The following is a 143,356-nucleotide window of genomic DNA, read 5'->3' on the forward strand; positions in this document are numbered from 1 at the left end:
ACAACATGTTCTAGGATAACAATTCCTAAAGCCTTTGATTCTTTTTGGAAAAGGTTCCCAAAGAAATGTGCGTTTTAGCAGGCACCCCTAGAAGCTCCACTGCCCGTGAACCGCATTCAAGTGGGAGCGCTCCCCCTGCCCCGCTCCAAAGGATGCCCGAGGCCAGCGATTATCTGAATCAGATACAGCGGGTTTGGACTCCAGGCTCGTTCAATAGCTGCATAATTGCAGGTAAATCACCTTAAAACAAAACAAAACAAAACCTTATTTGCCTTTCCCACTAAGGTTAATATAGTGTGCGGCTATTTCTGAAGAATAGATTCCACAAGGGGAATTTCTGTATCAAGAAGAATTTGTTTGCAAATTTCAACAGATACGAAAATTCATTCAAATGCATTCCTCTTTGCATTCCTAACACTGTGGAGAATTCTTTTTATCACATACGCACCCCCACAGGTAAATCTTTCAAATTCTTGCCATCGACCAGTGGAAAAATGGGATCCCCGTTGTTGCTTTCGTTCGGATTTCCCTGTTGAGCAGGGAGGTTGAATTCTCTTCATTCATTATTTATTTTAAAATATTTACAATTTGCCTGGTGTGCCTGATTATCCCTATTGTCGGTAAATCCTTCGACTTAGTTTTCCTTTCCTCCGCTATAGAATGGAGGCAGTACTATCTCCCAAGGCGGTTGTGAAGATTAGAAGAGATCTCACGAATATACAGTGCTTAGTATAGGAGTGGATGTACAGTAGGCGTTCCAGAAATGTTTGCCTTTGAAACTCGCGCAGGAGCCCCTCCTACCGCGGCCAGCAGGTCTGAGCCCCAGGCAGATTCATTCCACCCGAGGGAGGGGAGAGGGAAACAGGGCTGGAGGTGGGAGGTAATTAACAACGCGGAGGTACCAGCTCCTCTGCGCAGCGCGCACCATTCGCGCAGCGTCCGCGCTCCATCACATCCTCACTAAAGTGCCCTCTGTCCAGTTCGCCTTCCTGCATCTGCCTCACAAAGGGACAAGCCACTGGACCGACTAGGTACCACCCAGTCAAACCCCACGGTCCGCGGAGCTCCAGCCTTCCCTCGGTGTCTTATCGCCCCCATGTGGTCAATCGGAGCTCTCTTCCTCCCCGACCGGTCTTTGCACCAATTCCTGGCGCCGCTCCCGGCTGCGCAGGAGCCAGACTTCAGACTGCGGGCCAGAGAACAGATGTCTCATTCACATACCTTTGGTCTCCAAACCCTCTGGCCACCCTGCGCCCCGGCTCCCCGCGGAGTCAAACCAAGGAAGACTCTCAGGCTGCCCTGTTGACCTTAAGCTTAGAGTCAAAGTTCTGAAAGAAAGGGGGAATTTTCAGCACCACCCCCGCACCTGCCTGGCCCCACAGGGTAGCCCCACAAGGCAGCCCCACACCCCTTGGGTAACAAAGGGCGTCTCTTGGTTACTTTAAGAATAACCACACTTTCATCTTAACCTAACACATTATCCTCGTAACATCAACTGTCAGCCTCTGATCTTTGTCATATGTATATTCAATGTCTGTAGTTTTGCAGAAACAATATGAAATTTATAAGCTACATATTTCACTTTGGGATCTTTCCTGCTTTCATCTCTTGTTTCCTTCCTTTCTACTCCTTGAGGGTAGTTAACAGCCAGGGGTTCTTTCTCTACTTTCCTCTCTCCCCCATCAGGTAATGGTAGATTTGCATATATACACTTTTGTGTGACTGTTTAACTCAAATTATGTCACTTAATCCTCATAGTAACGCTGCAACAAATTATGCCCATTTTATTTATTTACTTATTTTTGACTGTGCTTGGTCTTTGTTGCTGCTCCGGCTTTTCTCTAGTTGCAGGCAATAAGTGGGGATTAGTGTTCATTGCAGTGTGCGGGTTTCTCATTGCAGTGGCTTCTCTTGTGGAACATGGGCTCTAGGGCACTCTGGCTTCAGTAGTTGCAGTTTGCAAGCTTGGTTGCTCTTTGGGCTGGGATCTTCCCAGATTAGGGATTGAATCCCTGTCTCCTGCATTGGCAGGTAGATTCTTTCCCACTGAGCCACCAGAGAAGCCCTATTTGTTTACTTCTATTGTTGTTTTATTTTTTGGCAATGCTGCAGGGCATGGGGGATCCTAGTTCCCAGATCAGGGATGGAACCCCAGCTCCCTGCATTGGCAGTGGGGAGTCTTAATCACTGGACCACCAGGGAAGTCCCAAATTATACCCATTTTAGAGCTGAGGAAACTGTTATGATTTTGTTTTCATTTCTATTTATTGAGTGCTTACTACCTGTAGGATTCTGTGCTAGACGTTATATATCTTATCCCCTTGATCTTCACAACCTGTTACTTGTAGTTGTGGAAACAGATTAGAGAGCTCAAGGAAAATTATAATAAACAAGTAAATAGTAGTACAGCTGATTGTGACTACAAAGCAGTCTCTCTTATTACCTGTCACTCTTTGAAATTGCCCTCTGGATTGAAGGAAATTCAGAGAAGTGAATCAGTAGTGGGATGATAAGTGGATTATTACAAGCTTCCTGTTATGTGACTGTAGTTATTTTAACAATGGTGTTGGTTCCTTATGGATAAAACTGCCATGAAAATATCTGAGTTGCCGAGGGCCCAGCAGAATTAAATGAGACCATATCACGTCTGTCTAAATTGTAAAGAGCAGGACACAAAGATGAGATCAATTAAAATAGTGGAAATATAGTTTATTGGTTTCCTTTTTCTTGTTTTATTAGTTGATTATTATTTGATATTTGATAATTTTATTTTTATTTACTTGTTTAGTTTTGGCTGTGCTGTGTCTTCATTGCTGTACAGACTTTCCTCTAGCTGTGGTGAGCGGGGGCTACTCTCTAGTTTCGGTGCCCTGGCTTCTCACTGTGGTGGCTTCTCTTGCTGCAGAGCACAGACCCTAGGTCTCCCAGGCTTCAGTAGCTTCGGCTCCCAGGCTCTAGAGCACAGGCTCAGTAGTTGTGGTGCACGGGCTTAGCTGCTCCGTGGCATGTGGAATCCTCCCGGACCGGGGATTGAACCCATGTCCCCTGCATTGGCAGTCGAATTGTTTATCACTGAGCCACCAGGAAAGCCCTTGAATGTTGTTAATCCTGAAAATAGTGCATCTGTTGAAAGAGGTCAAATGATGGTTGAGATGAAGATTGGAGTTAATTATCTCTTCCCTTGACCCTCCTCCCCTCCTCCTCTCTCCTGAGATAACCAGTGTGGTGTTTGGTGTAGGTACTTCTAAGCTTTATCCCGATGAAAAAATTCCATTTAAACAGATATAGAAGCCATTCCATTTGGCTGCAATCGTACTACTCACACTCCTCTGCAACCTGGAGATTTGTCACTTATCTGCTTCACAGACATTTAATCATCCCATCTAGGCTGCTGACTCATTTGCAACATGTCAGAGTACAAATGTATCTTCATCTATTCAGCCATTAGTCTGAGTATTTCTTCAAAAGATCCTTTTGAAGACAGAACATCCTTTCCCCTTCATTACTTCTCCGTTATCAAAGCCTCTCCCTGCCACTGGTCAAATTTGTGACCTTTCTGGGGAGTGCAAATTTCCTCTGTCTCCTGAAAGCACCTGAGTTCTGACTAGTGAACTCTGCGTTGTCTGGGATCCTCTTCCTACTCGTGTTTTTGCTGCTAGCAACAAAGCAGATGCCAAGGTTGAGCTGATCCCAATCTTGCTGTTATCCTCCCTGACATATTCTCTGAGTGAGCTCTTGTTGTATGCGACTCTTTGCAACCCCATGGACTGCCTCACGCCAGGCTTCCCTGTCCATCACCATCTCCCAGAGTTTGCTCATTTCATGTTCATTGAGTTGATGATGTCACACAACTGTCACACGAGTGTATGTTCCTTGGTTCTTGTCTCGTCACAACAAAGAATTGGAGTGACGGACATTAAAGCCCCCTCGGCATGTCACAGCTCTCGGGTCTTGGATAGACCGTATTATAGCTCTCAGGTCTCGAAAGGACCGTGTTATAGCTCTTAGACAAATCAGTGTTACAGCTCAGTGTTACAGCTCTATTTTATTTAGAAGATAGCAGGAAAATCCATCTTTGAGGTGTGAGGGCACGTCGATCTAAAGACGCGAAGAGAAGAGCGCCCCAGCGCATGCGCAAGAGAGAGCTAGCTTTGGTTCCTCTTTTATTATGTTTTTCTCTCCCTGGGCCTGCCCTATGTCAATTGGGCCAGCCAGGAGTGTTGTTTGTTTTACCTGAGGTCCTCACTCTGGTCCTCGGACCTTCGTTTGTTCTATTTTCCCGGGCTTTTCCCTTCCTTGTCTTTTAGCCACCGCCATTTTGGACTCTTTGTCCCTATGCTACCTACCTAACACACCCATCTCAACCTCTGTCACCCCCTTCTCCTCCTGCCCTCAATCTTTCCCAGCATCAGGGTCTTTTCCAGTAAGTTGGCTCTTTGCATCAGGTGGGCAAGGGATTGGAGCTTCAGCCTCAGCATCAGTTCTTCCAATGAATATTCAGGGTTGATTTCCTTGATTTCCTTTAGGATTGACTAGTTTGATCTGCTTGCTGTCCATGAACAGTATGAAAAGTGTGAGTTCTAAAAGTCCTTATCTCCCAATTCATCCCAGCCCCCTTCCCTTCCCCATTTGGTATCCATACACTTGTTTGTCTGTTCTCTGTGTCTCTATTTCTGCTTTGCAAATAGGTTCATCTGTACCATTTTTCTAAATGAATTGTGAGATTGGGAATGGCATATATATACTATTGATACTGTATATAGCATATAGATAACGAATAAGAACTTACTGTATAGCTCAGAGAACTCAGTACTCTGTGGTGACCTAAATGGGAAGGAAACTTTTTAAAAAGGAGGGGATATTTGTACACATATAGCTGACTCACTTTGCTGTACAGTAGAAACTAACACAACTTTGTAAAGCAACTATACTCCAATAAAAATTGATTTTAAAAAGTTAAAGTAGAACTACAAAAAAATCGTAAAATAAAAGCTCCCTTCTTTTCAGGAGGCAGAAGACAGGGAGCCTCCCACTGCAACAGCCCCTGGAGAAATCCTGCCATAACCAGCACCAAAGAGCGATGACAGAGGAGCGGCCCCGGGCTCCCGGGAGCCAGCCCAGGTTTAATCCCTGAACGAGGGGCGTCTTCTGGCCCCACAGACCAGGCTCAGGCCCTTTGCCTTGGAGCCAGCCCAGGTTTAATCCCTGGACGAGGGGCGTCTTCTGGCCCCACAGACCAGGCTCAGGCCCTTTGCCTGGGAGCCAGCCCAGGTTTAATCCCTGGACGAGGGGCATCTTCTGGCTCCCACAGACAAGGCTCAGGCCCTTTGCCCCCTCTGCTGGGTGAAGGCCCCCCGCCCCTCTCTCCAGTCCATTCTCTTCCTCACTTGCCACAGGGATCTTAAGGATCACATCACATCTGAGCCTCCCTGGCTCAGAAACTTGGAATGGTTTTCCATTTTCTCCTGACTAAAGCCCCAGGTTTTTTTGTTTGTTTGTTTGTTTTTAACCACAGAGACCTGGGAAATCCATTATTTTCAAAAGGCAGCAATCTGTCCCCAAACCACCTCCTCCTTCTTTTAGATTCTATGGAAGTTTCTGCACCAGAAATCCAAGAGCCTGGGAAGGGAGGTAGGAGGGAGGTTCAAGAGGGAAGGGACATATGTATACCTATGGCTGATTCATGTTGATGTTTAGCAGAAACCAACACAGTACTGTAAAACAATTATCCTTCCATTAAAAATAAATAAATAATAAAACAAACCTTAAGAAAAAAAGAAATCCAAGAGTCATCTTTTTCTCCTCTACCACTTATTCACTGACTTTATTTTTTGGGGCTTCAAAATCACTGCAGATGGTAACTTCAGCCATGAAATTAAAAGATGCTTGCTCCTTGGAAGAAAGTTATGACTAACCTAGATGGCATATGAAAAAGCAGAAACATTACTTTGTGGACAAAGGTCCATCTAGTCAAAGCCATGGTTTTTCCAGTAGTCATGTATGGATGTGAGAGTTGGAGTATAAAGAAAGCTGAGTGCTGAAGAATTGATGTTTTTGAACTGTGGTGTTGGAGAAGACTCTTGAGAGTCCCTCGGACAGCAAGGAGATCCACCAGTCCATCCTAAAGGAAATCAGTCCTGAATATTCATTGGAAGGACTGATGCTGAAGCTGAAACTCCAATACTTTGGCCATCTGATGGGAAGAACTGACTCATTTGAAAAGACCCTTATGCTAGAAAGATTGAAGGCGGAAGGAGAAGGGGACGACAGAGGATGAAGTGGTTGGATGGCATCACCGACTCGATGGACATGAATTTGAGTAAGCTCAGGGAGTTGGTGATGGACAGGGAAGCCTGGCGTGCTGCAGTCCATGGGGTTGCAAAGAATCGGACACGACTGAGGGACTGAATTGACTTACTGACTGAATTATTCACTTAATTCCAGTGTCCCTGGCCTTCCTGCCTCAAAAATAATTGTCAAGTTCTTTTTATTTGTCTCCACTTCCATTACAGAGATCTCACTTTCTCATTCCTCCCCTCCCCACCAAGCCTTTGACTGGGTTTTTCCTCCTGCCTTCCCCATTTTTCTTGTTGCACTAGTCCGAGCAGGGAAAGCAGCAAAAGAAGCTACTCTCTTGCTCTAAAGAGGGATGCTGAGCCAAGGATGAGGGATGCTAAAGCTGTTGGAAGTAGCCAGTACATATTGCCCTAGGTTTATTATTTTAAGTCATTGTCCACTTGAGGAATTTAAAAGTAGCTCATGGCAGAGGCATTATGGGATTTGTGATGGTTGAATTTTTTTATGTCTGGCATGTGTAAGTCAGTCACTGTGGACCTGCTTGTTATGTTGTTCTCATGATGTCTGGAGGAGAGGGAATACCTTTACAGGTGGAAGAGTGTTTTCTATTCCAGCTCTCAACTATAGATTTGCCTCAACTTACCATGGAGTTACATACCCATAAACCACTAAGTCGAAAATGCATTTAAATCAGCCAACCTTCTGAATATCATAGCCTCATCTATTTTAAATGTGCTCAGAATATTAGCCTCAGTTCAGTTCGGTGCTCAGTAGTGTCCGACTCTGTGATTCCCATGGACTACAGTACACCAGACTTCCCTGTCCATCACCAACACCTGGAGCTTATTCAAACTCATGTCCATGGAGTCAGTGATGCTGTCCAACCATCTCATCCTCTGTCACCCCCTTCTCCTCCTGCCTTCAGTCTTTCCCAGCATCAGGGTCTTTTCCAAGGAGTCAGTTCTTCACACCAGGTGGCCAAAGTATTGAAGCTGCAACTTCAGTATCAGTCCTTCCAATGAATATTCAAGACTGATTTCCTTGGGACTGACTGGTTTGATCTTCTTGTAGCCCAAGGGACTCTCAAGAGTCTTCTCCAACATCACAGATCAAAAGAATCAATTCTTTGGTGCTCAGCTTTCTTAATGGTCCAACTCTCACATCCATATGTGACCACTGGAAAAACCATAGCTTTGACTATATGCACCTTTGTTGGCAAAGTAATGTCTCTGCTTTTTAATATGCTGTCTAGGTTAGTCATAGCTTTTCTTCCAAGGAGCAAGTGTCTTTTAATTTCGTGGCTTCAGTCACCATCTGCAGTGATTTTGGAGCCCAAGAAAATAAAGTCTGTCACTGCTTCCATTGTTTCCCCATCTATTTGCCATGAAGTGATGAGACCAGATGCTATGATCTTAGTTTTTTGAATGTTGATTTAAGCCAGTTGTTTCACTCTCCTCTTTCACTTTCATCAAGAGGCTCTTTAGTTCCCCTTCACGTTCTGCCATAAGCATGATGTCATCTGCATATCAGTCAGGCAAAATCTTCTAACAGAAAGCCCCTTTATTATTTTTAGTTACCCTGGGTCTCTCATTGCTGTGGCAGGCTTTCCTGGTTGTGGCGAGCGGGGACTGCTCTGCACGCAGGCCCCTCACTGCAGTGGCTTCTCTTGTTGCTGAGCACAGGCTAGGTGCACGAACATCAGCAGTTGCAGCACACGGGCTCGGTTGTTGTGCCCCTGGAGCTCTAGAGCGCGGGCTCAGTAGTTGTGGCTCACAGGCTTAGCAGCTCTGTGGCATGTGGGATCTTCCTGGATTGGGAATTGAACCTGTTCCGCTGCTTTGGCAGGTGGGTTCCTATCCACTGAACCATCAGGGAAGTCCTCGTCTTTTTAGTATAGTATTGAAAGTAAAAAACAGGATAGCTATCTGGGTGCAGAATGATTTTAGGTGTACTGGTTGTTTCTCTTCCTAACTGTTTGGTTGAATTCCCAGAATCACTAGAGAATATGTCATGCAATGTATCACTAGCTCAGGAAGAGATCAAAATTTTAAATTCAAAGTACAGTTTCTACTGAATGTATATCACTTTCGCATCACTATAATGTCCAAAGATCCTGTTTGAAAGGTCTGTGAAAGTGAAGTGAAAATTGCTCAGTCGTGTCTGACTCTTTGTGACCCCATGGACTGTCCATGGAATTCTTCAGGCTAGAGTACTGGAGTGGGTAGCCTTTCCCTTCAGGGATCTTCCCAACCCAGGGATCAAACCCAAGTCTCCCACACTGCAGGCAGTTTCTTTACCAGCTGAGCTATAAGGGAAGCAAGCCCCTGAAAGGTCTGTATTTACTTCCAAACTTCTTGGGAGAAGAAGTGAAAATGAGCCCCCTGGTGGCAGTTATGGTAGTTGCAGGACTAGAATCTGGAGGGGCAAGTCTCCTTAAGACAAGTGCCTTACAAATCTAGTTCTGGAAAGAGCAAACGTCCCTGGAAGTGATCCAGAAGACATCCAGAGTTCCTGCTTTGCCCTTGACTTACTCCAGGAGTAAGACTGAGTCACTCCATGACCCGTGGCTGCACTGGAAGCTTGTTTTGTCTCCACTTCCTTGGAGAAATACAATCACTTTTGGTGTAAATGCTTCCATAGGAAAGTATCAGTGAGAAACAATCTGGAAAAGGAAACTGTCTGGAACACCCTAAATCTCCACTTTTCTGTTCTTCTAGGAGGCAAAGGGCAGGCTAGGTAGCTCGTTTTCAGAATTTCTCACAGTCTTCATGACCTCTGGACCAGTACTCACTGTGAGGGTATTGCTTTCCTGACTGGGGGAACCTGGAAGCTGGAAGCCGTGTGCATGTGCTTTCTCCCAGCACAGTCTATAAGCTGTGTGGCTTCCCCATGGGACCCCAACCCTGCAGGGGTGGGGGATGTAACCCACTTCAGTGAAAAATGGAGAAGGTAGTAGGCTAAAGCAACAGCATCAGGCAGAGCCAAATGGATGCTCAGTGTCCAGCCCACTTTTCCTCTCATTTAAATTAAACCCCAAGATCTCGTTCCTTTAGAAAACTTCCAGGATTTGAGATTTTTAAATCTGTTTTTAACATTAGGATTGTTGAACCATCTTTTCTCCTTCACTTTGCAAATAGTTATTTATTGCCATGACTGGTACATTTCTTTTCCTCCTCATTTGGCTATTCCTGAGGGCTGCAGCTATGTCAGTTACACGCTGTTTTCCAAATCCAATTTGACAAATAAGTGATCAAGTACCACACCTTATGCTGGATGCTGATGGGATTACAAGAAGGGGTACCCTTCTAGGATCTCAGCTATTAAGGAGATTTATTTGTACCAGTTACTGGCTCAGTTGCATCCTGTGGGGCAAGTCTGGAGGGAGGGGGCTTGGAAAGGTGTCAGAAAAGCAACAACTTGAAGGAGGAAGAGGTAGGGTTTGGAGTCTAGAAAAAGAACTCTGGGAGACAATGCAGGAGACTCCATTCTGGTGAGCCCTGAGGAGTTGTCAGGTTCTTGTGGCCCAGCCCCTGAGCTTCCAACACTGCTTTCCTACTGATAGTCAGCAGAAGCACAGGCAGAATTAAAATGAAAGAAGGGGGGCTGGCTTCCCTGCTGGTCCAGTGGCTAAGACTCTGAGATCCCAATGCAGGGGGCCAGAGTTCCATCCCTGGTCAGGGCACTAGATTGGCGTGTGTTGCAACAAAGATCACAGACCCTGCGTGAAAGTGAGTGTTAGTCTCTCAGTCATGTCCAACTCTTTATGACCCCATGGATTGTAGCCCACCAGGCTCCTCTGTCCACGGGATTTCCCAGGCAGGAATACTGGAGTGGGTAGCCATTCTCTTCTCTAGGGATCTTCTAGACCTAGGGATCAAACCCGGGTCTCCTGCATTGCAGGTGGATTCTTTACTATCTGAGCCACCAGGGAAGCCCAGGTTAGATACTTGCAAATCCTTAAGACAGTTTGGTATGAGGGAATAGACAAAAACCTTAACTAGGGATTGGAATTCCTGAGATTTGGTCCCAGTTCTGCTCTAACTGGCTGTTATCAAGGGGCAAATCACAGCATCTTTCTGGAAATGAGTTTTACAATAAGAATGGTAATAACATCTGCCATGGTATTTTTATAACTTTTAATTTTATTATTATTTTAAAATATAATTTTATTTATTTGACTGCACCAGGTCCCAGCCTCAGCAAGCAAGATCTTTTTTTTTTTTTTTTTTTTTTTCAGTTGCTGCATGTGGAATCTGCAGCTCTCTGACCAGGGATTGAACCTGGGCCTCCTGCACTGGGAGCTTGGAGTCCTAGTTACTGGACCACCAGGGAAATCCCTAAATAGCTAGCTCTCAGGATGGCTTTGAAGGTCAAACGGTCTGCAGCTGGAACTGAGTTGGCAGACTGGGAAGAAATCAACAGGATCCCTCGCTGGGGTGATGAGGAAAATAGTAACTGAAGCAGGCTAAGAGAGGAAGGGAAAAAAAAAAAAGAGTTGAACTGGCTAGGAGCCAAGCAGAACAGGGAAGAAAGACAGAGATGGAGCCTCATTGAGCAGTGAGAATCTGGGAAGAGCACACAAAGATCTGTGACGTGTGCCCAGCTTACACACTGCTCAAACTCTAGGTAAGATGGAAACAATCATGCATTTGACCCCTGAAGGTTGTGTCTGGCGAGTTTGTGCCTGCCAGCTCTGCATGCCACATGCCTCCATCAGACACATCGTGATCCCAACACAACTGGCTTTGCCGTAGCCTTTGGTCTGCACAGCCTCCCTTTAGGGTAGAATGGTCTTTATGTCTCTGGCACAGAGTAGAAACTGAGCTACTGTGTTTGGATTATGAGTCCAGTGAATTTTGAAAAGGACTTGGTCCTGTCAAGTCTTTGGGAGAGGATGAGAAGATGCCTGTTTAGAACAGGTTCAGTTCAGTTGCTCAGTTGTGTCCGACTCTTTGCAACCCCATGAACCCACAACACGGCAGGCCTCCCTGTCCATCACCAACTCCCGGAGTTTACCCAAACTCATGTCCGTTAGAACAGGTTAGGAATGTTTTCTTTCTATTGTTTTAAATTAATTTTTCTTGGAGTATAGTTGCTTGAAATGTGTTAGTTTCTGCTGTATAACAAAGTGAATCAGTTATGCATACATGTATATCCCCCTTTTGGGGTTTCTTTTCCATTTAGGTCACCACTGAGCACTGAAATAGAGTTCCTTGTCCTATATACAGTGTGTGCGTGTGTGTCTAACTCAGTTCAGTTCAGTTCAGTTGCTCAGTCGTGTCCGATGCTTTGCGACCCCATGAATCACAGCACGCCAGGCCTCCCTGTCCATCACCATCTCCCAGAGTTCACTCAGACTCAAGTCCATCGAGTCGGTGATGCCATCCAGCCATCTCATCCTCTGTCGTCCCCTTCTCCTGCCCCCAACCCCTCCCAGCATCAGTCTTTTCCAATGAGTCAACTCTTCTCATGAGGTGGCCAAAGTACTGGAGTTTCAGCTTTAGCATCATTCCTTCCAAAGAACACCCAGGGCTGATCTCCTTCAGAATGGACTGGTTGGATCTCCTTGCAGTCCAAGGGACTCTCAAGAGTCTTCTCCAACACCACAGTTCAAAAGCATCAATTCTTCGGCGCTCAGCTTTCTTCACAGTCCAACTCTCACATCCATACATGACTACTGGAAAAACCATAGCCTTGACTAAATGGACCTTTGTTGGCAAAGTGATGTCTCTGCTTTTCAATATGCTATCTAGGTTGGTCATAACCTTTCTTCCAAGGAGTAAAGCGTCTTTTAATTTCATGGCTGCAGTCACCATCTGCAGTGATTTTGGAGCCCCAAAAAAGAAAGTCTGACACTGTTTCCACTGTTTCCCCATCTATTTCCCATGAAGTGATGGGACCAGATGCCATGATCTTCGTTTTTTGAATGTTGAGCTTTAGGCCAACTTTTTCACTCTCCTCTTTCACTTTCATCAAGAGGCTTTTTTAGCTCCTCTTCACTTTCTGCCATAAGGGTGGTGTCATCTGCATATCTGAGGTGATTGATATTTCTCCCAGCAATCTGGATTCCAGCTTGTGTTTCTTCCAGTCCAGCGTTTCTCATGATGTACTCTGCATAGAAGTTAAATAAGCAGGGTGACAATATACAGCCTTGATGTCCTCCTTTTCCTATTTGGAACCAGTCTATTGTTCCATGTCTAGTTCTAACTGTTGCTTCCTGACCTGCATATAGGTTTCTCAAGAGGCAGGTCAGGTGGTCTGGTATTCCCATCTCTTTCAGAATTTTCCACAGTTGATTGTGATCCACACAGCCAAAGGCTTTGGCATAGTCAATAAAGCAGAAATAGATGTTTTTCTGGAACTCTCTTGCTTTTTTGATGATCCAGCAGATGTTGGCAATTTGATCTCTGGTTCCTCTGCCTCTTCTAAAACCAGCTTGAACATCAGGAAGTTCACGGTTCACGTATTGCTGAAGCCTGGCTTGGAGAATTTTGAGCATTACTTTACTAGCGTGTGGGATGAGTGCAATTGTGCAGTAGTTTGAGCATTCTTTGGCATTGCCTTTCTTTGGGACTGGAATGAAAACTAACCTTTTCCAGTCCTGTGGCCACTGCTGAGTTTTCCAAATTTGCTGCCATATTGAGTGCAGCAGTTTCACGGCATCATCTTTCAGGATTTGAAACAGCTCAACTGGAATTCCATCACCTCGACTAGCTTTGTTCATAGTGATGCTTTCTAAGGCCCACTTGACTTCACATTCCAGGATGTCTAGCTCTAGGTGAGTGATCATACCATCGTGATTATCTGGGTCTTGAAAATCTTTTTTGTACAGTTCTTCTGTATATTCTTGCCACCTCTTCTTAGTATCTTTTGCTTCTGTTAGGTCCATACCATTTCTGTCCTTTATCGAGTCCATCTTTGCATGAAATGTTCCCTTGGTATCTCTAATTTTCTTGAAGAGATCTCTAGTCTTTCCCATTCTGTTCTTTTCCTCTACTTCTTTGCATTGATCACTGAGGAAGGCTTTCTTATCTCTCCTTGCTATTCTTTGGAACTTTGCATTGATGCTTGTATCTTTCCTTTTCTCCTTTGCTTTTCACTTCTCTTCTTTTCACAGCTATTTGTAAGGCTCCCCAGACAGCCATTTTGCTTTTTTGCATTTCTTTTCCATGGGGATGGTCTTGATCCCTGTCTCCTGTACAATGTCACGAACCTCATTCCATAGTTCATCAGGCACTCTATCTATCAGATCTAGGCCCTTAAATCTATTTCTCACTTCCACTGTATAATCATAAGGGATTTAATTTAGGTCATACCTGAATGGTCTAGTGGTTTTCCCTACTTTCTTCAATTTCAGTCTGAATTTGGCAATAAGGAGTTCATGATCTGAGCCACAGTCAGCTCCTGGTCTTGTTTTTGCTGACTGTATAGAGCTTCTCCATCTTTGGCTGCAAAGAATAAATCAATCTGATTTCAGTGTTGACCATCTGGTGATGTCCATGTGTAGAGCCTTCTCTTGTGTTGTTGGAAGAGGGTGTTTGCTATGACCAGTGCATTTTCTTGGCAAAACTCTATTAGTCTTTGCCCTGCTTCATTCCATATTCCAAGGCCAAATTTGCCTGTTACTCCAGGTATTTCTTGACTTCCTACTTTTGAATTCCAGTCCCCTATAATGAAAAGGACATCTTTTTTTGGGTGTTAGTTCTAAAAGGTCTTGTAGGTCTTCATAAAACCGTTCAGCTTCAGCTTCTTCAGCGTTACTGGTTGGGGCATAGACTTGGATTACTGTGATATTGAATGGTTTGCCTTGGAAATGAACAGAGTTCATTCTGTCGTTTTTGAGATTGCATCCAAGTACTGCATTTTGGACTCTTTTGTTGACCATGATGGCTACTCCATTTCTTCTGAGGGAGTCCTGCCCACAGTAGTAGATATAATGGTCATCTGAGTTAAATTCACCCATTCCAGTCCATTTTAGTTCTCTGATTCCTAGAATGTCGACGTTCACTCTTGTCATCTCTTGTTTGACAACTTCCAATTTGCCTCCATTCATGGAACTGACATTCCAGGTTCCTATGCAATATTGCTCTTGACAGCATCGGATCTTGCTTCTATCACCAGTCACACCCACAACTGGGTTATTGTTTTTGCTTTGGCTCCATCCTTTCATTCTTTCTGGAGTTATTTCTCCACTGATCTCCAGTAGCACATTGGGCAGCTACTGACCTGGGGAGTTCCTCTTTCAATGTCCTATCATTTTGCCTTTTCATACTGTTCATGGGGTTCTCAAGGCAAGCATACTGAGGTGGTTTGCCACTGAGTGTCTAACTCAGTCATGTCTAATTCTGTGACCCCATGGACTGTAGCCCACCAGGCTCCTCTGTCCATGGAATTTTCCAGGCAAGAATATTGGAGCAAGTTGCCATTTCCTACTCCAGCGGATCTTCCCAACCCAGGATCTGAACCCTTGTCTCTTGTGACTGCAGCATTGTCGGGCAGATTCTTTACCACAGAGCTACCTGGGAAGCCCTGTGCTATGCAGTAGGTTCTCATTAATTATCTATTTTATACATAGTATCAACAGTGTATATGTGTCAAGTCCAATCTCCCATTTCACCCCTTGGCCCTTGACGTCCATATGTTTGTTCTCTACATTTGTGTCTCTATTTCTGCTTCGTAAATAAGATCATCTATGAGGAATAGGTTTTCTTGAGAGTAGGGTGATGACTCTTTTGAGACCTTTGATCCCATTTTAAAATCTGAAAAATTCCATTTTGGAGCTAGTTCCCTCAAATAAGAATCAACCATAAATCATTTCTAAAAGTTTTATTAAACCATTTAGACTTGAAAGAAGTCAGAATAGTTAACACACTTTTAAGTGCGTTCTATACACCACCAACCCAAATGGATTGAGTTCAGAATTTTTATAAATAAAAAATAAACTTATTTACAGTGAAAAATAAAAAATGTTAGCAAGTTAGATGATTAAACTGTTATCTACAATCAGTTCTGAGACAGTATCAACCTACAGTATTACATTTAAGACATTTAAGATTTCATTAGATTTAAAAAGTCCGTAATTGAAGCAGTTAGTTGTAATATATGATTTGTTTCTTACTACGGCTTTTTTTCCTTCCCCGAGCCAGAATTTTTGACCAATTTACACAAAAAGCTTCATTTTTCTTTTATTGGAGGTAAAAGTACAAAAAACTCTTAAAAATCTTTCTCCCTAGAACTATCTGAGGAATAAAGCTATTTAATGCTACAAATACTCTAGAAAACTAGCTATATAATTTGTGCTACTTGTCCTCCAAAATAATGCAGCTTCCTAATTCACCCACCAGGGACAAAAATGGAGTCAGCTTTGTTTTGAAATCAGTTTTAAAACTTCCACTATCTCTCTAGAAAGTGTCTTTCTAGAACAATATGGTTACCACCATGTAGGGACTTTCATTTTTCTGTACTATAAAAATATTTCCATTTTATAATTCTCTCTGTACATTTTAGGGACTGGTTCTACCTCCCTAGGCAAAACGTGAGGACAGGATGCTTGGCCAGCCAGTTTCAACAGACCAACGAGGGAAAGGACCGCACGTGACAGGACCTCCCCTAGACTGGAGCGAAAATCAAAAGTTGGCTCAAATGAGGTGTGCGCTCCAAAATCCAGTTTAAAATCTGATTTAGAAAAGGCAGCCTATAATGCAATCAAGTGGAGAACCATATTTTCAAGTTTGCGATTTTGGAAAAGCAACATTCCTTTGAAGCAGGCTATTCTGTTGTCACCTATTAGGGGTGCGAGCGGAACTTAAGGCTAATTGCTGGGCAAAGGGCTGTGGGGGCTGCTGGAGTGTCTTGAATGTTTCACTCCAGGCGAGCTCATGGAGCGAGACCTCTGTCTGAGGACCGTCTTTCCCGGAAACTCCAAGTCCTCGAAGATCGCGTTTTCAATGATGCTCGCAGCTTCTGGCCGTTCAGTAGCGGATGGGGACAGCATGTCTTGCACCATGGCATACTGAAAGATAAAAACTGTTTTGTGATCAAGGGGCCACTAAACCACTGCCTAAATCAGGAGTCTGCCAAATATTATGTTTCTATAACTATGTTAAGTTGGTGAGCCAGTTTCTCTTTTTTTCTAAATTAACTTTTATTGGAGTATAGTTGCTCTACACTGTTGTATTAGTTGTGTTGAATGTTGTACAACCTGGGTTTCTGGCATTGCAGGTAGATTCTTTACCATCTGAGCCACTTGATTCTATAGGGAATCAGTTATAGGTACACATATATCCCCCTTTTTTTTGGATTTCCTTCCCATTTAGCTCACCACAGAGCACTGAGTAGAGTTCCCTTTGCTATACAGAAGGTTCTCACTGGTTATCTATTTTATACATAGCATCAGCAGGCTATGTATGTCAAGCCCACTCTCCCAATTCATCCCACCCCATCCCACCCACCTCACCTCACCCTCCCTTGTCCATGTTTGTTCTCTACGTCTGTGTGTGAGCAACTTCTCAACTCTGCCGCTGAAATACAAAAGCAGCCACAGACCGTACGGAAACAGGTGGGCCTGCCTGTGTTCCCATGAAATTTCATTACCAATACAGGTAGCAGGCTGGATTTGGCCTGTGGGTCATAGTGTGGCCAAGTCTTGCTCCAAATACACATGGACTATTTCAGGTTAATTGGTTGTTGCCTAATATAAAGGGCCCTAAATCACATCTCTGAAACACAGTCGGACCTTTAAAAAAGATTCATCTTACAACTGCTTGTGAATGTACAATTACTTCAAGATTTCAATTAAAAAATAATCATACCAAATAGAGACACGGAGAAGGGGCACGTGGACACAGAGGGACAGGGAGGATGGGACAAGCTGGGAGAGGAGCACTGATGTGCACTCACTACCGTGTAAAGGAGACAGCTAGTGGGAAGCTGCTTATAGCACAGGGGAGCTCAGCTCAGGGCTCTGTGATGACTTGATGGGTGGGATAAGGGGGCAAACAGAGGGAGATACAGGAGGGAGAGGATATATGTAAATGTATAGCTGATTCACTTCATTGTACAGCGGAGACTAACACAATACTGTAAAGCAATTATACCCCAATAAATAAAGAGAAAAATAAACCATGCCAGTGGTCAGGACCTAGCCCCTTTTCCTGATTTTTTTCGAACCACTTTAATATAACACATAGTCTTGTGAGTCCCCCAGGAATTGATTCACCACTTTGCAAAATACACAACAAACTAATTTTTAGTAAAATAAGCTTCACTTTAAGTTAGCATATCTCTATATTGTTATAAAGTTCATTTTTAATGCAACCCTTCAATATACTTAAAATACTGAAAGATCAATTAGACTTTTTCCAATTTGATAATTAGCCACAAATTTTAATTTACTTCAACTGAATTTACTAAGAAAATTTAAGATCCATCAATGTGTAAATTTTAAAGTGATGTGTTTGTGGACATAATATAAATAAACAAAAACTTCAAAGGGAAACTTCAAAAGTTCATTACACACAGTTTTCACCATCAAGACCATTTAACTTTCCCTTCCCACTATTCTGAATCATTTACTGTTTCTCTGAGGGGTATAATTCCAACACACAAAATCAGGGAAAATGAGGGATTTTTTTTTAAGAAGCTGTTTTTTAAGATCCGTCTCAAATTCACTAAGATAAAGAAATCAATGGCCTGATTATAACGGCAACGTGATTCCTATGAAGGTGGGCTCTTTAGGTTCAGCCTTACTGAAAGGCACGAATATGCTCAATTGCTCAGTCATGTCGCTCTTTGTGACCCCATGGACTACGTACAGCCTGCCAGGCTCCTCTGTCCATGGAGTTTTCCAGATAAGAATATTGGAGTGGTTGCCACGATCGAACCTGTGTCTCTTGCATCTTCTGCACTGGCAGGCAGGTTCTTCACCACTGAGCTACCTGGGAAGCCCTACTGAAAGGCAAGGTTGTTACAATCCCCGAATGGGCTGTCATGCAGCATGGAGCAGACTCCTAGCTGCCACAACAGGGACTGAACTCGAACCCCTGCAGTGGAAGGTCACACTCTTAACCAGGGAATTCCCCAGCCTTTGGTTTTACAAGTTGTATGTTGTTGGGATCAGGTCACTTTCCTCTGTAGACCTTAGGCCTCCTCATCTATAAAACTCAGAAACTGATAAGCTGACTGCTGACTTCATGTCCTAAGTAAGATTTTAAAGAAAATAAAAGATGAGAATTATACCAACCTCACGAGGGTATTTTTGAGTAAATAGTGGTGGAAATTTGAGATCTCTTACATCAGTTAGGATCTGAAAAGAAAGAAAAGTGTTACTTATCTTTAAATCCATTTTGATATGTGGATCTATTTAAACAGAGATATTTTTTGATACTGTAAGAAAGGCTGAACATTAAGCAGATGGAAAATTTATCAATAGCTTTTCCTGACTTGATAATCTACACATCAGTGCTCCCTGGGCACAGATTTACCTGCCACCAAATCACCAAATAATTTACATATATTAGAACTGTACATGATCCTGACATCTGGATTTTAATTGAAAATGGACTGATCTGCATAAAAAATAATTCAATCATTCATGAACACACATTTGTGTTCTTAAGTGGGTAACTTTTTCTACTAGTCACTAATCACTTGTATTTGACATAAAAGGACATAGTGTTCTTTTTGAGTGAAGAAAACGAAGTCAATTGTGCTAAATTCTGAATATAAAAACTAAACTAGCTTTTTGGGAACTCTTCATACAAACAGGATAACAGTGTCTACTTTGTATGATTGCTTTGAGACTTAAATGAGGCAATTCAGGCAAACTATGTGGCACAGTGCCTTAAATTCCTTTAAAACATTTATTGCTTATTTATTTTTGGTTGCTCTGGGTCTTCGTTGCTACGCTTGGGCTCTCTCTAGCTGCAGCGACTGGGGGCTATTCTCTAGCTGTGGTGTGTGGGTTTCTCACCGTGGTGGCTTCTCTTGTTGCAGAACGCAGGCTCTAGGCACATGGGTTTCAGCAGCTGTGGCTCCCAGGCTCTAGAGCACAGGCTCAGCAGTTGTGGCTTGGGGGCTTAGCTGCCCCACAGCATATGGAATCTTCCTGGACCAGGGATTGAACCCGTGTCCCCCGCATTGGCAGGTGGATTCTTTACCACTGTGCCACCAGAGAAGTTCCTGATACTCCTTTTGTAATGAACCAGTTTTGAGAAATGAAATAAAGCAAGTATGTCTTTATATTTCTTGACAAATAAGCTAAAATGAACTTAAAAACATGAACTGGGTTGGCATTGTCACTTCCCACTGAAGGAAAACAGGAACTTCACTAGAAGAGTCTATGACACAGGCCACAGAAGGGAGCGCCTCACCTGCTAATAGGTAGGTCATACCAGTGTGCAGATGGATGCTTGAGTCTTGAATCACAGAATTTTTAATCCCATAACATGTTTTTTTTTTTTTTTAACCTGCTGCCCTTTGAAAGACATCATTAAGAAAATGAAATGGGAAGCCACTGGCTGGAATAAATTAGTCATAATACATATACTTGGCAAAGGACTGGAAAAGATGATCAAGGTCATGAGTCATCAGAGAAATGCAAACTGAAACCACAATCGGATTGTACTGCACTCCTATCAGAATACCCAAAAAACGTAAAGACTAAAACCTAAGTGTTGATAAGGATGCCAAGGACCTAGAACTCGCCTACACTGTGGGTGAGAATATAAAATGGCACTTTCTTATACAGTTAAACCACTTACACACAATTTGCCAATGCTACCTCCTAATTCCCCAAGACTAATGAAAAACAGATGTATGTCTACAAAGAGACCAGTTTACAAATGTTCACAGCAACATCCACTTTATTCACAGGTGTTTCCAACAGGTAAATGGACACAGGAACTACGCATAGATACCATGGAATGTAACTTAATAAAAAGGAGAAACTGCTGACACACTGAGTAATGAATGAAACTTAAAACCTTTAAGGTGAGTCAAAGAAGGCAGACAAAAAAATGTATATACATGTATGATTCCATTCATATGAAACTTTCTAAGACAAAATAGATTAGTGGTTGCTTGGAATCAGGATGGGATGAAAGAACAAAAGGCAGCTTTTGGGGATGACAGAAATATTCTGTATTTTGAATGTAGTGGTCGTTACATGAAGCTTTAAAAGTATCACAATCGCATAAAAATGGACAAAGTGGGTACACTGTACTGTATGTAAATTACACCTCAATAAAATTAGTTTTTTGAAAAACATCTTGGTCAAATCACTGAATAGTCTCTTTTACATTCACTAATAGAATCTCAGAGGGGTTCTGGCTAAACAAGGCAGGTTTTCTGGAATTCCCTGATGGTCCAGTGGCTAGGACTCTGCACTCCCACTGCCGGGGGCCTGGGTTCAATCCCTCGTCTGGGAACTAGATCCCACATGCCACAACCAAAGATCAGAGCTCCTCTGTGCTACAACTAAGATCCAATGCAACCAAGTAAATTTAAAAAAAAAAAAAAAGAGTAAACACTGCAGATTTTTTTTCTAACTACATTTCAAAGTAAACATTTTCACTAAAACAACTGCAAAGAAAGGGAAAACATTTTAAATGTTTAAAATGAGTGCAGTAGAAGTAAAGATCACATCTTTAGAAAGAGCGAGAAAGTAGATGGAAACAGAGTGTAAGTACTTTAGCTCAACAGAGAAAGATAAACCAGGGTGCCCGTGAGGGATAAGGCCAACAGATGGGGAATTGCTCAGCTGTGTGGAGCCTGCAGGAGGTGGGGGTGAGGGAAGAAGATGGCTGTAGGAGAGCTGTCGGAAGTTCTGTATATGGAGTGATATTATATACCCCCATAGGACACAGAGGGCTTCCCCGATAGCTCAAACAGTAAAGAATCTGCCTGCAATGCGGGAGACCCAGATTCAATCCCTGAGTCAGGAAGATCCTCTGGAGAAGAGAATGGCAACCCACTCCAGTATTCTTCCCTGGAGAATCTCATGGACAGAGAAGCCTGGCAGGCTACAGTCCATGGGATCGCAAAGAGTCAGACAGGACTGAGCAACTAACGCTTTCACTTTTCACAGGACACAGAGGTTTGTTCTTCAAAGAAACTGAAGCAAGGCATTCCAAACATAGGGCCAATACAGAGGCATGAGGATGAGTCGGGGGTGGGCATGAAAAACAGAACAAGTGAAGATCTGCAACAGTAAGACACTCTCCATCCCCCATCCATCCCAATTCTTTCTCAGGAGGGAGAATGAAGCTTCTTCTCTGGAGAGAATGAGGAAAGTCCAAGAGATGCTAACATGTGAGTGCTCTCCCCCACCGCCACCCCAAAGAAAGAACTGGATCATAACACTTAACAGTCGTGTCCATTTCAGGTTGGTTTTTTTTCGGTTGCATGGCTTGCAGGATCTTAGTTCCCTGTCCAGGGATAGAATAGGGGTCCACAGCAGTTGAAAGCTCTGAGTCCTAACCACTGGACTGCCAGGGAATTCCTTTTTTATTTTTTAATGTCCACTTCTAGTTACCATTTTAGAGCACCACTCTTAAATATGAACAGACAGGATTGTCAACACATGAAACACACACACAAATCATTACAAAACTCAGAGATATTAGTAGGGAGAAAGTAAGTGTGACTATAAAGGGGTAGCAAGAGGGATGGAACAATCTAGCCTGCAGTGTTGGTTACAGAAACCTATATATGAGATAAAATACCATGTAGCTATATGTAATACAAAGTACCAATGTCAAATTTATGTTGTACTATAATTATGTAAGATGTAACACTTGGGAGAAATTGGATGGAGGGTATCTCTTTGTGTTATCTTTGCAACTCTCTGTGCATCTACAATATTTCAAATAGAAAGCTAAAAAAAAAAAAACACGAAAGGAAAGAGACAGTATGGGGGAAGAAATACATACATACATATAACTGAGATTCTCAGCAATATGAAGAGACTGAATTCATGTAAAAAGAGTGCAAATACTACAAAAAAGGAACAATCTTAGACGATAAAAACTGAATTGTCAAAGGAATTAGGAAAGTTAGAAGAACAAGTTAAGGAACTTCTGCAAAAAATAGTACAAAAAGACAATGATAGAAAATAGGAGGGAAAAATATTAGACATTTTTAGGAATAAGTCAGGAGTCCCAGGAAAAAACAAAAAAATCGAAGAATGTATCCAAAAAAATCGAAGAATGTATCCAAAAAAAAAAAAAAAAGAGAAACTTACTAGACTAAAGGATGAGTCCCTTCTAACTGAAAGAATCTACCAAGTGCTAAGTATAGCAAGTGAGCAGGGGAGTGGGGGTGGGGGAGTGAGCGGGGTTGGTGCGGTTGGTGGAGAGATCCGGAAGGATCTGAGAGGACTAAATTTCATAACGGCACTGATAAAAACTAAATCCCTAAAGCCCTCAGAAAGGAAGATATAACAGGTCCAAAATACCCCATATTAGAAAAAATGATGCATCAGAATGGTATCTGCTTTTCAACAGCACTACTGGAAGCTATAAGAGAATGGGGCAATGCCCTCAAGGTTCTGAAGGAAAGTTATTTTCAATCTAGAACTAGAACCTAGTCAATTCATCAATTATGTATAAAGATGGGGGAAAAAAACACATTTTCAGATACCCGAGGACTATAATTTTCCCTCTCATACATTCTTTCTGAGAAATTTACGGCAGAATGTACTCCAGCAAAATAAGAGAGTAATAGTAATGAGAGTAAACAAAACAAAACATGAAATCTAGGAAACAAGGGATCCAAGCCAGGATCCAAGCTGATTAACATCTGGGTTGCTCCGACCTTCTAGTCATTATGAAAATGCTACTATGAACATTTGCATACAGGTTTTTGTGTGGACCTATGTTTTTATTTCTCTTGGAGAAACAGGAGTAGAACCTAGGAGAAGAACATGGTCATTCCATGTTCACCTTTTTGAGGAAGTGTCACACTGTCTTACACAGTGGAATGTACCACTTTACACCCCTACCAGCAATGCATCAGAGCACTGATATCTCCATATCCTCGCCGACACTTATTTTCTGCTTTTATTTTATTCTATTATAGCTATTCTGGATGGTGGGAAGTGGTATTTCACCATGATTTTAATTCACATTTCCCTGATGAATAGTGATGCTGTACTTATTGGCCATCCGTAATCTTCAGAGAAATATCTATTCAAGTCCTTTGCCCATTTTTTAACAGCGTTGTTTGTTTTTTGTTGTTGAACTGTGTTCATCCTTTATATATTCTAGACACTACTTTTAAGACTTTCAGTACTATACTCCTTAAAGGCAATAGTCATCATGGTTTACTTTGAGAGGGGAAAGAAAACAACTATGCTTAGTTTTTCAGCTTTTAAGCATATGACTCTGTGGTCATTTGTTCTCTGGAAAATTCTCTGACCACCACCATCGCTCCACCCTGTGGTTCCCCTACCTTTGCCCTTATGACAAATTTGAGTGCAAAATATGGTTAAGTTATGATCAATTTAAGCAACAGCAAGAAAACAGACAATTCATCTCAACAATTTTTGAAGACTGAATGGAAGCAAAGAGTCTACAAATTCTTTCTCTTCTACTTGCAGTCAACCAAGTTGCTGGTATTAAGAATAACTTATTTTTTCGCTTACAACTCATTTTTTTGTCAGTTGAAGAGTATTTTCTTCTGCCGTTTTGGAGAGGAGGGGAAGAACTTACCCTGACCCTTTCCATCTGAGTGCCGAACGGGTATAGTAATTCAAACAGAATGAGGCCCAAAGAAAAGATGTCCACTTTATGAGAATAGCTGTTGCCATGAATCTGAAATCCCAAATAAAGAAGATTAGAAGAACAGTCACAGAGACAGTATCGTAGATGACCATACAGCATGAGGGAACCCCAACACTGACTTAGTCCCTACTTGGTTTAAATGTAATCCTGCAGGTAAAAATGTTAGCAAAGAGTTAATCATCTCTGAAGCCTCTTTTCTTCAAGTCACCCACAGTTTAAATGTAATCCTGCAGGTAAAAATGTTAGCAAAGAGTTAATCATCTCTGAAGCCTCTTTTCTTCAAGTCACCCACACCAAGTGTAATTAAACTACTCAGCATCACAGAAGGAAGCCCAGGTATAGCACTGAGATATGCATCAGTGAAATAGGCCCAGCGGAAGCCAGGAGCCAGGAAAAGCTGCCCCCATACCCCTGAGGTGAAGTTTTTCAAAGCCGGCACTATCTAAAGCAAATCTCTCATTTCTGACTATCTTAGTCCTCACCTATTTTTATGAGAAAATCTTCCAAACCACTCATCAACTGTGGTTAGCCCTCATTACAGCACTTAATTATGGACTTCTCTGCATTCTCGGTTGTATTTTTCATGTGTGTTATTTCTTACTTTTCACAACTAGATTATAAAGACCTGGAGGGAAGGGAGCTGTTTCTTTTATATTCCTACCATCCAGAACAAGGCTAAGTAGAGAGAAGGCCTTCAACAAAAACTTATTTGCTAACAGGAACAAACGAATTACAACCCAACAGACTCTTAAAAAGGTCTCATTCAAATTAAAAGTGACCTCCTAGGACTCATAAGAAGCCTTTCATTTGGGAAAATGAAGCTAGGCACATAACTTGACACTTGGCAAAGGCCAAGAAGGCTGCAACTTTGAGAATACTCACATCAATATTTCTTTTTATTTATTTATTTAGTTTTTAAATTTTTTGTCTACAGCATGAGGCATGCAGAATCGTAGTTCCCCAACCAGGGATCAAACACCTGAAAGGGAAAGGATGGAGTCTTAACCGCTGGACCACTAGCCAATGCCCTAAGATTTATTTTCACTCTTATTTACCTAAAAATGCCCATTTTCTTTTACACAAATGACTTTTGTCCAGAAACATGATTTGCAGGTCATAGCTATTTTTCATCAAAACTGTACTTATTGGTTTATTGTCTTCTAGGGTTGAGTGTTACAGAAAACAAGCTCTTTAAGCTGTAACCTGTTTTTACCCCTACCTAAATACTTTAATACTATTTTTCCTTTATCTTGAAATTCAAGATGTCTAAGTATAGGACTATATTAAAAAAGACCAATTAAATTAAAAAATGAAAATGTTAAGCATGAAAAAGAATACACTTGAATAATGCAAACAACTCAGGCAGTCTAGAAGGATACTGTACAACAGGAAAATAAAGGCCGATTCCTATGACTCATCTCCGATAAAACCTTCCAAAGATAATCTAATCCACTGGTTCTTAAAGTGTGATCTATGGATCCCTGGGGATCCCAACATCCTTTCAGGAAGTCTACAAAGTCAAGACTATTTTCCTAACAATTCTAAGATGATTTGTCTTTTCACTATGTTGACATTTGCTCTGCTGAATCTTAGCATGAATTAAGGCAGTGGCACCAACCATAATAGTAGTAATTATGTTCTTCAGTTGACATACTGGGGGAGTATGGTGGGAGAAAAAAGAGAGCAAGAAAGAGAAAAGGAGAAAGCAAGAGAGAGAGAGTGAGAGAGAGAAAGAAAGAAAGAAAGAAAGAAAAAGAAAGAGAAACAGAAAAAAGAGAAAGTGAAAGTAAGAGATACAAAGAGAGAAAGAGAAAGAAAGAGAGAAAAGGAGAAAGAGAAAGCAAGAGAGAGAAAGAGAAAGGAAGAGAGAAAAGGAGAAAGAGAAAGGAAGAGAGAAAGAGAAAGAAAAGGAGAAAGAGAAAGCAAGAGAGAGAGAAAGAGAAAGGAAGAGAGAAAAGGAGAAAGAGAAAGCAAGAGAGAGAGAGAAAGGAAGAGAGAAAGAGAAAGAGGGAAAAGGAGAAAGAGAAAGCAAGAGAGAAAGAGAAAGGAAGAGAGAAAGAGAAAGAGAAAAGGAGAAAGAGAAAGCGAGAAAGAAAGCAACAGCAAGAGAAAGAAAAAGAGGGAAAGAAAGAGAAAGCAAGAAAGAAAAGAGAAAAATAGAAAGTGGAAGTAAGAGAGAGGACAGTTTCACTTAAAATATCCTTGCTGAAGCAGTAAAACTGATTAATTTTATTACGTCTTCCCCTTAGGCACGCATCTTTTTACTATTCTGTGTGACACAATGAGCAGTGTTCACAAAGCAGTTCTGCTCCACGCTGAAGTAAAATGCTGTCTCAAGAGAAAGCATTGATGTAATTGTTCGAGTTCCTATATGAACTTCTCATTGAGCTCTTCTCATCGAGCACCACTTTGACTTGAAAGAAAAACTGGTAGACCAACTGCGGTTATTCAGACTTGGATACCTGCCAGTATTTTCTTAAAGATGAATGAAGTGAGAATGGCACTTCAGGGAAAACTGACAGTTGTTGCCAAAGATAAAAGTTGAACTTTGAAGTGAACTTCAGAATTTTGGAAAATGTGTGTCCATCACTGGGAACCTGACAGCTTTCCTAATACTTAAAAGCCCTTTCTGGTGAGCTTGGTTGGTAATATTAAGATATTGATGATTTTTTAAAATATTATATGAGATTGAGAGGACTAGGAGAAGGGGGTGACAGAGGATGAGATGGTTGGATGGCATCACCGACTCAATGGACATGAGTTTGAGCAAACTCTGAGGAATGATAAAGGACAGGGAAGCCTGGTGGCTGCAGTCCATGGCATTGCAGAGTTGGACACGACCTAGCGACTAAACAACAACAATAATGAATTGTGACAATTTTTGGAAGACACATGACGTAGAGACCCAATAGTTTCCAAATGACCAATGCACAACTTTAAAAACTCATGTGTGGGAAAAGAGGTCGATTCAAAGGGTGAAATGGGTGTTACAGTAACAGAATACAGAATGTCCACTGCTATGGTCTTAGATTCCACAGGGCAAATGATTCTTCAGAAACTTCTGCTTATTGAGTTTTGGTGATGCCCACATCTACCTGAAAATGATATTACAATGATCCTCCCTTTCCCCCCTGCATATCTGTTTGAGGTCAGATTTGCTTAATATACTTGAACCAAAATAACATAGTTCAAAGGATTAAATGCAAAAGCAGATATGAAATCTAACCCTTTTAAGTCAGATAGTAAAGAGCTTTAAAAAAATGGAAATAAATACCACTATTCTCACTAGTTTTCTTTGAGAAAATATTTATTTTTCAGAAAGTAGATTTGATAAATTTAAGACAGTTATTTTTAATTGAATTACTAAAATTTTATAAATTTCTGCTTTCATCCATAATGTGGCAAATATTGATAGACATAATCTCACAAGAAAAATTATTAAGCTCTCAATCATATTTAAGTATAAACAGGCACTGGCCAAAAAGCCTGAGAACCACTCATCTAAGCTTCTATAAGCTTGTGAATATCATCAGCATTGGGGATGCTACCCTGAATCTCCCAGGATGCCCTGCTCCCCCCACTTCTGGGTTCCCTTCCGTTTACAGAGCTTTTCCCACAAGGCAACACAGCTCAGCCTGTCTGCCGCTGTTTCCTGCCGTGCCTGTGGATGAACACAGAGGGCAGTTCGCTAAACTACCTTCAACTGTCTCTGAAAACAGTTCCAACCTAGTTCACATAAGGGGAAATGAGAGTTAGGTTTGGGAGGAGGACATTCAAAGTCTCCTCTAAATTTCTGGGACGTCCCTGGTGGTCCAGTGGTAAAGAGTCTGCCTGCCAATGTAACAGACACAGGTTCGATCCCTGGTCTGGGAGGATTCCACCTGCCACAGAGCAACTAAGCCCGTGGGCCACAACTATTAAGCCAGTGATCTAGAGCCTGGGAACTGCACCTACAGAGCCCATGGGCTGCAACCACTGAAGCCTGCTGCCTAGAGCCTGTGCTCCGCAATAAGAGAAGCCACCACAATGAGAAGCCTGAGCACCACAACAAAGAGCAGCCCCTGCCTGCCACAGCTAGAGAAAAGCCTGCGCAGCAATGAAGACCCAGCAGGGCCAAAAATAAACAGTAAATTTCTGGCTGTTGTCAGGTTCTGGTTCAGAGGGCAAGCACATTTCATGCATTGTGAGTATATTTCTTTATCCACCTCCAATCCAGCTTGCAGGAATTGCACCCTAGCTGTGTTGCCCGTGAAACACTACTGTCAGTTTTCATCATTTTCAGATTTTTATTTTATTGGGTATTTTAAATGCAGCACAGATGGAGATTCACGGGGGCACATCTAGCTTGCTGCCATCCTAATTAATAAGTTATTTAGGGACTTCCCTGGTGGTCCAGTGGTTAAGACTCTATGCTTCCAAAGCAGGCAGCATAGGTTCGATCTATCGTCAGGGAACTAAGATCTTGCATGCCAGACTTCACAGCCAAAAAAAAAAAAAAAAAAAAAAGGACAGAGCATACCTAAAAAAACTATTTTAACAAAAATCTATTTATTCCTCAGAAGGAAAAGAAACAGTTCACCTGTTCTGGGCTCATATACAGCTTGGTCCCCACTTGTCCCGTGTGTCTGGCGTAACCTGGCATTGGGGTCAGAACCATCTGATCTTCCTCATCTTGGTCCATTGCCGTCACCAATCCAAAATCTCCAACCTTGACCACATCATCCATTGTAAAGAATATGTTGGAAGGCTGAAAAAAAAAAAGCATATAAAAGCACAGTGGGTGTGTATGGAGGACAGACAGGGAAGAGAACTATTTAAATGACTACAGAAAATAAATACAGGACACTTGATATTCTCAAGCATCTTTCCCTTTACAATGGACTAATATGAAAATGAAAACAATCCTTCAATTCTAGACAAGTACTGTGAATAAAGAAAAGGTAAGGGGAGCAAGTATTCATTGAACATCTGTTTAAATAAATCCTTAGAGATTCACATTCCCTAGTGTCTAGGGTGCTTAATCCTCAATCTCCTTATTCTTTTTTTAACTTCTTACTTTGTATTGGGGGTACAGCCAATTAACAATGTTATGCCAGTTTCAGGTGAACAACAAAGGGACTCAGCCACACACACACACGTATCCATCCACCCTCAAACTCCTTTTCCCATCCAGGCAGCCACATAACACTAAATCTCATTATTCTATACACTCTCTCGGCAAGCTTCTCTACATTTCTGACCTAAAGGATGATTATAATACTAACAAACACATACAGAGCACTTGCAATAGGCCAGAAGATGATCTAAGTGGTTTATTACCGTTTATTATTATTAACGCATGCAACTCATAACCCTTTTAGTCCTATTGGTCCCTCCTTTCACAGGTATGAAAACTGAGGCCCAGAAAAGCTAAGTAAATCACCCAAGGTCACCCAGTTAGTAAGGAGTGGAGCAGGTTCAAACCCAGGCAGTCTGGCTCCGTGAGAAAAGGGTATCTGCTCCACTGCCACATGTCCAACTCTTGTCCTGTGGTAGGAAATCACTACTACATGGTGAATGAATGAGACAGACTGATCTTTGGGCTTGTTATAAAAGGGAAATGTAGGCTGTCAAGGAGAATGACAGCTCTTAACAACAATCTTTATATATATATATAAAAATTTTTTTTTTCCTGGCTGTGCAGCTTGAGGAATCTTGGTTCCCTGACCAGGGATTGAACCTGGGCCCCACATTAGTGAAAGTGCAGAGTCCTAACCATTGGACTGCCAGGGAATTCTTTTAACTACAATCTTACGTTGTCTCTTCTAATATAGGCTTCCATATACCTTGTCCCGAATTCTAAACTTTGTCCCGAATTCTAAACTCTTATATGCAACTGTTTATTGGATACACCTAACCATGGGCTCCTCAAATTCAAAATCTTGCACAAGAAATATATCATCTTGGGACTTCCCCAGCAGCCCAGAAGTTAAGACTTTGCCTTCCAATGCAGAGAATCAGGTTGGATTCCTGGTCTTGGGGAGCTAAGATCCCACATGCCTCTTGGCCAAAAAACCAAAACATAAATAATAGTGTAACAAATTCAATAAAGACTTTAAAAATGGTCCACAGCAAAAAATATATATATATATACATATATATATATATGCATATATAATATTATCATCTTTCCCTACAGCTTACTCTAACCTCAGATAACATGACCACCATTCATAGGCCTTTGAAAGAAGGAGGGAAAAAAGCCATTTAGCTCATAAAATTTACTTTCATTGGGCTTCAAATGGGGCTTCCCAGGTAGTACTAGTGGTAAAGAATCTGCCTGCCAATGCAGGAGATGCTGGAGACGCAGGTTCAATCCCTGGGTCAGAAAGATCCCCTGGAGAAGGAAATAGCAACCCACTCCAGTATTTTTGCCTGGAGAATCCCATGGACAGAGGAGCCAGGTGGGCTACAGTCCATGGGGTCAAGAAGAGTTGGACAGGACTGAGTGACTTAGCACACAATACCCTACTCTTCCTCAAATAACCTTGTACAAGAGATAGGATTAGACTGTGCTGCCTTCAATTTCCTCATTCTTCCCCTCTCTGGGCTCTGGTGTCAGCTTCTATGCACCCAACACTAACAGACTTTGGTTCCTTTTCGGTTCTCCAGCATCCATCCATCCCTCTATGCTTCCACCGGAAGCATCTGGAAGTGACTTTAGGAATTTCCTTCTGGGCAGCAAGTTCATGGTTCATGTGGGATGTTATCTGGAGGTGGTATCTAGAGCTTGCATCCACCAATAAGCATAATCCCAGCTCCTGGCCAGAAGACTGGTTTGGGGATGGGTATGTGTCCAGTATTTTGGTCACCTGATGGGAATAGCCGACTCATTGGAAAAGTCCCTGATGCTGGGAAAGATTAAGGGCAGAAGGAGAAGAGGGCATCAGAGGATGAGATGATTGGTCGGCATGCAATGGACATGAAATTGTGCAAACTCTGGGAGATGGTAAGGGACATGAGGCCTGGTGTGCTGCAGTTCATGGGGTCACAAAGAGTTGAACACAACCAGCAACTGAACAACAACAGTGTGTCCTTGGCTTATCAATTACAAGAAAATCCAGGACTTCTTGATCAACAGCGGCAGAAAAAAATACTCTTCTCCCCAGCACCTCTAAAACATGAAGCCCTGAGAACTGCTGGCAGTTATGCTGTGACTGACATGTGACAAACACGTGACCAAAATATCAAAAGGTTAGAGGGCCTAGAAGGCTTAACATTAGGCTCAATGACAGGTCAGAATGAACACAGTAAAGAACTTTTCAACTGGGAATATATATATAACTGAGTACTTTGCTGTTCACCTGAAACTAACACAACATTGTGTTACTTCAATAAAAATAAATAAGTACTGGAGAAAGAAATGGCAACCCATTCCAGTATTCTTGCTTGGGAAATTCCACAGACAGAGGAGCCTGGCTGGCTACAGTCCACGCGGTGGTCAAGAGTCAGACGCGACTAAGCGACTGAACAACAACAACAAACTGAGGCTGAGATGTGCAGTCACTCAGCTCCTAGGGGCCTGCCCCAGATGGGTCTGACTCTGAAAAGTGGTTCAGAAAAGTCAAGTCAATCTTCTAAACAGAAAAATAAATAAGTAAAGGACTTCCTTGGTGGGCCAGTGGTTAAGAATCCACCCGCCAATGCAGGGGACACTGGTTTGATCCCACGTGTTGGGGAGCAACTAAGCCCATCAGTTCAGTTCAATTCAGTTGCTCAGTCATGTCCAACTCTTTGTGACCCCATGGACTGCACCACGCCCATGCACCGCGACTAATGAAGTCAAAGCACGCTAGAGGCTGTGCTCTGCAACAAGAGAAGCCACCGCACTGAAAGATCCCATGTGCTGCAACAAAGACCCAATACACTCAAATAAATAAATAGATAAGATCAATTTTAAATTGATCAAAAATAAGTAAATGAAATAAATAATTAGAAAAATGAAACAGGTTGAAACCCTCGAGTGACAAACCACAGATAACAGACCTTGAGGTCCCTGTGCATGAGCCCTTTGCTGTGCAGAAACTCCACCGCCTCTGCAATCTGCAGAAAGATGTGCAAACATACGCTCCTTTCTCTCGCCTCAATGGTGCAGCGGCTGTTCAGCCAGTCTTTGAGGTTTTCCTTTCTGCACAGCTGCATCTGGATGTACAGATACACCTTGGGCGAGCTGGGCTGGAGTTTCCCCACCGAGCTTTTAGTGAGGTCTAAACTTAAAGTGGTCGGCCTTGACGGAGAAACAGACACAGTAGGTTCGGAAGAAGATTTGCCACCGGCATGCCGGAGCGCAGTTAGTTTATTCCCACAATGGTTGCCCACAGGCGGTTGGTTCATTCTGGGCTCCTCCTTGCTGGACGCGTTATCACAGCCAGAATCTTCAAATACTATAGACGAGGAGGTTCGCTCCCTGGACCCTACATAAGGAGAAGCTTCCGAAGGACAAAGTTCAAAGGAGTGCCCTTCATCATTACCATCCATGGTACCATCCTCCCCATCGCAGTCTGTAAGGCAGCTGTCCTGGAGTTGGCATACTGCATCTGCTGACTTGCTCACATTTCCGTGGTCCATCCCGGAAAACTCCAGCGGAGAGAACTGGCTATCGGACGAACTGGTCTGGCCGCAGGAAATCCCAACTGAAAAAGACCTGCTGCTGTGTGGCGAAGGAGCTATGATTTCAATACGTTCCTTTGAAGAGAAAGGATCCATTCTGCGTATTTTAACAGAAGGTACATCCACGGGACTAGGAGAGCTGAGCGGCCAGTCCGTGCTGAGTGGGAGAAGTAAAAGGCACAAGAGTGAACATGTGCAGATTAAACTGCATGAACTACATCCTCTGTCTGCTTGTTTATTAATTTTTTTTGAGTATCTTTTTTTAAAATCATTTTTTTTACTGAAGTACAATTGTTTTACAATGTTATGTTCTTCCCAAGTGGTGCTACTGGTAATGCAGGAGATGTAAGAGATGTGGGGTTGATCCCTGGGTCGGGAAGATCCCCTGGAGGAGGGCATGGCAGCCCACTCCAGTATTCTTGCCTGGAGAATCCCATGGAGGGAGGAGCCTGGTGGGCCACGGTTCATAGGGTTGCAGAGTCTGACACAACTGAAGCAACTCAGCATGCATGCTGTACGACACGAATCAGCTATAAGTATACATACATGTCCTCCTTCTTGAGCCTCCCTCCTACCCTCTATTGATTTATTTTTACTGAGGTATAGCTGACTTACAATGTTGTAACTACACCCTTTGCTTCCAAAGCTTCAACTATAATAAAGCCAGTCACCAAAGGAGGACACAGAAATTCAATGAAAACAAGCCACAGGAGACAAAGACCACGGTCGGGCCATTCCTTAACTGGAAAGCTTGATTTCATACCAGAAACTGTTATCTGGGACTGTCATGCCCAGAGCAGCCAGGTTCCACGTAAAACACAAAGCACAAAGGAAGATCAAGGCCAGGAGCCCTCAGTACCTATGATTTGGAAGCCCCCATCCAAATCAGGCCTTGACATACAGAGCCACTTCTCCTGGTCCTTCTGTGGTTGGGCTATAGACAGTGGTCACTGTAGCTAACTAGGCACCTCATGTGGATCCAGAGCTGTGTTAGGTACTTTTAGGCAGAAATTTTATTCCAGCTCTTTAGTAAGTAGTCTACTTAGTAAGTAGGCTTCCTAGGTGGCTCGGTGGTAAAGAATCCGCATGCCAATGCAGGAGACACAGGAGAGGTAGGTTTGATCCCTGGGTGGGGAAGATCCCTTGGAGGAGGAAATTCCACTCCAGTATTCTTCCCTGGAAAATTCCATGGATGTAGGAACCTGGTGGGCTACAGTCCATTGGGTCACAGAGTCAGACACAACTGAGTATGTACAGGCTCGCATACAAGCATGTACCCATGCTATTGAGTAAGTAGTCTATTTTTACTCCAGCCCTTTAGTAAGTAACCTGTTTCCTTTTTCTTTTTATTTAGTAGTTTTTAAAATGACCTTCTCTCCTCGGGAATAGCATATTTAACATAAGAATTATCTACAGGTTGCCTAAGTTCATGTATTTTTAAACGCAAGTAGTTTAAAACTACTTCAGAAAGGAGTTGTAAAATTGCTAACCATCAACCCTAAGAAACTAAATGAAAATTGAAAATAAAAAATGGAGACAGAAGTCAGACAAAGTCTCTCATTGAGAAAGGCTACTGTAAATCCCTCAGTGAATTATAAACCATAGAGCCCTATCTACCAATGAGTTTAGAAATTCACGTTCTGGACAAAAAAAGGAAAAAGAAGTTCATGTTCTAAAAACTAAACCAACTTACGTAACTAGAGAATATTCTAAAACATGATAACAGAATCAGTAATGTGCTATTCTTTTGTTTAAAAACAAACAAAAAAAAAACAAAAAAACCTCTAAAGTTATAGTAATAGAAAAGATATTGTATTCATGTAAGTCAAAGACTAACCTGAAAGAAACACTCATTTTTAAGTCTATGTCAAACCAAGTTACCTGTCATCTTTTAGCCAAATTTCATCCATTTTTTCTTGCCACTTCTCTGGTGGCGCTTCCAACCAAGCATTGAAATATCTCACAATTCCTGGGTGTTCAAGCTTGGCTAAGGCTTTCACTTCTCGCATTACCTTCTCCCGAGCCAATTCCCTGAAACAGAGAAACAAAGAAGACACTGAAGGTTGCTCTGAAGAAGCAATTATATCCAACATTGCAAAATGATAAGAAAAGAATTCTTGCTTGATTCTAAAAATCAGAAACAGAAAAATCAGCCTAGTAGCATAATTCTAAAAACCAACCAAGTGTTGTATTAAAAAGTATAGTATTTCTTTTCACTTCTAGAAATAAGTGCTACAAGTGTATTCATCCATTCAAATAAAGAGTTCTTAACTGACAAAAAATGAATGACTACAGACCCTTAAAGGCAATTGCTTAATGCTCATTCCTTAATAGGGAGATGAAGAGGTGGAAGTGAAGTATTCAGAAAAGAAGGCTCAGCCTGGCAGCTCTGGAGGACAGAGAAGAAGCACCCCAACAAGGTATATACAAGAATCCAAAAGGCCTGTATGTGTATCCTTCTCTGTTTAAAGCCTCAGGCTTCTCTGTCGGCTCATACGGTAAGGAATCTGCCTGCAATGAAGGAGACCCAGCTTTGATTCCTGGGTCAGGAAGATACCCTGGAGAAGGGAATGGCAACCCACTCTTCTTGCCTGGAGAATTCCATGGACAGTGGAGCCTGGCGGGTTATAGTCCATGGGGTCGCAAAGAGTCGGACATGACTGTGTGACTAACACTTTCACTTTCACTGAATATCACAGGCAGTAATGTTTAGGCAGAAAACCATCTGAATTTGATCTGCTCTGTCAGACTTTATTTTTGGGGGCTCCAAAATCACTGCAAATGGTGACTGCAGCCATGAAATTAAAAGACGCTTACTCCTTGGAAGAAAAGTTATGACCAACCTAGATAGCATATTGAAAAGCAGAGACATCACTTTGCCAACAAAGGTCCATCTAGTCAAGGCTATGGTTTTTCCTGTGGTCACGTATGGCTGTGAGAGTTGGACTGTGAGGAAAGCTGAATGCCGAAGAATTGATGCTTTTGAACTGTGGTGTTGGAGAAGACTCTTGAGAGTCCCTTGGACTGCAAGGAGATCCAACCAGTCCATTCTAAAGGAGATCAGCCCTGGGTGTTCTTTGGAAGGAATGATGCTAAAGCTGAAACTCCAGTACTTTGGCCACCTCATGTGAAGAGGTGACTCAGTGGAAAAGACTCGGATGCTGGGAGGGATTGGGGGCAGGAGGAGAAGGGGACAACAGAGGATGAGATGGCTGGATGGCATCACTGACTCGATGGATGTGGGTCTGAGTGAACTCCAGGAGATGGTGATGGACAGGGAGGCCTGGCGTGCTGTGATTCATGGGGTCGCAAAGAGTTGGACACAACTGAGCAACTGAACTGAACTGAACTGACACCTTTTCTGATGGATCTAAGCTCACATTCAAGGGATTCCACCATTGCTTGAAACAACATAATATTAACGAAGATGTTATATTCTCTTCCCTCCCCAAGAGAGAGGCAGCTACTCCCACTTTTCTCGCTGGGCTTTATTACTGTTAATGGTCCTGCCCTGAAAATTCCAATAGATTTCTGAATTCTTCACATTCAGTGACCAAATCCTATCACCTCCTCCTTTTAATTCCTGACACTCATTTCTTCCTCATTTCATAGAGAATAGATGGGGAAACAATGGAAACAGTGACAGACTTTATTTTCTTGGGCTCCAAAATCACTGTAGTGGTGACTGAACTCATGAAATTAAAAGATGCCTGCTCCTTAGAAGAAAAGCTATGGCAAACCTAGAAAGCATTTAAAAAGCAGAGACATCATTTTGCCTACAAAGGTCCATAAAGTCAAAGCTATAGCTTTACCAGTAGTCATATACGGATGTGAGATTTGGACCATAAAAAAGACTAAGTGTGGAAGAATTGATGCTTTTGAACTGTGGTGCTGGAGAAGACTCTTGAGAGTCTGTTGGACTGCAAGGAGATCAAACTAGTCAATCTGAAAAGAAATCAACCCTGAATATTCACCGGAAGGACTGATGCTGAAGCCCCAATCCTTTGGCCACCTGATTTGAAGAGTCTACTCATTGGAAAAGACCCTGATGCTGGAAAAGACTGAAGGCAGGAGGAGAAGGGGGTGACAGAGGATAAAATGGTTGGATGGCATCATTGACTCAATGGACATGAGTTTGAGCAAACTCTGGGAGATACTGAAGGACACGGAAGCCTGTTATGCTGCAGTTTATGGGGTGCCACAGAGTCAGACGCGAGTGAGCGACTGAACAATTCCTTCCTCATCTGTCTCCACTTCTGCTGCACTAATGCTCTGCATCTTAGGACTGACCTTCTTAAAAAAAAAAAATCTACTAAACATGCTTACATGCTTGTCTCTTACTACATACCACCTCCACTTTGATCATGTCACTCTTCTGCTTACAGGCACAAAGTTGACTGTCTATGGAGTAAAATCTAAACTCCTCTGCCTAGCATTTCAGGTGCTGGAAGCCACTTTTCCCATCTTTCTTCCATACTCTCCTCTAGTTATTTTGGCCATGCTGCAAAGCTTACAGGACCTTAGTTCTCTGACCAGGGATCAAACCCATGCCCTGAGCAGTGGAAGCATGGAGTCTTAACCACTGCTTCACCAGGGAAGTCCTACCCCTTCATTTTTACCCTTGCTTCACTCCTGCCAGAATCCTTACTAATCTTTACACTTCTGTGAGTGTTTGCCTAGAGACTACACTCAGCCCATTAACGCATTTGGCTGTCCTTCCCCTACATGTGTGTCCACCAAGGGACAGGCTCCCCTTGAACATGGTGCAGACATCAGCACCATCATAAGGCTTGCTTTCTTTGACTGCTTTTTGGCTACATCTGTGCTTTCTTCATGAGAACCTATTTACTAAGCTAAGCCATGGGTGATAATCTTCCTCGCTTTGCAGTTATTTGAGTACATATACAAGGGCCTCAAATAGTTACAGGGTCTGGAGGGCAGAAGCCTTTCTTAATTTTACATCCTATGCAGAGCCTAATATATAGGAATATTTAAACTTAAAAATTATATACCAAAGAAAAGAAAATTATTATCAAAGCACTCATATTACCAACCAGGGTTCTTGGCTTCCTTAATCAATAAAAATTGATCAGAAGCCAGATAAGAAATTCAGGCAAGGCTTTATGGGGGCCCCTGCTATAACAGGGGCAGCGAGAATAAACAACAGGTTCCCTTGCTCACTTGCTGCCCGAGGAGGAGCAAGTTGGTTCCTTACATGGGGTGAGTGTAAGCATGTGTCCACGGGTTGCACCAGTGGGGTGACTTAGGTGGTCTGCCCACCCCTTAGGTGGTGTTGTGTGCAGAGGGTAAGCGCAGTACCCTGCTCTTGCTCCAGGATCTTCAAAAGAGGCAGTTGGGTTTTTTGGTCTCTGTATCTTTTGTCCACAATTCGCCAGAACTGTACATGCATGTGCTTATTTATTAGTCCTATGTATTAATAGTTTCTTTGTATTTTGCTGCTTGAGGAGAAGTGTGTCCAGGTGCAAGCATCGCAGCAAAGGGTCCCAGGTTCCAGCCTGTCTCACTCAGACCGTCTCACTCCTGTGTCTCTATCTGTTGGACAGCACGTTTAACTATTCATTAGAATGATAGTCCAGCAATTAGTGAATGTTTAATCAAGAATCCAGAGGAGAGGATGTCCCTGGCGGTCTAGTGGTTAAGAATCCACCTGCCAACACAGGGGACACAGGTTTGGTCCCTGGTCCAGGAAGATCCCACATGCCCGGTTGGAGCAACTGAGCCTATGTGCCACAACTATTGAACCCATGTGCCCTAGAGCCCAAGCTCTGCAGTAACAGAAGTCCTCTGCTCGCCACATCTAGAGAAAGCCCTCGTGCAGCAACAAAGACCCAGCACAGCCAAAAATAAATAAATTCATTATTTAAAGAAAAGAAGCCACAGGAGGCTTCAACAATTGACGGCAAGACAGGTATTACTGAAAGCCAATCATTTTAAGTAGCACACGTTCTGAGCCCAAAATTCTATTTTCAGGAATCTATCCTAAGGAAATAGATGTGATCAAAATTTTCTGCAAAGTTATTTTTAATTTCAACAAATTGGAAACTTAAGTATTTAATAACAGCAAACAGTTAAATAAGATATGGCACAAGTATTCATTGGACTATTATCCAGTCATAAAACATCTTCAAAATATTTTAGCATTTCAATAACAAATCCTTAATTGCAAGGAAAATACTGAGCGTACAATGAAGAAAGCAATAGATAAATTGCATTATACTGATAACTATGCTACCAATGAGGTAAATTTATGACCAGTAAAAAAAAAATCAAAAGAAAATACCCTAAAATGTTAAAACTGTTTATTACTGGGTAGAGCAGACATGGATTGGTCTTTATTTTAATACTATTTCTTATTTTCCACAATAAGTATAGATTATTTTTCAACGGTGATATGTATTAGAAGTTTGTAGTTTAATTCACTGTGGGAATGCCCTGAGTTGTTAAGAATCAAAAACAGGGCATATTTTTTAAGAGGATACAAAACGGTCAGAGTAGATGACATTTTTAAAAGAGCTGATTACCTGGTGGCACTTAGGACATAAGATTCAGAAACTATGTTTTCTATAGTCTCCATGGAGTAGAGTAAGAAGGACATACTGCCTATGAGATTAGATAATACAGTTCCAACTCCAAGTTCACTAAAAGTACCATCCATTACCTGTTGGGGAGACGGATTCTCTTGATAGCATAATTGCAGTCATCAACCTTGTTTCTAGCTTCAAAGACAACTCCAAACCCGCCACGGCCCATGCACTGAATTGGTTCAAAGTCTGTTAGATACCTAAAAAAAGAAAAGTAAATTTATAAAAGTTTGTAATGGTTTTAAATTTTGCTTTGTATAAACTAAATCTCCTAGAAATTATCTTAATAGACTGTAAATAAACTCTTATTTAGCTTTCTTTGCTTTCGTATTTGTATAAATGAAGCAAACACATTTTAATTTTTTCCCTGGGAAATTTATAAAAAGTTAAAAAGCTTCTGCTTCATGGGGAATCACTTGTTAATCACTTATTCTTACAGCAATTTTTTTTCTCAGTTTATTTAATTGGAGGCTAATTACTTTAGAATATTGTAGTGGTTTTTGCCATACATTACCATGAATCAGCAATGGGTGTACATGTGTTCCCCATCCTGAACCCCCCTCCCACCTTTCTCCCCATCCCATCCCTCAGGGTCATCCTAGTGCACCAACCCTGAGCACCCTGTCTCATGCATCGAACCTGGAATGGCAATCTGTTTCACATATGGTAATATACATGTTTCAATGCTATTCTCTAAAATCATCCCACCCTTGCCTTCTCCCACAGAGTCCAAAAGACAGTTCTATACATCTGTGTCTCTTTTGTTGTCTCATATATAGGGTCATCGTTACCATCTTTCTAAATTCCATATATACGCATTAGTATACTGTATTGGTGTTTTTCTTTCTGACTTACTTCACTCTGTATAATAGGCTCCACTTTCATCCACCTCATTAGAACTGATTCAAATGCATTCTTTTTAACAGCTGAGTAATATTCCATTGTGTATATGTACCACAGCTTTCTTATCCATTCATCTGCTGATGAACATCTAGGTTGCTTCCATGTCCTGGCTATTGTAAACAGTGCTGCGATGAACATTGGGGTACACGTGTCTCTTTCAATTCTGGTTTTCCTCAGTGTGTATGGAAAGCAGTGGGATTGCTGGGTTGTATGGCAGTTGTATTTCCAGTTTTTTAAGCAATCTCCACACTGTTCTCCACAGTGGCTGTGCTAGTTTGCATTCCCACCAACAGTGTAAGAGGGTTCCCTTTTCTCCACACCCTCTCCAGCATTTATTGTTTGTAGATTTTTTGATAGCAGCCATTCTCACCGGTGTGAGATGGTACCTCATTGTGGTTTTGATTTGCATTTCTCTGATAATGAGTGATGTTAAGCATCTTTTCATGTGTTTGTTAGCCATCTGTATGTCTTCTTTGGATAAATGTCTGTTTAGTTCTTTGGCCCATTTTTTGACTGGGTCGTTTATTTTTCTGGAATTGAGATTCAGGAGCTGCTTGTATATTTTTGAGATTAATTCTTTGTCAGTTGCATTGTTTGCTATTATTTTCTCCCAGTCTGAAGGCTGTCTTTTCACAGCAATTTAAAAACTCTTCTGTCCTATCCAATACTTTCCATCATCCATCAAAATAGTTAATCCTTAATTCTCTAACCTTTTATCTCCTGGGGCATTCTGTACTCAAGTAGAAAATGTATTTTACTCTTATGTCAGTGCCTGTGTATTTTATGGAAAAGATTTATTCAGTCCTATTATATTTAAATAACTTTTTTTTTTTGGCTGCACCATGCAACATGTGGGATCTTACTTCTAAGACCAGGGATCAAATCCGTGCCCCCTGCAGAAGAAGCATGCAGTCTTAACTATGGACCGCCAAGGAAGTCCCTAAGTACCTTTTTACCCAGAAATTTCTCTAGGAACCAAAGCTATCTGAAATTTGCTGAGATGCCTCAGGAGACAGTGTGCTCATCACCAAAGGTATTTGGACAGAAGCTAACTCACCATCTGGCACTTACAGGCAGACCTCCACTTGGTAGCCTATTTCCCCATTAATGTCTCGCCTTGCTGCTCTGCTCTGTATGTTCCAGTCAGCTTGCACCAGGTCTTCTCAAACTCGAGGGCTTTTGCTTCCACTATTTGCTCCAATGGGAACTTATCTGGACTTAATAAAACTCTATTCTTCATTCATTCTGCTCATCTCACCACCTCTGGAAGGCCTTCCTAGACCCCTATCTTAATGATCTTATAGCACTCTGCACACAGTACATGGAATATTTAAATTAAGTCTTACTATTTTGCAGTTATTTACATGCAGCTTTCTCTCTCCGCTGCCACTGAACTGTAGGGGACTTGACTACCTGGTGGCTCAGACAGTAAAGAAACTGTCTGCAATGCAGGAGACCTAATTTGATCCCTGGGTCAGGAAGACCCCCTGGAGAAGGCAATGGCAACCCATTTCAATATCCTTGCCTGGAGAATCCCATGGACAGAGGAGCCTGGCGGGCTACAGTCCATGGGGTTGCAAAGAGTTGGACATGATGAGGGACTAACAGACTTGATGGCAGGTAAGCATTCTTTTTTCTCTTTGTATTTTCATAGTCTGGTTTTACTTGGCAAATAGAAGGTCTAACAAATATCTATCGAATAATGCATGAATCAGTCAATAAATGAATGCATGCCTGTGTGCTGTGGAAGATATTCTTCCAGCCACAGAAAGGAGAGTTGAACTAGATTACCTTTGGTGTCCCTTATAAGGCTAAATTTATTACTTTATGACTTGCACACTCATATTAATTTAGCAGTTGGCTCAGCTGGTTAGAGCGTGGTGTTAGGAGGAGAGACAATATATCCCAACCCTCCATGGGCCAATTACTGTCCAGAGAATGAAGAGCAATAATCTGTATGCCTAAAAATACCTACTCAAGGTACTTCAGTACAAATCCATCTCCCCAACTGCAAAAGCCCATGAAGTTCACATCCTCCTCCTGGAGGGCCAACTGAATTATCTTCCTACATTAAAGAAAACACTAATGTAAAAATGGATATGTCTTTTGAAAAAGAGATATATCCATTATATATAAAATCATATCCTATACATGATTACAGACTCTATAAACCTAAGTATCACCTTGACTCAGGTCCCAACTTAGGACGTAAATTCATGACTAAATCCAGAGTTCATGCTCTTAATGATGCTTAGAACATAGTAGGCACTCAATAAACACCAGGTATTACACAAATCTCCAGTATTTTAAAAACAACAGCATTCTCTTCATATTGAATAAAATGAAAGGAAAATTAAGTCTGATTCAATTTTAGAGTACATTATTCCAATCCTCTTCAAAACAGCCTTACAAATATATGCTTATTCATCATACTCCACTCACCCTCCATCTTCACCTGTCACTCATGATTTATGGTTTAATTAAAATGTGACCTCATTTATGACACCTTCTTGAATCATCATGGTCAGGATTAGTCACTTAGCTCATGGTTTTTTTCTTGTATGTTTATGTTTTATCTAGTATCACCTTCCTCCACAGACTTTAAGCTCCTCCAGGTGATAAGCCCAGTCTGGTTTGTTGATATTTCCCCCAAAGCCTGAGCTACTGTCCTGTACACAGTTCTTCAGCACCGATGTTGAATGAACAATGAATGGCTTGGGCAGCGAATTACCCGTGGAGCTGATGGGCCCCTCTCCTCTCCCTCCCTGCCTGCCTGCTGCTGGTGTTGGCTGCTGACATATAAGTCAGCATCTCTATTAGCAAGGATATTAAAGCCTTTACCACTTGCTGGTCACCTAGTACGTTTTGCTAGAACATACTGATTACAGTCAATTCTCAATTTTTCAGAATACAGTATGAATGCAGCTTAGATAAATCAACAGATAATCAAAATAACACACCTTTTAGTTGTAATTATCAGTCTTTTCTGTCATAAAGCTGTTGTTATCCTGGATGTTAAGCAATAAGTTTCATATAGAACTTCCCCTTGTCCCCACATTACTGAAGTGCTAGGCACGCTATCAAAACCAAGGGGAAATGTAACAATAATCCATGGAATAAGAAAACCAAACCACAGCATTATTTCTAGTCCCACAAAGCATTAAAATCTGTACACCTGACAGATCTGCTAACAGATTCTCTACTTATATTTTACTTTCAAATTATCTGAATTGGCTGCTTTTTAAGTAACCAATCTCTTTTTTCTGCTTTTAACAATGATCTATTATATTGGTGTATTTCTCCCATTTTTCTGCTTTTTATTTTAGACAGAATAAGGATGAGATAAATAACTGAGGATTAGTAACACAGGAGATTTACATCATACTCTAATAATATAATAATTATCATTTATATCATATTTTAGTATGTAATAATTATCAATTATTAATGTCAAGCCCAGTACATGGTAAACCCTCAATAACTAAGTTACTGAATTAACAGCTCAATTTAGTGGCCATAATTCTCTTTTAAATTTCAGTTTTACTGAGATGTAACTGACATACATGGTGGCGGTAATTCTAAAGTTTTGTAACACTATACTTCTATCCATCTTATATGCCACTTTGAATGAGTTTAAGTAACTTGAAGGATAAGTCTGTTTCAGGGCTTCCCAGGTGGCGCTAGTGGTAAAGAACTCGCCTGCCAATGAAGGAGATATGAGAATAGGGTTTGATCCCTGGGTCTGGAAAATCCCCCGAAAGAGGGCATGGCAACCCACTCCAGTATTCTTGCCTGGAGAATCCCATGGACAGAGGAGCCTGATGGGCCACAGTCCACAGGGTCAAAAAGAGTTGGACATGACTGAAGTGACTTAGTACACATAAATTAAAAAGAAAAAAGTTAAACAAGATCTTAGTTTAGAGGTTGTTTCTTCTTTTTTAATTGAAACATAGTTGGCATATAATATGTAAGTTTCAGGTGCCACTATATAACGATTTGACATTCGTATACAATATAAAATGATCACACGGTAAGTCTAGTAACCATCTGTTTCCATAGACAGTTACTGCAGTTATCACTGACCATATTCCTTACACTGTCTATTATATCCCTGTGACTTACCATATAACTGGAGGTTTAGAGCACATGTCAAATGAACAGCTACTCTAGTCTTCAGCTATTTCACCCACCAGTCCCACTCCTCTCCGTTCTGGCAATCCATTTGTTCTCTAAGGCTATTCCTTTCTGGATTTGAACAGTTACCACCAGAAGCTACAACACACACATACACTCTAGCATGACTCTTACCGTGACACGTATCCAGAATTTTTTATGTCATTCCAGCTACTGTCATTAGCTTCTCCACTGACAGCATCATATTTATTTTCAGTTTGACACTGAGTTTCAGATTCCTTCCTTTGCTGAAGAGGTGGGGGGAAAAAATCACTCTCAGTACAAAAGCTGAATTGAAGTTAGCTAACAATATTAGGCTGTAAAATAACATGGAAGAACAAACAATACTGAGAAAAGGTATTAGAAGAGCACAAACAACAGCATTTTCTTTGTCAAAGGGAAGGGAAATGATCAGGGTGGAGCCAGGGCTGAAGAGTGAACGCAGGGTGACAAGCACGTGGAAACAGAAGTATAGGCAACAGTGATTCTAGGGTGAAATTTAAGGAAATGTACCCCTGGCCGCGCGCGCACGCACACACACAGACACACAGACACAGACACAGACACACACACACACACCACGTGGAAACAGAAGTATAGGCAACAGTGATTCTAGGGTGAAATTTAAGGAAATGTACCCCTGGCCCAGCACATGGGCGCATGCGCGCGTGCGCATATACACACACACACACACACACACACACACACACAAGTTATCTATAGTCCCAACACTTTGAAATAAATGAGATTCTAAAAAATGTCTTACTCTGTGAGGATGAGGATGGAAAAGTCTGCGTACAATGAAAGTTGTTGCTACAATACAAAACACAATGGTTCCAACTATTTCTTTCCACCAGTGTAGGAGAAGAACAGGGTCCTTTTTGCGGATGTTCTTGTAATTTGGGTTGTCAAGAAATCTGACCGTGATCTGCGTGCTCCGTTTGTTTCTTTCCCTCTTATAGTATGGCAGATAATAACCATTATCTTCAAAAAAATAAACATTAGAAGAGGGCTTTTTAAAAAAGATAAACCAATATAGTTCCACCATTAATTGCTAATAATTATCTCATTCCCTGTGACTTATAACACTTTCAATTCCTTTTTCTAAAGTTTCATCTCTTCTTTTGCACATTTCCACAGCCTCATTTACTGTGCTTTTTCTTCCTACAGATATATTTTTCTTTATTCCATAACATCATACACTTTCTTTCTATTGAATAATAATATGACTTAAAAAAAACCTCTTATTCATTATCTCATTAATAATGCAATCCTTTAAGTGGAAAATAAAATTAGTATTCAAACTTCCTTCAAGGATTTTAAACTTTCCTTTCATTTAGCCACAACAAAATACCAAATTTTAGCATGACTCATTCTTCACAAGGAAAGGAAAACATTTCCACTGTGCTCTCTGGTTCATTTCAGGCTATCAAAATGAGTCTGTCCTAGAAAGCAACTTTTCTTTTTAACTTCTGTTTTACACCGTGTGGGCAGATTACACAGTTTTCTTTTACCTTCTATGTTGATCAACAACAGACTTTAGTACCTTGTTTTTTTTAACTAAATCAATTTAAATTCTACAATAACTTCCCAGTTCTACCATCTAGGGTAACTAACTGATGAGGAATCTACGTTTTTGCCTAATGCAGATTAGAGGATATTTTTTTTAATGTTCAACTGTTCAAAAGATGTTCAACTTTCATATCTGAATATACCCAGCTTTCCAGGTGGCTCAGATGGTAAAGCATCTGCCTATAACGCAGGAGACCTGGGTTTAGTCCCTGGGTAGGGAAGATATCCTGGAGAAGGAAATGGCAACGCACTCCAGAATTCTTGCCTGAAAAATCCCATGGACAGAGGAACCTGGTAGGCTATAGTCCATGGGGTCGCAAAGAGTCGAACACGACTGAGCGACTTTACTTTCACTTTCCTAAATAAATAGGAACGTGCTGCATGCCAAAGTTCACCTATTTTTGACTTCCATGCTAATTTTCCTTGTCTTAAAACAAAATTAAAATAATCCCATTGTATAGCATTTTCACATAGCTCTTATGGGAAACATCTATTTTTACTATACAGACGGATATTACATAGGCTAAATTATATAAGCTGATCATTAAATAAGAGGTAATAACAAGAACTAATGCTTACTGAACATTTACTGTTTGCCAGACTTGGTGCCAATTAAGACTAAGCATTATTGGATTTCCCCGGTGGCGCAGTGGATAAGAATCCACCTGCCAGTGCAGGGGACATGGGCTCAATCCCTGGTCTGGGAAGATCCCACATGCTGAGGGGTATCTAAGTCCATGTGCCATAGCTGTGTTCCAGAGCCTGTTGAGTCACAAGCACTGAGCCACAGTTACTGAAGCCTGTATGCTTTAGGCCCCACAAGCCACAAGCAATGAGCCCGTACACCAGAACCGTTGAAGCCCTCGCTCATTAGAGCCTGGGCCCTGCAACAAGAGAAGCCAACACAATGAGACGGCCTTGCGCACTCACGGTGGATAGCCCCTGCTCTGCACAACTAGAGAAAGCCCACACGCAGCAACGAAGACCCAGTGCAGCCAAAAATAAATAAAATGTTTAAAATAAATAAATATAGCAGTGCGTACACGTCAAAACAAAAAAAAGACTGCACTATCTCATTTAGACCTTAGAACAATTCGATAAATAGATATACAGGATTATTACCTCTTTGTTTTACAGATGAAGGAATAGAGGCAGAGGTAAGTTAGGTGTGTCTAATCTAGCACGTGAAAAGACCCCTGCAAGTCTTTGGAACCTTGGCCACCATATACAACATTCGCTTCCCAAGATATTTTATTTTTTACCCTCCAATTGATTACCCTGCATTTGAATTCTATTAATTAATTTCAAATTAATAAACTAGATAAATAGAAAAATCAGACACCATTTTCAGTTCCAATGTAGTCACACTTACCATAAGGGTACTGCAAGACTGAAAGTGCACCGTTGCTGTACTCTTCGTGAGAAAACTTATCATTACTGAGACATTTGTCAAATTCATCAGACCCCACCAAGACAGGAGTTCTAGAAGGAGAATCTATAAGAAAACGGTGGAATCTTAACTGTTGCGATTTTAATGAAAATGGGTATGCCTCATTCATTCAAAACAGAGATATTCAACCACAGCGGAGTTTAAATATGTTCGTCAAACAATGGCCCAAGGTTTTTCCCCTTGAAAAGCAGTCTTATAGAGGAGATGAATCATTTATACAAGTCATTAAGATATGATGTGGTAGATGTGATAAGAAAAATATATACAAGGCACAGAAAGACAGCTGAAGAAAATAGATGGCTTAATATTTGAATTCAATTCATTTGAGTGTCTCAAAGAATATGATGTGATCGCCAGACAATGTTTCACAAATATTCTTAATATAAATATAAACTAAATGACACCAAGGCATGGTCAGAGAATGGTTTAAAGTTTCTCTAACCTGTCTAGAGAAACATTTTATTAACACTGATTTCTACAGAAGCAGCTGTTGCTTTGATGAAATCATGTTGTAAATGATAATCAAAATTCATTAACTTCTGAAATACCTTCCCCATTTATTAGAAAGTATGAGCATGCGTGCTCAGTCGTGGCCTACTCTTTGCGATTCCATGGACGGTAGCCCACCAGGCTCCTCTATCCATGGGGTTCTCCAGGCAAGAATACTGGAGTGAGTAGCCATTTCCTCCTCCAGGGGACTTTCCTGACTCAGGGAGTGAACCTGTGCCTGCATTGGCAGGCGGGTTCTTTACCTGCTGAGCCATTAGGAGGCCATTAGAAAGTAGACTATATAATAGTTGTGATCCTTGTGATACTCAAAACTAGGGCAAAGACAGTCATGATCAGGCCTCTGAACATCTTAATAACATTTATAAAAGTTCACAGTTCACTTACGGATTAGAGGTTTCCATTTGATGGTTGGCAAAGGAATGATAGCATTTTCACTATTGACAGATTCCAAGGCCTTGGGACTCGTAGGAAACTTTTCTGAAATTCTGACTGATGACTGCAGATACAGTTGGCCTCTGTACATTCCTAAATCAACCAGAACCCTGTCAATTACATTTAGAATCAAGTGCCAATGATTTTTTTTTTCAAAAAGGTTCATTTTGATTTAATAAAATTAGACAAATTTCAGTTATTGATTCATGTGCTACACAGCTCTTTTCAAAGACTCATGCATGAAGCACTCAAATTTGACCCAAAGGTTATTCAACAAAAACAGGGCAGGAAAGTTATGTACAAGTTACAATGTTTCTCACTGAATAATCTTTGGTAAAAACTGGAAAACCCCTCTGGCAGGAAAATTGAAAGAAATAATTGTACTCTTAAGAAACTAATAGCTTAGATGAAGTAACCTTTTCTTTAAGAAAACCTAAACACTATCATTCACAAGATACTAACAATTCAATTAAATAGTATCATATCATGTGTGTGACAGGTTACTTTTTCAAATTCTTGCATCTCACTGAGATTGAGGCGTGGGTAGCACATTGATAGCACTAAAAGAATTTTATGAGTATTTGGCCACAAAATTAGTTCAAATAATTAGATTTTAGGGTTTTCAAAATATATTAAAGGCTTTCAATTGCCCAGTAGCACACATGAATTTTGTTTTAATTTTTCAGATAAGCTGTATAGAAAAAACTAAACATAACCTTTAAGAAGGAGCAAGTTGATAGAGGTACAAATACAAATGTAAAAAGTTTTAGACTTTGAGGATACACCATGAAACCATGCTACATAATGGCAACATTTTTAAGCATTTTAAATAAAGGTCTCCGAGAAAAAAAAATAGTATGGTAATTAGAAGTTTCAGAACTGAAAGAATGAGAAAGCACTGCAGAACAGAAATCAAAGTATAAATCTTAAGGCCAGAGAATGTACTAAAGGAATTAAAACTACTATACACACAGCTGGAGCAGGGAGCAACCATGTAGAAATAAAACCTGGACTCAACATGTACTATCTGGAGATAAGAGACATCCACTCACCCAAGTAAACACTGTTTTCTGTGGCTCCCCGGGCAGCTTCTACAATATCTTCTTCATCTTCTAAAACTCCATCACTGGGGGCGTAACTTGTATCATCAAAAAGACTGATGGGAATGACTTTGCCATCCTTAACCAACCAGGCAGATGCAATGGGAGTACAAAACTAAACAAACAAACAAGCAAAAAATGGAAAAGAAAATTTAAATATCTTCACGCAGTATTTATACGTATCCCGACTCCTGAAATACCATTTAAAACCACAGGTTTACTTAAACATTTTTTCACTTTTCCAGCTTTTTTGTTGTTGTTCAGCTTTACTGAGGTATAATTGACAAATAAAAATGTATGTACTTATGATGTTGTTTAGTTGCTAAGTCGTGTCCAACTCTCTTGTGACCCCATGGAGTATAGCCTGCCAGGATTCTTTCTCCACGGAATTTCCCAGGCCAGAATACTGGTGGGGGGTGCCATCTCCTTCTCCAGGAGATCTTCCCGAACCAGGGACTGAATGCGTGTCTTCTGCATGGCAAGCGGGTCTGCACCACTGAGCCACCTGAGAAGCCACTTATGGTATACAGCGTGACATTTTGGTACATGTGCACACTGGGAAATAATTAGCACAATCAAGCTGATACAGCCATCATTTCATAGCTACTTTGTATGTGTGTTTTAAGAACATTTAGGATCAACTCTCTTCACTTCTGTTTAACATTATAAGGATCCTCCGTGCTGTTTCCCATAACATCTAGGTCAAAGAAACGCTGCTGTGAGCTGTTCACCTCACCCACACTTGCTACCTTCTGTCTTTTTCATAATAGCCGCATTCTAACAGAGGGCCTCCCTTGTGGCTCAGCTGGTAAAGAGTCCACCTGCAATGCAGCAGACCTGGATTCGATCCCTGGGTTGGGAAGATCCCCTGGAGAAGGGAAAGGCTACCCACTCCAGTATTTTGGCCTGGAGAATTCCAAGGACTGTATAGTCCACGGGATCACAAAGAGTCAAACACAACTGAGCAACTTTCACATTCGAACCGATGTAAAATCACAAATTTCTTAGAGCACACAGAACAAGTTGAAAAATTGCAAAATGGCAGTCACCTCCCCTTGCCCAACATGTCTGGTCAGACTGAGAAGGCAAGAAACACATTCATAAATTCTCAGTGGTTCTAGGTACCTGGTATTCCCACTCCAGGTGTCCTCCCTTCTTATTAAACGCCACAACTTTCCAATCTGCAACGGAGACCTTTATCACTGTATCCATCATGACAGCTTCCTGCTCTTCCACGTCTGAAATAATTTTAGACTGTTCTTTGTTTCCACTGGGCTTTAAGGTGCTTTCAATAAATCCGGCTCTAGTTTCCATGTCTGGAATATACCGAAGTTCAAAGTGGCCAACACTGAAATTCCACCTTAAATTTACAAAGGCATGTTTTAGAAATTTACATTTTAAAAAAGGGACCAAATAATAAAGAACTCTTGTAGAGTGAAGAAACAAACACTAAAATTTGGGTCATGAGAAAAGCAACAATTAAACACAAATCTTCTGGAAAAGAGCACACTATTGATTTCAGCCACAAGAGGGTGCAACTTGGATCATGACCCTTCAGAAACCGGTTCTGAGAGCTGTGATCTGACGACAGCTATGGGATAGATTTTTCTCTCAAAGATTAACAAGCGTTCACACTTCTAAATCAAGGCAATTTTCTCAAAACACATCAAAGTCACATCAAAATGCCGCCGCTTGCAGTCGGTCCTACTTCTTAATTAAAGTGTGGAAACATTTCACTCAAGTGTAGAGAAATTAACCTTTATTGGGATATCCCGATCAGCCAATGTAAAAGGCAAGATGAATACATCAAGTTTAGATTTTTATGAAAATAGAGCCTTGAAAGGCAATGTGACCCAGTATACCAAGTCTGAAGGTCATAACACCTCAGCTCCAATCTTCGTTCTCTACTGACAGATCTGGTTAGCCTTAATCTTGTCTGAGTTTTAGTGTCCTTATCTGTAAAGTGGTAGCAGTAATGTTTCCTCTATAACTAACATATAGAAAAATCACATATCTATTGACACTATAATGGTCTTAACACAGATATAAGATGGCCCTAGAATTCTGACATCTCTTAAAAAGTAGATACTCAAGGAATATGGATCTCAGACGTCAGACTCTTCCCATTCTGATAACTCAAACTCTGTTAAGTTGCACATCTGCTCCTATGGCGGCTGAACATCCAACAAGCACTCAACATTTAGGGAAACAAAATCTCATCAGGATGAAGGAGCTCGGGCTGCCAGCAAAGCCCTCGACTTACAGTCCAGGGAATGAAGAGAGAATACGTTCTTCACTGAACTTGAGAAAAGTTTTCAGGAAACAATTATTGTGCATCAAATTAGACAAAATCTCAAAGTCTGGTTCACTTTCGAAAAGATAAAGATGGGCTCTCAAACTCTTTTTACTGCACAGCAATTTAGAATTTAAATATCAGGTTTAAAAAAAGTCAAGCATGTAATTTGTGACCACTAGCATATCTAATCCAATCATGTAATTTTATCTTAGTTTTTATTTATTTGGCTGCATTGGGTCTTACTTGCAGCAAGCAGGACCCTGTGCTGTGGTGTGCGGGCTTCTCTCTGGTTGGCTTGTGGGCTCAACAGTTGTGGCACATGGGCTTATTTGCCCTGTAGCGTGTGGGATCTTAATTCCCTGATGAGGGATTGATCCCAGATCCCCCTGCATTGGAAGGCAGATTCTCAACCACTGGACCACAAGGGAAGTCCCTAATCACATTATTTTAAATGTAAAAATTTATATTATTTGAAAAAGGAAACAAAAAAAGTATTTGACCAAATAAATTATGCTTTAACACTTTAAGAAAATAGATTAAAATATTAATTTAAAATTGAGGTGGTAGTCAGACAAACCACAAAACTATCTACCAGAGAGAACTTCAGAGTCCAACAGGCCCAAGTGAAACAAAGCACATCAGCTTTGTCTGTCTGTATTCAAAGAACTTTGACCAGTGAGGTTGCTGTCTAAAGTATCATTAACCTAAAACTAAGCTAATATATGGGCTTCCCTGGTGACTCTGGTAAAGAATCTTCCTGCAATGCAGGAGACGCAGAGATTTGGCTTCAATCCCTGAGCGGGGAAGATCCCCTGGAGGAAATGGCAACTCACTCTAGTACTCTTGCCTAGGAAACCCCATGGAAAGACACCTGGGGGGCTATAATCCATGGGGTTGCCAAGAGTCAAACACAACTGAGCGACTAAGCAATAACAACAAAGCTAATATACAGTCATTGTACGGGACTTCTCCTGGTTACCATATCCGAAAGCACATGGTGAGAAGTTCAGCTCAAGATTTGTTAATATTAATAGTCATGAAGCCATTTTAAATTTAGGGGCTACAGGGACTTCCCTGATGGTCCAATGGTAAAGAATCTGCCTTCCGATGCAGGGGACGTGGGTTCAACCCTTGGTGGGGGAACTAAGATCCCACACGCCATGCATCACAACTGGAGAAGCCTGCATGCTGCAACCAAGACCCAGCACAGCCTAAATAAACAGATAAATTGAGGGGCTATGTTTCTCTTTTAAAAGTAGTATGCTTTTGGGGAAACAAAACAGTTCAGAAAATCTCAACAAAGAAAAAGCCGATGAACTCTGGTCTTACTGTACTTCTAAACATCAATGGCAACATCATCTCAATACACACTTCTCATTGCCACTGCGAGGTCCAACGGCTCTCACGGTTTTCTGGGTGCGCTGCAGAAGCAAGATGTCTTCTTCTTGTTCCATTTCATCATTATCCCACTGGCGACAACCCAGAGCCGAACAGATGTACCTCACCTGAAAAGACAGGTGTAAAATTAGTAAAGAGAACACGTTCCAGGAGATCAGAGACAGTAAAAGACTCTCAATAATTTATAAAAAGTAAAAGGAAATTGAGAAAAAGAGTAAAAAGCACCCAGGGATTAAGAAGCAACAGCTATACTGTTTAGCACAGGGACCTCTACTCGATACTCCATGATGGCCTTCCCTGGTGGCTCAGCAGTAAAGAATCCGCCTGCCAAAGCAGGAGACATGGGTTCATTGGAGAAGGAAATGGCAACCCACTCTAGCATTCTTGCCTGGAAAATCCCATGAACAGAGGTGCCTGGAAAGCTACAGTCCAAGGGGTGGCAAAGAGCTGGACACCACTTAGTGGCTGAACAATGATGACAGCGGCCTATATGGAAAAGAATCTTAAAAAGAGTGGATGTATGTATAACTGATTCACCTTGCTATATACCTGAAACTAACATAACACTGTAAATCAACTATACTCCAATAAAATTTTTTAAAATAAATTTTAAAAAACTGGAAGAAAAAAAAGCAGCAATAACTAGATTACCACCAGTTCCTAAAATGAAACATTCAGAACCACAGAAGTGTCAGTGAATATTCACTTCAGGGAACGAGTTTCAGGATTTAGACAACTTCAGTCTTACTGTGAGCATTTCCATGAAGAAATGGAGAGCTAGTTGTGATCTCTTAGTAATAATATCATGAATAAAATCCAAGGTGAGCTAAAGGGAAAAAAAAAGAAAAACCACCTTGGAGTTTCCATACAACAGAAGCATTTAGCTCTAAAAAATTAAAACCTTCTCTAACAGTTGTTAGCATTTCCAAGTACCTCCCTTCAAATCCTCATTCAAAGGAAAGGGGAAATTCTTTGGATGGTGTGACCAAAATCCTCACAGAAAGAAGCATACCTGCTAGGATACCAGAATTTTGGAGCAGCACATCAAATCACAAAACTAGCTGCCCAGGTTCAGTCCCACTGTTTTACAGATGAGAGCACTGAAGGAGAGAGAGGACCGTAAGGCCTCCTCAGTACAATACAGAGGCAGGGGGCTGGAGAAGGCAAAAAAGCTTGGGAGAATAAGAAGGGCCTGTGGGCCGAACACTCAGACAAGGGATCATCAAGTTTGAAAGACTCAAGGATCAAAGACCTTTTTTCTATTCTTCCTTGTTTTCAAGTCTATATACAAATATTCAAGTATTAATGTGTTAAGGGGTTAGAAAGAGATTTTTACTTTTCTAAAAAAGCATATTTTTAGTTATTCCCAGCAATGGATTTATAAGACCCAATCTTAAGAGTCAGATTATTTCCTAACAGCTAATAATGGAGAAAGCATAGGTCATTAACAGCATGACTTTTTCATCAGACAGATTTAAATCAAATCTGACCTTGGAAGTTTCTGAACCTTTCAAACCCTCAATTTTCTCATTTTAAAATGAACACGAACTTGCCTCTTAGATTCTCTCACGACAGGCTCAAACTAGAGAAATAAATAAGTAGTAGCAATTATTGTTATCATCAGGATTATTATTAATCCTTGGAGCGTTCCTCATCTGTCCAAATAAAAATTTTTAAATGTAACCATTAGAAATATTGTGATGATTTCAAAATGATGCATGAAAAATGCACCCGACACACAGCAGACCACAGTTACTCATTCTCTTCCTTCTGCTATTCCTGACTCTGCTGTGTGACTCTGTCGTTTATTGTTATTTTGGAAAAATTCAGTTTCTCTTAATAGTATTTCCCCCTTTTTACTCCACAGTTCTTTTATCAAAAGAAATGATATCCTTGGGGGAAAATTATAACAGACCTCAACCAGTAATAGTACAGTTTAAGAAATTATTTCTTCTAGTCTTATTTAGTCTGACTTCTCCCAAAACAAACTGAACATTTTTACTCACCTTTCCACTATATGCACTGAGTCCATATGTAGTGAGAGACTTTCCTCCAACCAAGACAACATCATCTCCAAATTTATAAGACGATTCAAGAAGTGATTCGACTGTAAACGGAACTGTTTCCATGCTCTCACGATCCCGGTCCCACTGGAAGAGGTCTCCATCCAGGGAAGGAATGATCATCTTGTTCCCAAATACCTAAAATAAAAGCTAACTTTTAAAAGGATTCTATGAAAGAATAAGGAAGATGTGCTACATATATCCTATGGAATATTACTCAATCATAAAAAAGAGCAGAATAATGCCATCTGCAGCAACGTGGATGGACCTAGGGATTATCACGCTAAATGAAGTAAACCAGACAAACACAAATATCATACGATATCACTCACATGTGGAATCTAAAACACAACACAAATGAACCTAACTACACAAAAGAAACAGACTCACAACCGACACTGAGAATATACCTGCGGTTGCCAAGGGAAAGAGGGGTGGGGGAGAGGTGGACTGGAAGGTTAGAACTAGCAGATGTGAACTATAGTGTACATAGAAGGAATAGACCAGCCACAAGGTCCCACTGTATAGCGTAGGGAGTTATATTCAATATCCTGTGATAAATCTTAATAGGAAAAGAATATGAGAAAGAATATATATATGTACATATAACTGAATCACTCTGCTGTACACAGAAATTAACACAACATTGTAAATCAACTATATGTCAATAGAACAAATAAATAATAAAAATAAAATAAATAAAATAAAGGATAAAATAGAATTAATAGTTAAATAAATAATTGACAAATTAATTAATAAATAAATACCAAGTTAATTAATAATTAAATAATAAATAATTTTGAAAATAAATAAAAGGATCACCAGGAACTAAGAGCCGTGGTCTCAGGCCTGATGCACTTTGGCCTCCGGAGCAGCATACGAAGTTGCACAGCTTATCAACCAAAAGCAATTTAAAAGAACCACCCGTCTCTCCTGGGGCCCACAGGTACACTCCAGTATGGTGTTCCTCAAAGTCTGTTCACCAGGAGTCAAGAGTGTTCCGTAACAAGACCAAATGAGAGTTCTGTGACTACGTGAGTTCAAGCAGAGGTTACTGTAGGAGTTCTTATGGTGATTACTATGCTAATGGATAATGTGATTTTCTAGTAAAGGGACAGTTTATGCAGCACTTTCCAGGCCTATTTTATCCAAGCCAGTTACCATCAATGATTCAGGTCTAAGGAACACAGTTTGATTAAGCAGCATCCCACTCTTTCTTTCATTAAATTTCTCAGATCTGCTATGAGCAAGAAGCCTGGTAACCAAGCTGAATGATTTCATGTTCTTAGTTGTCCTTCCTTCTTGTAATAACGTTGATGGAGGGCCTATTGTGTGTCATAGGAAATACTGCCAAGGTCTCAGGCCTGCTGTACTTTGGCCTCCGGAGCAGCATACGAAGTCGCACAGCTTATCAACCAAAAGCAATTTAAAAGAACCACCTGTCTCTCCTGGGGCCCACAGGTACACTCCAGTATGGTTTTCATAGGAAACAGAATAGAAAAGACTAGAGATCTCGTCAAGAAAATTAGAGATACCAAGGGAACATTTCATGCAAAGATGGGCTCAATAAAGTTCAGAAATGGTAGGGACCTAACAGAAGCAGAAGATACTAAGAAGAGGTGGCAAGAATACACAGAAAACTATATAAAAATGATCTTCACAACTCAGATAATCAAGATGGTGTGATCACTCACCTAGAGCCAGACATCCTGGAATGTGAAGTCAAGTGGGCCTTAGGAAGAACCACTATGAACAAAGCTAGTGGAGGTGATGGAATTCCAGTTGAGCTCTTTCAAATCCTAAAAGATGATGCTGTGAAAGTGCTGCACTCAATATGTCAGTAAATTTGGAAAACTCAGCAGTGGCCACAGGACTGGAAAAGGTCAGTTTTCATTCCAATCCTAAAGAAAGGCAATGCCAAAGAATGCTCAAACTACAGCACAATTGCACTCATCTCACATGCTAGCAAAGTAATGCTCAAAATTCTCCAAGCCAGGCTTCAGCAATACGTGAACCGTGAACTTCCAGATGTTAAAGTTGGTTTTAGAAAAGGCAGAGGAATCAGAGATCAAATTGCCAACATCTGCTGGATCATGGAAAATCTATTTCTACTTTACTGACTACGCCAAAGCCTTTGAGTGTTTGGATCACAATAAACTGTGGAAAATTCTGAAAGAGATGGGAATACCAGACCACCTGACCTGCCTCTTGAGAAATCTGTATGCAGGTCAGGAAGCAACAGTTCGAACTGGACATGGAACAACAGACTGGTTCCAAATAGGAAAAGGAGTTCGTCAAGGCTGTATATTGTCACCCTGCTTATTTAACTTCTATGCAGAGTACATCATGAGAAATGCTGGGCTGGAAGAAGCACAAGCTGGAATCAAGATTGGCGGGAAAAATCTCAATAACCTCAGATATGCAGATGACACCACCCTTATGGCAGAAAGTGAAGAAGAACTAAAGAGCCTCTTGATGAAAGTGAAAGAGGAGAGTGAAAAAGTTGGCTTAAAGCTCAACATTCAGAAAACGAAGATCATGGCATCTGGTCCCATCACTTCATGGGAAATAGATGGGGAAACAGTGGAAACAGTGGCTGACTATTTTTTGGGGCTCTAAAAATCACTGCAGATGGTGATTGCAGCCATGAAATTAAAAGACGCTTACTCCTTGGAAGGAAAGTTATGACCAACCTAGACAGCATATTAAAAAGCAGAGACATTACTTTGTCAACAAAGGTCTGTCTAGTCAAGGCTATGGTTTTTCCAGTAGTCATGTATGGATGTGAGAGTTGGACTATAAAGAAAGCTGAGCGCCGAAGAATTGATGCTTTTGAACTGTGGTGTTGGAGAAGACTCTTGAGAGACCCTTGGACTGCAAGAAGGTCCAACCAGTCCATCCTAAAGGAGATCGGTCCTGGGTGTTCATTGGAAGGACTGATGTTGAAGCTGAAATTCCAATATTTTGGCCACCTGATGCGAAGAGCTGACTCATTTAAAAGACCTTGATGTTGGGAAAGATTGAGGGCAGGAGAAGGGGACGACAGAGGATGAGGTGGTTAGATGGCATCACGATTCAATGGACATGAGTTTGGGTAAACTCAGGGAGTTGGTGATTGGCAGGGACGCCTGGTATGCTGCAGTTCATGCGGTTGCAAAGAGTCGGACACGACTGAGCAACTGAACTGAACTGAACTGATTACACGTCAGGGACTATTCAGTTGCTGAGGATACACAAGTAAGCAAAACAAATAAAAAGAAAACAAAAACACCTGCCAATGTGGATCTCAAACTCTGGACTGGGGAGTTAAATAACATAATATACAATTACAGACTATGTTAGGGGATAAATGCCATAAGGAAAAAAAAACAGAACAAGATAAAGGAGGAAGGGAAAGTATATGCATAGGTGGGGAAGGGACTGTCATTAATGGTTAAGTTCAGGGCAGGCTCCCATAGAGAAAGTAACATTTGAGCAAACTCTAAACACAAGCGCTAACTCTGCTGATATGGGGGAACAGCCCTTGCAAAGGTCCTAAGCAGGAAGTACATGGTGACAGCGGAGGGAAACAGGCTGCAGAGGCAAGGATGGAGAGCAAGCGGAAAGCCCGAGACGGTGGTGGTGATGGACAGTGGAGGTGACGCTGGTGGTTAGATAAGGGATGCGATTGGAAGGTAAAGCCAGTAGGATTTCATGGTGGATTCCCTGTACACACGAGCAAAAGAAAAGAGCCCAGGATGACTCTAAAGGTTTTGGCCAAGAACACGGTGTTTCTGGAGAAAAGAGTTAAATTAGTACATGCATTTGTGACACTGGCCTTTCAGCATTAACAAACAGACACAACTCAGGAATTCCCTCCAGTTCAGTGGTTAGGACTTGGCACTGTCACTGCTGGGGTCCGAGTTCAATTCTTGGTCAAGGAACTAAGATCCTGCAAGCCATGTGGTGGAAAAAAAAGAAAGGACACAGCTTGAGTTATTTCAGCTAATGCCACTATTTTCCTGACTGTGAAGGCTCAAACTTTGGAAAAGGGGCTATGAAAGAAGTATGAGTTTAAAAACGAAAAGCCTCCAAACAAATGTCGATATAAACTTAAAAAAAAAAAAATTTTTTTTTTTCTCTATAGACTTCTTTGTTCCTTAAGCAGCACAACCTTTTCTTTAAAGAGATACTTCAGGGATATTTTAAAGAGATGCTTTTCTGTCACACAGAGTTTTAAGTTGTTGTTCAGTCAATATATTCTTTCCCCCACCCCCTACCCCCAGGTTTGTCCCACACTCCTGGAGTTCTAGAAAACAGGTTGAAAAACACGACTCTAATCCCCTTCTTTCCTTCTCTAAGCCAGAGTTAAGCTTGTTATGACACTATTCAAAAACCCTCAATAGCTCTCCATTATCTTCTTACTAAAGACCCCAAATCCTAAGTCCAACATTCAAAGTCCTCTAAACACAACCTCATACAACCTTCTCCCCCTTGTCTTTCACCTTTCCCCATGTGCGTGGAAATCAGGCATCATCACTTAAGCAGGATATTTAATGTTATTACTGTTAGTGTTCACTTATGTCATTGTCAATGTCATTCATTCTCCCTGGACACCCTCCAGTACCAACTCTGCCCACTGAAATCCCATTTGGCCTTCAGGCTAGCATCACTTAAGCTTTTCCTTTGAAATCCAAGAAAATTTTAGCAGTGGAAGTTCACTGACAGAAGTCTTACTGCTATGCTTTTTGCTGTAACTATACTGAGACAATATTACAGTCTTAAAAAGTGTTCATTGTACTGTTAAATATTAAATATGTTAATGTGTACACATTTATGCTTATACAGTGGCTGTAAAATTAATGCACTCAAGCCTAGTGGCCAGATTTTATCAAATTCCATTCCCTCCGCAAAAGAACAAAGGCCTCTGAGAGACGTGGCTGATTCTTGGGCTGGGGCAAGGCAAGTAGAAGGTGAACCTTTAATATCTTATTGGTCTGAAAAGTAAGAATATATACAAAAAAAAAGATGGAAACATGTCACTGCCCATATCTGGAACTGAAGCACCAGAATGATTACTGAATTATAAAGCATTGAAAAAAAAACAAGGAATTTATGAGTCCATATTGTTAATAAAAAGATAAAATAAACAACATATGGGAGAGAAGGGAATGCTTTTGCTGCAATAAAATGCCAAGAGTTTACTGATATATTTGAAGAGAGGACTGCAGTTGGAAAAATTAGCATCTTGCAGTCAACACAGTTAAGACAATATCAGGCAAAAATCAGCCATGGTATTAAATCTGGGGGGAAATTTTGATGAGGAGCAGGATATCTGCATGGTCCTAGAGTATCTTCCTGTGCTTCCCTAGTGGCTCAGTGGTAAGGAATCCAACTGCCAATACAGGAGACACAAGTTCAATCCCTGGGTCGGGAAGATCCCCTGGAGGAAAAAATGGCAACCCAGTCGAATATTCTTGCCTAGAGAATTTCATGGACAGATGAGCCTGGCAGGCTTTAGTGTCCATAGGGTCGCAAAAGAATTGGATATGACTTAGCAACTAAACAACAAAGTATCTTCCCAACTGCTTATTAGTTACAATAGATTAAAAACAACAACAACAAAAACAGAAAAGTCATTATATAGTGGAGAATTTAGACAATACCTTGACTGGATGATCAAATGAGTTTGATGGACAGGAAACCCTAAGAGATGGTTACCCATACAGCATTCTGAACCAAGAATGCACAGCCTGGATCTAATCAGGAAACATCAGACAAGCACAAAAGGAGAAAAATTCTATTTTATTTTTAAGTAGAAAGCCAGAGAGACAACATTTTTCAAAAATGTCAATGTCATAAAAGATAGAGTCTGTGGGGAAAAAAATCCAGATTAAAAGAAGCTACTGGGACAAGTAACTGTACTGCCTGACCCTAGACTAGACGCTACACTGGGAATGAAAGACACCATAAAAGACATTAAGTCAACTGATAAAACTGGAATAGACAATAGATAAAGAGTTGATGACTGTACTGTGATTATGTAAGACAGTATCTCTATTAAGAAATGCATACTGAAGCATTTAGGAGTAAAGAGCTATAACGGATATTTCATTTATCTTTAGATATTTCAAGAAAAAAAGAGTACATATGGGGGTTTGGGAGAGGAGAGATTACACATACAACTCAAATGATAGAGCAAATAAGTTTTGAGCAGATTAATCTGGGAATACAAGGGTTGGTTCTCTTTTTTTTTTTGGTACTACTTTTCATACCAAAAAGTGTGCAGCTTCTTGTACCGTGAAATTACTTCCAAATAAGAGATTAAAGAGAAAAGATACTCAGCTTTGCAGCTGTAATTAAACTCAGAAGGCTATACCATGAAATTGAAGGTTCATCATAATTCTCACTATCTAAAGATCTCCAACTATTTCTCTTTATTTTTTTAAAAAAATCTAAATTTGGGGTGACTTCCCTGGCAGCCCAGTGGTTAGGACTCTTCACCTCCACTGCCAGGGGCCTGGGTTCAATCCCTGGTCGGGAACTAAGATCCCACAAGCGATATAGCATGGTCAAAAGTAAACAAATATGTAAATAAAAATAAACATTTGATTTTTAATGAGCTCTCAAATGACATTGGCATGTATACATATGTACACCACCACATACTATCTTAGAATTTTAACATTACTATTTTATTCTTTGCTTTCTTCTATTTATTGATAACAACAGATAAAAAGTTCTAATTTCAAAAATCAATGTTTCTCATCTTTTGAAGAATGTTCAACTCAAAGTTGTCATTAAGAACAGATTTAGGTCATGGTGAAGCTACCGCCAAAGAATTGATGCTTTTGAACTGTGGTGTTGGAGAAGTCCCTTGGACTGCAAGGAGATCCAACCAGCCCGTTCTAAAGGAGATCAGCCCTGGGTGTTCTTTGGAAGGACTGATGCTAAAGCTGAAACTCCAATACTTTGGCCATCTCATGCGAAGAGTTGACTCACTGGAAAAGACCCTGATGCTGGGAGGGATTGGGGGCAGGAGGAGAAGGGGACGACAGAGGATGAGATGGCTGGATGGCATCACCGACTCGATGGACATGAGTCTGAGTGAACTGCAGGAGTTGGTGATGGACAGGGAGGCCTGGCGTACTGCGATTCATGGGGTCGCAAAGAGTCGGACACAACTGAGCAACTGAACTGAACTGAACTGAAGCTACCATAGTATTTAGCCAAAGTAATCTCCCCTTTTAAGTTACACATTAGTCAGGAAATCAAGAGTTTATTGTTCTCTACCTTCCACATTATATTCTCTCTTCTATTTACTAGAACAATAAATTCAAACTATGATATAAAAATGATAATAAGGGACATCCCTGGTGGGCCAATGGCTATGCTAAGACTCCTCACTCCCAGTGCATGGGGTTTGAGTTCAATTTCTGGTCTGGGAACTACATCCCACATGTTGCAACTAAAGATCAAAGATCCTACATGCCACAACTAAGACTTGATGCAGTGAAATAAATATATATTTTTTAATGATAATAAAGATAATAAAAACTTCAATAAAATGATAAAATTTAAAAACAGGTACTGTCTGGTAATGTCAACAGCAAGCACTGGCTGAGGACAAATAGGCAGAGCAGGTGTGTATCACTACAAGAAAGAGGAAGAGAGGTTGGTGGGTCTGCAGGAAACAAATAACATTTATTTTTACTTGTTTCCTCTTCCATTAAACAACTTCTCTTTATCTAAACAAGCAGGTCCTTAGGGAATACAAACATTTCAAAGTGCAACCACCCCCAATCACTCCCCCTGCCCCGCCTCCACACATACAAAAGAACAAACAAAAACCTCCATCAGATGAACAGGAGCTGCTTCCAAACGTAAAAGAAAGTAAACTTATCTGCAATTAAAAACACCGTTTAAACAACCAAGAAGATGTCATGTGATTGACCATATGGAGACAAACTGCCTTATTTTATCTGCCCTTTTTTTTTTTTGGCCTTATTTTAAAAGAGGACAAAACCCATAACAAAAAAACATTATGATTCAAGCCTTGGTCATGTCATATTTCTGGATGATGATTTTCAAGTTTACTTTCAAATAGCTGCTCTTCACTAATTGGCTGCTTATGAGTCACACTCACGGCTGCTAACCTCTGCACCAATCTTTGTGAAGTCTTTGAGGCTGCAGCTGTGAAAGCAGATGGCGCTTTTTCCTTGAGAGCCACAAGAAGCAGTTGGGGCCTGCAGTTCAGGTAGAGAGATGACCTCACCTCTCAGAAAAGCATTACCTCACTCTCCCAGCATAGGAATGAGTCACCCGGAGAGTCAGCTGCAAATCTCTTGGTATAAAAAAAATGTAGGTTATGGTGATGCATTTTCACATTCCACCAGTTTGTCTCTGGAAGGAGCCATTTGTTCTGATTCGCTGCTCTGCATCTCAAACTAATTATGTGCCTTGCTTCCCACTTCAGTCATTTTCAAAAACACACATGCTTATTATTTGGGGGTGTTGGCAGGGTTTCCCTCTATTTGTTTCTTCCTGTGAATAATTTTAAAATAAAAGGTTTGTCAAATCGGCAGGCAAACTCGGTATCAAAGATCCAACCCTGGTCTTTAACCACCAAGTCACAAAGCAGCTTAGTAAAAGTAATTCAATTACCATTTCTGATCAAAACTTGAATGGCATAATGCATACCAGTGGCACCCAGAATCAAGGACTGCTATTTGAAATCAGAATGTGAGGATAAGAACTCTGTTTTCAAGCGGCAGGGGGAACTTCAACTGAGAAAATAAAGGAACTGACTGAAAACAAAAAATTCTTCTTATTTGAAAAAGACATATTTTCATTTGGTTCTTCCTTCTTTTTCTATGAGATCACCTCCCCACCCACCCAGCCCCAACCTCCGCCATCAACACATACACTTTGGGTGGGTATATTCAACTTTAACTTAAAATGAAAGTTTTGAAACATCAAATGTAAAGAGATGACTATAATAAAACCCCATGTGTCTATGACCCAGTTTCAACAATCATCAACATTTCGCTACTCTCCACTCATCTGTTACATCTATTTGTTAGGGCAGTATTTTAAAGTCAGTCACAGGCATCATGTCATTCACCTACACATACTTCAGTATTTGCTGCTGAGAAATAACTACCATGCCAAATGTTACATCTAACAGAATTAAGAGGAATTCCTTAAAAACCATCTAACATTCAAATTTCCCTGACTGTTGCAAAAACATACTATATAATTGGGGCTTCCTTGGTGGTGCTAGTGGTAAAGAACCCACCTGCCAAGGCAGGAGATGTAAGAGACATGGGTTTGATCCCTAGGTCAGAAAAATCCCCTGGAGGAGGGCATGGCAACACACTCCAGTATTTCTGCCTGGGAAATCCCATGGACAGAGGAGCCTGGTAGGCTATAATCCATGGAGTCTCAGAGTCAGACATGACTGAAGTAACTTAGCACTCAGAACTATATAATTCATTTGCTCCAAAAGGAATATAAAGTCCACATATCACATTTGATTCTTTTTGTCCCCATCAGGGCCCCTTTTACTCCCTTTTTCTTGCTTTGATTTACTTGAGAAACCAGATTATTCATCCTACAGAATGTCCCTCAGTGTGGATTTTGCAAGTGACTTGTTACTTTATTCCCAGTGTTTCTTTCCTTTCTTTCTTTTTTTCCCCCTTTATCTTTTCTTTTTAAAATTTATTTGGCTATGACAGGTCTTAGTTGCAGCGTGTGGGATCTAGTTCCCTGACCAGGGATCAAACCTGGGCCCCCTACATTGGGAGCATGGAGTCTTAGCCACTGGTACACCAGGGAAGTCCTTACTCCCTGTACTTCTTTAAAAGGTGTAATAAAAACTGGAGCTTTGATCGGATGCAGCCTTGATGTTTTGGGACAAGACTACCTCACAGGCTGTGCTGTAAACTTCCTATTATGGTAACAGTAGAGGTCAGACATTCTCATTCACTTCTGTATCGCCCATGGCTGCTTTTGCATTACAAGTATAAAGACCGCATAGCTCACAAAGCCCAAGACATTTACTATCTAGCACTTGATAGAAGAAGTTTGCCAACCCCTGAGTTATGTCATATTGTTACTATTAATCAGTGGATTCAGTGGAGTCAGTCTGGTCCCTCCATTTTAAAGAGTCCCATCAACTTTTCACCATTTTAGTATCAACTGAGGATCTACGACTTCAATAAAATGACAATTCTTTCATTCTTTCTTCAATTCTTGGCTAGAATTTTCCTGAAAAAAAAAAAAAAAAAGAACTTCCCTTGTTTGGCTTTAGATGCTGGATTTGCCTCTAGTTCCCTGATCAGTGATGAAATCTGGGCCTCCTGAATCAGGAGCTTGGGGTCTTAACCACTGGACCACAGGAAAGTCCCCTCCACGGCTATTTAAAAAGGTATGCCTACAATAAATGCTGGAGAGGGTGTGGAGAAAAGGGAACCCTCTTACAATGTCGGTGGGAATGCAAACTGGTATAGCCACTGTGAAGAACAGTATGGAGATTCCTTTAAAAACTGGGAACAGAACTGCCATAATACCCAGCAATCCCACTTCTGGGCATACACCCGAAGGAAACCAGAAATGAAAGAGATATATATACCCCAATGCTCACTGAAGCACTGTTTACAATACCTAGGACATGGAAGTGGAGAAGGCACTGGCACCCGACTCCAGTACTCTTGCCTGGAAAATCTCATGGACGGAGGAGCCTGCTAGGCTGCAGTCCATGGGGTCGCTAAGAGTCAGACACAACTGAGCGACTTCACTTTCACTTTTCACTTTTCTGCATTGGAGAAGGAAATGGCAACCCACTCCAGTGTTCTTGCCTGGAGAATCCGAGGGACAGAGGAGCCTGGTAGGAGGCCGTCAATGGGGTTGCACAGAGTCGGACACAACTGAAGCGACTTAGCAGCAGCAGCAGCAGGACATGGAAGCAACCTAGATGTCCATCAGCAGACAAATGGATAAGAAGTTGTGGTACATAATACACAATGGAATATTACTCAGCTATAAGAAGGAACACATTTGAGTTAGTTCTAATGAGGTGGATGAACCTGGAGCCTATTATATACAGTGAAGTAAGTCAGAAAGAGAAACACAAATATTGCATATTAACACATATATATGAAATTTAGAAAGATGGTAACAATAATCCTATATGCAGGGCAGCAAAAGAGACACAGATGTAAAGAAGAGACTTTTGGACTCTATGGGAGAAGGCGAGGGTGGAATGATTTGAGAGACTAGAACTGAAACTTGTATATTACCATAGGTAAAACAGATGACCGGTGCAAGTTTGATGCATTAAGCTGCTGCTGCTGCTGCTAAGTCGCTTCAGTCGTGTCCGACTCTGTGAGACCCCATAGACGGCAGCCCATCAGGCTCCCCCGTCCCTGGGATTCTCCAGGCAAGAACACTGGAGTGGGTTGCCATTTCCTTCTCCAACGCATCAAAGTGAAGAGTAAAAGTGAAGTCACTCAGTCGTGTCCAACTCTTCGCGACCCCATGCACTGCAGCCTACCAGGCTCCCCCACCTATGGGATTTTCCAGGCAAGAGTACTGGAGTGGGGGATGCATGAAGCAGGGCACCCAAAATCATTGCCCTGAGACAACCCAGAGGGATGGGGGGAGGGGGTTCGGGATGGGGGGGAGGGGGGTTCGGGATGGGGGGACACGTGCACCCATGGCTGATTCATGTCGACATATGACAAAAACCATCATAATATTGTAAAGCAATTATTCTCCAATTAAAATTAATTAATTTTTAAAAAGGTATGTCTCTTGGTCCCCAAACTACTGATGAATGTTTCTACCATTTTGAGGATCCTGCTTTTCCCATTCCTTCTTCTGTTCCCCCAATTCTTCCACAGTCAAAACAGAAAGGGTTTTGGTGGTTGTTTTTTTTTTTTTAAACATTTTCTTCTACTTGAAGACTTTCAATCAGACTTTGACGAATCAAAGGGTTCTCTTAGTGAGGCATCTGCATTCTAAGTATATTTGTAAATACTTTTGAAGAATTCACACCAACCAAGAGGTGGGGAAATCTACAAGAGAGCAAGAAAATCCTAAAATCCTACTAAAGCTAATCTATCCTTGAAACCCTTTTCTCTCTGATTCATCACTCGCTACTTGAATTTTCCTACGTTAGGGATTCTACTCAGCCATAAAATGGAACAAAACTGGGTCATTTGTAGAGACATGGATAGACCCAGAAACTGTCAGAGAGTGAAGTAAGTCAGAAAGAGAGAAACAAATATTGTATATTAATACATATATGAGGAATCAAGAAAAAATTGATATAGATGATCTTATTTACAAAGCAGAAATAGAGACACCGATGTAGAGAACAAATATGGATCCCAAGGAGGAAAAGCGGGGGTGGGATGAATTGGGAGACTAGGATTGACATATATACACTACTGATACTATGCATAAGACAGATAACTAATGAGAACCTACCATATAGCGTAGGGAACTCTACTCTGTTCTGTGATGACCTAAATGGGAATGAAATCCAAAAATGAGGAGATATATGTGTAACGGATTAACTTTGCTGTACAGCAGAAACCAACCCAACATTGTAAAGCACAAACTCCAATAAAATTTGTAAAAATTAAATAAAAAGTGTTAGGGATTCGGAAAGGTTGGCTGGAGGTCATTTTCTCACCATACTCCTCTGCCGGGTGATGGTTTCTCTCAGTTCCCAGGATACTAACACTTCTAACTTTTCTCTTCAACGCAGACTTTTCCTCTGTGAGCACCAGACCCATATATACAAATGCCTTCTTGACATCTCTGCTTGGAGAGCTCTCAAAGTCACTTTGAACTCACCACATCTAAACAAATTCATGTTCTCCCTCTCTACACCTGTTCTTAAGTTACTACTAATTCCTCCTTTGGCTTTTTAATTTCACAAAGACTTCCCTCCCTAAACATCTCTTCGATTCATCACTTTACTTCCCTCCACTTCCCTGTCTCACTCCAATCCAAGCTATCGCCATCTGTTCCAGACTAGCCTCTTAACTGGTCTCCACACTTCTGCTCTTCTTCCTCTTCCAGTCCATTTTCTATGGTGGTGGTTGTTCAGTTGCTCAGTCGTGTCTGACTCTTTGCGACCCCATGGACTGAAGCAAGTGAATCTTTCCTGTCCTTTACCACCTCCTGAAGCTTGCTCAAACTCATGTCCATTGAGTAGGCGATGTGTTCCAACCATCTCGTCCTCCGTAGTCCCCTTCTCCTCCTGCCTTTAACCTTTCCCAGCATCAGGACCTTTTCCAATGAGTCGGCTTTTCCCATCAGGTGGCCAAAGTATTGGAGCTTCACCTTCAGCATCAGTCCTTCCAATGAACATTCAGGAATGAGTTCCTTTAGGATTGGCTGGTTTGATTTCCTTGTTGTCCAAAGGACTCTCAAGAGTTTTCTCCAACACCACAGTTCAAAAGCATCAATTCTTCGGCGTTCAGCCTTCTTTATGGTCCAACTCTCACATCCATGCAAGACGACTGGAAAAACCATAGCTTTGACTAGATGGACCTTTGTCGGCAAAGTGATGGTTAGTACAACTATGTAACATAGTATACTATGATTAGTACAGACAATATACATAGTCAGCAGAGTACAGGAGGGATTGGTTTAGTAGGATTTTAAGAATTTGTCTACTTTCTTCCAGATTTCCACACAACTTCTAGCCGGTGTGAATACATCATAAATATTTTCTTTTTATTTATTTATTTGGCTGCACCAGGTCTTACTTGTAGCACTCAGGATCTTTAATTTTCATGGCAGCACGCAGGATCTTTTAGTTGCTGCATGTGACCTTTTAGTTGTGACATGCAGAAAATCCCATGGACAGAGGAGCCTGGCGGGCTACAGGGGTTCGGCTGAGCACACTCATGGGATCTACTTCCATGACCAGGGATTGAACCTGGGTCCCCTGTACTGGGAGCATGGAGTCCCAGCCACTAGACCACCAGGGAAGGCCCTTTACAAATATTTTCTAAATATAAATGCTTCCACAGTTAGAGATAACTGGCTGATAATACAAATGTCTCACTGTGCCAAACTTCTGATTCATCGGCCTCACTGAAAGTCTCAGCAAAACAGAATGTCAAAAAACCCTTTCCATTTTGACCACGCAGGAGTCTCTCCCAGTTAAAACCTTTCACTGGCTTCCCATGGCTGTGGATGAAATCCAAAACGCTTCCCATACATTATGAGACCCCGTATAGCCTGACCCCAGCCTCCCTCTATGGATTCATCTCTACCTCACCCTCATCCTACTTGCCATCCTCGCCTTCTTTAGGTGCTCTGAGCACACCATGATCATTCCTACTGCAAGGCCTTGATGCTGGCCATTTCTTCTCCCAGAGCAGTCCTTCTCTGCATCTCTGTCCATCTCTTACAGCTCTTTGTCCTCAAAGGATCTCAGTTGTAAACACCATTTCTTCTGAGCAGCCCTCTCTGACCTCCCACCTTGGGAGGTCAGGTACCCTTGCTAAGCGTCTCTTAGTTCTATCCTTCCTTGTAGCAGTTACCGTAATTCGACTATGATATTTACACTATAATAATTTTATATCTGGCTCCCCTGCTAGCTCCACATAGTGCCACATAAGTTCCATAACGGCTAGGATCTTACTGGACCTGTAACACCAGCCGCACAGTCCTGCAGGACCCTCTGCCACCTTAAAGACCAGTTGAGTTTTGGGTGTGTTAAAGTTCAAGTACCACTGACTCTCTCACTAGGGTTAAGAAGCAGGGGCTTCTCTCGTGGTCCAGTGGTTAAGAATCCACCTTCCAATGCAGGGGACATGCGTTCCATTCCTGGTTGGGGAACTAAGATCCCACGTGCTGCAGGGCAACTAAGCCCACGAGCTGCAACTAGAGAGAAGCCTGCACATGGCAGTGAAAGATCCCGTGTGCCACAACTGAGACCCAATGCCGCAAAATAAATAAATATTAAAAAAAAAAAAAGCAGCCGCAGCAGCAGTCAGGTGCTCACAGTACACTGAGCACCATGGTAAGTGTGCTCTCGATTATGATGAGCTTCCCTGGTGGCTCAGATGGTAAAGAATCTGCCTGTAATGCAGGAGACCCAGGTTCTATCCCTGGGCTGGGAAGACCCCTTGGAGAAGAGAATGGCAACCCTCTCCAGTATTCTTGCCTGGAGAATTCCATGGACAGGGGAGCCTGGCAGGCTACAGTCCATGGTGGGTCGCAAAGAGTCGGACACGACTGAGCGACTAACACATGACGTCTCTGTCCCTAGATTTCAGTGAGAATGTTGAAACTGATGTGACAGGGAGAGTAGAGGAAGCTTATCTGCTGGAAGTTCGGTGTTCCAGGGAATCACACCTCCTCGAGGATGAAGGAGAGGGCCTCAGGGTTAACAACTAGTTAGTTGATCGAACATGAAGAATTATGAAATCTTTCAGGAGATTTGGATATTAGTCAAAGGCATCCTGTGTGACATGTTTAAAAGGAAATGTAGATTTAAAAGAAGAAGAAGAAAGAAAGAAAATGCAGAAGAAAAAACAAATCCTGAAGTAATTTGGTATTTATAATCATCAAAGATTCTGAATTATTGCCCAAGAGCAGTGAGATACCAAGCAGATACTCATTTTTTCATTCTTTCTTTCCTTAACCTATACTCAACCTATAAAACAAAATACCTCAAGGAAAATGACTAGCTTAACTGCTTAGGTATACTTTCTGCATTCATGGTGAAAAATAGAGTTTAGGAACTGCCTCTGCCTTCATTTAGATTAATAAACATCCATAAAGTAGATAAACAATATGCATAATGAGTCAGTTTCCTACAAAACAGAGCCAATCAATTTCTCACTTGACAACATGCATGGTGGAATAAATCGATTTAGTTCACAGCACTGCTTTCAGCCACGCTAAGCGGTAAATAAGACAAAATTATACCAAAGCACTGCTTCACTTCTATAATTAAAAGAAAAGCAATTAAGCTAACCAATTATTTAAATATTGGCTTGCTCCATGACTGACAGCGACTTTTCCAAATAAACCCCCATCTGAGATGGTGCTCATCTAAGACTCACATTGTGCTAGTTTATGTACAAATGAAAAACTGCCAAATGATCAGATATCTTTCAGTATAAATTAGAGAATCTTTAGAAGAGATTACAGAGTCTCTTTTAATAAAGCAATGCTCAAAACGGTCTACTGATGGACCCTTTATGAACAAATCAAGTAACCATTAAAAATGTACTCTTTTTCAAAGGCTCCCTCCACCAACCCTCACCCTCTTGAAGGCCCATCTTAACAAATGCAGTCTGATGCAGGGCAGGGAGGAGGCTGGAAGGCTCTCGGATTATAGTTGTTTCTGCACCTGTCTGAAACCAAAAGGCAGTGTGTCCCTTGGGGAGAAACATGCCTAAAATAAAATAAAACAAAACCCCAAACTCTAAGTATAGACCTATAATAGAATTGTTTGTTCCTTTTAAGAGGGAAAAAGGGGAGGACATTTTACAGAAAAATGAAACAAAAAACAAATATGGTATCTCTAAATAAAGAAAAGGTAAAGATATTGTCTAAGGACAGACTAGCTATATATACACAGGTATAATATGCATTCTAAATACAGAGAAGGAAGGTCTTTGCATTTATAACTGTGTTTCAAAACACAGAGATTCAGATAGTTCAATAATCTGATGTCTACTTAGATTTGGTGAACTGTGATCCTAATGCCATCTAGAGACACCAAAGAAAAACCACGCTACTATTTACAATAGCCAGGACATGGAAGCAACCTAGATGCCCACTGGCAGACGAATGGATAAGAAAGCTGCGGTACATATACACAATGGAATATTACTCAGCCATTAAAAGGAATGCATTAGACTGAATCAGTTCTAATGAGGTGGATGAAACTGGAGCCTATTATATAGAATGAAGTAAGTCAGAAAGAAAAACACCAATACAGTATACTAATGCATATACATGGAATTTAGAAAGACGGTAACGATGCCCCTATATGCAAGACAGCAAAAGAGACACAGATGTACAGAACAGTCTTTTGGACTCTGTGGGAAAAGGTGAGGGTGGGATGATTTGAGAGAATAGCATTGAAACATGTATATTATCATATGTGAAACAGATCGCCAGTCCAGGTTTGATGCATAAGACAGGGTGCTCAGGGCTGGTGCACTGAGATGACCCTGAGGGATGGGATGGGATGGGGAAGGAGGTGGGAGGGGGGTTCAGGATGGGGAACACATGTATACCCATGGCTGATTCATGTCAATGTATGGCAAAAACCACTACAATATTGTAAAGTAATTAGCCTCCAATTTAAATAAATAGATTAAAAAAAAAAAACATGCTAAGGAGATCCAACCAGTCCATCCTAAAGGAGATCAGTCCTGAGTGTTCATTGGAAGGACGGATGTTGACGCTGAAACTCCAATACTTTGGCCACCTGATGTGAAGAGCCAACTCATTTGAAAAGACCCTGATGCTGAGAAGGACTGAAGGCAGGAGGAGAAGGGGACGACAGAGGATAAGATGGTTGGATGGCATCACTGACTCAACGGACATAAGTTTGGGTAAACTCCAGGAGTTAGTTAGTGATGGACAGGGAGGCCTGGCGTGCTGCGGTACATGGGGTCACAAAGAGTCAGACACAACTGAGTGTCTGAACTGAACTGAACTGATATCACAAAACAAAATTTTAAAACCATCAGTGAAGAACCATGGCCAAATCTCCTGAGTGCTTTGACTCTGCATGTAAATCACTAGAAAAAGGCAAACTGGATTTCAGGTGGTCCTTCTGAAAACTGAAAACAAAATTCATAACTACTGTCAAAAGTATTAGATTTAAACAGATAGCCAGTGGGAGTTTGCTGTATGACTCAGGGAACTCAAACTGCGGCTCTGTGACAGCCTAGAGGCGTGGGACGGGATAGGAGGTGGAAGGGAGGTTCAGGAGGGAGGGGACATATGTATATTTATGGCTGATGCATGTCGATATATGGCAGAAATCAGTACAATATTATAAAGCAATTATCCATCAATTAAAAATAAATAATTTTTAAAGAAAGTATTAGATATAGAACCTAGGAGCACATGTACTAAAGCTAACCGAGTAAACTTTAGGTTCATCATTCATTCTGACACACAGACACAGACACACACACATCTTAGCTTGGTTTATATCACTATTCTTTTGAGGAAGTTTATAAATACCTAGCTAAGAGGAAGAGTGGCAAATCAGATCTCTGTCCCAAGGCAACTCAACCTTCCTGCAGCTTACAATTCATTCTAAAAATAATGTGAAACCTTTGTTTTTAATGGAACTGTCAATATCTCTTATCCTCTGGGAACTTATTTTTTTCCCTTAACATAATTGAAACATGACTAAAGCAACATAATAAGCTATTTTTATGCCTTTTGAATCAGAAAAGGTTAAGGGCATCATCAGAGCAGGTTGAGAGGCAACGAGATATGTACCTAATGGTCATGAATTTGTGCTATTTTTAAAAGAATCCTTCAGTTCAGTTCAGTTCCGTCGCTCAGTCGTGTCCGACTCTTTGCGACCCCATGAATCGCAGCACGCCAGGCCTCCCTGTCCATCACCAACTCCCAGAGTTCACTCAGACTCATGTCCATCGAGTCAGTGATGCCATCCAGCCATCTCATCCTCTGTCATCCCCTTCTCCTGCCCCCAATCCCTTCCAGCATCAGAGTTTTTCCAATGAGTCAACTCTTGGTAATAAAAAAGGAAGTCAAAAAATTCCTCTAGATAATTTATAAGGGTGTTTCGTATATTTGATGGTACCTGAGCCCTGAGATTAGGACAATCTTTAGAAATTTAGTCCTATCCATCATTTTACAGAGAAGGAAATTAAAGCTCTCCTGAAATAAAGAACATGAGTTTGCGCAAGCTCTGGGAGATAGTGAAGGACAAGGAAGCCTGGAGCGCTGCAGTCCACGGGGTCACAAAGGGTCAGACACGACTGAGCGACTGAACACCAGCAACAACAACTGAAATAATTTAGCCAAGTCACACAGCCAGTTAACAGCAGCATATCAACTAGAACGAGCCCCTGAATCCCGGTGCACACTCCACACCACACAGACTGCAAAGTTCCTGTGATGATCTTACTTTATTATCAAGCAAAAGTACATGTGACTCACAACCAATTCCCCTAGCACTAATAACTTTAAAAGTTTCTTTACCCCTGAGTCACCTGGGAAGCATCAGATCAGTCAGTCACTTTAATCACCACTGCACAGAGGACTTTCCTCATGGTCCAGTTGTTAAGAATCCGCCTGCCAATGCAGGGGACACAGGTTTGGTCCTCCGTCCAGGAGGTTTCTATATGTCATCGGGCAGCTGAGCCCATGCACCACAACTAGTAAGCCTGCACTATAGGGCCCACATGCTGCAACTACTGAATCCCATGTGCCTAGAGCCTGGGATCTGCAGTAAGAGAAGTCACTGCAGTGAGAAGCTCATGCACCACAACTACAGAAAGTCCACAAAGCAATGAAGACCCAGTGCAGTTAAAGATAAACAAATAAATAGCAAAAGAATAAAAATAAAAAATAATCACCGCACAGAGAATTGGAGAAGGCGATGGCACCCCTCTCCAGTACTCTTGCCTGGAAAATCCCATGGACAGAGGAGCCTGGTAGGCTGCAGTCCATGGGGTCGCTAAGAGTCGGACATGACTGAGCGACTTCACTTTCATTTTTCACTTTCTGGCGCTGGAGAAGGAAATGCACTTCAACCCACTCCAGTGTTCTTGCCTGGAGAATCCCAGGGACGAGCCTGGTGGGAGGCCATCTATGGGGTTGCACAGAGTCGGACACGACTGAAGCGACTCAGCAGCAGCAGCATAAAGAATACACCTTCTCTGGTCTTCTGGGTTTAATCTGTTTCATCTTCATACCACTCCTGATGAAAGTATGGAGAAACTGACGTCCTAATAGAGGAGTCAACAAATGGAGACTTACGTCACCTGGGTGGCTCCTGTTACATCTCCCCACCAGTTCCTTCTGCCTGCTGGGTTCTACCCAGTCCTTCTCTCTACACTACCTGCCCTAGCAAATGCTGAGCTTCAGACAAAGAAAATTAATTTTTCTCCCTAAAAGCTAAGGACTGTCATAAAATAGTCTATCAGATGCATTCAGAAGGGTATTGTCACGCTATGCATCCAATCTGGGGCATTTCAAATAGCAGTTTTTGTTCCTGTTTTGGTGGTGTGTCGTCCAGTTTCTGAACATAACTTCTAGATGATGAGTGACACACACCTTGCTGAATAACAGGTGACCCAAGCTCACCTGTTCTCTCTCCTTGTTAATGTTTATAACCTTACCAATACTCTCCTAATATTTTTTTATATACTAGATCAGTTGGTCTCTGAAAGCATGGTCTGTGGATTCTGTCTCAAGTGCAGATGGTCAAGTGGTTTTCATAAGAAGGTGTTGCTATTTGCCTTTCCCTGGGGTGATATTTGCATTTATGGTGGAGAAGCAACCATAACTAAAACTGGTGCTTTAGCTTGAATCTAGCACCAATTAGTAGTCCTGGAATCTTCACTTGTGACAAAATAGAAGAAAAAAAGTTTCACTCAAGAATGTTCTGATGATACCCCAACGTTCACTGCAGCACTATTTACAATAGCTAGGACATGGAAGCAACCCAGATGTTCACTGAGAGATGAATGGATAAAGAAGTGCTACATATATACAATAGAATATCACTCAGCCACAAAAAGGAAAGCATTTGAGTCAGTTCTAATGAGGTGGATGAAACTGGAATCTATATACAGAGTGAAGTAAGTCAGAAAGAGAAAAACAAATAACATCTATGCATATATATATATGCATATATATAGAATCTAGGAAGATGATACTGATGAACCTATTTGCAGGGCATCAGTGGAGATGCAGGCATAGAGGACAAACTTATGAACAAAGTGGAGGAAGAAGAGGGTGGGACAAGTTGAGAGAGCAGTATTGAAACATATACATTACCATATGTAAAAGAGATAGTGGGAATTTGCTCTATGATGCAGGGAGCTCAAATCCGATGCTCTGGGACAACTTAGAGGGGTGGAGTGGGGAGGGAGGTGGGAAGGATATTCAAGAGGGAGGGGACATATGTATGCCTATGGCTGATTCATGCTGATGTACAGCAGAAACCATTGCAACATTGTAAAGCAATTATTTTCCAATTAAAAATAAATTTCTTTAAAAAAGAGTGTTCTGATGAAACAATAACAATTAATTTCATCCAGTTGTGACCCAAATACATACCTTTCTACTACTCTGCCCAACCAACCAGGAGGTACACATTAAGGACTTCTGCCACAAACGGAAGCATGTTTTGAGAAAAAGCACTTGTGAGACTGAGTTTTGAGCTGAACTAGCAGCACTGCTCACAAAGCTCCATTTTTACTTGAAAAACTGAGAGAAAAGCTATGATTATGAGACTTGGGTATCTGGCAGACATTTTCTCAAAAAGAAACAAAGTGAACCTCTTACTTTGAGGAAAACAATTGACTATGTTAATGATCAAATCTAAATTGCCAAGTGAAAATTAGAATCTTGTAAAAGCTGTATCTTCCCATGTGAGCTTCCCAGTACTTAAAGGATCTTCTCACGAGATTGGTGGGGATAATAAAAAGTTTGACTTTACAAAACATTCTACAAGGAAATATGTCAACATTTGGAAGATCTGTGTAACTCAATGAATCAATATTTTCCCAATGATGTTAGAAGATCCTGCATGAGTAAAAAGCAAGACAGGCCAATGGATGTTACTGCAACAGAGTACAACTGCTCATTGATATGATTTCAGATTCCACAGGGCAACTAACCTTCCAGAAAACTTCACCTGTTCTTGTGTAGCACCAAAAAAGAATGACCACAATTATCTGAAAAGGCTACTAAAATACTCTCTTTTCCCAACTACCTGTGGATTTTCTTCTTCATATAGCTCAACCAAAACAACAATGCAACATGTTGAAGGCAGAAGCATACAGGAACATCAAGTTGTCTTCTATTAAACTAGAAACAGGACATTTAAAACAAGAGAGCCCCATAACCAGTGCAAGTCTGATATTTGAAGCAGGGCACCCAGAACCAGTGCTCTGTAACAACCTGGAGGGATGGGGTGGGGAGGGAGGTGGGAGGGGGGTTCAGGATGGAGGAGACACATGTATGCCTACAGTTAATTCTTACTGATGTATGGCAAAACCCATGACAACACTGTAAACGAATTATCCTCCAGTTAAAATAAATAAATTTCAAAACAAAAAACAAGAGAGCCCTAATAAACCACAGAAAATGGTAGGGACAGTGAGAAAATTGAATTGTAGTTTAAAAAACAGCTAATATAGCTGCTATCGTAAGAAAAGCTTCAAGGTTGACCAGCTGCTTATAATTTAAACACACTCAATGGCACTCAGGTTATCACAACCATTTGTCATAACGTGCAATTTCTCTTTTTGTCAGTATGCATATTTTAGTTTGTAAAAGCACACATGCTTTACACCACTACAACACACCAGAATGTTACCTCAGGTGTAAACAGCTTACAGTCTTCTCATTTTGCTCATCATCTTTTACGTCTAGTTTGAAAATAAAGCAAAATGTGCATGCCCAGGCATTATCCCAGGAGGACACAAATAAATGACTCTCATAAATGATTCATTTGACTATGGCACCTGATTCAAAATTTGTAACTTAATTTATAATCAAAGTGCTTTTATATTAATAATTCACAACACAGAAGTTCACGATTCTCAACAGATGTTTTCCGCATACTGCTGGATAAGCAGCAGGCGCTCTGAAAGTCTACTCAAGGCTTAGCACACAGCAAGCGTGGAGGTTGGGCAAGTGCCATCTCCTTAAGTATCTGCCTGGGTGCTCCAGAACACAATTCAACCTGGGTTTTCTAGAGGGCAGTGGGGTCACTGATAGCAGTTTTTCCATCCTAATATTCCATCACCACTAATCAAGTCATTCTCAAGGCCCTCATGCTAGGTTTTTCCCAAACTTGTTACCAGCTTAAAAGCTTTTGGAAAGGGAAAGATTGATAATGAAAGGGGGAAAAATGGAGGACTTCCCTGGTGCTCCAGAGGGGCCTCCCTGGTGGCTCAGACAGTAAAGAATCTGCCTGCAATGCATGAGACCTGGGTTCGATCCCGGGGTGGGGAAGATCCCTTGGAGAAGGGAATGGCTAACCACTCCAGTATTCTTGTCTGGAGAATTCCACGGACAGAGGAGCCTGGCAGGGCTACAGTCCACGAAGTCACGAAGAGTTAGACATGACTGAGAGACTAACACTTTCCCTGGTGGTCCAGTGCTTAAGACTGCATGCTGCCACTGCAAGGGGCTTGGGTTTGATTCCTGGTCAGGGAACTAAGATCCCACATCCCACAACATGAGGCCAAAAAAAAAGAGTGGGGGTGCGGGCAGGAGGAGGAAGAGTACCCTAGTGATTATCCTCTAAGAACAAGGTAAAAGGCTGAGAATGTTCTGGAAAACAGAAGACTGCTTCTATGTCAGCAGTCATAACTCAAAAGAGGGACCTGTTTTAAATTATTTAAACAAAAGGGTAGAGTGCCAGAAAAGGAGAGAGACTTCATCTGAGTCTAGACTAAAGGTGAGAAAAATAAACTTCTGTCATTTAATTCCCCTTAACCTGATCCTCTCATTGAGGTAGGTAGGCAATGTCATGACTTTACTGATGCAGATGCTAAAGCTCTGAGGGGCTAAGTCACCTGTGCAAGTTCAGGAGTCACGTGCCAGAAAAGTTTTGAAAGCAACTAATTGCAAATAATCCAATTTGTCTAAAATTACAAGAAAATTTCAGATGAATTATATTTAAAATTAAGATGGACAACTGAGGGAACACATAGGGAATAATTCATGGGGTTTTGCAATATGTATTTCCAACTGTTAAAACACAGTTGTTTACACTTGTTTTATTATTCCTAGGGACCTCGTGGTGGTGATGATGATGATGTTAGGAAGAAGAAATTATGATCATGTTACAGCTCAGATAATGAGCTTTATTGGTACAGCAGATAGTATCCTCAATTACTCATTTATACAATTAACTCATTCCAGGCCCCAAACAATCCTAAGAAGTAGGTTACACCATCCACCTCACCTTACAGAATGGGGAACTGAGGGAAAGAAGAGCTAAGCAAATGCCTCCAGGGAACACAGCTTGCTAGAGACAGACACCCCCCACACCTAGGTGATCAGCTCCTGAGCCCCAGTCCTATAAGCAAATATCTACTAGTAATAGCAACAAGTGCTCATTTTAACTAAGTTTCCTTGTCGACACATAACAGAAAATTCTCACCTCTGGTTTGCTAAGGCTGGATGACACCAAGGAACCAGACCCCACGTCCAAATCCCACTGCTTTTTCCCATGATTCTCAGGATCCAAGGCAGCGATTCGGCCATCTAAAGTGCTGATGATCACTAATGATCTGTAAAATTCAAAATGAAAAGGACAGAGTTAAAAAGATATCAAAGGCATACACTCAAAAGAAACCAGCCTCTCCCAGACTTCCCTGGTGGTCCAGTGGATAAGAATCTACCTGCCAGTGCGGGGGACATGGGTTTGATCTCTGGTCCAGGAAGACCCCACACGCCATGGTGCAAGTCTGTGTGCCACAACTACTGAGCCCAAGCTCTAGAGTCTGTGCTCCACAACAAGAGAAGCCACCACAAGGAGAAGTCCACACACCACAATCAGAGAAGGCCAAAGAGCAGCAACAAAGACCCAGTGCAGCCAATAAGGAATGCAAGAAAGGAGCCAGCTGCTCCCCGGCCCCTATCTGTAAGGGCAGGGAGCAGGGGTACATCCCCATGACACCTGCAGTCTTTCCACCTCGTCTTGAGCCCTCCAAGACAACTGCACTATGCCCTTTATCTGCTTGTGCCACTTATGAAAAGCCCCAAGTCCAAGGTCACTCCTCGTCCCCACACTCTAATCCCCACCTGGAACTCAACATACCCTCTTCTGTCCTTTACTCTTGTATTTCCCCAACTCCCGAAGCCTTCACCCTGAAACAGCCTCCCCTGAATGTCCACTCACCTTCTTGCTCTAACAGAAACCTGAGGACACTCCTTCAGAAGCTATGAGAATGTTTTTTTCTCCATCACCCTTACCAGATCCAGTGTAGTCCTCATACCGTGCTACCATTTCTAGACTATTTTCTTTCCTTCCTCTCTAAAAACCCTCAGGATCAAATCATTGCATCCATTACCCCTCCTAATAATCGACTTTTCATCTTTGGGTCGCTGGCTCCATTCCTTGGGAATTCTGGGCTCCTGGTTCATTGTCACTATTAACACATTCTGTGGGTTTTCATGATCTGTCTACCTTGCCTCAGGCATTCCCATGATCAGACCCTACCTAGGACCTTGTCATTACCTATCACAGCTTCTCTGTCTCACTGAAATTTTAAGAATCCAACCCCAAGCCACCAACTCCTCTTTTCAGCTCACCTCCTCTACTTCTCTGACCCCACCAAAATCTATTAGCTATTGATCCTACCACTGTTACCCTGAACCTCACTACCATTATGCCTTTACTTTTTCCTTATCCAGTTTTTCGTTTTGGTTTTGGTTTTTTCCTTAAAACCAAGATAGTGTTTATTTACTTGACTGCACCGGTCTTAGTTCTCGCATGAGCGATCTTTGCTGCCGAGTGTGGGATCTAGCTCTCTGACCAGGGATTGAACCCAGGACCCCTGCATTGGGAATGCTGAGTCTTAACCACCAGACTGCCAACGAAGTTCCTCTTATCCAGCTTAAATTCCACATCTTTCATCTTAAGCACTTCCCTGCTCATGCCTTCAACTCCCTTTTTCCTCTCCTACACATCACACTGGACTAGCAGAACTCCAACCTGAGTTAAACTCAACTTTCTGCCTTTGCTCCATCTTGCATCTGGGCAGTTGAAGACAGACATAACCATGCTGACAGGTCTCACTTTTATTCATATACCATCAACATCAAAAGGGCTACAAATGTTGTTCCACAATCATAATATGGTTCCTAGTCTATCCTCTCCCACTGTCTTGGGTTAACTATTTCATTCTGCTTTTGTCCTCAAACTTCCTACACTACCTCTTCCAAGCTCGTATATCTCAGGGACTAGGCCTCCTAGATACGTGTTTACTAACGAAAACAGAAATAATCAAGAGATCCCACCATCTCATCTCTCTATGTATCAGCACTTGGACCCATGAAATCCCCCTCGCCTCCTAGTACTGCAAATGAACTGTCCACATTCCCATCTGCTCCCAACACTTCCATTCAGGCAACAGGTCTTTCTCCATGCATATATGAGGACTTGTTCCTCAAAACCTCTCCTCTTGCTTTCCCATCAATTATTTCTTCTCTAACACGGCACTCCCCACCCCCAGCCATCAAACCTGCTACTATTTCTCCCAACTTAAAAACCAAACCAGATTAAACATAATGATCAACTCTCCCTGCTCCAGCTTCCAATCCATTGCTTGCCCCACTTTGGAACAAAGCTCCTTGAAAGAGGTGTTCTGTAGTTTTAGTCTCCAAATCCTCTCTCCCCTTCCTATACTGAACTATTTCTAATCAAGTTTTTGCCTCTACCCCTCCATTGAAAAGGCTTTCATGGGACTCACCCATGCCTTTCACACTGACAAATCCCATTCACTTGACCATCCAGTAGCACATGACCAGCCACTTCTCCTGTTCTCTATCAGCTACATTTTTCCCCCTAGTTTACTGGCACTTAAAAAAAAAATTGTAGCTGATTTACAGTGTTGCGTTAGGTTCCGGTATACAGCAAAATGATTCAGTTACATACATCTATGTTCTTTTTTATATTCTTCGTTTTGCTTTATTACAGGATATTGAATGTAATTCCCTGTGTTACATCAAGAAGAACTAAAGAGCCTCTTAATGAAGGTGAAAGAGGAGAGTGAAAAAGCTGGCTTAAAACTCAACATTCAGAAAAGTAAGATCATGGCATCTGGTCCCATCCCTTCATGGCAAATAGATGGGGAAACAATGGAAACAGTGAGAGACTATTTTTTGGGGCTCCAAAATCACTGCAGATGGTGACTGCAGTCATGAAATTGAAAGACACTTGCTCCTTGAAAGAAAAGCTATGACTAACCTAGACAGCATATTAAAAAGCAGACATTACTTTTCCAACAAAGATCTGTATAGTCAGAGCTATGGTTTTTCCAGTAGTCATGTATGGATGTGAAAGCTGGAATATAAAGAAAGCTGAGTGCTGAAGAATTGATGCTTTTCAACTGTGGTGTTGGAGAAGACTCTCAAGAGTCCCTGGGACTGCAAGGAGACCAAACTAGTCAATCCTAAAGGAAATCAGTTCTGAATACTCATTCGAAGGACTGATGCTGAAGCTCCAATACTTTGGCCACCTGAATGTGAAGAGCCAACTCATTTGAAAAGACCCTGATGCTGGGAAAGACTGAAGGCAGGAGGAGAAGGGGAAAACAGAGGATGAGACGGTTGGATGGCATCACCGACTCAATGGACATGAGCTTGAGCAAGCTCCAGGAGATGGTGAAGTACAAGGAAGCCTGGCATGCTGCAGTTCATGGGGTTGCAAGGAGTCGGACACGACTGAGCCACTGAACAACCCTGTGTTATACAGTGGGAGGAGCCTGAAGGGGCCCCAGTCCATGGAGTCGCAAAGAGTGGGACACCACTTAGTGAATAACACACACACATTAGGATCTGGTTGTTTATCCTCCGTCAACCACCCTTCACACAGCTACCAGGACACCATTCTCTCCTGATTATTTTTTCTCTATTCTAAGCTTCCTTTCTGAGTCTCGTTTCCTGGTTGCTCCTCATCTCTCCTATCTCCAAAAATATTCTCTACCTACATGTACTTTTCTTTCATGCTCTCCTAGATTAAAATATCATCTATTCCTGGTGGCTTAGACAGTAACGAATCTACCTGCAATGCAGGAGACGTGGGTTTGACCCCTGGGTTGAGAAGATGCCCTGAAGAAGGAAATAGCAACCCATTCTAGTATTCTTGCCTGGAGAATCCCAGGGACAGAGGAGCCTAGTGGGCGGCCATCTATGGGGTCGCACAGAGTAGGACACGACTGAAGCCACCTAGGAGCAACAGCAACAATAACAACATACATTTGCAACTTCCAAATTTATATTTCTGGTTCCAGGCCCCTTCCCTGAACTCTGGGCATACATATCTAACTGCCTGCCAGACTCACACTGTGTAACAGGCTTCTCAGTGTTCACATACCTAAAATCAATATCCCCAGACTGATTCCCCCAATTCCTCAAACACATTGTGTGTAATTTTCCCTCAGATCTTTGTACCTGCTGTTCCTTCGCATCCTGGAACATACACCCCAGATACATGACAAGCTCTCAATAAATGTTTGTGGAAAGAAAAGATGTGTTGAACAGTCCTTCTAGGAATTTGTTAGGTATATTTGTCTACTTCTCAAAGATGATACAACTTCCAAGCATAGACAGTTATGTTCCTGGTTTGGATTATAAAATGCTATTTTTAATCTATTCTACTTCATATATAATATACAGAAATTCAAAGTAAAGCTACAAGTTGACCAACACAAACCAGTTCAAGCAGTCTCCTTTGAAACCTTTCAAAGAAAATAAGACAAGCCAGTTCAAGTAAACTCCTTTGAAACGCTTCAGAGAACTTACTCAGCAAATGAATAAATTTATCAAGTGAATAAAAGTGTTAATTTAATTTAGTTCTCTATCTATACCAAGAGAACATTTCATGCAAAGATGGGCTCAATAAAGGACAGAAATGGTATGGACCTAAAAGAAGCAGAAGATACTAAGAAAAGGTGGCAAGAATACACAGAAGAACTGTACAAAAAAGATCTTCATGACCAAGATAACCACGATGGTGTGATCACTCACCTAGAGCCAGACATCCCACAATGTGAAGTCAAGTGGGCCTTAGAAAGCATCACTATGAACAAAGCTAGTGGAGGGATGGAATTCCAGTTGAGCTATTTCAAATCCTGAAAGATGATGCTGTGAAAGTGCTGCACTCAATATGCCAGCAAATTTGGAAAACTCAGGAATGGCCACAGGACGGGAAAAGGTCAGTTTTCATTCCAATCCCAAAGAAATGCAATGCCAAAGAATGCTCAAACTACCGCACAATTGCACTCATCTCACATGCTAGTAAAGTAATGCTCAAAATTCTCCAAGCCAGGCTTCAGCAATACGTGAACTGTGAACTTCTAGATGTTCAAGCTGGTTTTAGAAAAGGCAGAGGAACCAGAGATCAAATTGCCAACATCTGCTAGATCATGGAAAAAGCAAGAGAGTTCCAGAAAAATATCTATTTCTGCTTTATTGAGTATGCCAAAGCCTTTGACTGTGTGGATCACAAGAAACTGTGGAAAATTCTGAAAGAGATGGGAATACCAGACCACCTGACCTGCCTCTTGAGACCCCTATACGCAGGTCAGAAGTAACAGTTAGAACTGGACATGGAACAACAGACTGGTTCCAAAAAGGAAAAGGAGTACGTCAAGGCTGTATATTGTCACTCTGCTTATTTAACTTCTATGCAGAGTACATCATGAGAAATGCTGGGCTGGATGAAGCACAAGCTAGAATCAAGACTGCAAGGAGAAATATCAACAACCTCAGATATGCAGATGACACCACCTTTATAGCAGAAAGTGAAGAGGAACTAAAAAGCCTCTTGATGAAAGTGAAAGAGGAGAGTGAAAAAGTTGGCTTAAAGCTCAACATTCAGAAAACGAAGATCATGGCATCTGGTCCCATCACTTCATGGGAAATAGATGGGGAAACAGTGGAAACAGTGTCAGACGTTATTTTTCGGGGTTCCAAAATCACTGCAGATGGTGACTGCAGCCATGAAATTAAAAGACGCTTACTCCTTGGAAGGAAAGTTATGATCAACCTAGACAGCATATTGAAAAGCAGAGACATTACTTTGCCAACAAAGGTCCATCTAGTCAAGGCTATGGTTTTTCCAGTAGTCATGTATGGATGTGAGAGTTGGACTGTGAAGAAAGCTGAGTGCCAAAGAATTGATGCTTTTGAACTGTGGTGTTGGAGAAGACTCTTGAGAGTCCCTTGGACTTCAAAGAGATCCAACCAGTCCGTTCTAAAGGAGATCAGTCCTGAGTGTTCTTTGGAAGGAATGATGCTAAAGCTGAAACTCCAGTACTTTGTGCTACCTCATGTGAAGAGCTGACTCATTGGAAAAGACTGATGCTGGGAGGGATTGGAGGCAGGAGGAGAAGGGGACGACGGAGGATGAGATGGCTGGATGGCATCACTGACTCGAGGAACGTGGGTTTGGGTGAACTCTGGGAGTTGGTGAGGCCTGGCGTGCTGCAATTCATGGGGTTGCAAAGAGTCAGACACAACTGAGCAACTGAACTGAATTTATGAAAATAAAGATTTCACCATACTACAAACTAGTAATTTTAAGTAACAAACCCAAAGCAAAGGAACAACTGGACTTCCTTCCCCACACATTATCTCACATCCTAAAGAGACCTACTGGGAGTTGGAGGAGAAGGATAAAGTAAGCCAAAAAATTATATCATGATGAAAGGTATAAAAATTCATACCTGACAGCCCACCAGGGAAAAGAAAATGAAAAATAATATATGTGTGTGTATATATATATAAAATTGAGTATATTATATACTTACAACTGAGTCACTTTGCTGTATGGGTTCAATCTCTGGTCTGGGAAGAACCCAGATGCTGCTGAGCAACTAAGCCCATCTATCATAACTGCTGAGTCCACGCTCTAGAGCCTGCAAGCCATAGCTACCGAGCCTGTGTGCCACAAGTACTGAAGCCCGCGTGCCTAGAGCCCGTTCTTCACAAGGTGAGAAGCCACCACAGTGAGGGTTCAAAGCACTGCAAATGGAGAGCAACCCCCTGCTCACCACTACTAGAGAAAAGCCCAAGCAGCAATGAAGACAAAACAGCCAAGAATAAACCCTTTTTTAAAAAAGACGCATATGTCTTATGTAAAGATTCTGCTTTTTAAAATAAACAAGATATTTTCAGATGATGAATTGTATCTAGAGGGTATGTGTGAATTCAAGCAATAAGTGAAAGAAAGAAAAACATGCAGGCAGGAACAGTTAAGTACATCACGCTCTTAACTGGCCATTGATATTTAGTATAATCTGGTTTTTAGATTTGAATGGTGTATCCTTAATTCTTTTTAACTCCTCTTAATGGGAATAACAGAAATTTCCATAACAAACCCTGTCCATTCTTGCATGCTCAGGCATGTCCAACTCTTTGAGACCCCATGAACGTAGCCCATCAGGCTCCTCTGTCCATGGGATTTCCCAGGCAAGAATACTGGAATGGGTTGCCATTTCCTTCTCTAGGGGATCTTCCTGACCCAGGGATGGAACCTGTGCCTCCTGCATCTCCTGCACTGGCAGGTGGATTCTTTATCACTTGAGCTACCTGGGAAGCCCATGTCAGGTGTCAAAAAAAAATTCATTATCCCCACTGCTACAATTTATGGGCTCTGTCTTAAGCACATCACTGGAAGAGGGCTTTCCCTTCTGCTGCTGCTGGAAATAAGTAACAGCTGGAAGGCAAAGAGATACTTAACAGTTGAGACGGTTACATCTTATCACATTCTTGGAGAGATGCTCTGAAATACTATTGGTTGAGAGCCACATGAAGGAGACAAACACTGCTGAAAAGCAGTCCTCCAGCTGGATGCAGAACAACCAGAGGTCAAAATAAGATGCAGCACTTAGAACAAACATCAAGGCCTCCCCTTTCCTTAAAAACAAACAAACAAACAAACAGAGAATCTAAGGCCATTTATCTCACCATGATCCACTCTATTTGGCAGTTTCTATGAACGAGATGAAAAACTCTTTAACTTATTTAAAAATCAAAAGAACTACACAGGCAGCATTTCCAGGGGAAAGAATCAGAGCTTTGAAGTCAACCCTGTGTGCCCATCCCCACGGCCCTGCTGTTGTTCTGCTCATGGTTCTATTCAAATTGCTTTCTCATGGATAAAACAGGACGATTTCACCCAGCTCAGCATAACTCAAATTGACCTGATTACCAAAATAATCTGGAGTGCTTGTTAAAAACCAGTGAAAATTCAGAGGTTCCCTCTGCAGAGGGGTTTCAGAGATGGTGACTTAACAAGTATCTGAGGTGAGTCTCAAGATAAAACCAGTCTGGCAAAGAGTGGTTTACCTCAAAGGGCGATTTCCTGGGAATAAAATAATAATAATAATAATAATAATAATAATAATAATCCATTACTGGGATGAAGATGGCCTACTGATCAATGCTATCAGCAAACTCTAGAAATTCCTCTCGCTTACAGGTTGCTTCAGTTTACAAAGTCATTTGTTTGGATGATTCAGCAGCAAGCACTTTCTCTCACTCATAGTGTGATTCTTCAAAGCCCCTTTCAAGAAAGGTTTGCGATGACCTCTCTTGAGGCCAGGTCTCCTCCCCTCATCAGGTTTGTCCCTCCAGTGGCAGCTGGAGTACAGTGAGTGTGCTCAGTCACTCAGTCGTGTCTAGCTCTTTACAACCCTATGGACTATAGCCCACCAGGCTCCATTGTCCATGCGACTTCCCAGGCAAGAATACTGGAGTGGGTTGCCATGCCCTCCTCCAGGGGATCTTTCCAACCCAGGAATTGAACCTGTGTCTCCTATGTCTCCTGCATCAGCAGGCGGATTCTTTACCATTGAGCACCAGGGAAGCCCTTAGTTGGAACACTGGCTGTCTCCCATTCTAGACCAGTCCTTGCCCCCATCCTCACCTGCCATCCTGACAGCTTTCAATCTCCAAAATGTGGTCCGAGGAGTTCTAGTTTTATCCAGCGTCCATCACTTACTGTATGTGTAATCTGACAGCTCCCTAAACGAATGTAGTATTTACAGTTCATCCCTCTCCCAACCCCAGTTCAGCATTTTCAGCAGGGCATCACCACAACGTGTTCAGAAAGCGTCCCTTCTCTCCCCAGGCTTTCTGCATCCACCCTATCACTGAACATCTATATCAGAAATGAAACCTGCCTCCTCCCTCACCCCCTGCATTTCAGCAACAGTCGTGTACTCCTGATCTGTTTTTCAAGCTTCCTTTAAATCTTTTCATTCTTCTTCATCCCAGTGGCCTTGTTCTATGACATTAGAACATCTTAAAAAGATGTCCAACCTACACAAAAACAAACCAAAAAAAAAAAAAAGACTAAAAAAATGAACAGAAAACAAAACCCAAAACAAATGAACAAAAAAAGACTTCCTGCCTCTGGTTTCTTCCTTCCTCCACTCTTCTGACAGTTTTGTTTCTATAATTGAGATCTGATCAACTTTCACAGCTCCCTGTGCCCACTGAATAAAGGCCACACTACTTGCTATCACGCATAATCTGGCATAACCTAGGCTTCTAACTCGTTGAACAAAGTTCCTTTGTTAACTTGGCTCTTGTCTCATGTCTTTTTCTTCTTTATTTTTTGGTTGTCTCATGTCTTAAATGATTTCATATGTCCCCCAAATATCACTTCTAATGAATTTTCCTCTCTTTAGAGAAACTATTTAAGTACTAATCACAATATTCAAGACTTCTGGAAAGAAAGAGCTAATATTACTAATTAAGTCTGGTATTTAGTTCCAGTGCAAAATTGAGAAAACTTGACTTTTTAATTAGCTTTCTCCTCAGTGAATGGCCAATCTCCCTTAGGTTGTTTGGAAAACACAGAACCAATCTCCTGGCTCCCCAAGCAAGCACATAAGGGTCCCGGAGCCCTGGTTTAGCAACCACAGCTTTGAGCCTGTGCTCACATCATCCCAGCAGCTGAGACTTTCCTTGACACTTCATGTTCAAGGGCTTGCTCACTTGATGTCTTCATTCTCTTCGCTCTCAAACTCCTCTTATGTCATTATCATCCATTTCAGTACAGTTAATTCTTTAACACTTGCAGCTCCCCCTCAGGCCTGGACTCAAGGACAGCCCATGTATCCATCCCCAGCACCCAGTAGTGTGGAGCTCCTAGTAAGATGCAGTAAATGTTCGCTGGATGAATAAATTTTGCTAGGGCGGATACAACTACTCACATAAAACAAAAAAGGAACTGAGAAAGATGTGAAAAGATGCGACTTGGCTAAGGTCACGCACCTAAAAGAGATTTTGGACAGAACTGTAAAGTATAAGTTTGGGGTTTTTTTAAAACTCTAATTCAACTATTCTGTTAACTAAATGTCTACATAAGTGGCGACTCCTATATTACTATAGTGTGTAGCTTTTATCCCCCCCAGAAATCTCATCAAAATGGCATACATCCTGTTATTGCTCTGATTATGCCCTTAACTGAGCAGAAATGCTCTTAGGCCACAATAAATACCAATTTTAAAAAATTTTGTTTGCTCTGACTTCCATCACCCAGAATCCTTGCCTATTTATAATTAAGTTTATCAGAGTCTGATAAGTAAATGCTGAATTCTTTCATGCAGTAACTTTGCCTGAATAAATTTCCCATTTGAAACAGAAGTAGGTGACAGTAGAAAGTTCTATCGATTGAATAGTTTCTACATTAACAACTGCTTATTTTAAAATTGCACATTTCCTTTCATAGGACAAGAAAACCGTCACAAAATTAAAAATGTGATTGGGTTAAATCTGCTTTTTTATAAATGTAACCAAGAATCCTCTGACTAAAATATATGCTCGCACTCAAGGAAGCATATATTCTTGTTGAAAAACGAATGTATTAATTGGACTTTACTTTGTAGTCCTCACCTACTAAGCAAATCTTCAGATCAAACTTCCTTTATTTAAACCTGTCACAAGACTAGTCATGCCCTCAATACAAACAAATATAGTGCCAAAAATTACTAACTATATAACTCTGACATATCAGCTAAGCCTTACAGAAATACAGTCTAAGTTTTCAATGTTGTAAACCAAGTGAGAGCAGCAGATATCCGTTTCCAATTAGAATTAAACATTTTCAAAGCACTTTGTCTGCTCTATTCTAAGAAATCTTTTAAATAAAATGGTTATTGACAAATAGAACAGCGTGGAAAATATTAAAACAATGTTTTTTAAACTTTTTATTTTGTATTGGGGTATAGCCAATTAACTGGAGGAGGAAATGGCAACCCACTCCAGTATTCTTGCCTGGAGAATCCCATGGACAAAGGAGCCTGGCAGGCTAGAGTCCACAGGGTCGCAGAGTCCAACGTGGCTGAAGTAATTTAGCACACAGCCAATTAACAACAGTGTGTTAGTTTTAGGTGAACAGTGAAGGCACTCAGCCATACATATACATGTATCCGTTCTCCTACAAACTCCCCATCCAGGGTGCCACATAACACTGAACAGAATTCCATGTGCTATACAGTAGGTCCTTGTTGCTTATCCATTTTAAATATAGCAGTGTGTACATGTCCATCCCAAATTCCCTACCTACCCCTTCCCCCCACATCAACCATAATAAGTTTGTTCTCTTAAGTCTGTAAGTCTCTTTCTGAAAAACTTAAAAAAAAATTTCCCCCTCTCACACTTAGTTCTAAAACCTACCAGCTTTACTTTCTGCATTTTAAAATGTTTTGTACTAGAAATATACAATCAGCTCCTATCTTACCAAAAAAAAAAAAAACAAAAACAAAAAAACCCAATGGAGTTTCCAGACAGTATTTATGGAATGAAGGACCATGTGGGAGCCACAGCTTACAGCAGGTGATAAAGACAGGTCACCTTCTGCACCCAGGAGTGTGAATACAGAACAGTTTCCTCAACTCTGTCAATCTCAAAGCCAGAGTCCAGGTGTCAATCACACTAAAAAGACAATTATAGACAGGAAGGATAATCCATTACTCACCAAGTGTATTTACTTTGGCTTATAGCCTGACTTGAAAGTTATGCACAAATTCTTCTTTCAGTGTGATTCTTAGTCAGCTTTAAAAGTCTGGGGTTGCCGAGGGGACAGGATAGTTAGGGAGTTTGGGATGGACATGTACATAGTCCTATATTTAAAATGGTAAGCAACAAGGATCTACTGTATAGTACATGGAACTCTGCTGAGTATTATGTGGCAGCTGGATGGGAGGGGAATTTGGGGGAGAATGGATACATGGTATCTGTGATTAGGTCCCTTTGCTGTACACCTGAAACTGTCACAACATTATTAACCAACTAGACCCCATTACAAAATAAAAAACTTTAAATAAGTGAAAAAAAAAAGTCTGGGGTCAGAAACGTGAACAGATAACTTAGTTTCCTTTCAACACTGTATCCTGTAATTCTATTATTCAATGGTCATTTTAGTTGAAAAAAAAAAGGATTATGAATTTGAAAATCTGAGGAAGACTAGATTTCTAAGCCATTGATTCACATCAGACCAGCCTATAAAGGATAGAGAGGAGAAAGAAATAAAGAGGAATTAAATCATCTTATATTTGGGAAGTGTTTTCCTGTTACAACTCATTAAATCCAAAAATTCCAGTTTACAGATGCACAAATTAAAGAAGCATGAGAGATGAAATGAATGTCAAATGTAGTGATACTTTTGTTAGAGGGGAATCAGAGGCAAAAGGAACATAATACTTTAAAAATTGGTGTGATAGCTAAAACTAGGGCTTTACAACTTCCAAGGTTGTCAGATGTCAATCTGAGGATGCTCAACCCATCACAAGAATGCCAAATGACACCTTGCAGTTTGCTTTTTGTGCTTAAGTCAGAAAACTCATAACTCATCATTTAACGCCAACGTGCATGCATAAAACCGAACAGTGAGATGAGATTTTTACTTTCTTCCCAATACTCTGCAATGACCGTCTCATTTAAATTTCAACTAAATGTAATATTTACCAGAAGAACCGCTGACAACAAGACTGCTACAAGAAAAGCAAGTTCATTTTAGCTACTTTTTAAAGGGGGAAAAAAAAAAAAGGTTTATTCACTCATTTATATGCCTGAGATGGAGAATAAGCATTTAGACTGAAAATTCCATCACAAGAAAATGAAAATTCCATCAAGAGAAAAAAAAAAGAATGAGCAAGTTGCATTCTGCTTCTTGAGAGACAAAAGACAACCTGTAAAGACAAAGATCTCAATTTCCCACCTTCTACTTTTAAAAGTTTTGCAAAGGATGGCTCTTCACAGTTATCTGCAATAAACACTTGGTTAATCCAGACTTGTTCCCCTAATCTTCCTTCTTTAAATAAACAGGATATTGGTTTATTATTATAGAACTGATATTCTCTTTTTCTTTCACTTTTTTCTGTAGCGCACTTAAAAAAAGTCTTTTACAAACTACATATTTATCTCTTGCTGATTCTACCAATTTACTTACTCAAGGTTTCTCAAACTTTCCATACTATCTTAAGCTACTGGGCAGACACCTAAACCCCAGCCCATATTATCCTAACCAATTCTGTTTGCCAAAGATCTCTTATTCTCTGGCAGGCAAAACTCCTCTCTTTTCACTCTTTTTCTTTCTGAGAAAAGTAGTTCTGCTTGCCAGCTAGCTACCTTCGCCTCCTCTCCTATTCCTTTCTTTTCCAACCTGTCTATACAAGCTTGCACTTTCTGCATATATAAAGATGATCAGCAATCTCAACAGGTTTAACAGTGAGGGACTGAGAAAGTGAGGCCAAAAAGGATGAATCTTTTCTTTGGGGACTGGGGGGAGCAGGGAGCCGTGTAGTGTGGCTTAAAGGATCTCACTCAGTTCCCCAGCCAGGGACTGAACCTAAGCCCCCAGCAATGGAAGCTCAAAGTCCTAACTACTGAACCACTAGAGAATTCCCAAAAAGGATGAATCTTTAACCCCTTCTTTAAGTATGCTTGCTTGATTGCTAAGTCACTTCAGTCATCCAATTCTTTGCAACCTTATGGACTGTAGCCTGCAAGGCTCCTCTGTCCATGGGATTTTCCAGGCAAAAATACTAGAGTGGGTTGTCACTCCTGACCCAGGGATTGAACCCTCTCTTACATCCACCTGCATTGGTAGGCAGGATCTTTACCACTACCTTCATTTTCTCAGTCCTCACCCTATGCCTGCTGTACAACCTGGCCAGCTGTACCTGTCGCCTTTGCTGACTTATCTCTCCAAAACATAAAGGGCATTTCCTGAAGTTTTTATCCCTAGCTCCTTTTTGCACAGTTTCATTTACCCTGACATCTCTCCACCTGCAGGCACTGTTTCCTACTTAATCTCTCCCTCTAGACTTCCTGCCAGCACTGCCAAGTCACCATGTCCAACACCAACCCAGTTACCTTCCCCCCACTCCCCTTAATCTTTCCACTTTCCACCTGTGCTCTACTCCCTAGCCATCCCATCTGCATCTTTAGCTGGTGGTGCCAAGAGAGGATGAATCAATTTATTTGCCAAGAACCAAGGTTCCACCTGCAATCTCTCAACTCTACCCACTCTGTTCTCTATCCACTGGACAGTGCACCTCTCACGGACACTGTTATAACATGCTCCTTTTGGTTTCCACACCTCAAGTTTTTTTACTGTATACCATAATGCCAGAGAAACAGTCCCTAAGCACAAACTTAGATCAGGCCTGGCATTTGAGATACTCTACACAACACTTCTCAAACTGTAGTACATGAGGGACTTTCCTGATGGTTTAGTGGTTAAGACTCCTCACTTTCATTGCAGGGGGCATGGGTTTGATCCCTGGTTGGGGAACTAAGGGAGCTTCCCAGGTAGTGCTAGTGGTAAAGAACCCACCTACCAATGCAGGTGGACGTAACAACATAGGTTCAATTCCTGGGTTGGGAAGATCCCCTGGAGGAGGAAATGGCAACTCCCTCCAGTATTCTGGCCTGGAGAATCCCATGGACAGAGGAGCCTGGCAGGCTCTGGTACATAGGATCACAGAGTCAGACACGACTGAAGTGACTTAGCATGCACCCATTCAGGGAACTAAGATCCTACACGCCAAGAATGAACAAACTGTAGTGTCCATGTGAACTGCAGGCTGATCTTCTTAAAATGCAGATACTCATTCAGTGGGTCTCAGCGGGGCCTGATTCTGGATTTCTAACATTTCCAGGTGATGATGATGTTACCAGCATATGGCTGTATATATACAACATGGCTGCAACCTATTTTTCTGGCCTTATCGTCTACCCCTCCCTGCCCAGCACATATGTACGTATGTTTGTAACTCTTTCGTACCTACAGGTCACTCACATGCACACATACACACAGATGCATACAAACAAAATAATGGGGGTGTGTGTATGCTCTCAGTCGTGTCCGGCTCTTTGGGGCCCTGTGGACTGCAGCCTATCAGGCTTCTCTGTCTGTGGAATTTTCCAGGCAAAAATACTGGAGTGGGTTGCCATGCCCTCCTCCAGGGGATCTTCCGGACCCAGGGATCAAACACGAGTCTCTTGCATCTCTTGCACTGGCAGGCATTTTCTTTACCACTAGCACCACCTGGGAAGCCCTCCCTAAACACACAGCTGCTGTCCCCCTCGCTGTTTCAAGTCCAGCCTCTGCTCACCACATTTCTACCCACTTTTGAGGAAGCAACTCATTCTGCCAGAGTATTTTCTTTTTTTCTTTCCTACCTCACCCCAGTACCACTCACTGAACACCACAAGAAACGTGGGACACTGATAGCACTTAATTTGCATTGCTTCTGCCCTTAATGTCATTGTCATCTTATTTAATCCTTACTGCCGGACTGCACCTCTTGCTGGAGGACAGGAGCTATCTGCCTAACCTCTGTAACCCCAGGGCATCATTACGGGGGGTGGGTGGGTGGGGGTTTTTAAGCATCAATAAATACCTGCTCCAGTGGATCTGTATTTTAAGAAAAATGAAACCGACTACTCTACTTCATGTAACTCACTTTGGGCAAGTGCTTCAGAAGTTTAAGACAGATAAAAACATTCTTTCTGGATAGCTAGCTAATTCATTAGCAAAACCTCTGAACATTCTGTCAAATGTTTGGCATTTTAAAATCATCTACATATACACATTCAAAGGGTGTTTCTAAAATTTTAGTACTTCCCAGGTGATGCTAGTGGTAAAGAACCCACCTGCTAAGGTGGGTTCAGTCACTGGGTGGGGAAGATCCCCTGGAGGAGGGCATGGCAACCCATTCCAGTATCCTTGCCTGGAGAATGCCATGGATAGAGGAGCCTGCCGAGCTACCGTCCACAGGGTCGCAGAGTCGGACACGACTGAAGTGACTTAGCGCCCTCACCCAGGCATATAGATCAAAGCTCTGATATTTAACTGATAAAGTAAAACTAATTTGTCATAATCTAGTCATTACTACATTTAAACTTAAAATACTTTCTAATCCAGTAACCCTCTCTGGTTTAATTTACTTAAAGCTCCTGCTATTCCATCCATTAAATGGGATCTCACTTTCTCCTCGGGTGTGCTAAAGTTAGTCATCTGCGAAATAATTTACCATTAAAATGCCTCACATGTGTGCCCAGCCATGAAAAGTGCTTTAAAACATGTATCTTGAAGAAACGTTTTTAGGAGATGAAACAACTCAACCAAAACAGCCCTATATTAAATGTTTATATACTAAACCCTCTAAATATCAAAGAACTGCCGAAATTCAAACAAAACCATAGCTTCTAAACTTTAGTGTGTTCAAGAATTGTCTGCAGTGCGTATTAAATGTGCAGATTCCAGTTTCTTACCCTAAGGAAGTCTAATCCAGTCAATCTGGAATGGGACTTAGAAAACTGTACAGTCAACCAGCATCCCCGGGCGGTTCTAATGCAGGTGTTCCACAGATCTCAGAGAAATACTGACCTCAACCCTGGTGCGTGGGCACTACAGGGATGTATTTAAAGAAAAATGTTGAAATCTCTTTATGAAGTTCTTTCCCCATAGAGCTGTCACACTAGCACAGGCATAAGGTAATTCATTAAAAAAAAAAAAACGATGAGGGGTGCTGTAAGTTGCTTGCGGTACGAGTAAAGGTCGAAAGCAAAGAAAGAAAGTAACGTTTCTTTCCCACTTCTCACTCCGTTCTCCGAGCATCCTCCAGGTACCTTTGAGGATGCTGCTCGCACCAGAAAACTACAACCGGGTGCCAGGGAGCAGAGTGAGGCCCTTCTCTGGTCCAGGGGATGGGCAGGCGGCCCCGCTCTCTCCCCTAGGTCACCAGCAGTCCTCTGCCAGCTAGAAGTCGCGGCGGAGGGGGGACCGCGGCCCCCGGATCCTCCGCGGCGCAAGCGCATAAACAAGTCGCCTCCAGGGGTCAGCGATCGCGATGCTCTACCCGCGCCCCTTACCTGCCGCACGGCCGAATATCGGGCTCCTCTTCCGGCTCCGGCTCCCGCGGCTCCTGCTCGCCTGCAGCTGCCGGCAGCGCCTCGGAGTCCTCCACCGTCACTTCGGCCGCAATCACGGCGCCCGCCGCCGGCACCCGCGTAGCCGAGGTGGGAGCCGCAGCGGCCCCGAGGCCGAATGCCGCCTCCGCTGTCGGTGCGAGGAGGTCAGAGGTGCGCCGCGCGGCCACTGTCCCGGCCACGAGCCCCAGAAGCAGCGGCAGTAGCAGCGTCCGTGCCAGCGACCCCGGGCCGGTGGCGCGCTCCATCAGCGGCCCGCCCCGCGAGCCGGCATGGAGGTGTAGCCACCGGCGCCCGCCTCTCCCGCAGTTCAGAATCCCCGACCAAGGCGAGGACGCGCTAGGGACTCCGCCGCCGCCTAGACGGTCAGGAAGTCCAGCAGCTTTCCCTCGGCCACGTCTTAGCCCGGCCTCCGTCAGCGCCACCTGAGTGACAGCCGCCCCCGGACATCGCCCATTGAACGATCTTTCCGCGCATCTGCTCGCTGACTGGCTGCAGACTCTGCCACTCTGGGCACCGACGCTAGTCTTGTTGGAGCAGGTGGGCTCTCCTGGGTTGTCAACAGCAAAGCTGCCAATCAAATCGTATTGCCTTTAGCCGGAGGCCTGCCCTCTTCCGGACGCGCTTACCAATGAGAAACGCCCCTCCAGGCAGTTTTTTTGCCTGATTGGTTGATTTGGCAGTACCCAGAACGCCATTCCCCAGAGAAGATTGGCCATTGTGCTGATTGGCCTCGCCCCTCAAAGCGAGGCGCTAGAGAATATTTGAAGAGCATTGGTGGAAGCGGATGTCCCTCAAAAATCTGAGATAATTTCTTCTTGATTGGTTGGAAGCAGCACTTACTACGTGGCGGATTCTGACTGCGGAGAGGACAGTCCCAAGTGAAAGAAGAGTGAAAGGCGAGTCCCTGGTGGTGGGGTGGCGGCCGATCTTCAAGGAGTTACCGCTGTAAAGCCTGGTCCGTTTGGAAACTCAAAAGAAGAGCAGGAAAAATAAGTGACCGCACAAAACATGTAGTTCCTGAAAATGGAAGGGGTAACGTGAGTTGGGTAGAAGATCCAGCCACTGGGCTGGGAATTACCGCTTGTTTAGAGATGCTGATTTCCTCGGTGACCTACAGCAATCTAGTCTATCCGACACGCCCCTTTCTTGTTAGAAAGGAGAAGGAGCACAGGCCTGGTGCACTTACGTCATTTGTCTACAGTCGCATAAGTAGTTATTTACAGAACCATGTCTTTTCATCCAAGCCTTCTGATCCTGGTCTGCCATGCTTTGTAGTTCGCTAACAGGGAAAGAAAGAGAAAACCGCAAAAGGCCAAACTGGAGATTTGAATGTTTGGCCAAGGCAATAGAACTTTTCATGCAGTTCCGGACACCCTGAAGATTCCTGAGCAGATGAGTGAAGTGATAAGAGTTGTGGTTTAGAAACAACCCAACTGCTGTGAATTCCTCAGCAGTGTTTTCAAAAGAGCATTAAAGATGAGACCAGTTGTGTGGCTATATGTGAGGCTATATCCCCATCAAAATTTTGAAGATCTTATTTTATTTAAGCTACTGGCATACAGACATGCTCTTAATTTCTTCAGTCCAAAAGCAAAACCCTCCACGTCCCCTTCCACAGTCAACCATATTTCATAGTTGCTCAGTACAGGAAAAACTGTCTTCGATTCCTCTTGTCCCCTTGTCAAACACACTACTTTTGTTCCCACAACTCCACCAAATTGCTCATGCTGTGGCCACCATTGCTAAATTCAAAAGACGATTCTCCATCTTCATTTTATCATCTATATAATAAACCCAGACAGAGGATGAAGTGGTTGGATGGCATCACTGATTGAGTGGAAATGAACTTGGGCAAACTCTGGGTGATGGTGAGGGACAAGGAGGCCTGGCCTGCTGCAGTCCCTGGAGTTGCAAAGAGTCAGAGAGGACTTGGCAACTGAACAACAATAGCTAACCCAATACATCAGTCTTTCCTGTATAAAACACTTTTCACTGGTTTTCCAGCTTCCACATGGGCCAAATCATAGCCCTCATTACCACCTCATTTTAACTTAATCTCCTCCTTAAAAGGTTTCTCTCCAAATAAGGTTACATTGGAGGGGGTACTAGGGTCAGGACTTAAACACATGAATTTCAAAGGAGACACAATTCAGCCCATAACACCCAGATATTCATGAGACTAGTTCTGTCACTTCTTTCAGGGCTCTGTTACCTTCCCAGTAAAGCCTCTCCTGACCCTTTTTAAAATTGAAGCCCCCCCACCCCACCTCAATTCTTAAACTACTCCCCTGCTTTATTTTTCTCTTTAATAAAATCTTTTTGGTTCAGTCACTCAGTCCTGTTCGATTCTTTGGGACCCCATGGACTGCAGTACATCAGGCTTCCCTGTCCATTATCTCCCAAGTTTGTTCAAACTCATGTCCATTGAGTCAATGATGCTATAATTTGCATATTTATTTATTGTCTGTCTCCCTCCACGCCTACATAAATTCCATTAGCATTTATACATTGATATGTTCAAAGAGACTAAAACAACGCAAAGTATTTAGTAAGCGTTTAATAAATATTTGTTGAATAAATGAAAATCTGAGGACAGAGCAAAATGGATAAATGGAAGAGATTGTAGTTGCTGTAGATAGAAGGGAGTGATTAAGGAAGCAAGAACCCAGAGTATCTGGAGAAAACAGACTGCTGTGCCTTCCATGTTGAAAGTAGAGATTAGACATGTATACTATCATGTAAGAATTGAATCGCCAGTCTATGTCTGACGCAGGATACAGCATGCTTGGGGCTGGTGCATGGGGATGACCCACAGAGATGTTATGGGGAGGGAGGTGGGAGGGGGGCTCATGTTTGGGAACACATGTAAGAATTAAAGATTTTAAAATTAAAAAAATTAAAAAAAAAAGAAAGAGATTAGAAAGTACCCTGAAAAGATAAATTATTTTGAAATGAAGAGTAGATGAGAGAGCTCAAACTAGTTGATCACTTTCTACTCAACTAAACAGATCAGATCTCCTAAGTGAGAGAATATAAGAGACAATATGAGAGAAGTGTCAGAAAATTAAGTGAAATTAGAAATGATTGTTGACTACTTGTAATGCCCATTTGAAATTGCCCTGTGCTATGTGCCCAGTCATGTCCAACTCTTAGTGACCCCATGGACAATAACCCTCCAGGCTTCTCTGTCCGTGGCATTTTCCAGGCAAGAATATGGAGAAGGGTTGCCATTTTCTTCTCCATGGGATCTTCCAAACCTAGGGATCGGCCTGCTGCTTTTGCTAATCCTGCATTGGCAGGCAGATCCTTTACCACCGAGCCACCTGGGAAGCTTGCATTTGAAATTAGCTTGTGTATATATTTTCGTGGATTTAGTCTTCATAGATCTGTGACTTTTTCAAAAGATGATCATGGCATGAACAATAACAATCTGAGCTAATGAATCAGAAATCTGCTTGCCATTTGTAAATTATGTGGAAGGTTTTTATTATTGTTATTATTCATTTACCATGCAGGGAGGACCATGTGTTCACCTGCATGTAATGGGAATAAAAATGTGAACAAAACAGGCATGGTCCCTGCCCTTCTGAAGCTTAACAATTATCTAGTTAGGGAGACAGACACTACTTTAGTAATATATTATTAAAACCAAGAAAAGTGCTATGATGGAAAGGGAACAGGCAGGAGAGCACAGTGGTTGAAAATATTAGACGAGTCAAGCTTTATACTCAAGGAAAAAAACATGCAAGAAGTTCCATTTTGGGAAAAGAAGATAAGTCCTGAGTCATGGTCAGCTGAATGGGATAAAAAATTACTGGAAGGGAAAAGAGTATGTGCCAGTTTTAACAGCATGCAGAGTCACAGTGACTACACAGTAGCTCTGAAATCTGAATCAGTGAGACCGGCTGGGGCTTTGGACTCTTCAATTCAGTGCTGCAATGCTTGACCTGGACACATCTCTCCTCAAATGGCAAAATACAAAGAAACTGTATGAGACTAAAAATAACTACATGCATGTGAATGCATGTACAGTTGGGGCAAATTCTGGCCCCCAAAATACAAAGAGACCAAAAAACCCAACTGTCCCTTTTGAAGAGCATGGAGCAAAAGCAAGGTTGATCCCTGGGTTGGGAAGATCCCCTGGAAGAGGAAATGGCAACCCACTCTAGTATTCTTGCCTGGGAAATCCCATGCATAGAGGAGCCTGGTGAGCTACAGTCCATGGGGTCACATAAGAGTTGGACATGACTTAGTGACTAGACAATAGCAAAACTAAAATAAGTAACAATAGTACAAGAAGTGTGTATGTGTGTGTGCTCAGTCCTGTCTCTTTGCGACCAGTCAAGAATACTGGAATGGGTTGCCATTTCCTCCTCCAGGGGATCTTCCTGACTCAAGGATCAAACCATCATCTCCTGTTACTCCTATGTTGGCAGATTCTTTTACCACTGAGCCACCGGGGAAGCCCACAGCTTGAAAGGTGGGAGTAGGTAAATGCAGTGAAAGCAGCCTAACACTGGATTTCCCAGGTGGTTCAGTGGTGGAAAATCTAAGTGTCAGTGCAGGGGACATGGATTCACAATCCCTGGTCTGGGAAGATTCCACATGTTCCGCAGCAACTAAGCCTGTGCACCACAACTGCTGAAGCCTGAGCACCCTAGAGCCCGTGCATAAGATAAGCCACTGCAACGAAAAATTCACACACAGCAAATAGAGTAGTCCTGCTCACTGCAACTCGAGAAGGCCCTAGTACAGCAATGAAGACCCAGCACAGCCAAAAGTAAATAAATAAATAAAAATTTTAAATAAGCAGTCAAACATCTTTGCATTATCTGGGAAAATAAAGTACTAACTTAGTTATACTGTATAAGGTCAAGGATGCATGTTATAGTCTTAGGGTAATCACTTAAAGAATGATATTAATACAAAGGTGATATAACTAATAGAGGGAGGAAATGTAATAATAAAAATCTGTGATTTATTCAAAGTGGGCAAGAAAAGAGGAAAAAGAGGACAAGAAACAGGTGGGACAGGTAGAGATTAACAACAGTAAGTGGTAGCTATAAATGCCAGTATATCAGTATTGACATTAAGCATGTATGGCATAAGAACTGTTATAATACAAAGCTTATCTGCCTGGATAAAAGATAAGAGACATAACTGTAAGGTGTACATGCAGAAGTTATATATGCCAACAATAGCAAAAAGAAATCTGATGTAATCATAATTAGATCTGGAAAGGTTAATTTTTAAATATTTTAAAAATAGATTTTACTTTTTTATTGTATGATAATTTTATTTTTTATTGGAATATCATTGCTTTACAATGTTGTGCTAGTTTCTGTTGTACAACATCATGAATCAACCATAAGTATACCTATATCCTCTCCCTCCTGAGCCTCCCTCCCACTCTCCCAATTCCACCCTCTAGGTCACCACAGAGCCCTGAGCTGAACTCCCTGTGCTGTGCAAGGGAATTGCTTCCCACTGGTTGTCTATTTTACACATGGTAGTGTGTATGTGTCAATGCTACTCTCTCAGTTCATCCCCGCCTCCTTCCCCCACTGTGTTGAAAAATCTGTTCTCTACATCTGTGCCTCTATCTTCAAGTAGGTTCATCAGTACCATTTTTCTAGATTCCATATATATGTGTTGATATGAAAAATTTATTTTTCTCTTTATGGCTTACTTCACTCCAAATAACAGGTTCTAGATTCATCTACCTCACTGGAACAGACTGAAATTGATTATTTTTTATGGCTGCGTAATATTCCATTATATATATATATATATATATATATATACATATATATATATATATGTACCACATCTTTATCTGTTTATCTGTCCGTGGACATCTAGGTTGCTTCCATGTCCTGGCTATCATAAATAGCATAACTATTGTCAATAGTAGTACCCTGAGCATCAGTGAACATGGGGGTATTTGTGTCTTTTTGAATTGTAGTTTTCTCAGGGTATATGCCCAAGAGTCATGTGGTGTTCTATGTTAGTTTTTTAAGGACCCTCATTACTGTTCTCCACAGTGGCTGTACCAATTTACACCCCTACCGGCAGAGCAGGAGGTTCCCTTTTCTCCACACTGTCTCCATCATTTATTGTTTGTAGATTTTTTGACGATGCCTATTCTGGCTGGTATGAAGTGATACCTCACTGTGGTTTTGACTTACACTTCTCTAATGATTAGTGATGTTGAGCATCTTTTCATGTGCCTCTTGGCCATCTGTATGTCTTTGGAGAAATGTCTGTTTAGGTCAGACAAAAAGATTAATCTCCAAAATGTGATAACAATTATGGAGCTCAATAGAAAAAAACCCAAACAATCCAATCAAAAAATGGGTGGTAGACCTAAATAGACTGTACTTTTTAAGAGTAGTTTAGGACTTCCCTGGTGGACCAGTGGTTAAGACCCCCCTTTCCAACGCAGGGGGTGCAGGTTCGATTCCTGGTCAGGGAGTTAGGATCCCATATGCTTCTTGGTGGAAAAGTAAAAACCAAAAAAACAGAAACAATATTGTAACAAATTTATTAAAGACTTTAAAAATGGTCCACATCAAAAAAGCAATCTTAAAAAACAGAAGAGTAGTTTTTAGGTTTATAGCAAAATTGAGCAGGAAGTACAGAGTTCCCATATACCTCCTCTCCCCGCATACTGACAGCCACCGCAGTAGCAAAGTCCACCCCCACAAGGATGGTACATTCACTACAATCAATGAACCTGAGTTGATACATCATTATCATCCCCAATCCAGTGCATTTATCCCATGAACCCAGCAAGCAGATTGAAAGGTTTTGGTTACCCTGACATTGAGGTCCTGAGTTTAGATTCCTTGCTCAGTATTACCCTGAGTATCAGTGAAGGATTTCTAGAAGGCTGCTGCTGCTGCTGCTGCTAAGTTGTTTCAGTCGTGTCCAACTCTGTGCGACCCGATAGACGGCATCCCATCAGGCTCCCCCCGTCCCTGGGATTCTCCAGGCAAGAATACTGGAGTGGGTTGCCATTTCCTTCTCCAATGCATGAAAGTGAAAAGTGAAAGTGAAGTCGCTCAATCCTGTCTGGCTGTTAGCGACCTCATGGCAGGAGATTTCAAATGGACATTGCTGATCCAATATCTGGTTCTTTCAGTCAAGATAGAAACTGGTATTCTGACAAGAGATACACACTGTAGGGCCCATCCTGCTGCAGACAGCTGTGATGACTACTTGTCCAGAAGAGGTGATGATAGCTTTGGAGACAAGTGTTGAGGTAGTTATGATTCATGCCAATATCATGATGTGTGTCAGCGTAAATAGGATAGTAGGATGGTCCAGTCCACATGGGGATGTGGATTGACATGGAGGCCAGGATTGCTATGATGTCTGAGGCAAGAGAGACTATGACAGAGGCTTTGATTACAGGACAGGCAGTGGTAGGAAGAGTATTTGGTCGTGGGCACCCGAGGGATTAGAAATACAAAGGAAGAGGAGACGACTATGAAGATAGATATGGCAGACGAGATGATTAGAGAGGCATGATGGTAGAGGTCCTCCCACCCACAGACTCATCGTGAGTGTAAAGCCTCAGGGTACTCCCAAGGAAGACATTTCCTCTACTAGCACCTCCGGGTGAGCAGCCTCTGTGAGTGAGGGGCAAAGCTTGTTGACACAGCTGCTAGGGACGTTCTAGAGCCAAAACTAGAACTTCAAACTCGGGGGAGACACACAAGCTGACAAAGTGAAGAAATTCAGGAAAAGGAAGGGCTGAGGACAGGAAGAGAGTCATCACAGACCGCACCTAGCAGTAATGTATGAAGAAAAGATACGAAGAAGTCTCTAGAAAAGAAAATACTTACGAAGGAGAAAAATTGTCACTCTCCAACTTCTAAGCCTCCCAAACCTGAGCAGTCTCTAAAGGTAACGCCAGCTGCTCCACCAATGGAGAAGGCTCCTGGGGAAGCAATCTAACCCTCCTGCTGATCTCAGAGCTCAGACACAGAGCAGCAATAGTAGTTTCGGCTCTGCCATCTGAGCAAAGACCAGCAGGAAAAGTGAAAAGATAGATGAGCAAATGTCCCAAAAGGTCAAAGTGACAAGTCCAGTCCTGACCCAGACCATGGAGGGAACAAAGCCTGCCATAGAGTCAGGTGTGAAGGGTGGTAAAAAGGATCAAGACTCCTGATCTGATTTACATTGGAGCCAAAGAAACCTGAAGGAAATCCAGCCTCCAGGTTTGGTTCTGCAATCGGTCATGCTGCTCTTTCCTTTGACAGTGAAGGTGTAAACAAAGCTGACGATCTAACCCTGTGTTTTCTCCTTGTCTCTCTCCATCCTGGAACATTTGAGAACAAATCAAACCTCCATCCAGACAAGATGAAATAAAACTCAGCATCTCTATCGCCTGGGCAAGGTGTGGGGGAAGAGAGGATCAACCCACCAAGATAATTGAATGGTTCTGAGGCTCCTGGATTTTCCAGGACTTGGAAGCTTGTGCCTTAAAACTGGGAAGGTTTTGGGCAAAACTTAAAACTGGGAGGGTTTTAGGCAAAACTGGGATACATTGGTCCCCTTTTATGGTGGCAAAAACCAGGGATCTTGTGTGTTACAAATAAGCCCTAGGCTTCCTTGTAGTCTCTGACTGGTTATATTTCCCTCCCATCTTTCAACACAGTCTGAACTCCATTCTGTCTGATAACCCACTTCATGACTCTGCTGTCTGCCTGTGCTTCTGCTCTTTCACAGCAGCTTTTACCCACTGTCCTATCCTAGACTTTGGTCTCTAATCTTTCTAGGAGAGAAGAGACTTGGGTTCGATCCCTGGGTGGGGAGGATCCCCTGGAGGACGAAATGGCAATCCATTCAACCCATTCTTGCCTGGAAAACTCCATGGACAGAGGCTGGTGGGCTACAGTTCATGGGGTCCCCAAGGAGTGGGACATGACTGAGCACGGACACACACACCCTCTAGGACTTTGCCCTAGGCTTTTCTATTAAAAAGAAGATGGTGGACTTCCCTGGGGGTCCCCTGGCTAAGACCCTGCACTCCCAATACAGGGGACCTGAATTTGATCCCTGGTTTGTTTTTTGGTGTTTTTTTTTTTTTTTTTCTTCTTCTTCTATTTTTGGTGGCTCAAACGGTAAAGGATCTGCCTGCAATGCAGGAGACCCAGGTTCAATCCCCGGGTCAGGAAGATCCCCTGGAAAAGAGAATGACAACCCACTCCAGTATTTTGGCTTGGAGAATCCCATGGGTAGAGGAGCCTGGTAAGCTACAGTCCATGGGGTGTCAAAGAGTCCAACACGACTGAGTGACTAACACTTTCACTTTCAGGGAACTAGATCCCGAAAGATGCAATTAAAATATTCTGCATGCCTCAGCTGAGACCCAGGGCATCCAAATAAGTAAATTAAATTGATTAAATAAAAAGAGGGTGATATATATTTTGGTATACATATGTGCATGTGTGCTATTATATGCATATCAGTTCAGTTCAGTTCAGTTCAGTCACTCAGTTGTGTCCCACTCTTTGCAACCCCGTGAATAGCAGCATGCCAGGCTTCTTTGTCCATCACCAACACCCGGAGTTGATGCAAACTCATGTGTATCCAGTCAATGATGCCATCCAGCCATCTCATCCTCTGTTGTCACCTTCTTCTGCCAATCCCTCCCAGCATTAGGGTCTTTTCCAATGAGTCAACTCTTCGCAAGAGGTGGCCAGATTATTGGAGATTCAGCCTCAGCATCAGTCCTTCCAATGAACACCCAGGACTGATCTCCTTTAGAATGGACTGATTGGATCACCTTGCAGTCCAAGGGACTCGCAAGAATCTTCTCCAGCACCGCTGTTCAAAAGAATCAGTTCTTCAGCGCCAAGCTTTCTTCACAGTCCAATTCTCACATCCATATATGACCACTGGAAAAACAATAGCCTTGACTAGATGGACCTTTGTTGGCAAAGTAATGTCTCTGCTTTCTAATATGCTGTCTAGGTTGGTCATAACTTTCCTTCCAAGGAGTAAGCATCTTTTAATTTCATGGCTGCAATCACCATCTGCAGTGATTTTGGAGCCCAGAAAAATAATGTCTGACACTGTATCTACTGTTTCCCCATCTATTTCCCATGAAGTGATGGGACTGGATGCCATGATTTTAGTTTTCTGAATGTTGAGCTTTAAGCCAACTTTTTACTCTCCTCTTTCACTTTCATCAAGAGGCTTTTTAGTTCCTCTTCACTTTCTACTATAAGGGTGGTATCATCTGCATATCTGAGGTTATTGATGTTTCTCCCGGCAGTCTTGATTCCAGCTTGTGTTTCTTCCAGTCCAGCGTTTCTCATGAAGTACTCTGCATAGAAGTTAAATAAGCAGGGTGACAATATACAGCCTTGACGTACTCCTTTTCCTATTTGGAACCAGTCTGTTGTTCCATGTCCAGTTCTAACTGTTGCTTCCTGACTTGCATATAGGTTTCTCAAGAGGCAGGTCAGGTGGTCTGGTATTCCCATCTCTTGAAGAATTTTCCACAGTTTATTGTGATCCACACAGTCAAAGGCTTTGGCACAGTCAATAAAGCAGAAATAGATGTTTTTCTGGAACTTTCTTGCTTTTTTGATGATCCAGCGGATGTTGGCAATTTGATCTCTGGTTCCTCTGCCATTTCTAAAACCAGCATGAACATCTGGAAATTCATGGTTCACATATTGCTGAAGCCTGACTTGGAGAATTTTGAGCATTACTTTACTAGCATGTGCTGCTGCTAAGTCACTTCAGTCATGTCCGACTCTGTGGGATCCCAGAGACAGCAGCCCACTAGGTTCCTCTGTCCCTGGGATTCTCCAGGCAGGAATACTGGAGTGGGTTGCCATTCCCTTCTCCAATGCATGAAAGTAAAAAGTGAAAGTGAAGTCACTCAGTTGTGTCCAACTCCTAGCGACCCCATGGACTGCAGCCCACCAGGCTCCTCCATCCATGGGATTTTCCAGGCAAGAGTACTGGAATGGGTTGCCATTGCCTTCTCTGTTACTAGCGTGTGACATGAGTCCAATTGTGCGGTAGTTTCAGCATTCTTTGGCATTGCCTTTCTTTGGGATTGGAATGAAAACTGACCTTTACCAGTCCTGTGGCCACTGCTGAGTTTTCCAAATTTGCTGGCATATTGAGTGCAGCACTTTCACAGCATCATCTTTCAGATGAAATAGCTCAACTGGAATTCCATCACCTCCACTAGCTTTGTTCGTAGTGATGCTTTCGAAGGCCCACTTGACTTCACATTCCAGGATATCCGGATCTAGGTAAGTGATCACACCATCGTGATTATCTGGATGGTGAAGATCTTTTTTGTACAGTTCTTCTGTGTATTCTTGTTTCTATGTAAATGAATGTGTATTTCTATACCTATCTATATCTATATCCCTCTGGAAGAAGAAAACACGACAAGATTGTTTCTGGAAAAACAGGGTGGCCAAGGCACAAGAATGGGAGGATAGGAGGAAGATTGTTTCATTTTTCTAGCAGCCTTATTGAGATGCAATTCACATAACATGCAATTCACCTATTTAAAGTGTAACAATCAGTGACTGAATATATTGCCCAGTAGTGCAACCAGGAAGAATTTTATTTATGCTTATTTTTTTCTTGTACCACGTGATTTGTGGGATCTTAGTACCCTGCCCCCATCAGAGATCGAAAGTGCTGAGTCCTAACCACTGGACATCCAGGGAATTCCCAAGAAGGAGAATTTTAAATGTGTACCCTTTTGTATCTTCCCAAGTAGGCATCAGATGTTATATCATCTCAGTTCAATTCAGTTCAGTTCATTTCAGTCGCTCAGTTGTGTCTGACTCTTTGCGACCCCATGAATCACAGCACACCAGGCCTCCCTGTCCATCACCAACTTCTGGAGTTCACTCAGACTCACGTCCATCAAGTCAGTGATGCCATCCAGCCATCTTATCCTCGGTCGTCCCTTCTCCTCTTGCCCCAATCACTCCCAGCATCAGAGTTTTTTTCCAATGAGTCATCTCTTCACATGAGGTAGCACAAAGTACTGGAGTTTCAGCTTCAGCATCATTCCCTCCAAAGAAATCCCAGGGCTGATCTCCATCAGAATGGACTGGTTGGATCTCCTTGCAGTCCATGGGACTCTCAAGAGTCTTATCCAACACCACAGTTCAAAAGCATCAATTCTTCGGCGCTAAGCTTTCCTCACAGTCCAACTCTCATATCCATACATGACTACTGGAAAAACCATAGCCTTGACTAGATGGACCTTTGTTGACAAAGTAATATCTCTGCTTTTGAATATGCTGTCTAGGTTGGTCATAACTTTTCTTCCAAGGAGTAAGCGTCTTTTAATTTCATGGCTGCAGTCATCATCTGCAGTGATTTTGAAGCCCAAAAAAAGAAAGTCTGACACTGTATCCACTGTTTCCACATCTATTTCCCATGAAGTGATGGGACCAGATGCCATGATCTTCGTTTTCTGAATGTTGAGCTTTAAGTCAACTTATTCACTCTTCTCTTTCACTTTCATCAAGAGGCTTTTTAGTTCCTCTTCACTTTCTGCCATAAGGGTGGTGTCATCTGCATATCTGAGGTTATTGAGATTTCTTCGGCAATCTTGATTCCAGCTTGTGTTTCTTCCACCCTAGTATTTCTCATGATGTACTCTGCATATAAGTTAAATAAACAGGGTGACAATATACAGCCTTGACGTACTCCTTTCCCTATTTGGAACCAGTCTGTTGTTCCATGTCCAGTTCGAACTGTTGCTTCCTGACCTGCATATAGGTTTCTCAAGAGGCAGGTCAGGTGGTCTGGTATTCCCATCCTCTTTCAGAATTTTCCACAGTTTATTTTGATCCACACAGTCAAAGACTTTGGCATAGTCAATAAAGCAGAAATAGATGTTTTTCTGGAACTCTCTTGCTTTTTTGATGATCCAGCGGATGTTGGCAATTTGATCTCTGGTTCCTCTGCCTTTTCTAAAACCAGCTTGAACATCAGGAAGTTCACGGTTCACATATTGCTGAAGCTTGGCTTGGAGAATTTTGAGCATTACTTTACTAGCATGTGAGATGAGTGCAATTGAGCATTCCTTGGCATTGCCTTTCTTTGGAATTGGAATGAAAACTGACCTTTTCCAGTCCTGTCGCTACTGCTGAGTTTTCCAAATTTGCTGGAATCCCTTAGAAGAAATGGAGTAGCCTTCATGGTCAACAAAAGAGTCTGAAATGCAGTACTTGGAGGCAATCTCAAAAACGAGAGAATGATCTCTGTTTGTTTCCAAGGCAAACCATTCAATATCAAGGTAATCCAAGTCTATGCCCCAACCAGTAGTGCTGAAGAAGCTGAAGTTGAACGGTTCTATGAAGACCTACAAGACCTTTTAGAACTCACATGCAAAAAAGATATCCTTTTCATTATAGGGGACTGGAATTCAAAAGTAGGAAGTCAAGAAACACCTGGAGTAACAGGCAAATTTGGCCTTAGAATATGGAACGAAGCAGGGCAAAGACTAATAGAGTTTTGCCAAGAAAATGCACTGGTCATAGCAAACACCCTCTTCCAACAACACAAGAGAAAACTCACACATGGATATCACCAGATGGTCAACACTGAAATCAGATTGATTATATTCTTTGCAGCCAAAAATGGAGAAGCTCTATATAGTCAACAAAAACAAGACCAGGACCTGACTGTGGCTCAGATCACGAACTCCTTATTGCCAAATTCAGACTGAATTTAAAGAAAGTAGGGAAAACCACTAGACCATTCAGGTATGACCTAAATCAAATCCCTTATGATTATACAGTGGAAGTGAGAAATAGACTGAAGGGACTAGATCTAATAGGTAGAGTGCCTGATGAATTATGGAAGGTTCATGACATTGTACAGGAGACAGGGATCAAGACCATTCCCATGGAAAGGAAATGCAAAAAAAATGGTTGTCTGAGGAGGCCTTACAAATAGCTGTGAAAAGAAGAGAAGTGAAAAGCAAAGGAGAAAAGGAAAGATATAAACACCTGAATGCAGAGTCCCAAAGAATAGCAAGAAGAGATAAGAAAGCCTTCTTCAGCGATCAATGCAAAGAAATAGAGGAAAACAACAGAATGGGAAAGACTAGAGATCTCTTCAAGAAAATTAGAGATACCAGGGGAACATTTCATGCAAAGATGGGCTCGATAAAGGACAGAAATAGTATGGACCTAACAGAAGCAGAAGATACTAAGAAGAGGTGGCAAGAATACACAGAAGAACTGTACAAAAAAGATCTTCACGACCAAAATAATCATGATGGTGTGATCATTCACCTAGAGCCAGACATCCTGGAATGTGAAGTCAAGTGGGCCTTAGAAAGCGTCACTATGAACAAAGCTAGTGGAGGTGATGGAATTCCAGTTGAGCTATTTCATATCCTGAAAGATGATGCTGTGAAAGTTAGGTCATCTACTACAGCTTAAATGAAGTAATAGATTAAGCAACTTCCCTGGTGGTGCAGTGGATAAGAATCCACCTGCCAATGCAGGGGACATGGGTTCAGTCCTTGGTCTGGAAAGATTCCACATGCTGCTGAGCAGCTAAGCCCATGCACGACAACTGCTGACTCTCATACTAGGCCTGTGAGCTACAACTACTGAGCCTGCGTGCTGCAGCTGCTGAAGCCTGTGGGCCCTGGAACCCTTGCTCCACAACAAGAAGTCACCGCAATAAGAAGCCCATTCACTGCAACTAGAGAAAGCCAGCACAGCAACTAAGGCCCAGCATAGCCAAAAATAATTATTAATAATTAAAAAAAATAGATTACTTAATAAAAATTGACAACAACAAGAGTTTCTATTACCCTATGGTCTATCATACAATAGGACTGGAGCTTATAAACAGACTCAGTGTTTTCTACTTGTTTTATGCATTCTTTATCAAATATTTTAAATGCCTAGGCTGTGGCCTGCCTGCTAGGCACTGAGATTCAGACAGAAATTATTCTCATCATCAGGAGAAAAACAGTATTCATTTTAAACGTTCCTAGCAAAACTGGTAGCTCTTTGGAGGAACACATGATCTATATTCCCATTTGCATTCTGCACCCCCTGCCAGGTAGGTGGGAACACAGATTCAGTGCTTGTAGCATAGACGCACTAAAAAATGAAAAAAGGTCTGGGAGAAGTCCTCAGTTTCCTGAAAGTCTGTCTCCCCGATTAATCTTCAGGTTGGCTTGAATAAAATTTTCCATTTCTTTCTCAAGAAAATAAAAATAAAATAAAATAAGGTCCAAGGCACGCTTCAGGTGGAAAGACCCCTCAAGGTCTTCACTGGGTGGGTAACTTTTGTTGCCAGCAATCAGAGAGTGGAGGAGGACTCCTCAAAAGACCTTGGCCTGGATACAGATCTTCCCCCTCTTGTCTCCTCAGGGAACTTACGTCTTTGCAGAGACTTATTTCAGCATTTTCAGGCACCTGTCACCAAGCATGGCATCCCAGGACAGGACCCTGTACAATAAAGTGTGGCCGCAAGTTTAATCCCAGAACCCCCTTCAACATTGCACAAATTAGAACTTTGTTTTTTGTTTTGTTTTGTTTTGTTTTTTGGCTGAGTTGGGTCTTAATTACAGCATGTGGGATCTTCACTGGATCATATGGAATCTTTTGTAGTGAACCATGGACCCTCTGGGCTTCCTTGGTGGCTCAGATGGTAAAGAAACTGCCTGTAATGCGGGAGACACAGGTTCGATCCCTGGGTCAGGAAGATCCCCTAGAGAAGGGAATGGCTACCCACTTCAGCATTCTTGCTTGGAGAATCCCATGGAGAGAGGAGCCTGGTGGGCTACAGTCCATGGGCTTGCAGAGTGGGACAACTCTGAGTAAGCAACTAACACTTTCAAATGGACTCTCTAGTTGTGGCTCGAGGGTTCTGGAGCACAGAGGCTCAGTAGTTGTAGAGTGCAGGCTCAGTTGCTGTGGGGCAAGTGGGCTCTTGGTTCCCCATCAGGGTTGAATCCAAGTCCCCCGCATTGCAAGGCAGATTCTTAACCACTGGACCACAAGGGAAGCCCCAGAACGTTTTCAAAAGGTGTTTATGCTTATCTTTCATGTCCTTTCTTGACTCACTCTAATTTTCTACCCTGAACCTATGTTACCTGCATATTTTTCAAGTTAAAAATTAAACAGTCCTCATGATGCCTCTTACAAGAAGCCTTTCCTGACTATTCCTTCATCTCCTCATGGTAGGTTTGGTTCCCTTTTCTTAGTTTCCATGGTACCCATGCTCACCCCTAGCATAGGACTTACCATAAGTCCTAATCACTTGCCTCCCCCTTAGACTGTGTTTTCCTTACGGCAGGTGCTGTGCCTTTTATAACTGCGTCCCTTGGGCCTTGACTGGGCCCTGGTACACAGAAGGAGTGTTTCTCTTTCCACCTCCCCTAACTGTCCTGCCTTTAACACCCACCCAGACCAAAGAAGACCTTCCTTTCAATCAACTGATTGAGTAAACTTTATTGCCAACAGTAAGAAAATGAAGGGGGAACATCTCAAAAGTCCATTGTCCTGGGATCCAGGGTTTCCATTTCCTGTCTTCCTAGGGAACTTGCCCCTCACACATAGACAAGTTTTACTAAGCCTTGAGTACCCAACACTATGAAATGAATATGTGATAACGAGGATTCCTGGCTTTGTTGGCATGGCCATCTTGGGAATGCTGGAAGTCAAGGACCCTGGGCATACTATTTGGGGAAGAGCTGTATTGCTCAAGAATTAAAGGTAAAGGACAGGGAGGCAGAGAGCTAGGAACTAGACCTAGAACTTCAGACAAGATGTAAATTGGAGGGTGGAAAGGCAGATAAGTCAGGAATTTCTGTTTTGGGAAACAATTGATAGAGGAGGAAAAGAGCACCAAACTAACACCAAACTTAACAGGCATTCAGTTAAATATGGGCTTCCCTTGTGGCTCAGCTGGTAAAGAATCCGCCTGCAACGTGGGAGACCTGGGTTTGATCCCTGGGTTGGGAAGATCCCTTGGAGAAAGGAAATGCCACCCGCTTCAGTATTCTGGCCTAGAGAATTCCATGGACTGTATAGTTTTTATACCTTATACATTTTATAGTTTTTATACATTAAATATGCTCAGCAGAAAGGAAGACAGAAAGAGGGAAAGAAGCAAAAGTAGGAGGGGATGGAGAAAGAAGATACAAGAGAAATAACCACTTAAATTATATAGGTTTTGGGACCTCCCTGGTGGTCCAGTGGCTAAGACTCTGCACTCCCAATGCAGGGAGCCTGGGTTCAATCCCTGGTCAGGGAAAGTGATCCTGCATGCTGTAACTAAGACCTGGCATAGTCAAATAAATGAATAAAAATGTTTTAAGGAAATTAAAAAAAAAACAGAAAAGAAATAATCAGTAGGCTTAAAAATAAATGATACAGGTTTGTGTGTGTGTGTTAGTTGCTCAGTCATGTCTGACTCTTTGTGACCTCATAGACTGTAGCTCACCAGCCTCCTGTGTCCATGGAATTCTCCAGAAAAGAATACTGGAGTGGATTGCCATTTCCTTCTTCAGGGAATCCTCCTGATCCAAAGACAGAACCCGGCTCTCCTGCATTGCAGGCAGATTCTTTACTATCTGAGCCACCAGAGAAGGCCATATAGGTATTTATATTTCATTAATGAACAGGGGATCCTACCCAACGTTCCACTCAGTGCTATTCGAGAAGAGTTTGAGAAGGGAGAATTGACATATACTTTACTTTTAGTGTACTGGAACTCAGCTTTGACTGCGCTTGAATTACCAGGGGAGCTTTTATTGTTGTTCAATCACTCAGTTGTGTCCAAATCTTTGTGACCCCATAGACTGTAGCACTGGGCTTCCCTGGTAGCTCAACTGGTAAGGAATCCACCTGCAATGCAGGGGACCCTGGTTCAATTCCTGGGTCAGAAAGATCCTCTAGAGAAAGGAAGGCTACTCATTCCAGTATTCTTGGGCTTCCCTGGTGGCTCAGACCATAAAGACCTGGGAGACCTGGGAGACCTGGGTTCAGTCCCTCAGTTGGGAAGATAATCTGGAGGAGGGAATAGCATCCCACTCCAGTATTCCTGCCTGGAGAATCCCCATGGACAGAAGAGCCGGTGGGCTACAGCCCACGGGGTCGCAAAGAGTCAGACATGACTGAGCGACTAAGAACAGCACAGCACACAGACGGCAGCACACCAGGCTTCCCTGTCCTTCACCATCTCCCTGAGCTTGCTCAAACTCATGTCCATTGAGTTGGTGATGCCATCCAACCGTCTCATCCTCTCTCAGCCCATTCTCCTCCTGTTCTTAGTCTTTCCCAGCATCCAGGTCTTTTCTAATGAGTCAGCTCTTCCCATCAGGTGGCCAAAGTATTAGAGTTTCAGCCTCAACAACAGTCCTTCCAATGAACACCTAGGACTGATCTTCTTCAGAATGGACTGGTTGGATCTCCTTGCAGTCCAAGGGACTCTCAAGAGTCTTCTGTAACACCACAGTTCAAAAGCAACAATTCTTCAGTGCTCAGCCTTCTTTATGGTCCAACTCTCACATCTGTACATGACTACTGGAAACACCATAGTTTTGACTATAGAGACCTTTGTTGGCAAAGTAATATCTCCGCTTTTTAATACACTGTCTAGCTTTGTCATAGCTTTTCTTAAAAAGAGCAAGGGTCTTTTAATTTCATGGCTGCAGTCACCATCTGCAGTGATTTTGGAGCCCAAGAAAATAAAGTCTGTCACTGTTTCCATTATTTCCAAGAGGGAAAAAAAAATATATATATATATATGTGCGTGTGTGTGTGTATGTGTGTATGTGCCTGGATCCCATCCTCAGAGAATCTGATGTAATTAATTAGTTAGAGATACAGCCTGGGCATCAGGCTGGTTAAAAGCTCTCAAGAAATTTTTTGGTAAAGTACACATAACATGAAATTTACTGTCCTAACCATTTTAAAGGATGTAATTCAACATAGTACAACCATCACCATCATTCATCTCCAGAACTCTTTCCTTGTAAAACTAAAACTCTGGACTCATTACACAATAGCCTTGGCAATCACCATTCTACATTCTGTCTCTAAGATTTTGACTCTTCTAAATACCTCACATAAGTGGACTTATACAGAATTTATCTTTTTGTGTCTGGCTTATTTCACCTAGCATAAAATCCTCAGAGTTCAACCATGTTGTAGTGTATGTCAGAATTTCCCTCCTTTTTAAGCCAAATAGTATTCCATTGTATGTGTGTAACATATTTTGCTTATCTATTCATCCATTTATGAACACTTTGGTTTTTTCCAAACTTTAACTATTGTAAATGATGCTGCTATGAAGATGGGTGTACAAATATCTCTTCAAGACCCTGCTTTCAGTTCTTCTGTGTGTCTGGATCCAGAAGTGGGATTGCTGGATTACATGGTATTAATAATTTGGGGGGAGGGAATGATCCTACAGGAAATCAGAGTTCTATCAGTTGAGGAGGGGATGAAGGCTGGGCAGACAAAAACAACAGGTGTCTAGTAGTGAGGAGAGGAAGAACTCTGGAGTGGAGCCTTAGCATAGCCAACTGCGGAGCTGGAGTTCCAGGAAGACTGAGTGGGCCTTAGAGAATCAATCTCTGAAGTTATGATTTGGGCCCTTGATTTTCTCTTCACTGGTGAAGCCTGAGAATAAGAGCTTCACTGGAGAAATAGAGGCCCCATGATATATGTAATGGAACATCACTTGCCATAAACAAGAATTAAATACTGCCATTTGCAGCAAGGTAGATGAACTTAGAGATTGTTAACAGAAAGTTGTTATGGGGAGGGAGGTGGGAGGGGGGTTCATGTTTGGGAATGCATGTAAGAATTAAAGATTTTAAAATTTAAAAAATAAAAAACTAAAATTAAAAAAAAAATCAGAAAGAGAAGGACAAATAGCCTATGATATCATGTATATGTGAAATCTAAAATGTGACACAAAGGAAGTTATTTACAAAACAGAAACAGACTCACAGACATGAAAAACAGATTTATGGTTACCAAAGGGGAAGCAGGAAGGAATAAATTGGGAGTTTGGGGTTAGCAGATATAAACACCTACAGATAAAACAGATAAACAGGGAGCTACTGTATAACAAAGGCAGCTATATTCAATATCCTGTAATATATAATGGAAAAGAATCTGAAAAAGGATATAGATATATGAAATATATATATATATGAAAGTGAAAGTATTAGTCACTCAGTTGTATCAGACTCTTTGCGACCCCATGGGCTGTAGCCTGCCAGGCTCCTCTATCCACAGGAATTCTCCAGGCAAGAATACTAGAGTATATCACTCCCCACTGATAATCAGGGGGCAAAAGTTTTTATAGGCAGAGAGAAGGGCTACATTGCAGAAAGAGCACAGTCAGCTCTGACAGTCATCTTGAAATTGGTCATCAGAGTTGTGATCGGCATCCTCCTGATTACTTTCGGTACAGTTGATCTTCAGTTCCAGGGTGGATTTGTTCCCATTTCCGTGAGACCAGTTCTCGAAACTGTGGCGCCTTATGTCATGGCTACAGTCTGGTCATTATGTAGTTAACTTCTCCCACCTGGTAGAGGTTCCAGTATCTATAAGACAGCTCACAGGATATGGCTCCAAATATTATCTATAGCCCTTGAGAAGGAACTAAAGGTCCTTGACTTTACTTACTGTCTAATCTATTATTGTTTTGTTCTGTTTGACTGCTTTTCTTTGCTTCTGCATTTTCTCACTTCTCTGATTAAACTTATTCCTTGGCTAAATATTCCACAGACAAAAAAAAAGGTTAAGGACATGGAGCCAAGGAACATAGGATCTTGTTCTGTTTTAAAATGAACACAACATTCTGAATCAATTGCACTTCAATTACAATAAATAAATAAACTACCTGGATGTTTAAAAGCTGATTTCAAAGGGATACAGGAGAAGAAACAACATGAAAGGATCCTGGCCAGGAGGACATGCAGGGACTCACCAAAGCTCAAGGCAAGAGCTCTGCCACCTGCCCATGACAAAGAAGGTCCTATCCACTGGCGCAGGTGGATAAGGGCTGTGTTTTCAGCACTCCCAGGTCACTAGCCACCAACTCACATAAATCCCACTGTGTGAGAGGTTCAGGGGTCTTGTCGAGGGTGGTTGCACTGTGATGTTGAATTGTGAAAAATGTAGAGCAACAACAGTCCCGATCACAAAAGCAGAGCATCTTAGAGAAACTCAGGAGACTAGATGTAGGTGAAAGCTAGAGAAGTCATTCAACACTGGCGTGATTCATCTAGGAAGCTGTGACATTTTCTTCCTTAGATATCTTTAAATAGACAATGAAATAAATCTCCAGCTAAATATCAATTCCTAGATGTCTTTTCTAGGTGCTGCCAGTCCTAAGGTTTTTAATCCTCTTAAAAGCTGAAAAGTAAAAATAGAAACCAGGATGTGTCTTTCAATTATAGTTTTGATGCCTCTTTGACATATTGTATTAATTCCTGGCTTTCATATTCTGAAGCTTGGATGCTGAGATTTGAAGGATGAGTGGCTGTTATCTTTATTCATCAGTTTTTAGAAAGATCTGAACCCTTTGGGCACAGCAGTTGAGAGAAGCCCAGGAAATAGTAATATTAAATTCCAATCTTGTTTTACCCACTTCACTGTGGCAAAGCTCCTGACTTTTAAAAAAAATATTTATTTATTTATTTTTATTTGGCTGATCCTAATATTTAGCTGCAGTGTGTGAGGTCTTTAGTTGTGGCATGTGGGATACAGCGTCCCAACCAGGGATCGAAATTGGGCCCCCTGCGTTGGGAGCATGGAGTCTTAGCAACTGGACCACCAGGGAAGTCTTGCTCCTGACTTTTTTTTTCCCCTGTAATTTTATTTATTTATTTTTGGCCACGCTCGGTCTTTGCTCCCCTCGGGCTTTCTCTAGTTGGGGCCAGCGGGGGCTACTCTCTGGTTGTAGTGCTCAGGCTTCTCATTGTGGTAGCTTCTCTCTTTGTGAAGAGCACAGGCTCTAGGGAACGTGGGCTCAGCAGTTGCAGCTCCCAGGCTCTAGAACACAGGCTCAGTACTTGTGGTGCTTGGGCTTAGATGCTACTCAATATGTGGGATATTTCTGGACCAGGGGTCGAACTCATATTTCCTGCACTGGCAGGTGGATTCTTTACCACTGAGCCACCAGGGAAGCCTCCTGACTTCTTTAAGCTTCATTTCTCTCTCCTTTTTATTCCCTACCTCTTCTTTTCCTATCACTTGCATATTTATCTTGATAAAACCGAAGCACTAATGATATCAGAGACGTTAGTTTAATTTTTAATTATCTTTAAATGTGCCCAGTAGGAAAAAAATGCTTACCCTTCCCTCCTCTATTCTATGGTTCTAACAGAATAATTCCCACTAATTTTATAGAATAGTAATAAACTTATAGGGACTTCCCTGGCAGTGCAGTGGTTAAGACTCTGTGAAGACAAGGGGTGCAGGTTCGATCCTTGGTCAGGGAACTAAGATCTCATATGCTGCATGGCATGACTGGAAAAAAAAAACAACTTATAAACTAATAATTCCCTTTAATTTTCTTACAAATAAACACAGCTGGTTGGAGAGAGGACTGGTGTAGAGAGTTTGAATCAATGCTGACCCAGAACTAAGAAAATAATTCAGAGTTCACACTATTAATTGTGAGTCAGTAAGTGTCATTTTCCTGAAAAAAACAAACAAACAAACAAACACCAGGAGTTGGAAAAAGAAGTCAGGGGGAATCATCCTGACAGAACCTTCCCTTTTCATTTTTGGCAGTGAGGGATGCAGGAATCCTAGGTCCTCAACCAGGAATCAAACCCAAGCCCAGTGGAAGCATGGAGCCCTAACCACTGGTCTGCCAGGGAATTCCCAACTGTCCCTTCCAACCCAAAGGTTTTTTGGCTCTCATGTTCATCTATTTGCACTTCTAACCCCTGCAGGTTGGCCCTTCTTGGGTAGCATGAAGACAGGGTCATCTGTCCTTTATCCTAAAGTACCATGGGTCTGAGCTGCCACCAGTTCAGGTATAGCCCCTCTTGTTAATTGCTGTCTCTTCAGCATCCGTGCAACATTGCACACCTAGTAGGCGCTCAGTAAGTACTGGTGAAATGACGTGAAATAATCAATGAATAAATGAATGACTAGAACCAGTGGTGTTTGCCTGCACTTGTTGCAGAATTGAGATGGTGGAGGCATCCACCCTTCTCTTAATGCTGAGTTTAGAGACCCCCCACAAGCCAGAAATTTAGGCCGGTATCACCCTTACAGACTTCCCCCAACAACCATACTCTGAGGGAAGTGATCAACCCTGGCTGAGCTGACGTGGAGGGTTGTCAGCCTGTGATGTTTGCTCTTCTGATCCATCTGCAGAAACTCAGGCTTCCTCTCTCGCAGCTGTGCTTTGAGGTAACGAGATGTCGCCACATTCTTCCTTTCCGGACAGCCTGTGGTGAACTGAAATCCTCCTTTCACTTTGAAAGCAGCTTCTTTGCAGCTCCTGCAAGTCAGAAGCAGGGCAAGCATGCCTATAATACATTCACTCTTCCTATTGGCTTAGTAATTGTGTTTCTAGCCAGGCGACCATCACCTGATCCCAGAGGCCAGCCCCCTTTTCACCCAGAGAGGCCACCAGTGACTCAGATGTGGATCTGTTTTTCTGAAACCCCAAGGCAGATGGAGCTGTGGCCAGGCTGCTAGTGGGTGGGGCCCAGATGATCTGTGCTTCCTTTAACAGTTTATTCTGAGAGAACTGGCAGAAGCCAAAACGTGGAGATCAGAGACAGGCTGTGGGATAGGAGAGTGTCCTCACTTTATCCTTTTAAACATCTCTCTGATGACTATCTCCCTCTTTGTTAAATCAGTGAAAAAACTGTCCTTTATGAGAAAACCTTTTTTTTTTTTTTTTTGGCTGCCTGGTATGAGAGATCTTGGGATTCCAAGGTGGCACTAGTGGTAAAGAATCCACCTGCCAAGGCAGGAGACGCAAGAGACATGGGTTCCATCCCTGGGTTGGGAAGATTCCCCTGGAGGAGGAATACTGGCAACTCCAGTATTCTTGTCTGGGAAATCCCATGGACAAAGGAGCCTGGCAGGCTACAGTCCTTGGGGTCACAAAGAGTCCAACACAACTGAGCATGCAACAACAACATGTGGAGTCTTCGTTCCTGGAAACCCACACTCTTGCTCCTTGCAGGGAAGTGTGGAGTCTTAACCACTGGACTGCCAGAAAGTCCCGCTTTCATAAGAAAACCTTGATCTTAGTTCTGAAAAGAAGGCAGGAAGGGTGGCTTCTACACACAACTCTGGGCTTGGAATTGTTTTTCTAAGTTAAAAGGCCAAGCACGTCATGAACTTGAATGTGTACCAGGTAGCCATACACAGTTCAGCAGGGAGGAGCAGAGATAACCCCCAAGTAAAGGTTCTTTGAGGATGGGAGAAAGAACCTTTTCTTGAAAGGGAACATTTCAAGCCTAGCAACCTTCTTACACGGAAGGGCGTCTTCCAAGCGCCTACTCAACGCTGGTCCAGACTTGATTGCATGGTATCGTTCTGCAGACATTGGGATTATTTCTCAGCCTGTGGCAATACCAGAGACTTTGTTTTTTCTTTTTGCTTTTCTATGATGGTTAAAGGAGGAAATGCTAATTGGGCCTCTGCAAAGCCAAAGCATAGAAATAACCCAAACCACGAATAGAGAAGTCCTTTAGATGTAAACCCCAGCTCTTATGACTGGTTCGTAGTTCATACCAAATTTCTCAGAGCTGTATGAGCCTCACAGGACTAAGCATTACTTACTTCTTTTCTAAATGCAAAAGGCGGGACTTCCCTGGCAGTTCAGCAGCTAAGATTCAGCATTTCCACCACAGGGAGCATGGGTTCAGTCCCTGGTCTGGGAACTAAGATCTGGCATGTGGCTCTGTATGGCCAAAAATTAATAATAATAACAATAAAAATTAAATGCAAAAGGCCCTTTGTGCACATGTACTAGGATAGAACCTTTGTACATAGATCTTTATTGTCCTGAGAAGCCAAATAAATCCTTCTTTCATGAATGAAAGATGGGCATGGACTTGATCAGTTCCAGGGATGGTAAATTTGATTGCATCACTGAACAGAAATCGCGAGAACCGTATCTATCATCAGGACAGACACAGAAGGCAAAAATGGAAATGAATTAAGGTAAAGTCATCTGAAATGTACAAAATCATTATCTGAAAATATCAGCAAGAGATCTGGTCTTTAGAGTTTCCAGGAGAACTTAGCTAGGTTACCAAAAATTAGATTGCTTTCATATTAAACAACTAACTTCCTCACAGCAAATTTGCTTGATTTAAATATTCCTTTGAAAGTCTAAGAAGCTGACATCATAGCTAGGATAGCTATGAACCTTATGGTCAAAGAGGGAGTGGGAGTAGGAAGGAGCAGGCAAACCATTTCTTGCTCAAGGAAAAATTCTATTAGTCTAGCCCCAGACCAGAGACTTCAGATTTGACTAGTCCTAACTCAAGTAGTTTAATAAAACCAAAAAAGAAATAAAGAAAGAAATTGTGAGAGATACACCTACAGAGCAGGGGGCAGAATGTGAAGGGCTTCTCTTGTCAGACTGAGAGCTTTGCTCTGCACACAAAAGGAATAGAGAACTGGGGAGTAATAAGAAAGAAGATTATGTTTATTTCATGTGTCCCATGAAACACAAACCTCAAGAAATGCTTCTTGAAAAAGTGGTCACATGGACAAATAAGTTTTGGAAAGCCAGTCCACTCTAGTCCTGGAATCTCCTGGAGATTCATTTGTTTTAAAAGTCCCTGAAATGTCACAAGAAACTGATTTTATTCTGCTTAGTCCAGGGAAAGAGGAAAACACAAAGGAGAATATATTGTTGACAAATCTATTCAATTTTTCTAGTTCACTTCACAGCAATAAATTGATAGGTCGCCTTTTTTTTAAAAAAATTTGTGGGGCTTCCCTGGTGGCTCAGATGGTAATGGAATATTGTCCAATTAATGTAGTATCACACAAATATAACTCACATGTTCAAACTCCAGCAGCGAGTGACCTCAAAATAAAGTCCCATGATTGTAATATGAAAACACACAGTGCTCAGGGACTTCCCTGATGGTGCAGTGCTTAAGAATCTGTCTTGTAATGCAGGGGACACAAGTTCAATCCCTGGTTGGAGGACTAAGATCCCACATACCTCAGGGCAACTAAATTGGTGTGCCAAGAGAGTCCCCAAGTCACAATGAAAGATCCTGAGTGCTGCAGGTAAGACCCTTGGCAGCTAAATAAATAAACTCAATGCTCAGCGCCTCTAACAGAAAGTCTTGAGTTTCTGGAGATTCTCCTCTGAAGATATTCCTGGGATGCTCACAGGTCTAGTCCCAATGCCTTTTGTGTGATAACTGCTCAGTCATGTCTAACTCTTTGTAACCCCATGGACTGTAGCCCGCCAGGCTCTTCTGTCCATGGGATTCCCCAGGCGAAGAATACTGGAGTGGGTTGCCATTTCCTTCTCCAGGGGATCTTCCCAACCCAGGGATAGAACCCAGATCTCCTGAATTACAGGCAGATTCTTTACCATTAGAGCCACCAGGGAAGCTTTAATGCTCTTTAGGCTTGGCCAGTTTGATTCCAGTTAAGCCCTTTTTCCTATTAGGAGAACAAATGGGCTAGAGAGACCCTGCTCAGATCCATGCCCAGCTCACCTGGTCCTGCTTGCAGACTGTTGTCACTCCTCACTGCCCACTCACTGCCTGGACACAGAGAGCTTGTAGACGACTCTTTGTCATTTGTTTCCTCTCTGGCCAGCAGGGAAACTCATTTCAGAGTGACTGCTCCTAAGGGAGCTGCAGGATGCCCGGGTCATAGTTTTCCCCTTTAGCTGTACCTTTCCCCTTCTCAGAGTGTTAAACACACCTGCATGCTGGATATGCATAATGGGGAAAATTGGACCCTGGGAGAAGGCTCACCTCCTGTACTAGGCAAGGTTCTCCAGAGAAACAGGGCCAATAGGATGTGTGTGGGGGCAGGAATAGAGCTGCAGATGTAGAGAATGGGGGAAAGAGAGGGTGGGACAAATGAGAGAGAGTAGCGTGGACATATATACGCTACCATGTGCAAAACAGCTAGCTAGTGGGGAACTGCCATATAACACAGGGAGCCCAGCCTGGTGCTCTGTGATGAACCGCAGGAGTGGGATGGGGATGGTGTGGGAGGGAGGCTTTCTTATAGTTGTTCAGTCGATCAGTCGTATCCAACCCTGTGACCCCATGGACTGCAGCATGCCAGGCTTTCCTGTCCTTCACAATCTCCCAGAGTTTGCTCAAGTTTATGTCCATTGAGTTGGCGATGCTATCCAATCATCTCATTCTTGGCTGCCCTCTTCTCCTTTTGCCTTCAATCTTTCCCAGCATACATATATCCCAGCAGATATATGTATAACTAAGCTGATTCACATTATACAGCAGAAACCAATACAACGTTGTAAAGCAATTATCCTCCAATTAAAAACAAACTTAAAAAAAAAACTTTTAAAACTGTAAAAAAAAAAAAAGGAAGATGTGTGTTGTGTATGCATGGAGAGAGAGAGGAGGGTTTTTAAGGAATTGGTTCATGTGATTTGAGGGACCAAGTTTGACATTTTCAGGGCAGGCCAGCAGGCTGGAGCTGGAGACTCAGGGATGATTTGATGTTGTGATCTCAAGCCCAAAGTTCATTTGGAGGCAGAATTCCCTTTTCTTCTGAAGACCTTGAGCTTCCGTGGTGGCTACTGGTAAAGAATCCACCTGCTAATACAGGAGACTAGGGTTTGACCCTTGGGTCTAGAAGATCCCCTGGGGAAGGAAATGAAAATCCACTCCAGTATTCTTGCCTGGAGAACCCCACGGACAGAGGAGCCTGGAGGGCAACTGTCCATGGGCTTGCAAAGAGTCAGACACAACTTAGAGACTCAACAACAACTGGAGACTTCAGTCTTTTTTTCTTTAGGCTTTCAACTGATTGAATGTGGCCCACCCACATTATAGAGGGTAATCTGCTTTACTCAAAGTCTACCAATTTAAATATTAATTTCCTCTAAAATGTGCCTTCACTGTGCTATCTAGACTAAGAGAAACTGAAAGTCACTCAGTCATGTCTGACTCTTTGCGATCCCATGGACTATACAGTCCGTGGAATTCTCAGGCCAGAATACTGGAGCGGGTAGCCTTTCTCTTCTCCAGGGGATCTTCCCAACCCAGCGATTGAACCTGTGTCTCCCACATTGCAGGCAGATTCTTTACCAGCTGAGCCACAAAGGAAGCCCAAGAATACTAGAGTGGGTAGCCTATCTCTTCTCCAGCCGATCTTCCCTACCCAGGAATCAAACCAGGGTCTGCTGCATTGCAGGTGGATTCTTTACCAACTGAGCTATCAGGGAAGCCTGATATCTAGACTGGTGTTCAACAAAAACTGGGTACAATGGTATAGCCAAGCTGACATATGAAATTAACCATCACACCCAGGTGTGATGTGGAGTTGGGTTCACTCTGCCAGGCTCCTGGGTCATTTGCGGTGCCTTACCTCTTGGGCTCCTTGTCCTTCTCTGCCATCTGACATCCTGGGGCCAGGCCTCAACTAAATTCTTAACTCAGGGCAGCCAAAGTAGTATAAAGTAGACAGAACCATTCTCTCAAACCCATCAAACCAGCTCTGATCTATTTGCATGACTGTTTGCAGTTTTGTCATTAAAGTTCCTTTGGCAAAGAATTTCTTCATTCTTCAAACACTGAAATCTTTAAGTTTATTTATTTAAAAACTTAATAGAATGACAACATGGAAATGCAAGGTAAGTGACTGGCTACCAGACAATAAAGGAAGGCAACAATACTATCCGATAATTTGGTGCTCAAAGAAACTGAGTTCAGAGCATGACAGGAGTTTTGGGGATGTCAATGTGTAATGGGAATAAATGGGTGATACCGAGCCAGGGAACCTATGTGATTACGGGTCCATATGTGGCAGAGAATATTTTCAGCTGCAGTGATTTGGTTAGATCTACCTAGTTTCTTAATCTCAGATTCATTAAAACTATTTTGAGGGGTGAGATTTATGATTTCATCCATTAAATGTTTTGTAAATTTTACTTCTCTCCTCTCTTCCCATTCTAAAGTCATCCCCTTTTCTTTTTTCAATCTTTCCCCTTCAGAGATGCCAGTGCTAGAACTCTTTTGGAAGCCAGGCCTCTGTCACTAAATAATGCCTGGTGATTTTGATAACTGCTAAGTTATTTTACACAATAAACTAGCTCAGGCATCATAGTCCATTGTGAAATGTTAGCTTCTAATTCTGCCTACTAACAGCATATGACCCTATGAACTGTAGCCCACCAGGCTCCTCTGTCCCTGGAATTCTCCAGGCAAGAATACTGGAGAGGGTAGCCATGCCCTCCTCCAGGGGATCTTCTTGACGCAAGGATCAAACCCAGATCTCCGGCATTGCAGGCAGATTCTTTATCATTTGAACTTTCTGGAAAGCCCCTGTACTGATGTATTGATGTGCTTACCGTATAATTCACAACACTATTTTTTTTGTTCTTCTAGCTTTATTGAGAGGTAATTGACAGACACTACTGTGTAAGTTTAAGATGTCCATCATAATGATTTGACTCACATATGTCATGAAAAAATCACCACAATAAGTTTAGTGGCCATCCACATCTCATACAGAGAGAAAATGAAAGGAACAGAAAAATTTTTTTCTGTGTAATGAGAACTCTTAGGATTTACTCTCTTAACGATTTTCATATATAACATATAGCAGTGTTAATTATATTCATCATGTTATACATTATATCCATAGCATCTTAAGTTACATTCATAACATCTTTTTTAGTTTTTCTTACTCTAGCATATTTTTGAAAATGTATTTATTTTAATTGAAAGGTAATTGCTTCACAGTGATGTGTTTGTTTCTACCAAACAGCAACATGAATCAGTCATAGGTTTACCCATGTCCCCTCTCACTTGAACCTCCCTCCCACCTCCCTTCCTAACCTACCTCTCTAGGTTGTTACTGAGCCCCCAGCTTGAGTTCCCTGGGTCATACGGCAAATTCCCATTAGCTATCTATTTCACGTATGGTAATGTATGTTTCCATGTTACTCTCTCCATACACCCCACCCTCATTTGTAACTTAAAAAAAAAATCCCACTATGTTAAAAAAAAAATGTTATAATATGGATCCATATTGGAACTAAGCCAAGCCTTTGACTTTAGAACACAACGGACCACACCTTCATCAGGCCACATGACACAGAACCCAAGAGTATCATCATAATGAAAATGTGTTCCAAGCCTTAATCGCTTGTGCAGTGCTTAGTCTTACGAATCTGAGCAGTCTGAAAGCATTTGTACCCATTAGGAAATGGTACATCATCAGCATCCAATCTTCTTCTGTGGCCATTTAATGGACACATGTAGTGCTGAATACCTAAGCAGCAGACCCTAAGAAAAGGAGGCAGTCCATCTGCAACTCCCTCGTCTTGGATGTTATTTCTCATGGTAATGTGGGAATTTTAATATTCACCCCCTTTCTAATTTTCCTAGTCTCTCCAACTACCACTAGCGAGAACTTTGTGTAATGACCTAACTGATTGCTTGAGACCCTTAGCAGACTAAGAGAGAGGGTACTAGCATCTAGCCTTAGTGGGATCAGTGCAAATGCTTAGCACTGTGGCCAATGCACAGACCAAATGGGCTTTTTACTTTTTTGTCCAGGTGAGTAGTGGTCTAATTTTGCTACCTATTAAATTTTTGAAATCCTATTGCTCGACTGTATCTCAGATCCACAAAATTAGAATATCTGGAGGGAAGCAGGCATTGGTAGTTTTTTAAAATTTATTCTATTGAAGTATAGTTGATTTACAATGCTGTGCTAATTTCTGCTGTACAACAAAGTGATTCAGTTATGCATATATATATATAGATAGATATAGATTCTTTACATATAAATACATTCTAAAAATATTCTTTTCCATTATGGTTTATCACAGGATGTTGGCTATGGTTCCCAGGCTATACAGTAGGTTGTTGTTGTTGTCATTGTTCAGTTGCTGAGTTGTGTTGGACTCTGCCACTGCACGGACTGTAGCCTGCCAGGCTCCTCTGTCCATGGGATTTTCCAGGTAAGAATACTCGAGTGGATTGCCATTTCCTCTTCCAGGGTATCTTCCTGACCCGGGGATTGAACCTGCATCTCCTGCATTGGCAGGTGAATTCTTTACTGCTGAGCCACCTGGGATTTTTGTAAGGACATAGAATTCTCTTACATATGAAAGTCCCCTACCTTTTGTTTTTCATTTTTCAAAGTCAAAGACCTTTGAACTGGAATCTAGTCCCTAAGAACTCCTGGAAGTTTCAAATATTTCTTTGGGGGATTTTGAAGGAATATCTTTCTAGAAGGGTGGAGAGACTCATAACCAATATTGAAGAAGGAAAAATTAAGAGATGAAGAGGAAACTCCCTTATTTTCCTTGGATCCTATTCAAATGAGCATCTGCTGAGTTTGGGATCAAGTTGTATCTTGGATTCAGGTGACGTTCTTTTCCTTAGCATGTTGATCCCAACCTCAGAGACCAAGGAATTATTACCAGACTTCTGAAAAGTCTTTGACTGAAGGCTGACTAAACAATGTATCACACACAGATCTATGACAATCCAATATCTGTAGAAATGGCATCTTTAATAAAATACAAAGATATTTAAATCCACTGAAGAATTTATGCTAGATTTTTCACTATGAGCTTTATTTGGTTTACAAATAATAGAAAAAAACAATAATAGAAAAAGCAATTAAAAAAACAGCAGAAATCTGCAAGATTTCTTTTTTATATGTTCAGTTCAGTTCAGTTCAGTCACTCAGTCGTGTCCGACTCTTTGCGACCCCATGAATCGCAGCACGCCAGGCCTCCTTGTCCATCACCATTTCCCGGAGTTCACTCAGACTCATGTCCATCGAGTCCATGATGCCATCCAGCCATCTCATCCTCGGTCGTCCCCTTCTCCTCCTGCCCCCAATCCTTCCCAGCATCAGAGTCTTTTCCAATGAGTCAACTCTTCTCATGAGGTGGCCAAAGTGCTGGAGCTTCAGCTTTAGCATCATTCTTTCCAAAGAAATCCCAGGGTTGATCTCCTTCAGAATGGACTGGTTGGATCTCCTTGCAGTCCAAGGGACTCTCAAGAGTCTTCTCCAACACCACAGTTCAAAAGCATCAATTTCAGATGTTACTCATACTTGTTATTGCCCACTCCTTCTTGAGGTAGACATTGTCTATAGCTGATTCAGCTGTGATAGAAGATCTAATAGGAAGAATTTGCTCACAGATGGGCAAGCAGAGGAAAAAGACCAATGGGTCGAGACAAGTGTGCAATCTCAGGGTCCAGCAGCCTGCACTTCATATGGAGATTCTTGGTCTTGTTTGGAAGCTCTGGGTTTTCTTTTTCTGGAAGGCTCCATTCTGGGGCTCCCTGATGGTTCAGCGATTAAGGCTCTGAGCATCCACGGCAGGGGGCACAGGTTTGATCCCTGATGGGGAACTAAGATCCTAAATGCCGAGTGGCCAAATAAAAGGCTTCCATCCTGACTCTGATTCAAGGTCAGAGATATTTGAGAGAATTCCCCTTGGAAGCAGTCTCTGGTAACAACATAAAGGTAAACACACAGACAAAATCCTGGACCAGAATAGTCATTCACTCATTCAACAGTCTTGACTATCAATTATAAGTAATAGTTGCTCAGTCGTGCCCAACTCTTTGTAACCCCATGGACTGTAGCCCACCAGGCTCCTCTGTTCATGGGATTCTCCAGGCAAGAATACTGGAGTGGGCTGCCAATTCCTTCTTCAGGGGATCGTCCCTATTCAGGGCCTGAACCCGTGTCTCCTGCATTGGCAGGTGGATTCTTTACCACTGAGCCACCAGAGTAGCCCTACATGTAAATGTATTAGTGACTAAACACAAGGGTAAAAGTATCAGCATGGAACATTATCAGGACCAGACTGAAAGTGACAGTGACCTATTAAACAAGAGAAAGATTCAGTCATTTATCTTCCATTTCACATCCAACTTGACTTCAGGTTAGCCAAAGAATAGACAAAGGAAGCCTTATTTTTCTCAACATCTCTATCTGTTCCCTCAGAGCCTAAGGATGACACAGGAAATGATTGCAAGCCACTGAGGCTGGAGGAGGGGATGACCGCTGGTGACCGTGCCTCATGACTCACCCGAACTAGACATCGGCTCTCCCGAGGGTGGCTGGATGGTCCCTCATACACCCTCCTCAGGTGCAGCCATTCCCAGGCACTGTGAGTCATTATCATGAGATGCCTGCCTCTGCTCCCGCCCCGGCCCCGTGCCAAATCAAACACACAGGCTACAGCACCCTGAGCCTTGTTTACCTTGAAAACTTGGCTCAGCCCCTGAAGTCCATGCATTATCGATGTGCAGGCTATACATGGGCAGCATGGGCAGCAGGCTGGGTCCCACTTTCCTACTCATCTACCCCACTGTCCCTCTTTGTTCCCAGCACTGAGCAGCGTCTGACAGTGCCGGGTGATCCACCTTTGTGCAATCCTCCTAACATTCTTTTTTAAAAGGAAGGATATTCTTTTTCTTCTTCTTTTTTAAAATGAAAGTATTAGTCACTCAGTCATGTCTGACTCTTTGCAACCCCAGGGACTGTAGCCCACCAGGCTCCTCCATCCATGGAATTCTCCAGGCAAGAATACTGGAGTAGGTTGCCATTCTTCAGGGGATCTTCCTGACCCAGGGATTGAACCCAGGACGCCTGCATTGCAGGCAGACTCTTTACCTCTGAGCCATTTTATATTTATTTATTTATTTGGCTGTGCTGGGTCTTAGCTGAGACATGCTGGATCCTCCATCTTCCGTGTGGCCTGTGGAATCTAGTTCCCTGACTAGGGATCGAACCCAAGCCCTCTGCACTGGGAGCATGGAGTCCTAGCTAGTGGACCACGAGGGAAGTCCCTCTCCTAACTTATTTTAAGCATGTAACTGGAGTCTGCTTTTACCATGCTTAACCAGATGCCCTTGGTAGCAGAGTGCAGAGCTGTGTAATCCACACACTCTGAGGGGTGTTGTGTGTATGTGTGTGTGTGTGTGTTGCAGAGGGTGGTGTTGCTGAAGACTGTGTGGTTGAGTGTTTTTACTAACACCAGCTGACCAATTCATTGCCTCAGCTTCACCCAAATTTCATGCCTAAATCGGCGTCTATTTGCCTATGCCCAGTCCAAAGGCTGGACTTCCCAGGTGTCTCAGTGGCAAAGAATCTACCTGCTAATACAGCCAATGCAGGAGACAGAGGATCGATCCCTGTGTCGGGAAGATCCCCTGGAGGAGGGCATGGCAACCCACTCCAGTATTCTTGCCTGGAGAATCCAATGAACAGAGGAGCCTGTCAGGCTACAGTCCATGGGGTCACAAAGAACTGGACAATACTAGAGCAATTTAGCACTCATGCAGGAAGGGTTTCATGGAATGTGGGATTTTTAGATCTAATAGTGGGAAAGTCCCAGCAAAACTGGGACAGATTGGTTATCCTATGACCCCAGATGTCTTGAGAAGGTACCATAGTTGATTTGAAATCCATCTGAATCATTTTTGTTCACTTGGTCATATTCTTTCTAGCTTTGCCCAGGTCAAAGCATTTTGAGTGTGAAGTAGAACAGGTACATTTTACAATTCCTTATATGATTTATATAGGAGGATTTGATAGGGAAACACTTTGCAATAAACACACACACACGCACGCACACACACACGCGCGCACACACAAACAGTCTAAAAGCTACTGTCCCCGTGCATGGCTCTGGTCCCTAGCCCTTTGCAGAGTATTTGTCACAGGAGCTTGATAAATATTCGATACACTGTTGAACCAAGTTTAACTGAGTACAGGATTGGATCACATTAAAAAATCTCAGGGTTTAGAAAAATCTGGAGGAACTGGAGATATCTCTTCCAGATATCCTGCAGAGCAGGAAACAGCAAGACTTCATAACCTAAACATAGCTGGTTAGCATCACCTTTGGTGACCAAATCGATCTTCAATAGACAGGGTGGTCTGCCACCTAGTGGTAAGTGTTAACATTGCTCCCTGGTAAACCACAATTCCTATGTTGGTTGGGTGAATTTACTGAACACAGAATTATAGTGGGTAAGGACTGGGTGAGTCCCAATGCTATGACTAACCACTAAAGTAAAGAAACATGATAAAGAATATGTTTTAATGATTTTTGAATTATTTTATATAAGAAAACCCACAAGAGGATAGGGGAAAAGACAAAGAAAACTAAAATCTGTGGAGTGCTTATGTGAACTAAACATTCTATATAGATTTCTTTACCTCACAACAACCTGGTCATGTGGGTAGTATTGTGTGTATTTTACAGATGACAAAATGGATCCTCAGAGAGGTTAAGACATTTCTCTGAGATGAAAGAAGAAGATTATGGGCATGGCACAATTATTCCTGGCTCCAAAGCATGAACTCAGGGTGTTGTTACACTACATTTTCCCATTTAAAAGATCACTTAAAAATTACCTTTCTTGTATTATAGCTTACATACACATGATTGTATGTGTTTAACATTTTATTTTTTTATTGGAGTATAATTGCTTTACAATGTTGTGTTAGTTTCTGCTGTACCACAACATGAATCAGCCATAAGTATACACGTATCCCCTCCCTCTTGTTCCTCCCTCCCACATCTACCACCACACCCCTCTAGGTCATCACAGAGCACAGAGCTGAGCTTCCTGTGCTTTATAGCAGCTTCCCACTAGCCATCTATTTTACGCTTGGTAGTGCATATATAGCGAGAAGGCAATGGCAACCCACTCCAGTACTCTTGCCTGGAAAATATCAAACTCAAACCCCCAATTCATCCCACCCTCCCTTCCAGCCCTGTGTCCACTTGTTGGCTCTCTCTGTCTGTGTTTTATGTTGAAGTAATTATATACTCATAGGAAGTTGCAAACATTTTACACCTTCTGTAACTACAGTAACACTATCAAAGCCAGGAAATTAATATTGCTGTAATGTATGTGTGAGTACTTTTTATTTGGTCATGTATAAATTCATGCAACCCAGCTGCAATCAAGAGACAGTATTATTCCTTCACCACAAATGCCCCGTAAAGTCACCCCATTCTGTGTCTATCTTAGCCTTCTGTAGGGATACTGTGGGCTAGAAATGCCTGAGCTATACTGTGCATGATAAGCCCCATCTTTATCATTCCCCCTTTTGGAGCCAGAGTTGCAACTGGACTGGCCCTTATGGTTCTTATTATGATTACATACACATATCGTCAAAAGCCATCTGGGAACTTCGAAAAAACAAAGTTTATGACACTGGAGGGTACACAGCATATCTTGGGCCACACAGCAAGGTCACGGGAGAGAGTGAAAGAGAATATGGACCTAGGGTTCAGTCTTTATTGGGGTCTAGGATGGGATGCCTAGGGTTTCTCAGGTTTACTCTTTTGGGAATTAAAACGTGGGAAGAAAGAAGCAGGGTTGCGCACTCAAATGAGTTATTGAGGTCGGTCAGGTCTTTCCAAAAGGGGGACTCCTTGTGTGGGGCAGCCTGGCTCTTTATCTGGTTGTGTTACAAGTGGCATGTGTGTTTAAGATGAGCACCTTTGAAGTAGAGGCCCCAACCCTCAAAAGCTTAATGTCAGACACTTATATTCTACAATAAAAAGAGCTAATAGTCAGTTACTTGCAATATACACACCCCAACTCTCCCTTCCACCATTCCTAAACCTTGGTGGCCCTTAATCAACTCTCCATGTCTAGAATGTCATTTGACAATGTTAGTTAATTGGAATCATACAGTATGTGATCTTTTCAGATTGGCGTTTTTTTTTTTTCCACTCAGTGTAATGCTCTGATGTCCATGCATACTGTTGTGTGTATCAGTAGTTCATTCTTTTCAACTGATGAGTCAAGTTCCATGGAAAGTATGTGCCACAGTTTTTTAACCTTTCACCCATTGAAGGATCTTTTGTTAATAGCTGTTTCCAGTTTTTAGTATTACAAATAAAGTTTTGATGAACAGTCACATATGGCTTTTTGTGTGGATGTGGGTTTCCATTTCTCTGGACTGAACATCTAGGAGTGCAATTGCTGGGTCATATTCTAGATGCATGTTTTTTAAAACTAAATTAAGTTTGCCAAGCTCTTTCCAGAGGGTATACCATTTTACATTTCCACCAGAAATATAAGAGAAATTCCTTTTCTTCACGTCTTCTCCTCACATCTCCATCATTTGTTATTGTCATCTATTTTTTATTTTATTTTATTTACTTTATTTTTGGCTGTGCTGAGTCTCTGGTGCCGCATGGACTTTTCTCTAGTTATGGCAAGTGCGGGCTTCTCGTTGGAGCGGTTTCTCTGGTTGTGGATCACAAGCTCTAGGGCGTGCAAGCTTCAGTGGTTGCAGCATGTGGGCTCAGTAGTTGTGGTGCATGGGCTTAGTTGCTCCACAGCATATGGGATCTTCCTGGACCAGGGATGGAACCTGCATCTCCTGCATAGGCAGGTAGATTCTTTACCACTGAGTCATGGCTTTCCAGGTGGTGCTAGTGGTGAAGAACCTGCCTGCTAACGCAGGAGTTGTAAGAGACCTAGATTTGATCCCTGGGTTGGGAAAATCCCCTGGAGGAGGGCATGGCAACCCACTCCAGTATTCTTGCCCGGAGAATCCCATGGACAGAGGAGCCTGGTAGGCTATAGTCCACGGGGTTGCAAAGAATTGGAGATGATGAATCAACTTACATGGATGCACACACCAGGGAAACCCACCCATTTTTATTTTAGCTGTTTTCATAGGCATGAAGTGATATCTCAGTATGGCCTTGTTACCTGTGTCCAGCCATAAGCCATGATCAAGATAAAAAGTGAGAAAAGTGAGGGCTTTCCTGGTAGCCTGCTGATGCAGGAGACGCAGGTTCAATCCCTGGTTTAAGAGGATCCCACATACTGTGGAGCAACTAAGCCTGTGCTCTAGAGCCTGGGAGCTGCAACTACTGAAGCCTGTGCACCTTAGAACACGTGCTCTGCAACAAGAGAAACCACTTCAATGAGAAGCCTGTGCACCGCAACTAGAGAGTAGCCCCTGCTCTTGGCAGCTAAAGAGAAGCCATGCATAGCAACAAAGACCCAGCACAGCCAAAAAGAAAAAAGAAAAAAACCTGGGGAAGAGAGAATTTATTACTTGTGTCAAGTAAGGAGAACAACAGAGATCTTGCCCAAAGCAGCACTGATGCTGAAAGCTCAGACTTTGTGCACAAGTGCCAAATCAAATCTGAGACAAGAGTTTTAAGTGAAGTAGAAGAGAATAGCTTTATAACCAACCTAGATAGCATATTCAAAAGCAGAGACATTACTTTGCCAACAAAGGTCCGTCTAGTCAAGGCTATGGTTTTTCCAGTGGTCATGTGTGGATGCAAGAGTTGGACTGTGAAGAAAGCTGAATGCCAGAGAATTGATGCTTTTGAACTGTGGTGTTGGAGAAGACTCTTGAGAGTCCCTGGGACTGCAAGGAGATCCAATCAGTCCATTCTGAAGGAGATCAGCCCTGGGCGTTCTTTGGAAGGAATGATGCTCAAGCTGAAACTTCAGTACTTTGGCCACCTTATGAGAAGAGTTGACTCACTGGAAAAGACTCTGATGCTGGGAGGGATTGGGGGCAGGAGGAAAAGGGGACGACAGAGGATGAGATGGCCTGGATGGCATCACTGACTCGATGGACGTGAGTCTGGGTGAACTCCAGGAGTTGATGATGGACAGGGAGGCCTGGCGTGCTGCGATTCATGGGTCGCTAAGAGTCGGACTGAGTGATGGAACTGAACTGAACTTGGTTCTACAAAGAGCTCAAAGATATTGTTATGTATATCCCTTAAGCGGGAATCAGGATCTGCCTCAAGGCCACACTATTGTTTTCCCTCCTTGGTCTCTGCATCCTCTCCCTTCCCTAATTAGCAACGGTTTGAACCTGGCTTTTAGAACTCAGGGAAAGTCAGGGAGCCTGAACAGAAAGTTTTCCTGCACCCAGGAGTCCCACAGAGTCCTGCTCAGAGTCAGTGTCTACTCAAAACAGCAAAATTATGGAAGTTTTAACCTAAGGATACATGCATATTCATGAAGGGGTTTGAGCAGCTGAGCATTCAGCACAGAATTAGAGCAAAGGTTGACAGAGTGCAAGCGTTAGTTGACTGAAATCATGAGAGTTAGAAAAGGTTGGCATAATCATTCCTTCAGAGAAGGCAATGGCACCCCACTGCGGTACTCTTGCCTGGCAAATCCCATGGACGGAGGAGCCTGGTGGGCTGCAGTCCATGAGGTTGCTAAGAGTCGGACAAGACTGAGCGACTTCACTTTCACTTTTCACTTTCATGCATTGGAGAAGGAAACGACAACCCACTCCAGTGAGTGTTCTTGCCTGGAGAATCCCAGGGACGGGGGAGCCTGGTAGGAGGCCGTCTATGGGGTCGCACAGAGTTGGACACGACTGAAGCGACTTAGCAGCAGCAGTCATTCGTTAGGTTCTGGCCACTCGGGGGCTCAGCGTGTAGTTCCTGTCTTTCGCCCGGATGAGGGGCTGAGTTCCTGCAGAACTCAAAGGTAAGCGTTAGATTGTATTTCTTCCCTTGAGGAGGAACTAGAACTTTGCTTTATGGCTGGACTATTGATTCTTGACTGCTTTTCCTTTGTTCCTGGATTCTTTTGTTCCCTTAAGATCATTAACCACTGAGGCCTGTTCAAGGGCAAGTCTTGTGGCTAGGCTTAGATCACAAAATTGCTTCTCTTCTGACAAGAAAACCATGCCTCGCTCTCTTCCTCTGGGGACCCCTACCCTATCTGCGGATAGTCTTAATTTTCATTTTCCTAGGGAGTAGTGGTATTATATATCTATGTGCTTATTCCACCCCACCCCCTCATTTCCTGATTGCATCCTTTTGGTTTTTGTTTTTTACTGCTAAGTTTTCAGCATTTTAAAATATATTCTTGTCCAACAATAATCACATTGAGGCTGAAAAGAACAAAAGAGTTTTATTGGGGGACTTAGGAACCACAGTGCAGGAGACAGAGATTCAGGTAAAATAGAAGATTGTTCCAGGTTAGAAAAAGAGTCAGGGGCTTATAAAGGCAAAAGCAACAAGATTGTTAAAGTCGTCTCTCAAGACTAGGATTTGCTCTGAAGCGAAAAAGGAAATATTTGTCCTTATGGGCAGTCATGAGTTATTTAGAGTAATAGTCTGATAAGTTATCTTGAGTTTCTGGAACACTGTGCAGATGTTCTGGAAGCCTACTTTAAGACAATGTGTTCAAAGTTCATATTCCATCTGGCTGAGCCCTGCATAAGTCACACTTCCTCAGTGGTCTCCTGGCTCAAGTTTAGAGCTCTCTTAGCAAAACCGACTTCATTCTGATTTTCCTTTCACATTCTAGATATAGGTCCTTCTTCAGCTTTGTGGCTTGCAAATATTTCCTTCTAGTCTTTAGCTTGTCTTTTCTTCCTTTTCATCATTGACAGGGTCCATCAGAGAACAATATAGAAGAATAAGAAATACATTTCTCTTTCATCCATGATTCCTCTTAAAGCCCTTGTGATTTCCTAAGTGATAAGAGGTGTAGGAACATCTTTTGTTATGATATTTAGTTTTTGTTCCCAGCTCCTGAAATAGTTGCATAGCATAAAAGTGACAGGAGTATATTGAGTTATTTTTACAAGTCCCTTTCAAATGAGACAGGAAGTTGGGAAGGTATAACCTTTAAAAGAATGACATGGCTGTTGAGGACATGACATAAACTGGTTAGAACCAGGTGGGTTCAAGATAGTGAAAGATTCAACTTCCAGTAGACTTTGAGCCTCATTAGCTTCCCAGGTGGCTTGAATGGTAAAGAATCTGCCTATAATGCAGGAGATCAGGGTTCGATCCCTGGGTTGGGAAGATCCCCTGGAGAAGGCAATGGCAATCCACTCCAGTATTCTTGCCTGGAGAATCCCACAGACAGAGGAGCCTGGTGGGCTGCAGTCCGTGGTGTCGCTAGGAGTCAGATATGACTGAGCGACTTCACTTTCCCTTTTCACTTTCATGTATTGGAGAAGGAAATGGCAACCCACTCCAGTGTTCTTGCCTGGAGAATCCCAGGGACAGGGGAGCATGGTGGGCTGTCGTCTCTGGGGTCGCACAGACTCGGACACGACTGAAGCGACTTAGCAGCAGCAGCAGCAGCAGCAGCACTAGCCTATGAAATTAGCCAGCCCATAAAAGCTAACCACCCCTTAGTTGAGGGCCTCTTACCTTCTGAGATGGACTACACTCTATCTATGGAGTGTTTCTCCCAGAGTTGCTCTCACTGTCTGAAATGGACCACATTCTGTCTATGGGATGTGTATCACTCAAAATAAATCTATTTTCACTTTTGTATGGCTTGCTCTTGAATTCTTTCCCGTGCAAAGCCAAGGATCCACATTTGATGGCCTGTCCCAGGGACTCACTTGAGACCTGGGATATCACCATCCTTGTATTGCCAAAATCTTGGCTTTCTCTGCCCACCAAGGGGCTTCCCAGGTGGCCCTAGTAGTAAAGAACCCACCTGCCAATGCAGGTAGATGTAAGAGATTGGGTTCAATCCTGGGGCAGGAAGATCCCTCAGAGGGGGACATGGGAACCCATTCCAGTATTCTTGCTTGGAGAATCCCATAGACAGAGGAACCTGATGGGCTATTGTCCGTAGGGTTGCAAAGAGTCAGATATTACTGAATAACTTACCTTGCACACACGTCCACCTAAGACAAGAAATTATAGAGACAGAGTTTGGAGTAAATAGAAAGACGGTTTTAATCCTTACTGGCTAAAGGGGAAACACAGCAGGCTGGAGCCTCAAGAACTGTGCCCCCCTAATCAGAAATCTGGAGGATCATATAGATAGGGGCTCCAAGGTGAAAGCATCTAACATTCTTCTTCCTCTTGCATTGTTTCAAAAGCAGTCAGAGGCTGGCGACAGGTAGCCCTGTGATTAGGTCTTGTAGCCACTTAGGTCTATTGTCTTGGCTTGGTTTATTATACTGCAGCCTTCTTTTCTTTTTTTAAAAATTAATTTATTCATTTGGCTGCTCCAGGTCTTAGTTGGGGCACATGGGATCTAGTTTCCTGACCAGGGATTGAACTCAGGCCCCCTGCATTGGGAGCTCAGAGTCTTAGCCACTGGACCACCAGAGAAGTTCCTGCAGCCTTCTTTCTATAGTGCAAAAAGAGAACTACAAGGGGTGGTCTGAAAAGAGAGTGCTGCAAAGGTAAGCACCAGATATAGGATGGGATTAGCATAGAGTTAAAGGATAACAGGGCTTCCTTGGTGACTCAGACAGTAAGGAATCTGCCTGCAAAGTGGAAGACCCAGGTTCGATTCCCTAGGTTGGGAAGATCCCCTGGAAGGGTAATGGCAACCCACTCCAGTATTCTTGTCTGGAGAATTCCATAGGCAGAGGGCTACAGTCCACGGGGTCACAAAGAGTGAGCGACTGAGAGAGTGAGCGACTGAGTGACTAACACACACACAAAGGATAACAGGTGCAAAATGTAGCTTATCCAGACTTAGAGGGAGATAGGTACAGGATGTAACTTACATATTATCAGGTTAGTTTTTAGAAAAGTAAACTTCATTACAGACTACAGATTAGAACAGTTAAAGAAAAAGAAAAACTCAGGAAAGGGCAAGAGTAAAAGGAAAACTTTTTTCTCTTTTTCATTGCAACGTCCTCTTGCACCACTCTTTCCTGCAACTCAACCGCAGCCTGAGTTTATGTTAATGAGATGACTTTTGGAAGAACTCTACGAATGTGGTAGGGGTTGCTAGCTTCCAGGGGAACCAACCACTGTGATCGGAGAGCTGGAACTTTCAGCCCCAACCACACCTCAAGGAAGAGGAGAGGCGCTGGAGATTGAATCTATTCACCAATGGCCAATGATTTAATCATTCATGCCTGTGTTATTGTTAAGGGAAACACTGACTGAAAACGGTCCACCATAGCCAGGTACCACCGTAACCATCTGCATGAGTTATTTTATGACAGGAGGTCTGGGTAAGGAACATGAAACTAATGAGCCACCACGAACCGGAAGAATTCAGGAAAGGTCAAAACCATAGAGGAGACTCCAGGCCATATGTACCAGCCTCTCAGACTCTTTCTCTCTGGAGTCCATCTTGGCTGAGTGATGTGTGCACCACTAGGAGGGACCCTGAGTCAGAAGGACTGGCCAGAGACAACCTGGAAACTAATCCCATCACCATAAAACCCAAGACCACGAGTCACACACATGGCAGAGCAGTTCTCCTGGTTTCCCTTATCCCACTGCTCTCCACCCAGGTGCCCCTTCCTAACAGAGCCTCGTACTTTGTTGGCATGAGAGTCTCCTCACATAATTTATTTCCAACTATTAGACAAGAGCCACTCTCAAGCCCTGGAAGGGGTTCCCCTTCCTACCAAAATTATGAAGCCCTCATAAAAACTCTTTAAGTAAGGAGTTTGGGAAGCTTCCAGATTGAACTCATGGAGGTGCTGGTGGAAGCAGATAGGGTACGGGGTCCTGGAGAAAGAGAAGCAAGCAAGGCTTTCTTTCATTTTGGTCTTAGGCATTTTGTGACCTAAGTCTGGCCACAATGCTTGCCTTTGTACAGGCCATGAAATTAAAAGACCCTTGCTCCTTGGAAGAAAAGCTATGACAAACCTAGACAGCATATTAAAAAGCAGAGATATCACTTTGCCGACAAAGGTCCATACAGTCAAAGCTATGGTTTTTGCTGTAGTCATGTACAGATGTGAGAGCTGAGCCATAAAGAAGGCTGAGCGCTAAAAAATTGATGCTTTTGAACTGTGGTGTTGAAGAAGTCTCTTGAGAATCCCTTAGACTGCAAAAATATCAAACCAGTCAATCCTAAGGGAAATCCACTCTGAATATTCATTGGAAAGACTGCTGCTGGAGCTGAAGCTTCAGTCCTTTAGCTACCTGATGCAAATAGCTGACCCACTGGAAAAGAGCCTGATGCTGGGAAAGATGGAGGGCAGGAGGAGAAGGGGGCAATAGTGGAGAAGATGATTGGATAGCATCAGCAACTCAACAGATATGAATCTGAGCAAACACCAGGAGATAGTGAAGGACAGGGACAGGCATGCTGCAACCCATGAGGTCGCCGAGTCTGACGTGACTTAATGACTGAACAACAAATGGAAATGAAGGAATTCAGGAACAAAGGAAAAGCAGTTAAGAAACAATAGTGCAGCGATGAAACGAAGCCTTAGTTCCTCTTCAAGGGATATATATCACAATCTGATACTTACCTTTCAGTTCTGCGGCAACTCAGGTGGAGGATACAATAACGATGCTGACCTTTTTTGACCCTGGTGACTAAATCAACTAAAGCTTAGACTCTGAATCTTTACCCCAATTCTGTGCGGAGTTCTCTGCTGTTCAAGCCCCTTCATGAATATACATATACTCTTAGCTTAAAATTTCCCTAATTTAGGGTCTTTCCTAGTGGTGTGTGCATCACTCAGCCGAGATGGATTCCAGTGAGAAGGATTCTGGGAGGTTGGTAGGACATATGGAATGGTGAATCCTCCTCTCTCCTTTTGACCTTTCCTGAATTCTTCCGGTTGCTGGTAGCTTTTTGGTTCTGCATTCCTTACCAGGACCTCTTGTTGTTAAGATAGCTCATGCAAGCAGCTACAGTCTTGCCTTACTGCTGGGCAAGCTGTTTCAGTCAATACTTTCCCTAATAGTCATAGTAGAGCAGGGAAGAAAAGGATTTTTTTTTCTCTCAGTAATCTTCTAAAAGGTTTAGGTTGACACCTGCCATTTCTTATTGTTATCTGTGGTAGGCTGAATAATGGTCCCTCAAAGGTGTCCAAATCCTAATATCTGGAGCCTGTGAATGTTACCTTGTATCCCATGGACAGAGGAGCCTGGCAGGCTACAGTCCCTGGGGTCCCAAAGAGTAAGACATGACTGAGCAACTACCACTACACATCCAAGTATGATAAGAGGGATTTTGGGGTGTGATTAAATTAAGGTTCTTGAGAGGAGGAGATTATTCTGGGTTATCTATGTGGGTCAGATATAATCACAACGCTCCTAATAACAGGGAGTAGATCAGACTGAGTAGTAGGAAATGTGACCACTAAACCAAGTGACGTAGGAAGAACCATAAGCCAAGAATGCAGGCAGCCTCTACCTGCTAGTAACAAAGATAGGACTAAAAGTTGATTCTTCTATCTCATCTTCTTTTTTAATTGAAGTAAGGTTGATTTGGGGTTTCCCAGGTAAAGAACCTGCTTGCCAGTGCAGGAGACATAAGAGACTCAGGTTCAGTCCCTGGGTTGGGAAGATCCTCTGAAGGAGAAAATGGCAACCCACTCCAGTATTCTTGTCTGAAGAATCCTATGGACAGAGAAGCCTGGTGGCTACAGTCCATGGGGTTGCAAAGAGTTGGACACGACTGAAGCAACTTAGCATGCATGCACACAGGCACATAGTTGATTTACATTTCAGGTGTACAGCAAAGTGATGCTATTTTAGATAGACAGACAGACAGATGGAGAAGGCAATGGCACCCCACTCCAGTACTCTTGCCTGGAAAATCCCATGGACGGAGGAGCCTGGTAGGCTGCAGTCCATGGGGTTGCTGAGAGTTGGACACGACTCAGTGGCTTCATTTTCACTTTTCACTTTCATGCATTGGAGAAGGAAATGGCAACCCACTCCAGTGTTCTGGCCTGGAGAATCCCAGGGATGGCGGAGCCTGGTGGGCTGCCGTCTATGGGTACGCACAGAGTCGGACACGACTGAAGCGACTTAGCGGCAGCAGCAGACAGACAGATAGATTCTTTTCCATTATAGGTTCTTAAAATATACTGAATATTCTTCCCTGAGGTATACAGTAGGTCCTTGTTATTTTTCTTAATATTTATTTATTGAAGTATAACAGACTTACAATGCTTCAGGTATACAGCAAGCTGATTCAGTTATGCATATATACATATATTATCTTTGAAATTATTTTGCGTTTAGGTTATTACAATATATTGACTATAGCTTCCTGTGATATACAGTAAACCTTTGTTGCTTGTTGCATATCTATTTTTTAATTAGAAATCTAGCATTCTATTCATATGTAGTCAAACAAGTAGAATCAAAATGTCATAAATTTTTTAGTTAGGCAAATTCATAAGTTTTCTAAAATATATATACTATACATATTATTATACAGTGGAAGTGAGAAATAGATTTAAGGGACTAGTCTGATAGACAGAGTGCCTGATGAACTATGGACGGAGGTTCGTGACATTGTACCGGAGACAAGGATCAAGACCATTCCCAAGAAAAAGAAATGCAGAAAAGCAAAATGGCTGTCTGAGGAGGTCTTACAAATAGCTGTGAAAAGAAGAGAAGTGAAAAGCAAAGGAGAAAAGGAAAGATATATCCATTTGAATGCAGAGCTCCAAAGAATAGCAAGGAGAAATAAGAAAGCCTTCCTCAGCAATCAATGCAAAGAAATAGAGGAAAGCAATAGAATGGGAAAGACTAGAGATCTCTTCAAGAAAATTAGAGATACCGAGGGAACATTTCATGCAAAGATGGGCTCAATAAAGGACAGAAATGGTATGG

The 143,356-nt window shown here is 42.1% G+C and overlaps 1 protein-coding gene and 1 non-coding gene across 2 annotated transcripts; one reads left to right on the forward strand and one right to left on the reverse strand.

Moving 5' to 3' along the window:
- Positions 1 to 15,108: 15,108 nt before the first annotated feature.
- EIF2AK3 (eukaryotic translation initiation factor 2 alpha kinase 3) lies at positions 15,109 to 97,211 on the reverse strand. Its single transcript, XM_069580365.1, has 17 exons — positions 96,548 to 97,211; positions 79,587 to 79,716; positions 55,169 to 55,363; positions 53,136 to 53,269; positions 50,594 to 50,828; positions 49,421 to 49,583; positions 48,321 to 48,461; positions 47,349 to 47,471; positions 45,171 to 45,388; positions 44,540 to 44,652; positions 39,406 to 39,528; positions 34,608 to 34,757; positions 32,103 to 32,883; positions 28,657 to 28,824; positions 24,006 to 24,107; positions 18,539 to 18,601; positions 15,109 to 16,309 (listed from the first exon to the last, which is right to left on the reverse strand). The coding sequence occupies exons 1-17, from the start codon at positions 96,850 to 96,852 to the stop codon at positions 16,109 to 16,111; spliced, it is 3,345 nt and encodes a 1,114-aa protein (XP_069436466.1). The 5' UTR covers positions 96,853 to 97,211; the 3' UTR covers positions 15,109 to 16,108.
- A 16,615-nt stretch (positions 97,212 to 113,826) lies between these two features.
- Positions 113,827 to 113,899, forward strand: TRNAG-CCC (transfer RNA glycine (anticodon CCC)). The gene has a single exon. It is a non-coding gene; the product is annotated as a tRNA-Gly (tRNA).
- Positions 113,900 to 143,356: the final 29,457 nt, after the last annotated feature.

This window comes from Ovis canadensis, chromosome 3 (assembly GCF_042477335.2).
Source record: "Ovis canadensis isolate MfBH-ARS-UI-01 breed Bighorn chromosome 3, ARS-UI_OviCan_v2, whole genome shotgun sequence".
Taxonomy (NCBI): domain Eukaryota; kingdom Metazoa; phylum Chordata; class Mammalia; order Artiodactyla; family Bovidae; genus Ovis; species Ovis canadensis.

Excerpts from the sequence above, each read along its gene's own strand:
- EIF2AK3 (XM_069580365.1), bottom strand. The coding sequence starts at position 96,852 with ATGGAGCGCGCCACCGGCCCGGGGTCGCTGGCACGGACGCTGCTACTG. Across the intron at positions 53,270-55,168 it reads TCAGTGCATATAGTGGAAAG|GTGAGGTACATCTGTTCGGC; the intron begins GTGAGTAAAAAT and ends CTGTCTTTTCAG. Across the intron at positions 32,884-34,607 it reads ATTTGGCTAAAAGATGACAG|CACGGACTGGCCGCTCAGCT; the intron begins GTAACTTGGTTT and ends TCTCCCACTCAG.